Source organism: Desmodus rotundus, chromosome 12, assembly GCF_022682495.2.
Source record: "Desmodus rotundus isolate HL8 chromosome 12, HLdesRot8A.1, whole genome shotgun sequence".
Taxonomy (NCBI): domain Eukaryota; kingdom Metazoa; phylum Chordata; class Mammalia; order Chiroptera; family Phyllostomidae; genus Desmodus; species Desmodus rotundus.
Genome location: NC_071398.1, coordinates 42129897 through 42266941, shown reverse-complemented (window position 1 = coordinate 42266941; position 137045 = coordinate 42129897). Strand labels below are relative to the sequence as shown.

Here is a 137045-nt window from a genome sequence, read left to right as displayed (position 1 = left end):
TAAAAACTACTTTCTTACTAAATGTCAAAATTATAATACTTGCTTTCAGTCTCCATCTTTCCATCACAGCCCTTTGGTCTGACTGATTTCTAAGAATTACAGCCTTCATCCAATTCAAAGCTCTTTAGGAAGGGTTGTGATGAGTTTGAAGGACATTAATTTTGCCAGGTTTTCCATCCCCATACTTCACCCACTCACACAAAGAAAAGAAAAATATTGAATTTTTAAAGCATTTTTATAAGCATATTGATTTTGAGGATATATATGCTTGCCTTTTACTTGGTGGTCTCTATGTCTAAGAACAATATTTCGTTGGTGGAAGTGAAAACTATGAGCTTGTTAGAGAAGAGTCAGTCATACAATATATGTCAAAATGTCAAATATACACACCCATCTGGAAATCACAAAATAATTTGAAAAAATAGTGAGAAAGGATGTGTACAATGAGGTAATTTTTTTCAACTAAATATATAGGAATTTGGATAAATTCCTCTATGTTCCTATATTTTGAAACTCCAGAAAGTATGGCATAGCTCTAAAATGACAGAAAAGGATTATATATACTGTTTAGTGAAAATGTGAATTGAACCTTAATAATATCTCGTTAATTTAAGTCTATACACATGTATAGGTGTGGGCAAAAGTAGGTTATAGTTCTGAATTAACAAACAGTTTATTCTTTTTCTTTTCTTTTTTGGGGGGTGGGGTGGTTCAGGAGGTGGAGCTCCGGCAGGTGTAGGAGCTCAGGTGGAGAGGAGCAAGAGGCGGATCTGGGGGAAGGACAGGAGGCGGAGCTGGGGAGGGGGTGCAGTAGGAGGTGGGGCCGAATGCGGACCTCAGCGGAGTGGGGGTGGTCAGGAAGTGGGTGGGAGGAGCCAGAGCTCAGGCTGGGGTGTTCAGGAGGTGGAGCTCAGGTGGGGAGGGACAGGAGGTGGGTTTGGGGGAAGGGCAGGATGTTGAGCTCAGGTGGGACTGGGTCCGAAGGAGCTCAGACGGTGAGGAGGCCAGACAGTGCTCAGGGAGGCAGGAGGCGGAGCTCAAGGGCGGGGCGAGAGGGGAGACGGTGAGAGGGAGGGGGTATCAGGAAATGGGCAGGAGGCAGAGTTTGGGGGGGGCGGGGCAGGAGGAAAACAGTTTATTCTTGTATTATTTATTCCTTGTGTTATTTTCCATATGAAAAACTGGAAACCCACTTTTGCCCACCCCTGTATGTTCAAACATGCTTAATAGATAATGTATGTAGATTACTGACAATGTAGATTACTCACTACAGTGTGTACGGTGGTTTTCTCTGGCAAACGAAATGTTGGCTTAGTTTTTTGTTTTTTGTAGTTCATTTAAAAATTGGCGCCCTGGCTGGTGTAGCTCATTGGGTTGAGTGGGCTGCAAACCAAAGGGTCCCCGGTTCAATTCCCAGTCACGGCACATGCTTGGGTTGCAGGCCAGGTCCCCAGTGGGGGCCACGTGAGAAGCAACCACACATTGATGTTCTCTTCCTCTCTTACTCCCTCCCTTCCCTTCTTTCTAAAAATAAATAAATAAAATCTTTTAAAAAATTGGCGACATTAACCAATTTTAACAAAGTAATAAACACTGAGATAGTAACCCTTATAATTAAGAACTCATACTGTGATTTCTCTGTTTCATTGGGTAGCAATAATTGTCCAAATTAGGCCCAGATGTTACATTCCTCTTTTGAGAGGCTAGAATGAGGAAGCACAGCTTTATAATTATGCATTGGGAAACAATTTGGCCTCAGAGTAACAGATAAACATCAAGAATGTGTGCGATACATGTCAGCTAAGAAGAACTGGTCTGGGAACGCTTAGATATAATATGTGATTAATTATTCATGTGAGGATAAAGAAATTGCATGATGACTTTATTTTTCCAGCAAACCATATTGCATTGGTATGTAAATGTCAAGTTTATTTGCAATAGGCAATCTGAACAGACTAGTGATAACATAGAATTCATATTAACAGGTCCTGATTATCCAAAACACCAAAGAGTCACCTGGCAGGAAGCACTACCATGCAGCACACTCTGGAAATTAGTCTAGGCAATTGTTGGTTAGTCAAGAAGACAAGCGAGAGGCAACAAGCATTTATTTGAGATCAAAGAATTGCAATATGGAAGCACTATTCAGGCAGAAACCCAAATAGTGTTTCTAAATATTATGGGGTGAAGGCAGCCCTGGCTGGTGTGGCTCAGTAGATTGAGCACTGGCCTGCAAACCAAAGGGTTGCTGGTTTGATTCCCAGTCAGGACACATGCCTGGGTTGCAGGCCTAGTCCCCAGTGGGGGGTGCATGAGAAGCAACCACACATTGATGTTTCTCTCCCTCCCTTCTCCTCTTAAAATAAATAAATAAAATCTTTTTTAAACAATAAATAAATATTATGGGGTGAAGGCAGAGGAATTTTTGGGAGAAAGGGAAGGGAAATAATTACATGAACAGAAAAAAGAACATTCTATTGGAGGTAATAAGCTGTTATTCTATAGCTTCATATACTACCGACTGTAAAGAATGTCCATAATTATGTCATTGTGGTCAGGAGGTCTGCTTTCTTGTTGGCTTCACTGAAAGTTGTTTGAAAGAAAACGTTGGTTTGACCCAGTCCAAAGGTTATTTTTGCCCAAGTCAGACATTCCAAAGGTTCCAGGATGAAGACATGCAAGGCAGTTCCTCTGGAATGGTGGCTTCAACTCCATTTTGAAATGTCTCTATTTGTGTCATTTTTTCACAAGCTCCATGTAGTCAAAGAAACTTCTGCACCAGGCAAGTGTGTCAGTGGCGCTCAGCTCTGCTTTTTTGGAGACATTTCTGCTCCAGAATGACCTGCTATGGATTATTTTCCCCTTTGGGATTCTGGGAATTTTAATCCAAGTACTCGGTGCAGTAAATCTGTTACTGAACAAAAATGGGGGTTTGGCTGTCTCCCTCCACAAAAGGCAAACTCTAGTGGTAGAGGCTAGTGAGAAAGGAATGAGGTGTTTATTTGGATGCTGAATGGAGAATGGGGTACTCCCCATCTTAAACCTCATCTGTTCTACAAAACCCAGCTGCCCTCAGCAAAGCCAAAAAAAAAAAAAAAGAAAGAAAGAAAGAAAGAAAGAAAAAAGGCAGTGCCCAGAGTTCCTGATAGATTTTATTTTACATTTTATTTCATTATTTTATTTTATATTTTACTAAGATTTGTTTATTTTTAGAGCAAGGAGAAAGGAAGGAGAAAGAGAAGGAACAAAACACTGATTGATCAGTTTCTTCCCATAGACACCCTGACCAGGGACCAAACCCACACCGTGGCATGTGCCCTGGCCAGGAATCAAACTGCCAACCTTTACTTTGCGGGATGACACCCAATCAACTGAGCTACGCTGGTGAGGGCTCCTGCTCCTTTTAAAAGTACCATCCTTTGGAGCCCAAGATGGCTGCTGAGAAGTCGTCCAGGTAGCTTACCTTGTTCCCAACTACTATCGTCTTCAGGTTCCCTCCTGGAGGCTGCAGGTGGAGCGAGTGCAGCCATGGCCAGGTGGCTGCTAGGGTCACAAAGTGCCCTAGGGGCCCACTTGCAGAGGGCTACCAAACAAAAGGCCTGAGTAAAAGGACCCTGGGAAACTTGCAGAGTCTCTCAGGAAGTGCTGAGTATGGCCTCAGCAAGAGTGGCAGGGCATCTGCAGCCAGGAGCAGGACGTCTGCCCCACTGGGGGTGGAGCATCCGCAAGTCCTGTGCTTGGTTAGCTGGTCAACAGGCCTCATGGTCCCACGGAAGTACAACATGGCGCTGCCCTGCGAAACTCAATGTCCTTGCCACACCCCATGGCTGTTTACCATTGCCCTGTGCTCGAACCTGTGACCTTTGTCCTCAAGGATTGTGGATCAGCGCACAAGCAGTTCCCAGGTCCCTTTCCCGTGGTCTAGCTCTATCTCTTCTGTGGCTCCTTTTGTGCTTTGAACAAACCCCCAGTGCTCTGGGCAGGCTGTCTATAGGTACAAAATCCACAGTTCCACCCTGGCTGGTGTGGCACAATGGATTGCGCACCGGCCTGGGAACTGAGAGGTCGCCAGATCAATTCCCAGTCAGGGCACATGCCTGGGTGGCGGGCCAGGTCCCCATTTGGAGGCATGTGAGAGGAAACCAATCAGTGTGTCTCACACACTGATGTTTCTCTTCCTCTCTTTCTCCCTCCCTTCCTCTATAAAAGAAAATATAAAAAATCTACATTTCCAACTTCTGGCCAAGATGGAGGCATAAGTAGATACACTTGCCTCCTCGCACCACCAAAAGAAGGACAACAACAAATTTAAAATAACCAGAACTGCCAGAAAATCAAACTGTATGGAAGTCCAACAACCAAGGAGTTAAAGAAGAAACATTCATCCAGTTTGGTAGGAGGGGTGGAGGCGTGAAGCGGATCCTGACCGCAGTATCCGTTGTGGTAGCAGTATTCACATACACACGGACTACAGAAATCCTGTGGGGGAAAAGGGAGGGCGCAGCCACTCCCTCAAGAGGAGAGTGCCTGACCCTTGCCTCGACAGGTTTTATCATTTTTCTAGGCCCCTTACATCAAAGAAGGTCCTCCTTTACTATGCAAAGGTTTGTTTTGGGTGGTTATCTTTTGCAGACAAGGGAGAGGGTGTCGCTGAATACATCAAAGGAGGACATTTGCAATGTAAAGGGAGAAGTGGTCCAAATGGCTAGGTTCCATACCTGGAAGGTCTAGCCCAGATTTTGGGAAGATAAAGATACTCAGTAAACATTTGCTTGCCTCAGGGTGGGGGAATTTTAGCAAGAGCAAGTCTCATAGCAGTCTAAGTACAATGCAGGCCTGATTTCCCACTGGAGAACTTATCCATGGACGTGGGTCCTGCCCGCCAACCTCGCTCCCCACTGGCTTTTCTTAATGGGGGCTGAGCCACATTTCCCACGCTTGGAACAGTTCCCTATATCTCCCCCCTTGTTTTTAGTTAGGGCCTCTATAGATCCCAAAAAGCTTGATACTTGCTGGTCTCTCACACAACCCTGGGAAAATAACTTGCAAATGCAGCAAAGTACACAGAGCATTACTATAATCATTAAGCAACTGGAGGTTCCAAAGGCCTACATTCTGGTTAAGTTCATCAAACAAGTTTTTTGGGTTTAGCCAGCTGAGATTGTCACGGAGGGTTTGAAAAAAAACTTGCTTAATCAAGCATTGAATGTCCTGCAGCTGCTGATGCAATTCTAGCTGTAATTTATCAATTTGTCCTTTTAAATTGGTAGAAAAAGTCCCTCTAGGTGATGTTGAAAATCACTCCAGGAGTACTGGATGGAATTGCACTTCAGGGTGGGTGATGCGCAGCTTGGAGAATCCTGGATCAGAAGAGTCCAATGGGGTGGAAGTGGGTCGCTCCCAGGGAAGCCTTTTCTGATATGGCTTCACCCTCTTCGATGCAGCTCCAAAGATCTTTCTGGAGAGAAAAAACAAGCATACCCTCTTCCCCAAGCTAATAGAGCAACTGGGCCTTCCCATTTCCTTCCCCTAATGGGTCTTTGTATAAGACCAAGGGGTGTGGGACTGCAGGCCTGTTTTGCCCAAGGTGTTTGTCTATGGGTGACTTTAAATTATCATCACAACTCAAAACATTGTACATATTTATTGCCAGCATGGTTAAAATCCTGGGGGATAGTGAATAACTTCTGTTTACCAAATTATTTGAGGTCGCAAACCTCTAGGGTTAGCACAGAGAGCAGGGTGATGTGCATTCCCCAGAGTGAGGCGGTCCCTGGCCCAGGAATTAAGTGGGGCCGGGAGGAAGTGAGGCCGAATTCGTCCAACTTGCCCACTTGGACCAAAACACTTAAGAAACTACACACCTTTCCAGGGTTGAGAAATGTCCCCAATCTAGTTATGGAAATGTAAACGTTATAGAAATCCCTTTTTCAAAATTAAGCACGCTGGGGCCTCCCCTTGGAGACGTGCCGTCTGTGCCAGTTTTAAGTCTGCTGCTAGGCACCCGAGGAGGCTGGGTGCTGCGCAGAACCACAGCCCCCGGGCGCCCCAGCAGGTCTCGATCATGCCGGCGCTGGGCGCAGGGGAGGGGGGACGGAAGGAGGCTAAGGGGACCGATGTCTCCTTCACCCCCCACCCGTCCTTGGCAGAAAAAACCTGGCCACGAAGCGCTGGGAGCGTGCACGCGCTGGCGCCAAGGCCGATAATGCTTTTCTGGGGCTACGACTAGTCCCGCTGAGGAGACACTGTCCTCAAAGACAGAGGTAAACTTGCTTTAGCTCTTCTTGAGAGGCTGTAGCAATTAGGGTGTCATCCATGGAATGATAAATTACACTTTGAGGAAACTGAGTCCGTACTGGCTAAACAGCCTGGTGAACAAAATGTTGGTGGATGGCAGGGCTATTTAACATGCCCTGTGGCAGGACTTTCCACTGAAACCTCTCTAATGGTGGACAATTGTTAAGTACTGGGACTGAGAAGGCAAATCTCTTGCAGTTCCTTTCTGCTAGGGGAATGATAAAGAAACAGTCCTTTAACTTTTTCCTATTACTTTTCCTGTTTAGTCCCAGGGGCCTGATTCTCTGATTCTCACCCTCCTGGGAGGGCTCCAAGTGGCGGCTGAAAAATAGCCTCAGTTTTAAACGTGCCCCCCCCCCCGCCTTTTTTTTGGAAAGAGTAAAACATGGGGCTCAAACCCACAACCCTGGGATTAAGAGTCCCATGCTCTACCAACTGAACCAGCCAAGCCACCTGGTTGAAAGTCAGGAATCCTAACCACTAGACCATGTGGAAAAGATGGGGGTGGAGGTGCTTTGCTTAAAATATGTTTTAGAAAAGAGCGGTTATGCACCAAGGGCCTTTTGTGACTTGATTAACTAACCATTCCCTCCGGGAGAATAGCCAGTTCTTCCCCAAGGAAATGATCAGTGTTTATAGGTACTGAGTTAAAAAATGGTTCACATTCTTCCGCGGAGAAGGGCTAGTTCTCCCAGGAGACCGCACTCCTATATTTCATTTTTACAATAAAAGGTCATGGCTCTGGCATAAACAAGGAGGATTCTTAATATTTCTTTAATACGTCACATTCCCCATTCCACTTGTAACATGCTTTAGATTGACAAATTGATGAACACATTCATAACCTTCAGAAACAATGTTTTTATTTATTTAAAACAATTTAAATTCTTTCTGAGTAGAATCCTTATGATGTAACAACATTAGAGATCTCATTCTGTTTACCAGAGGTTTAGGAAAATATTTCAAGATTGAGCCATTCAAAAACAAAATTCAAGCAAAGCAGTATTTTCAAATTAAATCCTCTGAAGTTCGGAAACTGTGTATTTCCCTGGATTCCCTAATATTGATTGCTGTTCTGAAAGCTCCAATTGGGGTTGGGGGTGCTAGAGTGGGCGCCCCCTCAGAAGTTTCCCTGAATGGGTTGGCCGTTTTTGTTGAATTTAGAACGGTATTCCTTTGCCCAATGCCTGCCCTTGCCACAGTGGGAACAATCCCCAGGGGGGATTCTCCCTTAACTGCCGCAGCCAAGAGGGAAGCCTTATAATGCTTTGTGCAGATATCCTGGCAAGCCTTGATAAACTCACTGATGTCTTTGGTGGAAGTTCGCAGAGGCCCTATAATGGCCCTGCAGTCTTTGTTAGCATTCTCATAAGCTAGCTGCCACAAAAGAGCTTCGGCTGCTCTGTCATTATCTATTTGCCTTTCAATGGCTTCTTGGAGGTGATCAATAAAGTCAATATATGCCTCCGCAGCACCCTGATGGATATTGGTAAAGGAAGAAGTTTCCCTGGCCTGAGAATCAGGCACAGCCTTCATGGCTCTGAGAGCAATCCGAGCACTTTGATTAAAAGCATGAGGATCAAGCCTGGCCTGATCCGCGGCCGTGGCAAAGTCCCCAGACCCAAGCAGCATAGAGAGGGTGACAGGATTATTCATTTGTGCATTTTCGGCTGCTTGGTGGATGGTTCGCCAAGAGTACTCCGCATGCCAGACTGTGAACTGAGCTAGAGTTAGGACTGTCCTGGCCAGAGCAATCCAGTCACAAGGGGCCATTTTATAGCTGTCAGTGATGGCTTGGAATAGCCCGTTAGTATAAGGAGACTTAAGCCCATTTTCTCTAATGCTCCTTTTTAGATCCTTATACAGGGAAAAAGGAAGGGGCTCATGGACATTTCTTTGACCCTTGACTATAACGGGGAAGGCTGAAAGGGCATCTAAATCTCCAGTCTCCGCTGCCTGCCGAAGGCACTGTTGCGTGGCCCTAACAGGATACCTGTCTGGACTTTCTGGCTCTCTGGGTGGAGAGTCATTCTGCGAGGAGGAACGCTCCCAGAGTTGAAGTAAGGAGTGACGGCTATGAGGCAGGTCCTCCGGTGGGGCTGTAGGCAGAACTTTCATAGCTGGTTCTTCTACTACATCATACGTGACTCCCTTCTTTGAACTAGACTCCTTATCCTCCTCTGTGACTAGCTCCTGTTTCTTAGCCCACATGGGCATGAGAACAGTCTTGACTAGGCCCCAAGTTATTAAGTTTTGGGGTCCAGTAGAAACACCACTGTCCTGTAAAGATTTTAACTTATCGCCTGCTTCTTCCCAAACCTCGATATCTAAGGTTCCTTTGTCAGGAAAAGCAGGGTAATATTCCTTTATAGTTCGTAAAAGCTGAATGAGATGCTGTTCCTTTACCTTACAACCCGCTCCCCGAGAAGCTGCTGTAACACTCGCAGGTAAACTTCCTGCTCTTTAGATAAACCAGAGCCCATTCTTGCTATTAAAAAGGCTCCTTTTAACTTTTGATTGTTGTCCTTTCAGATTCCGCCACCTATGGTGAACCCTAACTAGTTAGCTGTTAAGGGATAGAGTGTGGTGGGTCGAAATTGCTGTTGGTGAAAGATCGTCAGGGAGAGGGGCACTGGACTTCCCGAGTACCCTAACCCTGCTTATGGGTCTTGGGTCCTCCCCAAGCGTTTAGAGCTGAGAGGATGGGGCTTGTCGCGCTAGGTGACCAGCCTTTATATGATGTTGGAGGCCCCTATAAGGCCCCTGCACGTCTCGGGAATTGATCCCAGACACCCTTGCAAGGTTCCAACTCACATGGGAACACCCAATTTCTCAGGCCGAGGGGAGGAAGTGCCTTTTGTCTTCGAAGGTTGGCGAATGCCAAAAGCTCTCATACAAAACCTGTGACTAACGCTAAATTCTTCCAGAAAGCAATCTTCGGAGTCCAGCCGAAACCAAAACACTCATTCCCTACCCACTTTTCCCTATGCAGGCGGACGGAGCAAAAAGGCAAAAATCAAAAGGACCGCAAGAGGTGGCTTGAGTGACAGAATTTACTGAGATGCCTTTAAAATATCCCTGTAACTGGTTGCTGTTTTTAAAGCTGATTAAAGGGAAAGGCTTTGCTCTTTCTCCCAAGCCTAGACCTAGTTGGGGGCTGTGCTGCGGGGGGATGGGCTTGTGAGTGTTTTTACAGTGTGCCTTTCGTTGCACGGACTTTTGCCTGCAGCTGGCAGGGAAACCTAGTGTTCTGTCCTGGTCCACGTCCAGCTTATCCTCTCAAGGGTATCTTCTAGTGGTGAGTGCCCTTGTGGCTTTTAACTACTCGATCCGTGCCCGTGAAATTGCGGCAGATGCTTGGGAGAGAGAGCAAGGCTCCTGCTTACTAAAGAAGGTACAATTGCAAAGTGGTCGCAAGAGAGGGAAACCTGGGGAGGAATCCCTTTTCCCCTGAATCCAATACACCCTACGGCATAACTGAAAAGCACTCGGTGCCATAGGCCCTTACCTGGGCTGATGTGTGCACTCTGACCAAGTTGGTGTGTTGACCACAACTGTGGCTCGTAGCCCTGGGTCCCTGTTCCTGGGCGACAGATGACGCAGATCTTGACCCGCAGGATCCATTGTGGTAGCAGTATTCACATACACACGGACTACAGAAATCCTGTGGGGGAAAAGGGATGCCTCGGCCACTCCCTCAAAAGGAGAGCACCCCGACCCTTGCCTTGACAGACTTTTATGTTTTTCTAGGCCCCTTACATCAAAGAAGGTCCTCCTTTACTATGCAAAGGTTTGTTTTGGGTGGTTATCTTTTGCAGACAAGGGAGAGGGTGTCGCTGAATACATCAAAGGAGGACATTTGCAATGTAAAGGGAGAAGTGGTCCAAATGGCTAGGTTCCATACCTGGAAGGTCTAGCCCAGATTTTGGGAAGATAAAGATACTCATTAAACATTTGCTTGCCTCAGGGTGAGGGAGTTTTAGCAAGAGCAAGTCTCATAGCAGTCTAGGTACAATGCAGGCCTGATTTCCCACTGGAGAACTTATGCATGGATGTGAGTCCTGCCCGCCAACCTTGCTCCCCACTGGCTTTTCTGAGTGGGGGCTGAGCCACATTTCCCATGCTTGGAACGGTTCCCCACACAGGCGGGCAGCCGGGGCAGGTAGGACACACGGCAAGGCAGTGGCTGGAGGACTGGGGCAGGCAAGGCAGTGGCTGGCAGGCCGGGAAATCCCATGTTTGTATTTGGATTAACTGGGAGGAACAACTGGAGATTGAGACAGAACATGCAACCCAGGGCTGCAGCCCAGGAAAAGAAAGCCTCAAATTCTCTGGTTGTAAAAACCTGTGGGAGTTACAGTGGTGGGAGAAACTCCCAGCTTCACAGGAGAGTTCATTGGAGAGACCCACAGCATCCTAGAATGTACACAAACACACCCACCTTGTAATCAGCACCAGAAGGGCCAAGTTGGCTTGTGGGTAGTGAGGGACGTTACTGAAAGCCTCCAAGAGCCCAGCAAGTGGCATTGTTCCCTCTCTGAACCCTCCCCCACATAACGCAGTGTCAGAACGCAGTGACGTTGGTTGCCCGGCCCTGGTGAATATACCTAAGCCTCTGCCCCTTAAAACATAATGGGTGAGCCAAGACAAAGAAATATGGCCCAAATGAAAGAACAGATCAAAGCTCCAAAAATAGAACTAAGTGATAAAGAGATAGCCAACTTATCAGAAGTAGAGTTCAAAACACTGGTAATGAAAATGCTCACAGAAATGGTTGAGTATAGCTGTAAAATAGAGGAAAAAGTGAAGGCTATGCAAAGTGAAATAAAGCAAAATAAACAGGGAGCCAACAGTGAAGGGAAGGAAACCAGAACTCAAATCAACGATTTGGAGCAGAAGGAAGAAATAAAAATTCGACCAGAACAAAATGAAGAAACAAGAATTCAAAAAAAATGAGGAAAGGCTTAGAAACCTCTGTGACAACTTTAAACGTTCCAATATCCAAATCATAGGGGTGCCAGAAGAAGAGGAAGAGCAAGAAATTGAAAACTTACTTGAAAACATAATGGAGAATTTCCCCAATCTGACAAAGGAAATAGACTTCCAGGAAGTCCAGGAAGCTCAGAGAGTCCCAAAGAAGTTGTACCCAAGGAAGCACACACCAAGGCAATCATAATTACATTACCCAAGATTAAAGATAAGGAGAGAGTCTTAAAGGCAGCAAGAGAAAAGGAGACAGTTACCTACAAAGGAGTTCCCATGAGACTATCAGCTGATTTCTCAATTAAACGTTACAGGCAAGAAGGGGCTTGAAAGAAGTATTTCAAGTCATGAAAGGCAAGGACCTACATCCAAGATGACTCTATCCAGCAAAGCTTTCATTTAGAATTAAAGGGCAGATAAAGTGCTTCCCAGATAAGGTCAAGTTAAAGGAGTTCATCATCACCAAGCCCTCATTAGATGAAATGTTAAAGGGACATATCTAAGAAAAAGATGATCAAAACTATGAACAGTAAAATGACAATAAACTCACAACTGAAATTAAGAAAAACAAAAACAAACTAAACCAACAACTAGAACAGGAACAGAATCACAGAAATGCAGATCACATGGAGGGTTATCGGCAGGGTGGGGAGAAGAGACAATGGGGGAAAAGGTGCAGGGAAAAAGAAGCGTAAATGGTAGGTACAAAATAGTATGGGAAATGGAGAAGCCGAAGGACTTATATGCACAACCCATGGACATGAACTATGGTGGGGGGGTGGGTGGAATGCTGGTGGGTGGGGGCCGGGGGGGAAGGGCAGAGGGAAATAAAGGGGAGAAAAAAATAAGACAATTGTAATAGTATAATTAATAAAATATATTTAAATGTATATATAAAAAATTAAAAAATAAGCTGCAGTTCTTTGGAGCTTGTTAGGTCTGCTGCAGGCCCACATGGCTGCTAGACCATCATGGTTGTGTGTGTTCCTGGGCAAGAGAGAGTGTCACCACAAGGCAAGAGTGTGGGGGGCAAGCTCGGTTCACTGAGCAAGAGAGAGCTTCTTTGTTAAGCTAGGTTATATTTCCTTTGGCTTCGGAAGATCCAGGTGTTTCTTCATAATAACCAGTCAACTTCCCAAGCTCTTGCGGGCTTCTGATGGGTCCACACTGTAGCAAATGATCCCTTTCTCAGGTTGGACTGACAGGCCTCTAAGGTCAAGCACCTCCACCAGCTTCCCTGCCCCTGCAACAATCCAGTACTGGAGTGGGGAAGGGAGGGGTGTTCATGCCCTTGGAGGAACAATGCTGATATTCCCTGGGTTGTGTGAAGTTGTAGCTTCCTGGCTAAGCAAGCAGGCTTATGCTTCCCAGTCCAGTAGTCTCAACAATGTCCAATTCCCTTTCCTGCCTCCTTTATTAATATCTAGCTAACTTCCAACAGTGACAACTCAAAATTTTGTTTTTCATTTAAAACCACTATTTTTCATTTATTTACTATTTTTTGTTTGTTTTTTCTATTCAAAGGCGCTTTGCCCAGGATTTGAAATGGTGTCCGTTGCTTGTTATACAGATATTTTCTGTACCACCTATGAAGTAGCATTTTTTTCTCATAATAATCAGGCCTTTGTGTTTAAATTTTACTTTACAGGAAACACATAGAATAAAAATTACTTAATGACAAAAAACAAACAGTGGGAGAAATCCAAATGTGGGATATTATCACAACTGACCTGATTCCTCAATAGGTCAAAGGTCAGAAAAAAAGGAATGAAGGCATAGTATTCAAAAATAAATGCACCTGAGTAGATAAATAAAATGAATAGACTCTGTACATTGATTTGAACAAACTAGTTATGAGAGATTTTTGTGTACTGATTTTAGAGCAAGGAAGTGGGAGAGACTGAGAGAGAGACTTGATGTTCCACTTATTTATCCATATCGGTTGCTTCGTGTATGTGCACTGACTGGTGATCGAACTCACAACCTTTGTGCATCGAGACAACACAGCAATTGAGCTACCTGACCAGGGCCAGTATCGGGAAATATTAAGGAATTATTGGTAATTATTTTATTTGGTGTGGTAAAGGTATTATGGTTTTGAAAGAAAAATATTTTTTTATCCTCAAGATTTTATTGTCACATAATAAAACAAAATATGAACCTTAGAACTGGATTTTTTTGTCCCTTTCTCTTATCTTCTTCCAGTTCATATGCGTGCATCTCTTATCCTGGCCAGTGTGGCTCACTTGGTTAGAGCGTCATCCTGTAGCCAAAGGGTTGAGGGTTTGATTCCTGGTCAGGGCACAAACCTAGGCTGCAGTGTGATTCCGGGTCTGGGTGCACACTCCCTGGTCCAGACCCGCAGAGGCTTCTCTCTATCTTTTTTCTTGCTTCCCTTCCTCTCTCTCTAAAAGCAATGAAAAAAATTTCCTCTGGTGAGATAAAAAAAATATGCTTGCGTCTCTTAATAGCCAGCATCCTCTTAGATCAACACATTCTAACCTCAGCATAATCTTCTTTGTAGTTTAAGCCTTTTTGCAGAAAATTGGCTTAGTCCGCCCACCATTGCTACTCTGAGAAGAAATTTTTTTTTAAATATTTTATTTATTATTTATTTTTAGAGAGAGGGGAAGGTGGGGAGAAAGAGAGGGAGAGAAACATCAATGTGTCATTGCCTCTCATGCACCCTCTACTGGGGACCTGGCCCACAACCCAGGCATGTGTCCTGACTAGGAATCGAACCGATGACCCTTTGGTTCACAAGCTGGTACTCAATGCATTGAGGCACACCAGCCAGGGCTATTTTCTTAAATGCCTGCAATGGAGCTGGTTTTGTTTGCCATAACAACTAAAAAGAAGAAAAACACCTAAGTTCAAGATATTTCTCTGTTATAGACTAATCAATGTTTGTATTGCCATTTTGGAAATTCTTAGCATATTGGAATGAAGAATTTCATTCCACAAAACAATGTGAAGAAATCTTAGGTGCCTTGTGAATTACGGGAGGCAAAGGAATTCTATTCATTCCCTTCTCCTTTGCTTCTCTCCTGACTTGCAGAGCTTGGACACCGAAGACTGAGAATTCCTACCTACCTACTTCCCTTTGCAGGACTTTTTTTGTCCATATCAACATAAGTATTCAGTTGTCATTAGCATGTTTTTACTATTCCCGGCGATTCCTGCCCAAACAAAGAGCTAGATTGTTTATTACAGGAACGTCCACAAAGACCCATCAACCCTTCCAAAGAAAGTATCAACAGTTTGCACCTAAATATTCCTTGCCTAGCCATGACTGGTGTGTCTCAGTGGGTTGGGTGTCCTCCCGCAAAGCAAAAGATCGCAGGTTCAATTCCTGGTCAGGGCATAGAGTTAGGCAACCAATCAATGTTTCTCTTAAAAAAAAAAAATTCCTTACCTAATTCCTTACCTAAAAAAATCCTTATTGTTCCCACTAATCCTGGACAAAGCACCATGCCCTTTACGCAATTCTAATCAAGTCCCTCGCACTGAAATACTCGCCTTAAGCCAAATTTACAATTCTCAATAAATTGCAACCTTGCCTTCCTGGCTCTTAACACTTTCCTGTCCAGGTGTCAAAGCTACGTGGGGGCGCTGTTCTCCCTTACCGCAATAAGCAATAATCTCTGTTTTTATTTTACCAACAGGTGTATTGGTGATTTTTGGGGAGCTGGCATTTGAAACAAGTTTGAGATCCAGTGTTCTTTTTGTTCTTTTGAGGCAGCTCAGATTAAGTCACTTATTTTACGTTTCCAATATTTACCCTACTCTTTGCTTTCCCTAAAACATTTGGTATTAATATTATTTTCATAGTTTAGACTTCGCTTTTCTCTCTTATACGTCCACAATTTCAAAAATCCGCAATTATTTTCACATAAGCTTTAAGAAATGAATAAAGCAAAAACGAATATGACAGTTAACAACGCCAGATAAACGACTCAATCCAAACCCGCTACCAAAACGCTAGCCAGCAGGTGGGTAGCCGGTCCTGCGAGCTGCATTCTGGGAAATGAAGTACCGGCGTGCGCGAAATAAGAGACGCTCCCCCTGGGAATTCTGGGAAGTGTAGTACAGGAACCGTGTGTAGCCTGAGGCACTTCCGCTCCGGGAAGGCGAGGTCGGAGTTGACACCGCGGGCAGTGAGGTGAGTTAACCCCGCGTCCTGGCGATCTCTGTGAACCGTGTTTGCCTCGGCGTGGAGTGAGCAGGGACTAGGTCCTCCCTCCTGAGCACCGAAGCCGCGGCCGGCGGGCAGCGGCAGAGGGCGGTCATGGAGACGACGGCGGTGAGCATCCGCTCGGCTGAGCCTTCCGAATCGGGGGCGGGCTTGCGTGGTACCTGGAGTTTGAGGGTCTCCGGCGCTCGCCGCTCCCCCGGCCTCCCTGCAGGAGCCCCCAGCCTGCTCTGCCTCTTTCTCGCTGTAAAATATCGGGCGAGTTCTTTGATCTCTCCTTGCCTCAGTTTCCTCATGGCAAAAAAGGGTTAGTCCTTTCCCATGGTGTTCTTGTGGGAATTAAGTGAGATTGTATGTAAGAAACTTAAAAAGAGCGCCTAGTGCATTGGCTGTTCACCATAAATTCCCTTGTAAGACTCACAGAGGCGCCCTGTTACTTGGAAGCTCGTGCCAGGCCGGGGTGGCGTGGGGTGGGGTGGGGTGGGGTGGGAACTCACTGATCACTGCCTAATGTGGGGCTGCTTCTGCACCTGGACTCTTTCGAGCTGCTTATTTGTGGAAGGAGAGTGAACTTCAGCCTGGGTTCTGGAGAAAGTCATCTGGATTTTCCCGGACCCAGAAACAGTGATCCCGGCTTTGCAGAGTACCTAACGCGTCGTGAGGCCTTAATAAGTGCGATATAAGCCACTATTGTTGATTTAACTGCAACGGGATTTCTTAGGCTTAGGTTTTTATTAGTCATTATTTACCTTCTTGTATATGGGAGAAGAAACTTTGTTGAGACTCTTTCTGCTTAATATCATTTGCAACGAATTATACTGTTAGGAGAGAAAAAAAAACCGTGGAAATTTAGCTATTGTTACCAACAGGGGGAATTTTATCTGTGAGATAACCAATCAGAATTAGGTTTTTCTAACGGTAACTCACGGGACAGAACAATCATCTCTGAATTCTGGGTTTCTTAAAAGAGTGATTTTTCTAGAAATTGCATTTGCAAGGGCAGTTTTAGGGATCCCAGACTACAGCTTGCCTTTATCTGCCAGAATGACTTGCTCAACGTTTACATTGCCGAGGAGTAGAAAGTAATAATTAGAGGTGGCAGAATTTGAACCCAGGCATTTTGGGCCCATTAAGGTTATACTGCCTGCCTGCTCGCTTGCGTCTCATTTCCTCTACTACCCAGGCTCAGGAATACTCTGGAAGCTACAAGAGCACTCAGGTTAGGGCTGTTCTAAGGAATGCTCATGAACAGTGGCAGCTGGCTGGGGGCGCAGAGGAAGCTGGAGTCCAGTCCCTGTTCTCACTAAGCTTTGTCACCACTGCTTCTGCCTAGAGAAAGGGGCACCTTTGTGCTCCCATGAAGCGCCAAGTGGACTAGCAGCATCCCTAGCATCTCTCTCACGATGGCTTTCCCTTCCCAGTTCTGCATCCAGAACTCTGCCTTTCCCCGAAACGAAGAGGAGAAAAATGACCAAGTTCCAGGTAAGTTGGCGGTGTGCCTTTGTTTCTTAAAATGACATCTCATTCCACAAAGTTTGGACACATATCTCTCCTGCTTGGGAAAGGTAAAAGGGAGCCAAAGGCACCTGAAATATTGTTATGCCAGGCTCTTGCCTTTTGCTAATTTCCTACTTTTTTTTCTAATTCGCTAATTTTTGCTAATTTTTTTTGCTAATAATAGTGTGAAAATTAATAGGTATTTTAAAAATTATTTTACTTATTTTTAGACAGAGGGGGAGGGAGGGAGAAAGATAGGGAGAGACGCATCAATGTGTGGTTGCCTCTCACGCGCCCCCTACTGGGGACCTGGCCCACAACCCAGGCATGTGCCCTGACTGGGAATTGAACCAGCGACTCTGGTTCGAAGGCCAGTGCTCAATCCAGTGAGCCACACCAGCCAGGGCAATGGGTATTTTTAAAAAATTAAAAAGAACTCCCACTTTATAAATATGTTTACAGATTTGCTTTTTATTTTCCCACATTCCTTTTCATTTGCATTTACACATACATATTTGTAATCACTGCTTAGCCACTTTGGGGTTTTAAAGTTTAATTTTATATCACCTATGACTTTGGCCACATCATTTTCCACAGTACACCTAGTATTTTCCCCCTTTTTATGTAGTTTATGAATTTTACCATTTTAAAGATGGTTGCAGTGACAGTTTTTCTACATATAACCTTTCTTCCCAAACAGGAGTTCTGAGAATTCTCCCATTTTTTTTTCTCTCTTCAAAGTTCTAGGGACTTAGTTTTCTGCTGCATGGGGCCTTACATTGTGTGGAGAGAATATGTAAAGTACGGCTGCTTGTAACGGGGTCCAGCTGATAACTAAACTCAAAGAAAAGAATTTTAGTTGTTTTCAAACAAGAAGAACAAGACTGTCTTTAATTCTAAGTTAAACCATGTATATATCATAGTTAAGTATCTGTTTCATTCATGGACCTATTAGTGTATTTTAAAGAAGTACAGCCCTGGTCTAGGAGCCCCAGGGACTTGCCTGACCTTCATTGCATGGAACCGCCGTGTGAGGGTATAGATGGTCTTGTTCGCATTTTAACATGAACAGATTTGTGCACTTCCAGAGACCTACTGCAGTCCGCTCAGTCCCCAGCTGACACTTGTTAACCTAAAGATAAAAGGCCAAAGTGAGAGGCAACAGGCTTTCATTTGATCCAAAAGAAGTAGCTATTGGGGAAGCAGAGATTCAGGGAGAAACCCAAATAGTATTCCTGTGAGGAGACAGACAGAAGGGGGATAATTACATGAGTAGAAAGGAGGCATTTCCATGGGTGTTAGTAAGCGAAGGCTGGAATTTCTGCAGGTGCAGATAAGCTAACGTGGTGATGCCCATCCTAAAGAATGTCATTAATTCTCCGTCATGGTGTCTGCTTCCCTGTCAGCTTTGCAAACCACAGCTGGGGCTCCCTGCTGTATCAGGCCCAGCCCAGAGGTTATCTTGCCCAGTTACGTTCCAGAGGTTTGAGGACTAAAACTTGCAAGGCAGTTCCTTTGGGATGGTAGCTCCGATTTTATTTGAAGTGGATCTGTTTATATTATTTTTTACACACTAATGGTTCAGTTACCTGAGCCAGGAGTTTCGGGCGTCCAATTAGGGTAAGTGGAGAGACGCAGAAGAAGTGCGACTACTGCGCTGAGGGGCCAAGGCCCCTATATTATAGTTCATCACTTTTATGAGACACCTATTCAGGCAGCCCTGAATAACGAGAGTGCTGGCTGGCAGTTATTGAGTATTTAACGTGGGTCAGATACTGTCCTAAGTCCTGTACATAGTCTCATTTAACACCTTCAAGTACCCCGTGGTGTACTGTTACACCGGTGGGGAAACTGAGGTGTTGAGCAGTTAGGTGACGTGTTCAACAAAGCTTGTCTCGGGCAGAGCCTTCGAGTGTGAACTGAGGCAGTGAGTCTCCAGAGCCTGTGCTCTGAACCTCCACACTGAAAGCTCCTGTGTTTGACAGATGCAGCGTGTTCCCGAGAATAGAGAATGACTTCCGTACCTGCTCCAGAGGGGTCCTGAAGGCAAACACTGTTAGACTGGCAAACATTGACAGAATAGTGCTACTACCCAGGGAAAGGAGGCGATAGCCACCATTCGGTACTGTTGAACCTAAACTCAGTTTCTTACAGTATCTGGTACTGTGAGCATCACGGTAAAATGTGTGTGCCATGATTTGACAGTGACTATTCTAGAAGCTTTATTTAACTACGTAAAGGGTGCCATGTTAAATGTATGAAGATTTTTTGTTTTCAAGCAGTTTTATAATTTTTTAAAAGATTTTATTTGTTTACTTTTAGAGAGAGGGGAAGGGAAGAAGAAAGAGAGGGAGAGAAACATCAGCGTGTGGCTGCCTCTCGCGCGCCCCCTACTGGGGGACCTGGCCCACAACCCAGGCATGTGCCCTGACTGGGAATTGAACCAGCGACCCTTCAGTTTGCAGGCTGGTGCTCAATCCACTGAGCCACACATTCCAGGGCTACAGATTTTTTAAATGTTCCTCTTGATTCTTTCCTTTCTGTCTGTTTTGGTGTGACTGTAGAAGGGGAAGAGGACAAACTACCAAAAGGAGCTGTTCAGGTCCATTAAAGTCTAGGTCAGCTTCCTGCCTATCTGCCCAGTGCTGTCCTCTGCCCAGTTGTAGGTTGAGGTTGCCTGTGTTTGGTGTTGTAGGAGGCCGTGACGTTCATGGATGTGGCTGTTGTCTTCACGGAGGAGGAGCTGGGGCTGCTGGACTCTGTCCAAAGGAAGCTGTACCGAGATGTGACCCTGGAGAACTTCCGGAACCTGGTTTTAGTGGGTGAGGACAGGTACCCTCCGTAACGTGGCTTCAGCCCCTTGCCCAGGGTTTCTCCATCTCGGCACTGTTGACATTTTGGGCTAGATAATTGTATGTTGTGGAGACTGTTCTGTGCGTTTTAGGGTGTTTGGTAGCATCCCTGACCTCTGCCCACTACTTCAAGGCTTCAGGACCCCTTAGAGACCAGAGTTTTCCAGTGTGTTTGCAAGTAGAGACAAGACGTTTCTAGTCTTTGTTCCAAGGTAAACATTTGACTTATAAATTAACTGTAAATGAACAGTTGGGCTTGGCTGTACCTGGCTCCTTATTTCATATATCTTTTTTTAAACTTGTGGGTAATGTTCCATTGGTGGGTCATGAAGTTGATTTATTAAGTTGCATCAAAATGTTTGGCAAGCACTGCTTTGGGGGAGGGGCAGAGCCTTACATCATGGGATTGGACCCCACATTTTATAGTATTTTTTACCTTTAATGTTCCACTTTAATCTTGTCTTTTCACAGGGCATCAGTCCTGTAAACCAGATGTGATATCCCAGCTGGAGAGAGAGGAAAAGCTTTGGATGGCGGAGATCCAAACTCAAAGAGGCGGACATTCCACAGAGAGCTGGGCAGCGGGAGTCCCTGAAGGTAACAGCCCATCATTCTTTCTCTGTTCTGGGGAACCTGCTCTCCACACAGCAACCCCAGAGACTCTTGGGAAACATCTGTCACATCATGCCACTCCTCTGCTTCATACCCTCTGCTGACGTTCTATTTCACTCAAAACAAAACCCAAAGTATTTCAGGGGCCTGGAAGGCCCTGGAGTGTTTGCTCGTTCCCCAGGCTTTACCATTCTGCATCTTTTTCTTGTCATTTCCCTCTTTTCGATGCTGCCAGACTTACCTATTTCTATTGTAGAACCATACCACCCTGAACACGCCCGATCTCGTCTGATCTAATGTAGGATGATTATGTTTCTGCATCAGAATCTTTTCACTGGCGAGAATCCTGCTTTCCCATAAACCTTCAAACATGCTTTCTTATTCACTCATATCTGTTCAGAAGTCATGTCATCCAAGTCCTTCTGTGAGCATTCTGTTTACAGTACTGTCTTCTCCTCTCTACATCCTTTAAAAAAATTTTTTTTTAAATTGTATTGATTTTAGAGAGAAAAAGAGGGGTGGGGAGAGAAACAGAGACATTGATTTGTTGTTCTACTCATTGATGCATTCATTGGTTGCTTCTTGTATGTGCCCTGACCTGAGATTGAATCTTCAACTTTGGGGACCTTTCGCTTTGTGGAACAATGCCCAACCAAGTGAGCCACACCGGTCATGACCAGCCAGGGCTATTTGTAATTTTTGAGGAACCCCCATACCATTTCCACAGTAGGAGGACCACTTAACATTCCCACCAGCAATGCATAGGGTTTCAATTTGCTGTGTCCTTGCCAGTACCTGGACTTTTTTCCTTTTTTTTTTTTAAATTTAATAATAGCCACCAGAGCCCTGGCCGAGTTGCTCAATTGATTAGAGCATTGTCTTGATACACCAAGATCACAGGCTTTGATCCCCAGTCAGGGCATATACAAGCATCAACAATGAATGCATAAATAAGTAGAACAACAAATCAGTGTTTTTCTCTCTCTCTTCTTCTCTAAAATCAATTAAAAAAATAGCCATCCTAGTGGGTGTGAAGTGGTATATTACTGTTTTGTTTTCCATTTCTCTAATGATTAGTGATGTTGAAATATTTTCATGTACCTGTTGGTCATTTGTATATATTTGGAGAAATGTCTCTAAGTCTTGTGCTCATTTTTTTAACTTTTCCTTTTCAATTAAAATTTACCTTCAGTATTATTTTGTATTAGTTTGACGTGTACAGCTTAGTGGTCAGGCATACATTTCACAAAGAATTCCACTGATATCTTTTGCTCATATTTGAATCAGGGAGTTTGGTTTTTGAATTTGCTTGTTGGTTGTGGTTTTTGTGTATGTGTGTGTCTGCATTATCTTTAAAGTTTTCTATAAGTAAGATCATGTCATCTATAAATGGATATAATTTTACTTTTCCTTTCCAACTTGGATGGATGTCTTTATTTTGTTTTCTTGCCTGATTTGTATGGCTAGCATTTCTAGTGCTGTGTTAAATAGAATTGACAATGGCAGGCATTCTTACTTTGATCTTGATGTTAGAGGGAAAGCTTTCACCACTGGTGATGATGTCAGCTGTATGCTTTTCACATAGAGATATTACGTTGCAGTTTGTCAAGTGTTCTATAATTCAAGGGTGTTACATTTTATCAAATACTTTTACTATATCAGTTGAGATGACCATGTTCTCTATTCTTTTGTGGTCTCTATTACATTGTTGTTGGCTTTTCATGTGATGAACTATCTTTGCATTACAGGAATAAATCACACCTGGCCATCATGTATAATTCTTTTTGCTGTTGAATTGTTTGCTAGTAATTTGTGTAGTCATCAGGGATATTGGTCTGTAGTTTTCCTATAGTGTCTTTGTCTGGCTTTGGAGTTAGAGTAATGCTAGTCTCTTAGAATTAACTTGTAAATGTTGCCTTTGTGATAATAATTCTTTAAATATTTGGTAGAATTTTCCAGTGAAGCCATCTGGTCCTGGGCTTTTCTTTGATGGCAGGTTTTTGATTACTGTTTCATCCTCTTTACTAGTTAGAGGGATGTTTAAATTTCTATTCATGATTCAATCTTGGTAGTTAGCATACATCTAGGAATTTATCCATTTCATCTAGGTTGTTTAATATTTAACACACAGTTTTTTCACACAGTATTCTCTTAATCCCTTTTATTTCTGTAGAATCAGTTATAATTCCCCTCTTTTCTGAATTTGGCAAAATTCATTAATGAAGCTGTGAGTGCTAATGGTCCCCTGGGCTTTTTTCATTGTTGAGAAGTTTTAAATTATTGATTCAGTCTCCTTAGTAGTTATAGATCTGCTCAGATATTTTTTTCACGATTCAGTCTTGGTAGGTATTGTGTTTCTAGGAATTAATACATTTCACCTAGCTTCTCCAATTTGTTGGTGTACAAGTAGTATTTTTTTACAGTCCTTTGTATTTTTGTAAGGTCATTAGTAATGTCCCACCTTCATTTCCAATTCTAATTATTTTGGTTCTCTCTGTTTGTGTAAGTAGCTAAAACCTTGTGTATATTCATGCCTGGGTTGTGGTCTAGCTTCAGGTTGGAGGCATGTAAGAGACAAACAAACCCTCTCCTCCTCCCTCCCTTCCTCTCTCTCTGAAAATAAATAGAAATCTAAAAAGTTAATGTAAATTACCTAGTGCAGTAATTGCTTTGGCTTAAAAAAACAATAAAGAAAACTGAGCATTTGAGAAAACAGCTGCCTCTACCAGTCTTTGCTGATTGGCTTTTCTGCAGAACCCTAATGTGCAGGGTGTGTTCTGAGCCCTGGGATCTGCCCAGAGTTAGGGCTTAAGGTCTTCCCAGGTCATTTTCTGAGCTATTGACTTTCCTGGTTCTGTGTATGCCTTTTCAATTCCCTCTCACACAGACGCTAAGTTTCTTTATCTTCCAAAAAGTGCCGCTTGAGCTTTTCTTGGACTTAGATGTTCTAGTGCGTTCCATCAAACATTTCTTTCTAGGCCTCTGCATGTCTATAATCCCCCCAGTAGCTTCCATGAATCGTGTGTACTGCTGCTTTCCATTGCTTTTTCCCATTTTGTCTGAGTCAGGGAAAAGTGGAGACTAGTTCCCTGGCACGGGTTAGCGAATTGCAGTCTGCTCTGCTCTATGCATTTTGAGGTAGGGAATTGGGAGGTGAACTTCTGAATCCTTTAGACCATTCCATACCGTAAGTAAAAATGGCAAGGCATTTAAAAGTAGTTGTGTATGGAGGGGAATGGGAAAAAGCACTCGCACAGCCCCAGGCAAGACACATACTTAGAAGAGACCTGACAAGACCTTGTCCCCTCAATCTGAGATGGTCCCCAAATGTCATACCTTTTTAAAATGTGGCCTTTACACATTTGCATGTTCTCTTGGTTGCTGTATGTCTTTTGACTGTTTTTCAGAACTCTCACACTTATTTTCGCTCATCTCTAGTGTTTGTCTTTTGTTTTTTTTTGTTTACTGTTTCATTGGTGGAACAAAGACTTGGGGATTCCTAGCCTACATTCTTGCTGATGTCACTCTCTGTCCCTGATTATTTCAGGAGGCAGGAATGAAAATGAGCTGGAGGTTCTTCATGAAGCAGAAGTAAGGTGCCTTTCATTGGGAGAGCTTTCATGCTGGCAAATCAAGAGACATGTTGTGAGTAAATTAACAAAAAGTCAAGACTCCGTGGTACATACTGAAGAAAAAATGTTCCCCAAACAACCTAATTCCCCCTGTCAGGTGGGGACGGGAATATCCGAGCAGACTGATGTGGAAGACAGCTGTGTGATGACACTTACAGAGAATCATTCCAGTATTAATGAAAATCAAGGATTTTCAACAAGGACAGCTCAGAATTCTTGGAATAAAACATATCTGAACGAGACACAGAATGACCAGGGACATTGTAAGCAGATGCCAATGGAAAACAAGTTCTGTGTATTTGTTCCACAGGCTAACATCTTCAGCTGTAATTCTCACCCCCCTGATGATGATCCAGCACACAAGAGCGCTCACGCTCACAGTAAGAAAGAGTGTGGTGAGGACATTGTAGAGGTGTCCCCTCTTGTCCAGTTCAATGCATTCCACACAGGACAGCAAGCCTACCAGTGTAATGAATGTGAAAAAGCATTCAGTGACGGCTCCAGTCTTGAGGTCCATCAGCAGGAACACTTGGGAAAGAAGCCCCTTCCACATACTACACATCAGGAGACCAGGTACAGCTCAGCCATTCCCGTTCAACAATACATTCACGCAGGGAAAAAACGCTATTGGTGTCATGAGTGTGGGAAGGGTTTTAGTCAGAGCTCAAACCTGCAAACTCATCAGAGAGTTCACACGGGGGAGAAACCGTATTCGTGCCTAGAGTGTGGTAAGAGCTTTAATCAGACCTCCCACCTTTATGCTCACTTGCCTATTCACACAGGAGAGAAGCCTTATAGATGTGAAAGTTGTGGGAAGGGCTTCAGTCGTAGCACTGATCTGAACATTCACTGCAGAGTTCACACTGGAGAGAAACCTTATAAATGCGAGATCTGTGGGAAGGGCTTCACTCAGAGATCACACCTTCAGGCCCACGAGAGAATCCACACTGGAGAGAAGCCCTATAAATGTGCAGATTGTGGTAAACGCTTCAGTTGTAGTTCAAATCTCCATACCCATCAGAGAGTGCACACTGAAGAGAAACCGTACAAATGTGAGGAGTGCGGGAAGTGCTTCAGTTTGAGCTTTAATCTCCATAGTCATCAACGAGTCCACACGGGAGAGAAACCATATAAATGTGAAGAGTGCGGTAAAGGCTTTAGCTCAGCCTCGAGTTTCCAGAGCCATCAGAGGGTTCACACAGGAGAAAAACCGTTTCGCTGCAATGTGTGTGGTAAAGGCTTTAGTCAGAGTTCATATTTTCAAGCCCATCAGAGAGTCCACACTGGAGAAAAACCCTACAAATGTGAGGTGTGCGGGAAGCGCTTCAATTGGAGCTTGAATCTTCACAATCATCAGAGAGTCCACACAGGAGAGAAGCCATATAAATGTGAGGAGTGTGGGAAGGGTTTCAGTCAGGCCTCAAATCTTCAAGCTCATCAGAGTGTCCACACTGGGGAGAAGCCATTCAAATGTGATGCGTGTCAGAAGCGATTCAGTCAGAGTTCACATCTTCAAGCCCATCAGAGAGTCCACACTGGAGAGAAACCATATAAATGTGATACCTGTGGTAAGGCCTTCAGCCAGAGGTCAAATCTTCAAGTCCATCAGATCATTCACACCGGGGAGAAACCATTTAAATGTGAGGAGTGTGGGAAAGAATTCAGTTGGAGCGCTGGGCTCAGTGCTCATCAGAGGGTCCACACAGGAGAGAAACCCTATATGTGTCAGCAGTGCGGGAAGGGCTTCAGTCAGGCATCACATTTTCACACGCATCAGAGGGTCCACACGGGAGAGAGACCTTACATATGTGATGTATGTTGCAAGGGCTTCAGCCAGAGATCACACCTTGTATATCATCAGAGAATCCACGCTGGGGGGAATCTATAGAAGAGTGTGAGATAGCCTTTGGTTAGACATCACGTCTCCGTCCATTAGAAAGAAGGTTGCTGCTGGTAGCTGTGGAAAGCGCCTTCAGAACTCAGAAGCTTTGAGGGATTGTGCCAGGAAAGCAGCTCTATGGAATGTGTTTTAAGAACTCAGTTGGGAGATGATTCTTTGTAAACATCAGATTTCACACATAAGAGAAAACTGGTTTTATAAATGTGGTGAGTGGTTAAAGCAGTTTTTAATTTCCTAGTTCTAAAGATGAACACAACAGAATCCTACATTTCATTGGAGTCAATGGAGAAGAGAGGACTTATAAATGAAGACTATACGCAGGATTCTAACAGAAGTATGATGGACAGATGAAATTGATGTCAACTGAAACATAACCTCCACGTGCGTGGGGTGTTTTTCACCAGTTTCTCTACCTTGTAGAACTGCTTCGCATGTACTGGGTGACCAGCAATTACTGAACAAAGTGAAGAAAATCACTATAGTCAGGACAAATATGTGAAAATCTAGTCAGTTCCCTACTGTAAATTCATCACAGCATACTCAAAAAGAATGATATAATGCTGCTGTCCACAATAATACAAGCTAATTTCAACAAGACTTCTGAATGGCTCCCATCCCCCATAAAGCCTCATTTCATTGTTCAGTGTATTATCTGCGTGAAAAATATACTATTTAATCATTTGTATTTTATAGACTGAAAAGTACTGATTTCCCCCCATCTAATTATGGTAAATTTCTATAACTGGAAATTTTGAACCCTAATTCATTAAGGTACAGTTTTACTGTAACACTTTGAAAATGGTAGAAGTAGTTACTAATGACAAAAAATTTTAGTAAACTTAAATTGTTAATAATTGGTTTCTTCTCATTATTTTCCTGCAAGCTGAAGTCAGAGTACATTTTCTCTGCAGTCCTTCCTCCATTCAGACCTCTGTAGCCAGGGGCTTTGCAGACTTCAAGGACATTAATTTTGTCACATTCCACCCTCGTTCTTCCCACTAAAATGGGGAGGGAGGAAGCAGGACGAGAGTGGACTGATTGAAATTCATTAGATGGAACAATTTAGATTGTCATTTTCACAGCATTCTTTGTCCACCACCTCTTCGGAGAAGTGAACAACATGAGCTGGTCCGTCTATCAAAACATGCTCTGACCTAGCAATCCTAGCTTAGGAGAGTGTAGAAAAAGTGAGACAGATCCTACACAAAGATGTTTATATTGAATTTTTAAGAAAAAGAAATAAATATCTGTGAAATACTTGAGTAAATGCATTCAAATATACAGCCATGAAAAACTGATTTAATGGAGAGTGAACGGTGGCCTGAGAAGACCTGCAGGTGTCCTCTTGTCATTACAACAAGGTGGAAAGCTGTGTGATCCAGCAAAGGATTCTCTGCTCAATATAAACGTGTCTGAGAGCCACACATTGAGGCAGAACATACTGAGCAAACAGTGAAGATGGTGGGAGTAGGGAGATGAAGGTTAGGGACAGAAGCTGTGCCTAGTCTAGCACTTGCTACAGACTGCAGTGGACGCCATGGCATTCAAGGATTGGAGAAGCCCCGCTGGTAAAACCACAGGGGCAGAGACCAACAATCGGACCCGGGTGTCTGGCACAGATTGCGGCTGGGCCTAGGGTTGGGTCAGGAAAGCAGTGCAGAGGACTGCAGCATTCTACAGCCCATGGGCACCAGACAAGGATTTCAGATTTGGAAACCTCCCCCACCCCCCCACTGCACCCTGCTGGGTACAGAGAGAATGCTGAAAACAACTTTCCATCCAAGTGGGCTGTACCCACTGTGGCCAAGTCCCCTATGATGACAGAGCTGTAGATTCGTGATCCCGCTTCCCAAGACAACCCCTCCCCCACCCATCAAAGACGCAGAGTGGTAGAGGCAGCCAGGAAAACTCAAGAGTGGCTTTGCCAGTGGCTTTTGCCTTCCAGGAAGGTGCTACTGGGAATACACAGGAGACCCACAGCCCACCACTTCAACCCACAGGAGTGGTGCCCTGAGACTGGGTGGCAAAGGGGACACCCACTTCCTCAGGGAATATGGGGTGTGTTTCCACAGAGATCCCGGAAGCCCCCAGCAGTGCAAGTAAAAGTACATAAAAGCTTGTGTTTCAGCACCACCTACCAGAAAACAAAGATTTCTGCATATCAATCTGCTATACAATGAAGAGTCAGATAAAGAAATTTTCATTCCCACAACTGTCTAGGCAGAGAAATAATTCAAGCACAATAAATAACCAAGGTAACAAAGGAAAATGTAACATCTCCAGAAAATAAATGTAAAGAAATGGAACTATGTGATTTAGATGGCAGAGAATGAAAGATTCCAGTTCTGAAAACACTCAACAGGGTATAAGAGAAAGGCCAATGAACTCAGAAATAAAAATCAATCAACAAAAGGCATACTCCACCAAAGAGATTGAAAGTATTAAAAAAAATTTCTAGCACCAAAGAACTCAATAAAAAGATGAAGAATGAACTAGCAAGCTTAGAAAATAGAACAGACCAGGCCCTGGCTGGGTAGCTCAGTTGGTTAGAGCATCACCTGGGTAAACCAAGTTCGAAGTATGAATCCCCAATAGGGCATGTACAAGGATCAACCAATAAGTGCAAAAATTAGTAAAAGAGCAAATCAGTGTTTCTCTCCCTCCCTTCCCCTCTCTCAAATAAAATCTCTTAAAAAAAAGGGGGGGGTTGGGGTGAAAAGAGAGCTACCAGAAAACCAAAGAAAAAATAGCTATAGGAGCCCTAACCAGTGTGGCTCAGTGGGTTGGGTGTCATTTTGCAAAGCAGGTCATCAGTTCGATTCCCAGTCTCGGAACATGCCTAGGTTGGTGGATTCAGTCCCCAGCTGGGTTGGGGTATATTCAAGAACCAACCAATTGATGTTTCTCTCTCACACTGATGTTTCTCTTCCTCTCTCCCCCTCTTCCCCTCTAAGAATAAGTAAAATGTTTTTAAAAGTGGCTATAGGAGACCTTCATATATTAATAATCACTCTAAATGTAAACGGACTGAACTCACCAGTTAAAAAGGCTCAGTGCAATGGGATGGATAAAAAACCAACTATACACTGCGTTCAGGAGTCACATCTCAGCTGCAATAACAAACAGATGCAGCAACAGAGTGGAAAATGATATTATGAACAAATAGAATCTAGACAAAAGCAAGTGTAGCCATATTTCTATCAGACAAAACAGATTTTAAGATTAAAAAGTCAACAAGAGGAGGACATTTTATAATGATAAATGGGACAATACACCCTGGCCAGTGTGTCTCAGTTGGTTGGAGCATCTTCCCATGAACTGAAGGGCCATGGGCTCAATTCCAGGTCAGGGCACATGCCTAGATTGTGGGTTCAGTCCCTGGTCAGAGCACGTACAAGAGGCGACAAATCGATGTTTTCCTCACATTGATGTTTCTCCCTCCCCCCCATCTCTAGAATCAATGACTAGAACCTTGGTTAAGGCTTAAAAATAAAAAATGGGACAATGCACTAAGAAGATGTAAGACTTATTAATACATGCACCCAATCTGGGAGCACCAAAATATATAAAGTAACTACTAACGGAACTAAGGGGAGAAGCTGAGCAAAATATAATAAGTGATGCCAGGAAAACTGGAAAATTACATGTAAAGAATGAAACTAGAGTGCTACCTGACACAAAAATTAACTCTAAATGGGTCAAAGACCTAAACAGAAGGCATGAAAAACGTACAGACCTTGGTCTTAGAGAAGATTTTATGAATTTGACCCCAAAGACAAGGGAAGTAAAAGCAAATACAAATGAATGGGACTATATCAAATTAAAAGGCACAGCACAGCAAAAGAAACCAACATAACAAAGGCAACCAACTGGATGGCAGATTATTTGCAAACAATCCCTCCAATAATGGGCTAATATCCAAAGTATATAAAGAACTCATACAACAGCAACAACAAATCCCATTAAAAATGGGCAGAGGACCTAAACAGACACTTCTCCCAAGGTCAACAGGTATGAACATGCTCAAATTCACTATCAAATCAATACCACAATGAGAGGCCACCTGACACCTATTAGGATGGCTATGATCAATAAGAGAAAAAGTAAGGGTTGGACAGATTGTGGATAAAAAGGAATCCTCATACACTGCTGGTGGGAATGAAACCAGGTACAGCCACTATGGAAAAACAGTATGGAGGTTCCTCAGAAAATTAAGAATGGAGTTAGCATTTGATCCAGCAACCCTTAAGTCGGGTATCTACCAGAAAAACTTGATAAGTTATTTGGAAAGATGTATTGCCACTCTGTCCCTTGCAGCATTATTAACAGTGCTCAGCACATGGAAATAACCTTGGTATCCTCTGATGGATGAATGGATAAAAATGTGGTGCATATATACAATGGACTACTAAGCCACAGGGATAAAGTATTGCCATTTGCAGTAACATGGATGGATCTGAGGGTATCTTCCCAAATGAAAGAAGTTAGATGAAAAAGAACAAGAACCATATGATCTCACTCACATGGGGTATAAAACAAAGCAACACATGAACAAACAAAAATACCTCACTGGCCACAGTATGGTAGAACAAGAGGGGAAGGGGAGTGGGGGGAGGTGGAAGAGGGTAAAGGGGGTCAAATACATGATGACAGAAGTAAACTTTGGAAGGAAAGCACACAATGCAGTGTACAGATGAAGTATAATACATCTGAAACATGTTAATAACCAATATCACACCGAATAAATTTATTAAAAATGATGCAAATCTAGAATGCCAGGTGTCATTCATGAGAAAACTAGGTTAGCACTTTCCTGTTATGACCCAAGTAATAGAGGTGTGTGTACCTAAGAATAGGATATATGCATAGAGGTGATATGTGGGAGGATACTGATTAATATGCTACCTGGTATACTCAGCTAGGGTTCCAATGACATTTAACTTCCTCAAAAGTCATTTATAGTGACCATTATTAATATTACCAAACAAATCAAATTACTGAATAAATGAAAATCCCTTACAGCTAAATCTTACTTTATCTCACATGGCATATATGCCCGTATGACAGATATACTGAGTTGGCGAAAAAGTCCGTAACATTTTTTTCCATACAATAAGACACACTTTTCATTTTCGCCTGCCTCTGGCAGGCCACCCTGGTGGCTGCTAATGAGACCACTGATAAGTGAAACAAAACATGTGACACCATGGATCCTATACATCCACTCCCCAGAAGGTAAGGTGCAGGAAAAAAAATTGTGGGAAACTGTCTGCTACCTCCAGTCAACACACACATATTTGAGTAAACCATCCAAGGAAGTAAACTTGAAAATGTAAGTATCTGAGAAGTACGAGGTGTTATCCAAAGTGTACTGGGTCTTAAAAGCTTCATTCAGCCCCAACTGGTGTGGGTCGGCCATCATCCTGCAAATGGAAAGGTCGCCAATTCTATTCCTGGTCAGGGCACATGCCTGGGTTGTGGCCTGGTCCCTGGTTGGAGGCGTGTGAGAAACAACCGATGCATGTTTCTCTCCTTCTCTTTCTCCCTCCCTCTCCTTCCCGGTAAATATAAAATCATTAAAAAATATATAAAAAACAAAGCAACTTAGTTCAACACCCAAAATCCTGTATATGTTCCCCCCTGTTCTCCCACACATCTTTCTCAGGAATATTTTTCATATTTTACTTATTTTTAGAGAGCAGGAGAAAGAGAGGAGAGAAACATCAATGTGTGGTTGCCTTCCATGTGCTCCATACTGGGAATCGAACCAGTGACCCTTTAGTTTGCAGGCTGTTACTCAACCACTGAGCCACACCAGCCAGGGCTATTTCTCAATGAAGTTTTAATGAATTAAAAGCAGTACAATTTTCCCTATTTTTCTTGTCTGTTCCTGTCACAAAGTGAGACAGTACAAGTTATTCTATTACACTAGTGATACACTGCACACAGAGTCTTGAGTGAGGAGATAAAAACTTGAGCCCGTAACTCTTTGAAAAGTGAAGCTGAGAAGAGGTCAAGAGGCAACTGCAAAAATCATATGCTGAAACTGCACAATGCATGATTTTATGTTTAAAATAAGTGACCACTTCCTTGAATTAACTTTTAAAAATTGATTTATTTTTCAAGAGAGATGAAGTCAAGGAGAAAGAGAGAGAAACATCAATGTGTGGTTGCCTCTCGTGCACCCACTACTGAAAACCTGGCCAACAACCCAGGCAGGTGTCCCGGACTGGGAACCGCACTGGCGACCCTTTGGTGCACAGTCCCGCACTCAATCCACTAAACCACACCAGCCAGGGCTCCTTGAATTAAGTTTTAAAGTTTCTTACAAAAATCCATTTGCTAGTACAATTTATTATTACTAATTGAGGTTGGGCTAATTAGAATTTTCATTTAGTTACACTATTTTTCATAGCTTTTCCTCTCCCTGAAGATAGACATTTCTAGGCACCTACTATTGCTTAGGCACTGGTTTGCAGTTACCGACATTCAGCAGTAAATAGATTTCGTGCTTCCATGGAGTTTATATTCTCATACACGTCAATTTTGTCAAATCCGTCACTATACCTTTCCTAAGGTCAGTGGTCTTACTTTTAAGACCCTCTCCTGCATAGACTTTAGAAAGCATTTAGATTCATACAAACTTACAGTACTGATCTCATAGGGTGTTTCTGTTGTGCATCCTCTGAAGCACTGTCACATTTTGAAGTCAGCCAGAACATGGGCCACATTCATGTAAAGAGATTTTTTACAATAGAATTCAGATGACTGTAGAAAACTAAGCTCATGGTGAATTCTTAACGCAAGATTCTATGGATAATGTCAGCTGTATAGGTTTTCTGATGAAAGTTAGAAGTCTGAGCTCTGAGGAACACTTTTATCACACACTGATCAGCTGTGATGAGCTTACCAATATTATCTACTCTCTGATGAACCAGCAGACAAATTCTTACTAAAGCCCTTACCACAACCAAACTTTTGTATGTGTGCTACCCAGTATGGAGTCTATGATCAGCTTGAAGACTTGAAATCTGGTTGAAGCTTCTATCAGATTTGCTACATTTATAGAGTTTTTCTATATGTGGATCTTATGAGCTTGAAGAGCTAAGATCCAATGAAGCTCTTCCCACACTCAGCCCATTTGTAGAGTTTTTATCCAGAGTGAATTCGCTGATGAGCATGTAAATTGGAGTTCTGACTGAAGCTCTTCCCACACACAGAACATTTGTAGGGTTTCTCTCCAGTGTGGACTCGCTGATGAGCTTGAAGATATGAACTGTAACTGAACCTCTTCCCACACACAGCACATTTGTAGGGTTTCTCTCCAGTGTGCACTCGCTGATGAACGTGAAGTCCAGAGGTCTGACTGAAGCTCTTCCCACACACAGCACATTTGTAGGGTTTCTCTCCAGTGTGGACGCGCTGATGAACTTGAAGTTTTGAACTCCGACTGAAGTTCTTCCCACACACAGCACATTTGTAGCGTTCTTCACCGGTGTGGACTCGCTGATGAGATTGAAGACTGGAGGTGTGACTGAAGCTCTTCCCACACACAGTACAATTGTAAGGTTCCTGTCCAGAGTGAACTCGCTGATGAGATTGAACATAGGAACTCTGACTGATGCTTTCCCCATATAGGGCATATATTAAGTGTTTCTCTCCAGTGTGGACTTGCTGATGAATTTGCTGATGGGAACTCTGACTGACATCCTCACCACTCTCATCACTCCCTTTGCTTTTCTCTTCTTTGTGAACACTTCGATGACTCCAGAGCTCAGAGCTATAACTCTCACCCAACCAAAACACACTACATGTATGAGGTTTTGCTTCCAGGTGCAATTCCTGATGAAGCTCAAGTCTGGGGCTAAGGCTGAAGCCGTTTCCAGTTTTGGCAGAGATGTGCTCTTCTGAGTGGATTTCATTATGCTGGAATGATTGCTTCAGGAAGCCTTTCAGACAATTCTTGTAGCTATAAGACGTCTTCCCTTCCCGCACGTCCAGATCATCACTGCAGAGACCAGAGGTTCTTCTCCTGACACAGTGATCACACTCGCACGGTTTACATCTGCTGTGACCCTGTTGACACCTACTCTGATCATTCTGTGTCTCTCTCAGATACACTTTCGTCTGGCAAGTCTGGATGGTCTTCATGGAAAACTCTTCATTTCTTCCACTCTTGAAACCCTGAACTTCCCGGGGAAGCTTTATTATATGTTTCTCACCTCTGGAAATCTCAGTAGATTCTCCTGCATACAACTGACAGGTAGAATCACCTTGTTGTGGCAAATGCGATTTCTTGCCTTGCAGGTTTATTATCGAGCCTTGATTTCTGGTTAACTTCCTCAGAAGTTGGTCCCATATTTGCCAGCACACAAGATCTTCATGTAACAGGTACCTTAATACAACTTCTGAAAGGGTTTCTATCTCATTTTGGTTCCAGTGTCCTGGAAAGATAAGGAGAACACAAACATGAAAACAAGGACGAGCAAATGTCTGCTCAGACATAAAAAATATTTCCCAGGTCAACCACACTGGGAGGCCTTATTCAAAGAGCTTGGCTTTCACCACAGGCTTTCTCATGCCTAAGGAAACAAAGAGTGATGTGTAGGCTCCTGTCCACTAAGTGTTAAGGTGACTCGTTTCGAACTATACCAAGACTTATTATGTATCAGGTACAAAGTAGAAATACACGACTACACACCAGGTGACACTCTACCAAAATGGTGAACATTCTAAGTGGAAAAAAACTAGAAAACTTGTAGACAAGACTGACACATCATACAGGAGTAAAATGTCCCATGACAATTGCTACTGCTTAGTTTGGCTGAAAGTTCTCATGAAGATCAATGACTACCACCATACTCCAGGTTTTGTACACTACACGTGCATTTCTACATATAAAACGATGCCGTGGTAACCAGCATACAGGATGGCCCCCAATGATCCTGCCTGCTGATGTCCATATGGTATCAAATTCCTTCCCGCAATGTATCCTGATTAGTCTGTGAAGTCACCAGAACATGGCAAAGGTGGCCTTGCTGGGTGGCTCAGTTGGTTGCAGCATCATCCCATACACCAAAAGGCTGAGGGTTCGATCCCCAGTCAGGGCACATAATGGAGGCAACACAACGATGTTTCTCTCTCTCCCCAAAATCAATAAACATATCCTCTTGGGAGGACTTTAAAAATCTGCACAAGTGAGAGTGCATCACTTCAAGGTTAGGTCAAAAAGACACTGTGGTTTCTGCCTTCCACTCTCTTGGGTGGAAGAAACCAGCTGCCATGCCATGCTTTGAGGACAGCCAGGAAGCCCACAGGACAGGCCCACTGGCCGAGGAACTGAGGCCTTCTGCCAACACCCATGTGAATGAGTGCGTCCTGGAAGCCAATACTTCAGTCCATTTATCCTTCAAAGACATGAAGCTCTAGGGGACTCCTGGACATCAACTTGCTGAGATCCTGATGTACAATCATCCAGCCAAGCTGCCTCCAGATTTCTCACTCACAGTGGTATACACACATGCTTGTTCTCATAAGCTGCTAAGTTTAGGAGCATTTTCTTATACAGGTAGAAATAGCTGCTGAAAGTACCATAAAAATTAGAATTAGGGTAGGCGTTCAATACATTGGTAACAATGTTCTCTAATAGTTCTTCAGTCACACTGGCTTTTTCCTCCAGTTGTGGGCTGTCTGCAGGAGGAGTGAAGACAGTGACACCCACCTGGCACCCTTCTCTGTGAGCATTTGCTTACAGGACTCCGGGACGGAGAGGAAACCCTGTACTGTGAGCATCTGTGCAGTGTACAAGGCTGCAAGGATACTCATCACGGGCAGAGCAGGGCAACTAGATGGACATACAAAACACAGAATATGGGGCTGTGCTGATGTTGCCAAAAGAACTTTTAATAAGGGAGATGTAGGTACAATATGTTGTAAGATTTGTTCAGTTTTCTGAGGGGTCTGAGTTACAGAGGTACGTCCATTAGTCACAACTCATCAAATGCCATGCTTGAGATGTGCGTCTGTAAACGTCACCTCTAAAAAGAAATGACCTATAAAGTCGTTTCACCTCCTGAAAATTCACGAAGGTTTACTGCACTTTTTTGTATATAGTTCAATAAAGTGGTGACCCAAAATTCTACACTGAAAGATTTATTCCAGAAGCAGAGCAGCCCTGGGGGGGAATTCAGTAAGGTACAGTGTTGCCCCAATGTGAAGGTTGAGGGTTCAATCCACAGTGAGGGCACATTCAAGAATCAACCAACGAATTCAGACATAAGTGGAACAACAAAAGGACAGACAAAACCTTCCCCCACTATTCCCAAAAGACAGAGTCTCAGCCAGATTTTCCTGGGGTTTTTGTCTGATTTAGTTCTTCATTCTTGGTACTTATATCCATAGTGGTGAGTATAATGACTCTGTTTTAGGCTGGGTTTACCCGAGGATTTACAAAGTAAAGCTAAATGTAGGAAGAAGGGAGGGGAGAAAGGTACAATGAGGGAAGTGAAGGGAGGAGAAAGCAGCATAGCAGGGAGGATGTTACCAGGCAAATGGATGGGGCAGAGCTCACAATAGCAACACAGAGACCACTGGTTCGGATAAGCTGTGAGGGAGCCTTCTCCCTACCACTCAAATGGGAACACCTACCCATCCAATCATCCATCCATCCATCCACCCATCCACCCATCCACCCAAGTATCCATCAATTAATTCACCTTTTCATGAAACAAGCAGTTATGAACGTATCATATGCATTAAGTCTTTCAGAGGCACCTGGTATACAGCAAAAAAGAAAACAATTACAACACTAGTTCTCTCAATGTTACACTGTAATGGGGAGAGAGGCCATAAACAAGTAAACAAAATATAATCCATTTCAGTATCAGCTGGAAATAAATGATTTAGAAAACAAGGCAGAGGAGGGGGCTGGAGTTTTTAAGCAGACTGGTCAGAGCAGGCCTCTGTGATGAGATAACATTAGACCAGACTCGGGTGAGGCAGGAACCAGGAGGATGCACGAGGCAGAATATGGACGAGCAAGCAAGAGGCCTTGAGGCAGAGGCACAGTCAGCAGGTCGAAAACACAGAAAGCAGCCTTGTGTTGCGAGATGAATGAGGACAGGAAACCCAACCAGAGAGGGCATGTGTGGCCACATCGGGCAGGACCCTGGGGGCCACATGAAGGACGCTGGACAGTATGAGTGGCATGGGACGTCCTGCAAGGGCAAACAGAGAAGTGACCCGACCTGCCTGCTGTTGGAGAACAGACCACGGAAAGGCACTCGCACAAGCAGGAGGCAGTGAGAAGCTGTTGTGACTAAGTGGAGTCATGAAAGCTGGAGGCTTCCGCCACAGTGGCCACCCTGGTGGCAGGGCGGAGGCAGCACTGGAGCTGTGCCCTGGGAGGACTTAGAGCTGCCTGCTTCTCAAATGAATACCTACCTCCTTGGGGCCTGTCTCTGCCATCTACAGCTTCTCCTCTCTCCCCAAGGATAATATCCTATCCAATTTCAAGTACTGATATCCTGTGAAAAATAATTGCCTGATATATTAAAGATAATTGAATTTCGGCCCTGGCTGGTGTAGCTCAGTGTATTGAGCATGGGCTGTGAACCAAAGGGTTGCCAGCTCGATTCCCAGTCAGGGCACATGCCGGGGTTGTGGCCAGGTCCCCAGTAGGCGGTGTGTGAGAGGCTACCACACACTGATACTTCTCTCCCTCTCTTTCTCCCTCCCTTTCCCTCTCTCTAAAAATAAATAAATAAAATCTTTAAAAAAAATTGAATTTCATTATGAGAACCCTCATTTGCTCTAAGGAGTCTTTCTCCAAATTCTGACTGCGACCTGCTGTTATAAATACAACAGGTGATCAAATGAGCTTCCTTTACTGATTTGCTCACCATTTTGGCTGCACAGAGTACAGTTCCTACAAGGAAATTTACTCTCTATTTTATTCCATACAATAATGATGACACTTACCTACCTATTTTAACACCAAGATACCGCAACTGCATTAGCAAAAACCAGAAAAGGTATAGACAATACATCCAATAGGAATTAGGAAATGTACACCTCCAGGATCGGGGACACATTTCAAAGTCCCAAATCTTAAAAACATTTGAAATCAAAATACTCCTGGGAACAACACTGAGGATGGTGGCGCAGGGAAACACAGCTCGCCTCCTCTTCCAACCACATCAAAGTTCCAACTAAATCGTAAAACCACCATTACTCAGAATCATCAGAAATCGAGTCGAATGGAAGTATGAAAACTACAAAAGAAAGAAACCACACCACACAGACTAGTAGAAGGGGCGGAGACGAGAAAAGAGCTGGTCCCATATTCACATGTGAAGGATAAATTTATTGGGAGTGCTATAATGGGAGTAAGGATTCCCACTCCCACACTAGGCGCCCCTGTCCAGGGTTCCAGTGCCAGGAAGATAACTCCCCATAACTTTTAGTTGGAAAAACCATCAGGGAGTGAGCTGGTGGAAAAAACTGCTGGAGCCCCAAGCAGACCTTCCTGAAGACCCACACATGACCTCACTCAGACGAACTCCCTCGGAGATCCAGCATGGGGGTAGCAGCCTGAAAGGCACCGGTGGAATACAGGGACAAAATGAAGTGGCTGGTATCACGGCAAGAGCTGGGGAACAGCTTTGATCCAGATAGGAAGTTGGGAAGAGCCACAAGAGAAGCAGCCAGATGCCATGTCTGAGACTGCACCAACCTAACATTGTTTCCCTGCCCTGGAGACCTCCAGGGACTCTGACCCACCCAATTACAGCTGTTAACAGTAGCTCTTCCATGTGAATGGCTGGTCTTGCCTCATGCTTCACAACTATCTACATTCTTTCAGACAAGCAACAACTAGCTTCAGTGAGCGCTTAACCCCAGCCGCTTTTGCCAAGAGCCTCAGGCACAGCACCAGCAGCAGTCCCCCTAAATTCATATCTTGTCTTTGCCTGGGAGTCTCCAAGCTCATCAGAAGCAGCCATCTCACTTTATATTTCAGCAGTGGCCCCAGGTGAAACACAAGTGGGGACTGACCTTGGACTACACACCTGGGAAACCCAAGGGCCAGCAGACCCAGTGCACAGCTACAGACCACCTGGGAGAACCAACAGCCTGCCTCTTCATAGCTGGGACTCCACAGAGTGCAGACATTGGTGGTCAGTGGTTACAGCAAATCCTTGCAGCTGACTGCCCTGGGTAAATCCCTGCCATTGACTCGCAACAGCAACCAAGGCTCAACTACAAGACCAGGGTGTACTCAGCCCACGTGAAGGGTCCATCCCACATGGGCTCCTTGGGTGATAAGGGGGGGCTGTGCCACTGGACCCTAAAGGACACCAACTACATTAGGCCATAATACTAGGATAAGGAGTCACACCTAATACATAGAAACAAACACAGGGAGGCTGCCGAAATGACCATAGAAACAAGTCCCAAATGAACAAACAGGTCAAAACTCCACAAAAAGAACTAAACAAAATGGAGAAAAGCAATCTACCAAATGCAGGGTTCAAAACACTGGTTACAAGGATGCTCAAAAACTTAGTGAGGACCTCAACTGCACAAAAAAGATCCAGGCAGAAACAAGGGATACATGAATTGAAACAAAGAACAGTTTACAGGGAAACAACAATAAAATGGATTAAGCTAAGAAACAAGCCAATGATTTGGAATATAAGGAAGCAAAACACAATCAAACAGAACATGATGAGAAAGGTACTCCAAAAACTGAAGATAGCATCAGGAGCCTCTAGGACAACTTCAAGCGTACCAACATTTGCATCATAGGGGTGCCAGCAGGAGAAGAGAAAGAGCAAGAAATTGGAAATCTATTTGGAAAAAAAATGAAAGAAAATTTCCCTAATTTGGTGAGGGAAATAGACACGCAAATCCATGAAACAGACAGACTGCTAAACAAGATGGAAGGGAAGAGGCCCAAACGAGACATATCTGATATTAAAACACCAAAGGTGAAAGATAAAGAGAATCTTAAAAGCAGCAAGAGAAAAAAAAAGCACTTAAGTGACCTACAAGGGAGTTCCCATAAGACTGTCAGCTGCTTTCTCAAAAGAAACTTTGCAGGCTACAAGGGACTAGCAAGAAATATTCAAAGTCATGAAAAGCAAGGAATTACAACAAAGATTGCTCTACCCAGCAAAGAAGTCATTTAGAATTGGGGGGCACATAAAGAGCTTGCCACAGAAGAAATTATGTGGCAAAAATTAAAGTTCATTATCACCAAGCCATTATTATATGAAATGTTAAGGGAATTTAAGAAAAAGAATATTAAAACTATGAACAATAAAAAGGCAAAAAGTACATATCGATTATTAATTGAATCTAAAAAACAAATTAAGTGGCTCTGGCTTGTATGGCTTGGTGGATTAAGTGCCAGCCTGCAAATCAGGGGGTCGCCAGTTCAATTCCTAGTCTGGGGCACAAGCCTGGGTTGCCGGCCGGGTCCATAGTGAGGGTGCAAATAGGTAGTTACAGAATAGCCATGGGGATGTAAAGAACAGTATAGCAGAGGAGTAGCCAAAAACCTTTACACCATGACCCACAGACGTGAACAAAGGTGTAGGATAGCCTGAGAGAGTGGTCATGATGGCTGGAGGGTGGAAAAGGGGAAAAATTGGGACAACTGTAATAAACCATAATTTAAAAAAATGTTTCATGCTGACATTCAGTTAGAGAGGGCGCCTGTCCTCACCCACAGAGACCAGGTTCCTGAGGTTCTCCAGGGTTACGTCTCGGTACAGCATCCTTTGGGAAGGGTCCAGCAAACCCAGCTCCTCCTCTGTGAAGATCACAGCCACATCCTTGAACGTCACCACCTCCTACAACACCAAACACAGTCAACCTCAATCTCGCAACCAGCCTCCCCTGGGATAAGGGCAGCACTGAGTGGGCAGGGAGCATGGACGGGAAGTTACTCTGGACTCTGAGGGCCTTGGGTCTCCCTCACATAGTGTCCTCCGCTTCTCAATACAGCGTGTCAATTTCATACAGTAATTTCCCAGAGTCCCATCAAAATATTTGCAATTAAAAAATAATTCCTGGTAACTTCACTTGGTGTCGTTTGTGGGTATTCCTACAGGAAGCACCCTGGAACTGTAACTCTTCATCACATGGGCTATACACTCTCCATGCTGATTAACAGTACCAAACTGTTCCACAATCGTTAGGGCAATCCACTCCCAACAGGGTCTGCTAGTTTGTATCCTTCCTTTCTCACTCATGCATTCACTCAGCCTGGGTACCGTGTGTGTGTTAAAATTTGACAAACCCATAGGTCACCCCTCCTGAGGAGCTATGACATTGGCCCTCTGCTCTTCAGGCACATGCCACCTATCTGCGACACTATTTATAACAGCATTCTAAGTGTCAAGGTGTACAGATTTCCATGCCTGAATCAGTTTAAATCCCAAAGCGCTGCAACCCACCCAAGCTGCATGATCTTAAACCAAAACTTCATTTATTTCCTCATCTGTGGGACGCTGCTCATAGCAGACAATTCTTATACAGAACAATGAATAAATAGATATGAAGTTCCTATAACTGTCCTGTCCAATTCAGAAGCCAGTACGCACATGTGGCTATGGAAATATAAGGTTAAGATTACATAAAATTAAAAATTCCCACCCACGGTTGCAGTAGAACACTTCAAATGGTGCAGAGCCACACGTGGCCTGTTGCTCCCACTTGGACAGCACAGGACAGAACCTGTCAGTCACTGCAGAAGTTCTGCTGCACAGCGATGTCCCAGAGTCTACACACCTGGCACATAGGAGGTGCTCGATGATGTCAGCTTTTCTGAATGTGCCTGGTACGGGAAGGGTAGGATTACGTTTGTATATGAACTTAGTCACCTCTTTCTTTTCAGGTTTGCATGATACGCCTTTTTCCCTCGTGGTATTTTTAACCTGCTTATATCATTATATTTAAAGTGAGTTTCTTATAACATATTGTTGGGTCATTTAATTTTTATCTTCACCTGAAGACACTTTATCCATTGCTTTGAGAGAGAGAGGAAGGGGTGGAGAGAAAGAGAAACATCAATGGGAGACATAAAACATTGATCAGTGGCCTCCTGTATGCACGCTGACTTGGGACTGTACTGACAGCCTGAGTACATGCCCTGACCACGAATCAAACCCACAACCTTTCGGTGCAGGACAATGCTCCAACCAAGCCGCACTGGCCAGGGCAAGTTGGCTCATATTTGTTTAATCACAACTGAAATCCCTGTATTTTAATGGCCATATTCAGGCCATTTACATTTAATGAATCACTTGTGTTAGGACTGGAGTCTGCCAATTTATGTTTTCTACATTTGTTTTCCTCTATTTTCCTGTGTTACTTGATCATTTTTGAAATTAGATTTATTTAGAATATTACAGGATATCTTAAAAGTTTTTGTGGTTATTATAAGTATTACATTACTTACACATAACCTGACAATCTATTTTTGTTATGGTACCAGTTCAAATGAAAAGTACAAACCTTACTTCTCTTTAAGTGCGTTTACCATACCCACTTATAACTGTCTTAAATGCAACAAATTAACGTCACTCACACATCCATTTCTCTTTCCTTTCTCTGTCCCTTCCCCTCCCTCTAAATAAAAATATCTAAAAAATACATGAGGAAATGCTATGTTATTTGCTTCATTACTTTAGCTATTTCTTAGCACAAGTCCGGTAGTACCAAATACACTTCATTTCCTTCATGTATAAACGTCCTGATTCCCCTTTAATCCCAAAGGATATTGCTACTGGACAGAGAATTCTGAGTTCAGAGTGCTTTTCTTTCAGCACTTGAAAAATAGTCTACACCATTCTGAGAAGAAATTCAATGTCATTTCAATTGTTTTTCTCTTACTGCTTTTAAGATTTTCTCTTTTTAGTTAGTTTTCAGAAGTAAAATGTCTTGGTGTGATCAGTTTGGGTTTCCTCCACCCAGAGTTCACTTAGTTTCATGAATCTGTAGGTTTCTTTCTCTTCCAAGTTAGGGAAATGTTCCACCATGTTTCTACAAGAACTTCTTCAGTCCCACCCTCTTCCTCCTCTCTTCCTGGGACCCACATACCTGGAATATTAGATCCTCTGTTATAGTTCCATGGATCCCTGAGGTCCTGATTACTTTTCCTCACTCTGTTTCTCTCTTTTATTCATATGAAATCATTTCTGTTAGTCTGTCCTCAAGGTCAGTCCTCTTTCCCTTCACTCTGCTGTTCAGTCATTGTGTCAGTTTTTGAAGTTTCATTTACTATATTTGCCAGTTCTAAAATTTCCATTTGGTTCTACTTTGTATTTTCTATTTCTTTCCTAAGATTTTCTGTCTTACCTTTCCTGTCTGTAAGTGCTTGCTGAAATACTACTATAATAGCTGCATTAAAATCCTTCTGAGCTGCCCTTGCTGCGTGGCTCAGCTGGTTGGACTGTTCTCCCATCCACCAAGAGGTTTTGGGTTCAATCCCCACTCAGGGTGCATACAGGAGGCAGCAGGAAACAGATCAGTGTTTCTTTCCCTCTCCCTCTCTGTCCTCCTCCCTTCGTCCCCTTCCTCCTCTAAAATCAATAAAAACAGAGACTCAGGGAGGATTAAAAACTTTTTTTAAATGTCCTGGCTGGTGTGGCTCAGTGGGTTGAGTGCTTGCCTGTGAACGTAAGCTGGCTGGTTCAATTTCTGGTGAGGACGCATGTCTGTGTTGCCAGCTGGGTCCCTGGTTGAGGGCATGCAAGGGGCAACCACACGCTGACGTTTCTCTTGCACATCGATGTTCCTCTCCCTCTCATTCCCTCTCCCCCCTCTCTAAAAAACATACAATGGTAAAATAATGAAATACAATAAAATACTAAGGAAAATAAATGCTTCTCAAATGGATGACCCTGAAGAAATTATGCTAAGTGAAATGAGCCAGTCACAAACGATTAGCCATGTAATTCCACGTATATGAGGTACCTAGAATAGTCAAGCACATTGGGAGAGAAAGTGAAAAGATGGTTGCCAAGCACGAGGGAGGGGGGAATAGAAGTTACAGTGTGATGGGTACAGACCTTCAGTTCCAGAAGCTGAAAAGAGTTCTGGACATGTGGTGATGACTCATACATTGGGAATGGACTGAATGACATTGAATGGTACATTTCAAAGCAATTTAAGTGCTACATTTCAAGTTCTGTATATGTCAACATTAAGACAATGCCTATCAGACAATGAGCATCTGTTACCTCATGGTTCCTGCACTGTCCCTCTCTGGGGCCTCCTACTCCTGATAGACTGCTTGGTGCTATTCTAACAATTCAATTTCTTTTTTTTAAGATTTTATTTATTTATTTTTAGACAGAGGAAAAGGCAGGGAGAAAGAGAAAGAGAGAAACATCAGTGTGTGGTTGCCTCTCACACGCCCCCTATGGGGCCCTCGCCTGCAACCCAGGCACGTGCCCTGACTGGGAACAGAACCAGCAACACTGGTCTGCAGGCTGGCACTCAATCCACTGAGCCACACCAGCCAGGGCTCGCAGCCCAGGTTTACAATGGGAAATGACTTCAACAAGCTTCACAGCATATAAAGATGGTGAAAGTACACATGAAAAAGTATTCAATGTCACTTCTTATGAGGGAAATACAAACTATAAACACAGTGAGATGTTATTTCCTTAGAGCTGATGAAAACAAAAAGGTCTACATCAAACAATGGCAAAGCTGTGGAGCAACTGAACCTCCCAGATGCTGTGCGGGCTCTGAAATGGCACCACCCCTTTGGACAACTGTTTGCATTTCTCTACCCCACAAGCTGAGTCATTTCACCCCCAGATGTTTACCCAAGCGACATGCAAACAGACGTCCACAATACCACCTGGACAAGAACACTCCTCACAGGACCTTTACGCACAACAGTCAAAGCTGTAAAAGGACCCAAATATCCTTCAAAAGGAGAATTTTGTCTATCCTTCCTCAACACAGCTGTCATGTATTCATAAAATGGAGTACAACTCAACAACGAAAAGGGACAACAGACTGATACACACGACGTAGATCCATCTTGAAACACTGGGCCGAGTGAGAGAAGACAGCTCCACGATCACATACTGTACAAATGTGTTACATTTATTTAATTTGAAAATAGTCAACTAATCATGTGATGACGGAACAGAACAGCAGATGTGTCCCAGGAGTAGGAAACTGACTTGAAAGACACATAAGAGAACTTCCAGGGGTAATAGAATGTTCTATTTCTGGTTTTGGGCGGTGGGCTAGTGTCATTATTGAAGTATTAAAACAGCATATACCACCAGCACTGACTTTACACCTATGATCTGTAATTTTAGTATGTAAATTATATTTCATCTTTAATGGTCATGCAAAAGTTTCACGAATCAAAACAAAATTTATTCACAGGCACAGTGGTGCATATGCTTCTTCGTAGCGGCTGAACATTGCACAAAAACTAGAAACCCTTTTGAGACAATATGTGGTTGTGGAAACATGGGCCCTACCCCAAGCTCCAACCCCACCTCCCACCCTGTGGAACACAGTGAAGGTCATGTGTAAATGAACTGTGAGACCTGGGAGGCTGGCCAACTCTTTGGCCAAGAAATTGGTTTTGGATGTGGGTGCAGAGTATAAACAACCTCAGAGGAAACAGCCAGCGCCCTGATCTCACACAGCTTGCATGCAAGCAACCTGCACACCCTGTCTGCCTTGTTTTCTGTCCTCTGTATAGCCCTGCGCTGGGAAAGCCTGGGCTGAGGGAATTTCACCAGCCTGCCAGATGTGCACTTCAAGTCCTAATAAACCCTTGTCTTTCACAGGCAGTCCTACAGGTTTGTTCTTTGCACTGGGCAAGCAATTCGCCTCACTAAGTACTTAAAAGTGTACAGAATCACAAAAAACTGAAGCGATAATACTAAGTGAAAAAAAACGACCAAAAAGCGTACATATACTGTGGTTGTAAGTATATAAAATATAACATGGGGAAAACAGCTGACTTTGCAGTGCAATAATGCAGCTTTTACAACTTTTTTGATTCCTAGGAATTTCTGCACTAGTACTTGTGAAATGAAGATGATAAAACAAAACCAAAACTAAAAACAAAACTTAAAGACAAAAACAAAAGTAGCACCCCTACAAAAACTAGTAAAAGGCACATAAGAAACACCTGTTTTTTATCCTTCTCATGGAAGAGAAAAAAGATGTGTCTAATCTTTGAGAGGATATTTTAACAGGTAAAAATCAGGAAAAGTAATTGGGACAACTGAAATAGAATAAACAACAAAAGATAGATCAAAATCAAAACTCAACTCACCTGGAACTTGGTCATTTTCTCCTGCTCCTTCTGAGTAAGTCCAAGAGTCCTGGGGACACAGGAGTGGTAAAAGACGGAGAGGACATGAGACACAGGCCGTGGCACACACAGCTGCTCTGTGTGAATTTTGAAAAGTCCCGCGCCCGGTCACTTTGGCTAGGTGGTTGGGCGTCGTCCAAACCAACAGGTTGCAGGTTTGATCCCCAGTCAGGGCATATACCTGGGCTGCAGGTGAGGGGGCCCCACAGGATCCATGTTTCTTTTCTCTCGCACATCAATGTTTCTCTCCCTCTCTCTCTTCCTCCCTTTCCCTCTCTGTGAAAATAAATAAAATCTTAAAAAAAAAAAACCCTACAAAAAAGAATCACACACTACCAACCACCTGGAGGCAGACTCTGGCTCACCTGTCTGGTGACATTACAACTCACTCCACTGTAGACAGGACACACAGAGAAATTAAATAACTCTATAAACACAGTATCACTGCCCGGCTGCTGCGGATCAGCGGATCGAGTGCTGCCCAGCAACACAAAGGGTGTCCGCTTCCCAGTCAGAGCGCGAGCCTGGGTTCCCGGCCAGGTCTCCGGTGAGGGGGCGCCGCAGAGGCAACCACAAGCAGAGGTTTCTGTGCCTCTCTTTCTCCCTCCCTTCCTCTCTCTAAAAATACATGAATGAGTTCTTAAAAAAAAAAACGAAAAGAGTGTACCACTAGAAGCCGGCAGGCGTGGGAACCCAAGGGAACTCTAGGACCGACAGACCCTCGAACCTGGAACCGCGACCCCCGCCCGCCCCCAACTCCACGAGCCGACCGAACGCAAAGATGTGTCCGCCTTTCTCCTCCCCGGGAGCGGACCGCACCTGCGGCCCCACGCCCAGGTACGCTAGGAGGAGACCGGGGTCCACACTCACCCACTTCCTAGAAGATAGTGAACACTACGCGCCTCGCCTTCCTGCAGGAAGACGCTGAAACTCCACACCGCTCCGGGACCCCGCGCTTACGATCCCGACCGGAACAACGGCTCCGGCTCCCCCGCCCACAGCGGAAGTGGCTCTGCCTGCAGCGCTTGTGGACTACACTTCCCAGAAGCCTCCATAGGGGAGCGCTTACTTGGGTTGCCACTTTTAAAAATATTCCAAATGCTTCTGTTCACTCCTCAGACAATATTAGCACGTAACCTCCCCTCCCATCTCTTTTGTTCCTTCTTTCCAGCCCCACCTTTTTTTTTTTAATTTTTGAGTATCACGGAGCATGATTGAAAAGTAAATGTAGCTGTTTGGGACAAAAAGACCAACAGAGGACCTCAAAGTCGCTTTGATGGGGTTACTTTCTTTTGGCTACTTGGGACTGCATGGATCTACATGTGTGTAGTTTATTTGTGTGAGTTATTCATGCCGAAATGGGGGAGTCACACAAAAAGGAAAAGTAACTGTTCGTCAACCCACGAAACAAATACCAAAAGTTTTGAGTTTCCGTTTCAGCGCTAAATGCGTATTTTTGAAATTAGCTTTCTGGCAAATGAAGAAAATACCGTAACTTAGAAAAGCCTAGACCATATGTGGAAAATATTTATTTCCTTAGTGCACCTGGGAACATATCATCATTTACATCCTACCTGCTCTTGACACCATAAATATGGTGTCAATTTTGTACAAGGTTGTGAAATGAGCTATGATTATTCAAAACATAGGTGTGGAAGTAGGGGATCCTGCTCAAAGAACCGTAAAAAAGTGAACAGTGTAGAAAAATATTTTATTTATTGTTATAGAGAGGAACCGAGGGAGAAAGGGAGAAACAGCGGTGTGCTGGCCTGGCCAGCCCCCAGCCCCGTGCTCCAGCCCGAGGTTGAACAAGTTTGGTCTGCAGGCACCGCCCAAGCCACTGAGCTACAGCAGTCGGGGCTCAACAACTTTTTTCAGCTTTACTGAGGTATAATAGACAAAACTGTAATACATTTAGAGTGTATGTGATGATTGAAATATGTATAGTAAATACATTCTGAAAGGATCCCCACCATGTAATAATTTAACACATATATCGCCTCACATTGCTAACTTTTTTTTATGGTGAGAAACAAGGATCTACTCCCTCAGCAAATTTCAACTGTAGTCACCATGCTATACAGCAGACCCTCAAATTTAATCATAACTGCAGGGTTGTATCATTGAACTAATCTCTCCCCATTTACCTCTTCCCTCCACTCCCTGGGCAACGACCACCATTCTGGTCTATTTCTGTGAGTTTCACTTTTTTTCTGACATTCCACATATAATGCTACCATGCGGTATTGTGAGGGAACAGATCTGTGTTGAGGGTCCCAAAAATACTATTACCGGAAGGACCCCACTCTCTCCCCTGGTGTGTCCCTGTACTAAGTTCGCCTTACTCGCCACAAGGGAATTATAGTTCTCAATGTCAGAGATTGGTGAAAAAGAAAGGAATTATTTACTCAAAAGTTATACAAACTTAAGAGTAATGATTTAATGTCTTTATTGAGATCCCGAAGTCACTTATAATACCCACAAACACACACAGTCCTTCCTTTCCCCTCTGCCCAGCCTGGGGTACGGCATCTCAGGAAAATAAATGGAAGACCGAGGCTCAGATAACCCCTCAGCTCTTTCCAGTAACCTGAGCACAGCTGGCTGGTCTTCATTGGTTCTCAGCACCATCAGCTGTGCCACCGAGATCTCCAGTTAATCCATTACTATGTGGCATCGTGTCATGGCCCACCAGAGTCTTTCCACCTCTCTTCTTCCCAGCAAGGTCTCTCCTGCTTCCTAAGCCACATGGCAAAAGGGAGCACCCAAAAGATGCATGGTCCCTATTCCGCATGGCTAATGAGCCCTGGATTAAATCCCAGCAGCAACCTTGGTCTGCAGCCCCATTTCTGACTTTTCCCTGCTTTTCCAGACTGCCCCAGTAAGTCCAGGTGGGTGTGGCCCCTGGCATGGAGCCAATCCTCTAGAAGCTACCACCCAAGCGATGTAACAAGAGGGAGTGTCTTCCCAGTTACATCTTGGGTAGAAGTCACTCCCATCCCCCTGGTTCAAGGGAAGGCCACAGCTATTTAACATGTCCATGAAACCAGTTAAATGTTATAGAAATGTTAAATGTCCATGCCTGAGTTTAGTTGCAGAAGTGTTGCTACGCAAAACAGCTCACTGGCCCTGCTCCATGTGTCCCATCATCAAGTTCAGACTTGTAGGGGTGAGGACATCCTATATGTATGTATATATAAATATTGCCTGCATACCCTGTGTTTTGGACCCCATTACAAATGTCTATTTGGGGGCCCACTGGCTGCACCTGGTATCAGTATTGGTCTTTCTCTGTCTGGCTCATTTCATTTAACTAAATGCCCTCTGTTTCATTCATGATGTCACAAATGTTTCTCCATATGTTCTGTAAACCAACTAGAGGCTCAGTTTTATTCATTTCCTTAGAAATACTATATGGGCGGTTCTGTTGGTATCTCCTGGAAGCTTCCAAGGCACCCTAAAAGAAGACAGGACAAGCAGCAGCCTCTACAAAATACCAAGACTCACTGCAAAGTCATGGTAACTGAAGCCCAGTGGTAGTGCTGAAAGTACTGAAAAATAGACCAGAGTGGATTGAGAGACAAGACATACCTCTGATTATCTATGGACAACTGACTTTCTTTTAAAATGGTACTGCAAAGTACTGGGGAATGAAGAAAAATTTCACTAACTGGTATGGGAACAACGAGATAAATTTCAAAAACAGAACAAGGAAAGGAAGGAGGGATAAAGTGAGAGGGAGCAACAGAGAGACAATGAGAGACAGATCAGTCAGTTAGAAAAAGGACATTCTTGCCCCAGCTGGTTTCGTGACCAGGGTACAAGCCTAGTTTGCAGGTTTGACCCGGTTGGGACCCGTAGGATAGGGAACCAGTCACTGTTCCCTCTCACACCGGTGTTTCCCTCCTGCTCTCCCTCCCTTCCCCTCTCCATCAATAAGCAGATTCTCAGGTGAGGATTTTTTTTTAATGGAGAGAATATAAAGTATATTTTATCTACCCGTTCACAAGTTTGAATGGAAAAGTGGAGTGACAATGGAGGTGTTTTTCCCTGGACGTGCATGCTTATGTGATAATAATCACATTACAATTATATCTCGGTCAGAGCAGGACACTGGGCTCCAGCCAGAATGTAGGACGACAGGAAGCAGAGTCAGCCCCAGGACAGATAGGACCAAGCACTGGCAGTTATTTGGAGGATAGGGGTATAGGGGTGTAGGGGTGTAGGGGTGTAGGATCCGCCAGAAGAACCATTGTTGACAGGAGAGACCTGGTTCTTCTTGCTGATGCATGTGAAGAACTACAGATCAGCACATCTATTAGTGTGGGTAGGGAAGGGGGCGGGGAAAGGGATAGAAAGGCAGAGAGACAGAGAACGTGCTCCCTTTGTTCTGAGGACTTACATAATTAGTGGGATAGGAGAAGAAAAGTTACATATTGATGAATGGGCAAGCATGGTGCCAGCTTTCCTGGGAGAATGTGACTACCCAAGCTTAGTTATGTGTGAGGGTCTGTTAACCGAAATCCTTATCTTTCTCCAAAGTCCATTTGTTCATTTTGTTGTAAAACAGATATGTGACAGGACACAGTTAATTAAAATTGAGGAACTCTCAAAAGTTATTTATGGGCTCTTTCTGTAAGCATCAGGGACTCCCTCATAAAACAGATAGTGACCAGAGGCAGACTATTAACCAAAGTTGTATTATGTTCTTCTCATTGGGCACCAGGGACCCTCTCCCACATTCCAGGACCTGGGATGAAAGCAGTTTCAAGGTTTTCTCCCTCAGATAGTGGAAATGCTACATAGAATTTAAAGGACTTCCCTTCTTTCTTGCTAGCAGTTTCTTGTGATGTTGGAACACCTGCCAATATTCTCAGACCAGGCTCAGGACTGCTGAGTTAGTGTGAGACCTGTCTCCTTCCTCCTCCTGCTTCTGTTTATTATTTATTCTACCTAAGTGGTAAAAGGCGTTTCCTGGCAACCAGGATGCTAGAGGATGGCCGGTAACAGCAGTGTAGGTCTGAGTTCTTCCTATGCTGTCTCCTGCCTCACCATGGCAACATCTGCCCCACCTCCCAGGCTCCGTAAATTGTAGGAAAGATGAATGAACCATCTGTCAGAAAAACATAGCGCCAAGAGCTTTCCTTACCACAGTGGACCTATCTTTTCATCTCAAAGTCTTTTATAATTTCCCTGTAACTTTTTTCTTGCTCCACTGACTTTTAAGTGTTTTAATTCCATGTATTTGTGAATTACCGATTCACATAAAACATACGGGTGTTGGGCACAGGCATGTCTCCTGTCTCCACAGATTGGGAAAACATTTCTGAAAAGACATTTGTCTTTATGTCCTCTTAGAGAAGAGAACTGACTAAAGTAGCCAGTGGTCCTCGTATGGAACTTGGCAACGAAAGGCCGTCACAGGAAGATTGTAAATGGCGGACAGTGTGGTAGAACTTCAGTCATGCTAATCGGTACAGCTATTTGGTTACTTCCTAACTGGGAGGCAAGTTGAACACTAGCGTACAATCTTTGATGTTTATATTTCTCATATCTTACTGATTACAGTTTCATTCCATTGAGTTCAGAGAATACTTTATTGGTTTGTATAATTCCTTCATATACTTTGTATATTTTGTTTTTTTCATATATTTTGTGAGATTTCTTTTTAAATTTATTAAGACGTGACGTGTGGCCTAATAAGTGCTCTACACTATACATTATTCCAGATCCACTTGAGAGAAAAATATGCATTTGGCTGATTTTTAAAAGCCCTGAAGGTTTAAAGTGCTAAAAGTTTAAGTTCTAAGGTTTTAGAAGTACGAAATTGAGGCAATACTTCCCTGTATCATCACGTAATGTTTCTCTCAGAAGTAAGGGCATTTAAGATACTGAAGTTGTCTTAGACCAGTCCACATACAGTCTCTATGGCATATTACTTGCCTTTTTCTTATAATTCTTTAAAACTGTGAAAGCTTAGTTCTCAGGCCATAGAAAAATAAGGATACAATCCACATTTGGCCAGCAGGTGATAGACTCCTGAACTCTAGGTTAGCATTTGGATTTATTTACATTTTTACTGATTTATTTTTAGAGAGGGGAAGTCAGGGAGAAAGGGAGGGAGAGAAACATCAATGTATGGTTGCCTCTCCTGCACCTCATGATGGGGACCTGGCCTGCAACCCAGGCATGTGCCCTGACTGGGAATCTAACATGCAACCCTTTCGTGAACAGGCCGGCACCCAATCCACTGAGACACACCAGGCTGGCCTGGTTTATAACTTTATCATATATAGTAATAATGACAGCTATGTTGGAAGTAATAGCTATCTCTGTACGACTCTTACCATATGCCAAGCATATACTTCAACCCTCACAACACAGCTAAGAGACTGTTATCACCACACTGAACACACGGGGAGATTCAGGAATACAGGTTAAGCATCATGTCTGCAGTTACTCAACTAGAAAATGGCTGAACTGAACAGAGAGTCTAATCGCAAAGTCTGCTTTTTAATCAGTACACACTGCAATGCTTTGTAACCAATCTCCTACTTTGGTCTCAAACATTGGTTTCTCCCAAAATGCCTTAGGTCTCTCAAGAAGCAATGGAGGGATGATGCTGTGATGGTCTGAGAGGTATGTCTAACTTCCTCTAAAAGTACAAAAGGAGAATGAGAGATTCACAGTTGATGACGTGATGGGGGCTGAGTGATGGCATTAGCTGGATCCACAGGCCGGGACTCCACCCCCAATCTACACTTCACAGGGAACCACGTCTTCCCATCAGCAGTGCTGGTGTCTGCAAGGAATTGTTAACTCCAAAGTTCTTATCTGGATATGCCCATGTTAGGGTTTCTCTATCAGATACTTTTCTTTTTGGTCGCAGTAGGATATTAAATTTGGTTTAAAGGGTCAATGCCCTAAAAGTGGGGAAAGTTATGTTGGGGAAACTACACCATTCAAAAAAATCACCTCCAGCATAGTTGTCCAATTCTGTCCTTCCTTGTACAAGAGGACCCCCAAGTTCTAGCTGGGTTCATGGCCACATTCGCCAGTAAATGTGTGGATTACATTGGGAGTCCAATTCCTAATTTCTGGAGGATAAAGATGCACTATGGAATTGGGGAAGGCTAGGAAGAACAGAAGAAAGAACTGGTGGTGCCCTGGCTGGTGTGGCTCAGTAGATTGAGTGCCAGCCTGTGAACCAAAAGGTTGCTGGTTCAATTCCCAGTCAGGGCACATACCTGGGTTGCGGACCTGATCCCCAGTAGGGGATGTGTGACAGGTAACCACACACTGATCTTACCCTTCCTCTCTTTCTCCCTCCCTCTCAAAAAACAAATAAAATCATTAAAAAAAAGGAACTAGATGAAATGGCGGGAAGAAATTTACCAGACAGTGTTTAACATAATGACTGTGAGGATAATCACTGTGAGGATAATCAACAGCATGAAAAGAGACGTAGAAACCATAAAACAGGTCCAGTCAGAAATAAAGAATACAATATCTGAAATAAATAATACACTCAAAGAAGAAGTAGGTGAGATGAAGCAGAGGATCAGATCAGTAATTTGGAAAAAAGGGTAGGAAAACTCACCCAGGCAGAACAGGAAAAAAGAAAAAAGAATTAAAAAAACGAGAGCTTAAGGAACATTTTGGATAACATGAAGTGTCACAACATCTGCATCATGGGAATACCAGAAGGAGAAGTGAGCGAGCAAGGGTTCGAGAACCTATTTGAAGAAATAATGACCCAATATGTCCCTAATCTGGCGAAGGAAAAAGACACACAAGTCCAGGAAGCTCAGAGACCCAAACGAGTTGGATCAAAAGAGGCCTACACCAAGACATATCATAATTAAAATGACAAGGCTTAAAGAGAAGATGATAATTCTAAAACCCACAAGAGAAAAGCAGGTACTTACCTATGAGGGAGCACCAATTAGACTGTCATCTGATTACTCATGAGAAACATTTCAGACCAGGAGTGGCATGAAATATTCACGATGATGAAATCAAGGACCTACAATCAAGGCTACTTAACCCAGCAAGGCTATCATATAAAATCAAAGAAGAGCCCTGGTTGGTGTGGCGCAGTGGATTGAACATGGGCGTAGGATCCAAAAGGTTGATGGTTCGATTCTCCATCAAGGCACATGCCTGGGTTTCGGCAGGCTTGATACGGACACCGGCCCGCAGTGTCCGCAGAGTTGTGGCTGAGACAAGACAAATGCACATGGACTACCAAGTCATGTGGAGGAAAAGGGATGGCATGGCCACTATCTCAAGGGGAGAGTGCCTCGGCTACTCTATCAAGAGAAGAATGCCCAGACCCGTGCCTTGACAGGCTTTTATAGCTTTTCTGAGCACATTACATTGAGGATGGTCCTCATTTACTATGCATAGGATCGCTTTAGGTGGTTACCTTTTATAGAAAACAAAGGAGAGGATGTTGCTAAATACATCAAAAAAGAAGGATATTTGCAAGTGTAAAGGGAAAAGTGGTTGAAATGGTTACACTGGTCCTTGCAAGATTTAGCATAGATTTTAGGAAGTTACTTTATGATAGGCAGTAAATGTTTGCTGCCTCAATTCAGGGTGAGGGAGTTTTAGCAAAAAGCAAGTCTCAGAGCTACCTAGGTACAATGCAGGCCCTAGGTACAATGCAGGCCTAATTCTCGGCAGGAGAACATATCCGTGGGCGTGGGTCCTGTGTGCCGGACCTCGCCTTCCACTGGCCTTTCTGATTGGGAGCTAGGCTCACGCCATGCAGAGCAGTCTCCTATACTGACTCCCCAAGTGGGGGCCTGGGAAAGACCATCAATCAATATATTGCTCACACATAGATGTTTCTGTCCTTCTTTCTCATCTCTCTAAAAATAAAATACATAACGCTACAGTCTCTCTAATAATAAAATAAAATAAAGTCAAAGGAGAAATAAGGAGCTTCCCAGACAAGAAAAAGCTAAAGGAGTTGATTAATACCAAACCAGTATTGCGACAAATATAAAAGAGCTTGCTTTAAGAAAAAGGAAAAAAGGGAAGAAAAAAAAAACCACAGAGGAAAACACTCTGACAATAAAATGGCCCTATTTACAATCTATCAATAAACACCTTAAATATAAACAGCTTAAATGCTCCATCCACCAGACCTAGGGTAGCTGACTCAGTAAGAAAACAAGAGCCTCATATATGCTGCTCCAAAGAGGCCCATCTCAGATCGAAAGGTGCACACAGACTAAAAGTAATGGGATGGAATAAGACATTTCGTGAAAATGGAAAAGAAAAAAACCTGGCGTAGCAGTACTTCTATCTCACAAAATAGACTTTAAAACCAAGGCTATACTGAGAGACAAAGAAGGACACTACAAAACGATAAAGGAAACACTCCAACAAGACAATATAATCCTAGGAAACATTTACATTTACGCCTCCAACACAGGAGCACCGAAATTTGTAAGGCAAACCTTGATGCACATAAAGGGAGAGATCGACAGAAATACAGTCATAACTGGGGACACTAACACCACACTGACTTCAATGGACACATCCTCCAGGCAGAAAACCAACAAAGAGACAGTGGTGTTAAATGACACACTAGATCAGATGGATTTAATTGCTTTCTTTAGAGCATTTCACCACAAAGCAGCAGAATATACATACTTCTCAAGTGCACATGCCATCTTTTCCACCATAAGACCACGTTAGGACACAAGTCTCGATAAATGTAATAGATTGAAATTGTATCAAACATCTTCTCTGATCACAATGCTAGGAAACTGGAAATCAATCACAAGACCAACACTGAAAAACACACAAAGACATGGAAGCTCAGTCACATGTTATTACACAATGAATGGGTCAACAATGACATCAAGAACTCAAAACATGCTTTGAAACAAATGAAGAGGAGGACACAACAATCCAAAGTCTGTGGGGCACCGGGACAGCAATCCTACCAGGGACACTCATAGCATTACAGGCCTATCAAAAAACAAAAAACAAAACAAAATGAAACAAAACCCCCCAAAAACAAAAAAACAGAAAATGGAAAAAGCTGAAATAAACAATCTAACTTTACTTTAGAAGAAACTGAATAACAATGAGGCCAAAAGTGAGTACATGGAAGGTAGTAATAAAGATCAGAGCAGAAATAAAGGAAATAGAATGTTAAAAAATAAAGTCCCTCCCCCCCCCCAAAAAAAATCTCTGAATCCAAGAACTGGTTGTTTAGTAACACACTACCAAACCTTTAAGCAGACTCATGAAGAAATAAGACAAAAGACCCAAGTAAATGAAATCAGAAACGAAAGGAGAGAAAAAACTGGCACTAGAGAAATACCAAGGACTATAAGGAAACATTACGAACAACTACACGCCAACACACTGACAACCTAAACAAGCGGATCCTCAGGTGGCTTCTGCGCAGTGACACCTGGGACTTGCACAGGATCTGCCACTCCTAGCCATTTACTGGGACAAAATGCACCAACTACATAAGGGTCGGCTGGATGCACGTGGCTCAGTTTTGTCCATGACGATCAGCGAGATCCTTCTCCTACATCTAACTTCACACATTTGACCTTTCTGAGTTCTCAAGACCTCTCACCCTTTCGTTCAGGACACTGTCACACCGAGAAGGCCCAATTTACCTTTTTTAAAAAAATTTAAACTTTAAAAGTTTTTTTCCCCCCACAGAGGTGGGGAGGGAGAAAGGGAAAGAAACATCGGATAGTTGCCTCTCACATACTCCTCGCCAGGTACCAGGCCACATCCCAGGCATGTGCCCTGACTAGGCATAGATAGTAACCTTTGGGTTCACATGCCAGTCCTCAACCCACTGAGGCACACAAGCCAGGGACACCCCTTTATTTCCCTAGAGAACTTTCACCTGCCCTCCACAACCCTCCTCAGGTGTTGCCTCCAAGAAGCCATCAATCATTCCCAAGGACATTTTATTAATTAAACTTCTGTGTTGCCTGAGAGGTGATGAATTCTTACTCGCCTTCCTGTGGCCAGTCCCTCTAACCTATAAAGAGCAGAATGCACAACAAATGGAAAAATGAACGAACCCATGACTGGACAAGGAAGGTGTGGTCTAGGTGACAACTGAGGTTCCCAGGTCACGGGACTTGGACAGCAGCAGTTTCATTTTCTCAGCATTTCCTTTGGGCCTCTGACCTTACCTACTGTTCTCAGGCATCTGGAGGATATTCCCGGCCTAACATAACAGACAGCACACATTCCCTGCTGAAGCCCTGCTTGGCTGCCTCCTCCCCCTCCCCCGCCTTCCTTCCCACACATTCCCTGCTAGCCCTTCTTACCCTGCCTTATGAAACAAAAGAACTCTTTCTATCGGAGACACTTGCAGATTTTGAAATGGGAGCATTCTCCCTAAAAACTTTTTGAATGAAGTCTGCCGTTATATAGGTCCAAGTGTGTTTTCATTGGGCAGACAGCGATCCCAAGTGAGAAATGCAACCTGTCTCTGTGTTTACAGTGTCCACCAGCTCAGGTTCAGATGCTGCCATCAGACATTAAGCCCTTTTCTGGGGTGCTTTGAAGGGACCCACAGAATGCAGCTGCATCCATGATGGGTCATTTTTACACTATTTTTGGAGCTCCATTTCACACAGGACTATTTGTTGAAGGGGCACAGCATATTGATTTGATACATTTCTTACAAGATGATTGGCACTATAGACTCAGCTAGCATTGCTGTCTCATCTCACAGTTGCTTGTAGTGTTGCAATAATTAAGGTCCAGCCTGTGAGCAAACTGAATGTGTTTAAGTTTGGTCTGTAATCCCTACACCATGCAGCAGGTCTCCAGGACTGACTGACCTAGCAGTCACAAGGTTGTGCCCTCAAATGTCTCTCCCATCTCCCCACTTCCTGGTAACCACCATTACTCTGCTGTTATGCCTTTTTAAAAATTCCACATGAAGAGATGTAAGGTATTCCTCTCTGTTATCTCACGTAACGCACGGCCCTTAGCGTGTTGTTGCAAATGGCAGAATTTCTTTATTTCTCCTGGCTGAAGAGTATCCCATTTTATACAGGAACCACGTCTTGACCCATGACAGACCCTGAGGTCGTTCTCTTTCTTGCCTCCAGTGAACAATGCTGCAGCGAACATGAGGGTGTAGATGTCTCTTTGGGAACATGTTTCCACTTCCTTCAAGTACGCACCCAGAAGTGGGAGCATCATGACATTTTGGAACACTTCAGTGTCCCCCAGGCGGATGCCCTAGATCTGCAGCACTCACAGTCTCACCCGGTTTCTTCAGGGAGCAATCCCACCCCATTGCAATTCATCTCAGCATGAGGGGGGCTGCAACAGCTCAGGCAGAATCTGGGGTCAGCTTAAAGACAGGTTCAGGCACAGCAGGACCTGTGGTGCCGGAATCTCAAAAACAGCAGGAACTTGTCCGACAGCTGAGTTCCCAGTCCAAACTCAGAAAACAGTCACCGGGAGGTGGAATGCAGCACAGGGAAAGTGGTCAATGATATTGCAGTAACCATGTATGGTGCCGGGTGGGCACGGGTCGTACGAGGGGATCACTTTGTAGGCTACATACGTGCCTAATCACTATGCTGTACACATGAAACTAATATCATATTGCATGTCAACTGAAACTGAAAAATGAAAAGAATTTGAGGAAAACCATGCTACACACACACACACAAATGGCTCAGGGTCAGGCACCTGTTTTTACAGGAGTTCACTAGCAACTACAAAACTGCTTTTGAAAACTCCAAAAGCGGCCCTGGCTGGCATGGTTCAGTGGATTGAGTGTTGACCTGCAAACCAAAAGGCCGCCTGTTCAATTCCCATACAGGGCACAGGTGTGGGTTGTGGGCCAGGTCCCCAACAGGGGTGCATGAGAGGCAACAACATATTGATGTCTCTTTCTCTCACTCTCTCTCCCTCCCTGCCCCTGTCCAAAAATAAAATAAAATCTTGAAAATAAAATCGCCAATAGTGCATCTCCATATGCAGATGGCTTTTGTATTCACGTTGCCTCCCTTTTCCCATAGAGAATTCGCAAAAATCATGACTTGTAGAAACTTGTCTGTTCCTAAAACTCAGAGTTTAAGTTGTGTGTGCACAGGGAGCAGGAAGCCAGGGAGCTGTGGCCCTGACACTCTGCACTGCAGCTTTCACTGTTGGGGATCCCTCCTGCGTCTGTCAAGTTGTAAGCACATAAACACTTACATCAGTTGCTCATCATGCATCAAGGTGCAAAAGCAACAAAACACAAAGCCACATTTATAAAAGTCCCTTTTCCTCTGCCTGACAGATGTCACTCAGTTGTTTGGGTGACATCCACAGATGGAAAGATAGACAGTTATGTGTTTGGTCCCCAGTTGTGGCAGGTGAGGGAGGAAACCAATCAATGTTTCTCTCCCTCTCTTTGCCTCTCTAAAAATGAAAAAAAAAATATTTTTCTTGAAGATTTATTGATTTTATAGAGCGGAAGGGAGGGAGAATGAGAGGGAGACAAATATCAACATGTCGTTGTCTGTCACATGTCCCCTACTGCATACCTCGCCCATGACCGAGGCACGTGTCCTAGACTGGGGCTCGAACTGGAGACAGTTTGGTGCACAGGCTGTGGCTGAATCCACTGAGACACACCAGGCAGGGTTCCTTGAATGAATTTTTAAAGTTTCTAACAAAATTCCTTTTGCTACTACAATTTACTAATGCTAATTGAGGTTGGGCTCATTAGAATTTTCATATAGTTACCCTATGTTTCATACTTTTTCCTCTCCCTCAAGTGAGACATCTCCAGGCACCTACTATTTCTTATGCACTGCTTTGCAGTTATCATTCAGCCGTGAATAAACTTCCTGTTTCCATGCAGCGGACATTCTCATGGTGTAAATTTTCTCAAATCTGTCACTATAACTTTCCTAAGTCTGGTGGACTTTACTTTTAGGACCCTCTCCTGCATAGACTTAGAGAGCCTGAAGGTTCATATGAACTTACAGTACTGCTCTCATAGGGTTTCTCTGTTGTGCATCCTCTGAAGCACTGTCACATTTTGAAGTCAGCCAGAACATGGGCCACATTCATATACCAAGGAGGTTTTTCCAGTGGAATTCAGATGACTGGAGAAAACTAAGCTCATGGTGAATTCTTAACACACAAGATTTTATAGACACTGTAGGCTGCATAGATTTACTGCTGAAAGATGTCTAAGCTCTGACAAACACTTTTATCACATACCCATCAGGTGTGATCAGCTTACCAATATTATATACTCTCTGATGAACCTACAGACATAAAACTCTTACGAAAGCTCTTACCACAACCAAAATATTTCTGGGGTTGCTACACAGTATGGACTGTAAGATCAGCTTGAAGAACTGAAATCTGCCTGAAGCTTCTACCAGATTTGTACCATTCATAGAGTTTTACTCTATGTGAATCTGCTGATGAGCTTGAAGAGCAAAGATGCGATTGAAGATCTTCCCACACACAGCACATTTGTACGATTTCTCTCAAGTGTGGACTCGCTGATGAGCTCGAAGATTGGAGGCCTGAGTGAAGCTCTTCCCACACACAGAACATTTGTAATGTTCCTGTTGTATGTGGACGCACTGATGATCTTGAAGATGTGAACTCCGACTAAAGCTCTTCCCACACACAGCACATTTGTAGGGTTTCTTTCCAGTGTGAACTTGTTGATGAACTTTAAGCTCTGAACTCCGACTGAAGTTCTTCCCACACACATCACATTTGTAGGGTTTCTCTCCAGTGTGAACTTGCTGATGAACTTGAAGATGTCCAGTCTGCCTGAAACTCTTTGCACACAGAGCACATTTGTAGGGTTTCTCTCCAGTGTGAACTCGCTGATGACCTTGAAGACAGGAACTCTGACTGAAACTCTTCCCACACACAGCACATTTATAAGGTTTTTCTCCCGTGTGAACCCGCTGATGAACTTGAAGACAGGAACTCTGACTGAAGCTATTCCCACACACAGCACATTTGTAGGGTTTCTCACCAGTGTGGACGCCCTGATGAGCTTGAAGACTGCACTTACGAATGAAGCTCATCCCACACAAATCACATTTATACGGTTTCTCTCCAGTGTGGATTCGCTGATGAACTTGAAGTCCTGAGTTGTGACTGAAGCACTTCCCACACACAGCACATTTGTAGGGTTTCTCTGCAGTGTGGACTCTCTGATGAACGTGAACATATGAACTCCGACTGAAGCTCTTCCCACATACAGCACATTTGTAGGGTTTCTCTCCAGTGTGGACTCGCTGATGAGTTTGAAAACTACACATCAAACTGAAGCTCTTCCCACACATGGCACATTTGTAGGGTTTCTCTCCAGTGTGGACTCTGTGATGAACTCTAAGCTCTGAATTCCAACTGTAGCTCTTCCCACACACAGCACATTTGTAAGGTTTCTCTCCAGTGTGGACTCGCTGGTGAACTTGAAGGTATGAACTCTGTCTGAAGCTCTTCCCACACACAGCACATTTGAAGGGTTTCTCTCCAGTGTGGACTCGCTGATGAGCTTGAAGACTGGATGTCTTACTGAAGCTCTTCCCACACACACCACACTTGTTGATTTTCTCTCCAGTATGGAATTGCTGATGTGTCTGAAGACTGCTCATCAAGCAGAAGCTCTTCCCACACACGCCACATTTGTAAGGCTCCTGTCCATTGTGAACTCGCTGATGATCTTGAAGATACGAACTCCGACTGAAGTTTTTCCCACACACAGCGCATTTGTAGCGTGCTTCTCCCGTGTGGACTCGCTGATGTGTGTGAAGATTGGAGGTATAATTGAAGCTCTTCCCACACACAGAACATTTGTAGGGTTTCTCTCCAGTGTGCACTCGCTGATGACTGAGAAGATTGGATTTCTGTCTGAAGCTCTTCCCACACTCAGCACATGTGTAGGGTTTCTCTCCCGTGTGCACTCGATGATGAGCTTGCAGACTGGAGTTCTGACTGAAGCTCTTCCCACAAACAGCACATTTATAGGGTTTCTCTCCAGTGTGGACACGCTGATGAACTTGAAGTCCGGAGCTCTGACTGAAGCTCTTCCCACACACAGCACATTTGTAGGGTTCCTGCCGAGTGTGAACTCGCTTATGAGATTGAACATGGGAACTCTGACTGATGCTTTTCCTATAGAGGGCATATTTGTGGTGTTTCTCTCCAGTGTGGACTCGATGATGAATTTGCTGATGGCAACTCTGATTGACATCCTCAGCACTCTCATCACTCCCTTTGCTTTTCTCTTCTGTGTGAACACTTTGTTGAGTTTGGAGCTCCAAGCTATAACACTTGCCCTTCATATACTCACTATATGTTTCCGGTTTTGCTTCTAGGTGCAACTGCTGATGAAGCTCAAGTATGGGGCTAAGGCTGAAGCCTTTTCCAGTATTGGCAGAGGTGTACTCTTCTGAGTGGATTTCATTTTGCTGGAATGGTTGCTTCACAAAGTCTTTTAGACAATGCTTGCGGCTATAAGACGTCTCACCTTCCCTCACATCCTGATCATCACTGTGCAGACCAGAGGTCCTTCTCCTGACACAGTGATGACAGTTCCACGGGTTACACCTGCTGTCACCCTGCTGACACCTACTCTGATCATTCTGTGACTCTCTCAGATACACTTTCTTCTGGCAAGTCTGGATGGTCTTCATGGGAAAAAACTCTTCATCTTTTCTACTGTTGAAACTCTGAACTTCCCCAGGAAGCTTTATTACATATGTCTCACCTTTGGAAACTTGAGTAGATTCCCCTGCACACAACTGACAGGAGGTATCACCTTGTTTTGGCAAATCTGACTTCTTGCCTCGCAGGTTTATTATCGAGCCTTGATTTCTGGTTAACTTCCTCAGAAGTTGGTCCCATATGTGCCAGCACACAAGGTCTTCATGTAAAAGGTACCGTGATGCAACTTCTTGAAGACTCTCTATTTCATTTTGGTCCCAGTGTCCTGGAAAGATAAGAACACAAACATGAAAACAAGGACGAGCAAATGTCTGCTCAGATATAAAAAATATTTCCCAGGTCAACCACACTGGGAGGCCTTATTCAAAGAGCTTGGCTTTCACCACAGGCTTTCTCATGCCTAAGGAAACAAAGAGTGATGAGTAGGCTCCTGTCCACTAAGTGTTAAGGTGACTGGTTTGGAACTATACCAAGACTTATTATGTATCAGGTACAAAGTAGAAATACATGACTACAAACCAGATGACGCTCTAGCAAAATGGAAAAAACCATTCTAGTACGTGGAAAAATCCAGAAAACTCGTAGCGAAGACGGACACATCATATGGGAGTAAAATGTCCCATGACAATTGCTACCATTTAGTTTGGCTGAATGTTCTCATGAAGATCAATGACTACCACCATACTCCAGGTTTTGTACGCTACACGTGCATTTCTACATATAAAACGATGCCATGGTAACCAGCATACAGGATGGCCTCCAATGATCCTGCCTGCTGATGTCCATATGGTATCAAATGCCTTCCCGCAATATATCCTGATTAGTCTGTGAAGTCACCAGAACATGGCAAAATCGCCCTTGCTGGGTGGCTCAGTAGGTTGCAGGATCATACCATAAACCAAAAGACTCCATGTTTGATCCCCGGTCAGGGAACATACTGGAGGCAAGAAAACGATGTTTCTTTCTCTCTCCCCAAAATCAGTAAATGTATCCCCTCAGGAGAATTTTAAAAATCTACACAAGTGAGAGTGAATCACTTCCAAGGTTAGGTCAAAAAGACACTGTGGTTTCTGCCTTCCACTCTCTCGGGTGGAAGAAACCAGCTGCCATGCCATGCTTTGAGGACAGCCAGGAAGCCCATAGGACAGGCCCACTGGCCAAGGAACTGAGGCCTTCTGCCAACACCCATGTGAATGAGTGCGTCCTGGAAGCCAATACTTCAGTCCATTTATCCTTCAAAGACATGAAGCTCTGGGGGATGTCTGGACATCAACTTGATGAGATCCTGATGCACAATAACCTAGCCGGGCTCCTTCCAGATTTCTGACTCACAGAGGTACACACACATGCTTGTACTTATAAGCTGCAAAGTTTAAGAGCATTTTCTTATACAGGTAGAAATAGCTGATGAAAGTACCATAAAAATTAGAATTAGGGCAGGTGTTCGTCAAAAGGGTGATGATGTTTTCAAATAACTCTTCAGTCACACTGGCTTTTTCCTCCAGTTGTGGGCTGTCTGCAGGAGGAGTGAAGACAGTGACACCCACCTGGCACCCTTCCTTGTGAGCATTTGCTTACAGGACTCCGGGACGGAGAAGAAACCCTGTACCGTGAGCATCTGTGCAGTGTACAAGGCTGCAAGGATACTCATCACGGGAGAAGCAGGGCAACTACATGGACATACACACCACAGAATATGGGGCTGTGCTGATGTTGCCAAAAAAACTTTTAATAAGGGAGATGTAGGTACAATATGCTGTAAGATTTGTTCAGTTTTCTGAGGGGTCTGAGTTATAGAGGTACGTCCATTAGTCACAACTCATCAAATGCCATGCTTGACATGTGCATCTGTAAACGTCACCGCAATAAAAAGAACGGACCTATAAAGTCGTTTCACCTCCTGAAAATTCGAGAAGTTTTACTACAGTTTTTTGTACATTCCAGAAGACAGAGCAGCCCCGGTGGGGTAATTCAGTACACTACAGTGTTGCCCCAATATGAAGGTTGAGGGTTCAAGCCACAGTGAGGGCACATTCAACAATCAAGCAATGAATGCAGACGTAAGTGGAACAACTGATCAATGTCTAAACCTCTCTCTCCTTCTCAAATCAACCAGTAAATAAATAAGAAAACAACAAAAAAATTAGGTCCCTTTAAACAAAAACGAGAAAAGAACATGCCCACGCTGGGTGGCTCAGTTGGTTGGAGTGACGTCCCCTAACTCACAGGTTGCGGGACTGATTCCCAGCCAGAACACATACCAGGTTTGAGGGTTCAATGCTCGGTTCCTGGCCCGGGTATGGATGGGAGGCCACCCATTGATGATTCTTTCTCTCATCAATGTTTCCTTCTCTAAGAGCAGTGAAAAACTGTCTTCGAGTGAGGACCAAAAAGAAAAAAAAAGAAACAAGGCAAAGCACTTGTAAAGCTAACTGGTAAGAAAAAACAGACACCAGTTCTAACGGGGTTCATAATTCCCAAGGCAGGCGCGTCCGTGTAAAAGAAAGGGGAGGGAAGCAAACGATGCTGGCATTTAGCCTTCCTGAGCGCACAGGACCTTCATGCAGCATGAAGATACAGGAACAGAAATGACAGAAGGACAGACAAAACTTTCCCCCACTATTCACAACAGGCAGAGCCTCAGCTAGATTTTCCTGGGGTTTTTGTCTGATTTAGTTCTTCATTCTTGGTACTTATATCCATAGTGGTGACTATAATGACTCTGTTTTAGGCTGGGTTTACCTGAGGATATACAAAGTAAAGATAAAGGTAGAAAGAAGGGAGTGAATGAAGGCAGACTGAGGGAAGTGAAGGGAGGAGAAAGCAACGGAGCAGGGTGGATGTTACCAGGTAAATGTATGTGGCAGAGCTCACAATAGCAACAAGAGACCATGGGTTAGGACAAGCTGTGAGGGAGCCTTCTCCCTACCATTCAAATGGGAACACCTACCCGTCCAATCATCCATCTATCCACCCACCCCTCCACCCATGCATGCATGAATTATGTCACTCTTTCATCAAACAAGTGGTGAATGAACATACCCTCTGCATGAAGTCTCTCGGAGGCACCTGGTATACAGCAGTAAAGAAAACAGATCAAACCCATGCTCACCCAGTGTTACACTGAAATGGGGAGAGAGGCCATAAAGAAGTAAACAAAATATAACCCATTACTGTATCAGCTGGAAATGAAGGATGAGGTAGAAAACTAGGTGAAGGAGGGGGATGGAGGGTTTTGTTTTTTTTTTTTGATAGGCTCTGGGACTTTTTTTTTTTTTATTGATTATGCTATTACAGTTGTCCCATTTCCGCCCCTTCACTCAACTCCATCCTGCCCACTCCTTCCCTCACACATTTCCCCCCTATAGTTCATGTCCATGGGTCATACATAAGTTCTTTAGCTTCTACATTTCCTACACTATTCTTACACTCCCCCTGTCTATTTTCCACCTATTGTTTATGCTATTTATTCTCTGTACCTTTCCCCCCTCTCTCCCCCTCCCAATCCCCTATTGATAACCCTCCATGTGATCTCCATCTCTATGGTCCTATTCCTGTTCTAGTTGTTTGCTTAATTTTCTTTTGTTTTGGTTTTAGGTGTGGTTGTTAATAACTGTCAGTTTGCTGTCATTTTTACTGTTCATATTTTTTATCTTCTTTTCCTAGATAAGTCCCTTTAACATTTCATATAATAAGGGCTTGGTGATGATGAACTCCTTTAAGTTGACCTTATCTGAGAAGCACTTTATCTTCCCTTCCATTCTAAATGATAGCTTTGCTGGATACAGTAATTTTGGATGTAGGTCCTTGCCTTTCATAACTTGGAATACTTCTTTCCAGCCCCTTCTTGCCTATAAGGTCTCTTTGGAGAAATCAGCAGACAGTCTTATGGGAAGTCCTTTGTAGGTAACTGTGTCCTTATCTCTTGCTGTTTCTAAGATTCTCTCCTTCTCTTTAATCTTGGGTAATGTAATTATGATGTGCCTTGGTGTGTTCCTCCTTGGGTCCAGCTTCTTTGGGACTCTCTGAGCTTCCTGGACTTCCTGGAAGTCTATTTCCTTTGCCAGACTGGGGAAGTTCTCCTTCATTATTTGTTCAACTAAGTTTTCAATTTTTTGTTCTTCCTCTTCTCCTTCTGGCACCCCTATAATTCGGATGTTGGAACGTTTCAAGATGTCCTGGAAGTTCCTAAGCCTCTCATTGTTCCGAATTCTTGTTTCTTCATTCTTTTCTGGTTGGATGTTTCTTTCTTCCTTCTGGGCCACACTGTTGATTTGAATCCCAGTTTCCTTCGCATCACTATTGGTTTCCTGTACGTTTTCCTTTGTTTCTCTTGGCATAGCCTTCATTTTTTCATCGACTTTTTGAACAAATTCAACCAATTCTGTGAGCGCCTTAATAACCAGTGTTTTGAACTGTGCATCCGATAGGTTGGCTATCTCTTCCTCGCTTAGTTGTATTTTTTCTGGAGTTGAAGTGTTCTGTCATTTGGGCCTTTTTTTTTTTTTTTTTTTTTTGTCTTGGCGCATCTGTTACTTAAAGGGGCGGAGCCTTAGGTGTTCCCTGGGGCGGGGTAGCACTGGTTGCTGCACTGTGATGCTGTATGTGGGGGAGGGGCTGAGAGGGAGCAATGGCGCCTGCTCCACTCTGCCGGATCTCAGTCACTCCCTCTGCTACCCACAATCAAATTGGGCCCCTCTGGCGCTGGTTCCCAAGTGGGTGGGCTTGTGCATACTCTAGGCCCTTGTGGGTCTCTCCAATGACCTCTCCTGTGAGGCTGGGAGTCTCTCCTGCTGCTGCCCCAACCCCCACAGGCGCTTTCAATCAGAGATTTGAGGCTTTATTTCCCCGCACTGGAGCCCTGGGTTACACGGTCTGCTTCGCATCCCGCCTTTCGTCCCAGTTTATCTGTGCGGGAGTGTGGGGCCGCGGGATGCTACCCACCACTCTGCCTGCCCCATTCTCCGCCACTCTGAGTCCCGCCCTCTTGGTTTATCTGAGGGCGAATGTGGGGCCACAGGGTCTGCTAGTGGTAGGACTGCCTGCCCCTTTTGGCCCACACTCCGAGAGTCTCGGACCCGCCACGACAGGACACGAGAGTCCTCTCCGCCCTGGTTCCCATCTCCACCCCTCCTACCGGTCTGGATGTATGTTTCTTTTTTATCTCCTTGGTGTCGGACTTCCCTGCCCTTCGATTTTCTGTCAGTTCTGGTTGTGCGAGGAGGCGAAGTGTGTCTACCTACGCCGCCATCTTGGTTCTATAGGGGCTGGAGTTTTTAAGCACACTGGTCAGAGCACACCTCTTTGATGAGATGACATCACACCAGTTGCGGGTGACGTGGGAGTCAGGAGGACAGACGAGGCAGAATATGGATGAACAAGCAAGAGGGCATTAGGCAGTGGCACAGTTCGCAGGTTACAAACACACAAAGCAGCAACACAGTGTTGCAGGAAGGCTGAGGACAGGAAACCACCCACAGAGGGCATGGGTGGCCAGATCGGCCATGACCCTGGGGGCCACACAAAGGATGTTGGACTGTATGAGTGGCATGGGACGTCCTGCAAGGGCAAACAGAGAAGTGACCCGACCTGCCTGCTGTTGGAGAACAGACTACAGGAAGGTACTCGTACAAGCAGGAGGCAGTGAGAAGCTGTTGTGACTAAGTGGAGTAATGAATGCTGGAGGCTTGGGTCACAGCGGCCACCAGAAGGACGGCACCTGGGCTGTGCCCTGGGAGGACTTAGAGCTGCCTGCTTCTCCACTGAACACCCACCTCCTTGGGGTCTGTCTCTGCCATCTACAGCTTCTCCTCTCTCCCCAAGTGTAATATGCTATCCAATTTGAAGGACTCATATCCTGTGAAAAACAATTGCCTGATACATTAAAAAATATTCAATTTTGTTACTAGAACCCTCATTGATTTGCTCTAAGGAGTCTTTCTCCAAATTCTGACTGCGACCTGCTGTTATAAATACAACAGGTGATCAATGAGGTTCCTTTACTGATTTCCTCACCACTTTGGCTGCACAGAATACAGTTCCTACAAGGAAATTTGCTCTATTTTATTCCATACAATAATGATGTCACTTACCTACCTATTTTAACACCAAGATATTGCAATTGCAATGAGCAAAAACCAGAAAAGGTATAAACAACACATCAAATAGGAATTAGGAAACGTACACCTCCAGGATTGGGGAAACATTTCAAGAGTCCCAAACTCTTAAACTTTTGAAATCAAAATACTCCTGGGAACAACACTGAGGATGGTGGCGCAGGGAAACACAGCTCGCCTCCTCTTAAAACCACATCAAAGTTTCAACTAAATCACAAAACCACCATTACGCAGAATCATCAGAAACTGAGTTGAATGGAAGTATGAAAACTACAAAAGAAAGAAACCACACCACGCAGACTAGTAGAAGGGGCGGAGACGAGAAAAGAGCTGGTCCCATATGCACATGTGAAGGATGAATTTATCAGGAGTGCTATAATGGGAGTAAGGATTCCCACTTCCACACTAGGCGCCCCTGTCCAGGGTTCCAGTGCCAGGAAGATAACTCCCCATAACTTTTAGCTGGAAAAACCATCAGGGAGTGAGCTGATGGAAAAAACTGCTGGAGCCCCAAGGAGCTCCTCTTGAAGAACCCACACATGACCTTACTCAGACTAATTCCCTCTGAGATCCAGCACCGGGTAGCAGCCTGAAAGGCACCAGTGCAATACAGGGACAAAAGGAAGTGTCTTGCATCACGGCAAACGCTGGAGGACAGCTTTTATCCAGACAGAAAGGTGGGCAGAGCCACGGAGCCTGCAGGCAGGTGCCATGTCTCAGACTCCACTGACCTGACTAACATTGTTTGCCCACCATGGCAATCACCAGAGCCTCCGTTCCACCCAACTTACAACTGCTAACAGTAGCTCTTCCACGTCAATAGCTGGTCTTGGCTCATGTGTCACAACTTCCTATATCCTTTCAGACAAGCAACTGCTAACCTCAGGGAGGCCCTAGCCCCAGTCCCTTTTGCTAAGAGCCTCAGGCACAGCACCAGCAGCAGCCAGCGTAAATTCATAGCTTGGCTTTGCCTGGCAGTCTCCAATCTCAGCACAAGTAGCAGCCATCTCATTTACTCTATAGCTCAGGAAAGGTGACCACAGGCAAAACCCAGGTGCGGACTCACCTAGGAGACTACAACTGAGAAACCCCAGGGCCAGCAGACCCAGTGCATGGCTACAGACCATCTGGGAGGACCAACACCCTGCCTCTACATAGCTGGTACTACACTGAGTGCAGACATTGGTGGTCAGTGGTTACAGCAAATCCTTGCAGCTGACTGCCCTGGGTAAATCCCTGCCATTGACTCGAAACAGCAACCAAGGTTCAACTACAAGACCAGGGTGTACTCAGCAAATGTGAAGAGTCCATCTCACGTAGCCACCTTCGGTGATCAGGGGGGTTGTTGCACTGAACTCTAAGGGACACAAACTACATTAGGCCATAATACTAGGATGAGGAGTCACAGCACCGCTACGTAATACATAGAAACAAACACAGGGAGGCTTCTGAAATGAGCAAAGAAACAAGACACATATGAAGAAATAGGTCAAAACTCCACAAAAAGAACTAAACAAAATGGAGATAAGCAATGTACCAGATGCAGGGTTCAAAACATTGGTTAGAAGGATGCTCAAGAAACTTAGTGAGGACCTCAACCAAATTAAAAAGATCATGGCAGAGAAAAGGTATATGTGAATTGAAACAAAGAACAATTGACAGGGAAACAACAATAGAGTGGATGAAGTTGGGAATCAAGTCAGTGATTTGCAACATAAGGAAGCAAAACTCAACCAATCAGAACAAGGTGAGAAAGGTACCCCCCAAAAAGAGGATAGCTTAAAGAATCTCTAGGACAACTTGAAGCCTTCCAACATTTGCATCATAGGGGTGCCAGAAGAAGCACAGAAAGAGCAAGAAATTGGAAATCTATTTAGAAAAAAAATGAAAGAAAATTTCCCTAATTTGGTGAAGGAAATGGACATGCAAGTCCAGGAAACAGAGAGACTGCTAAACAAGATGGGAGTGAAGAGGCACAACCGAGACACATCTGGGTTGGGCCTAAAACACCAAAGGTGAAAGATAAAGAGAGAATCTTTTTTTTTTAATAATATATTTTATTATGCTATTAGTTGTCCCATTTTCGCCCCTCTATTCCCCTCCGCCCTGCACACCCCGACCCACCCACATTCCCTCCCTTTACTTCATGTCCATGGGTCATACAGATAAGTTCTTTGGCTTCTACGTTTCCTATACTATTCTTAACCTCCCCCTGTCTATTTTCTACCTACCATTTATGCTACTTATTCTCCGTACCTTTCCCCCGTCTCTCCCCCTCCCACTTCCCTGCTGATAACCCTCCATGTGATCTCCATTTCTGTGATTTTTTCCAGTTCTAGTTGTTTGCTTAGTTTGCTTTTGTTTTTGTTTTAGGTGTGGTTGTTAATAACTGTCAGTTTGCTGTCATTTTTACTGTTCATATTTTTTATCTTCTTTTTCTTAGATAAATCCCTTCAACATTTCATATAATAAGGGCTTGGTGATGATGAACTCCTTGAACTTGACCTTATCTGGGAAGGACTTTATCTGCCCTTTAATTCTAAATGAAAGTTTTGCTGGATAGAGCAATCTTGGATGTAGGTCCTTGCCTTTCATGACTTGGAATACTTCTTTCCTGCCCCTTCTTGCCTGCAAAGTTTCTTTTACAAAAGCAGCTGACAGTCCTATGAGAACTCCTTGGTAGGTAACTGTCCCCTTGTCTCTTGCGGCTTTTAAGATTCTCTCCTTATCTTTAATGTTGTTAAAGATAATGTAATTATGTAATTATGATGTGTCTTGGTGTGTTCCTACTTGGGTCCGACTTCTTTGGTAGTCTCTGAGCTTACTGAACTTCCTGGAAGTCTATTTCCTTTGCCAGATTGGGGAAGTTCTCCTTCTTCATTTGTTCAAATAAGTTTTCAATTTGTTGCTCTTCCTCTTCTCCTTCTGGTACCCCGATGATGAGGATGTTGGAATGTTTAAAGATGTCCTGGAGGTTCCTAAGCCTCTTCTCATTTTTTTGAATTCTTGTTTCTTCATTCTTTTCTGGTTGGATGTTTCTTTCTTCCACCTCACTATTGGTTCCCTGTAAATTTTCCTTCATTTCACTCAGCATAGCCTTCATTTTTTCATCTAATTTGTGACCAAATTCAACCAATTCTGTGAGCATCCTGATTACAGTGTTTTGAACTGTGCATCTGATAGGTTGGCTGTCTCTTCATTGCTTAGTTGTATTTTTTCTGCAGCTTTGAGCTGTTATTTCATTTTGGCCATTTTTTTTTGTCTTGGGGTGCCTGAGCCATGATAGGTTAAGTGCCTAAGTCAGGTTCTGCTGAAAGGACCGATGCGCCCGACTGTCTCCGAACGTGCAGGTAAAAATGCTGGAAGAACTTGTCCCTGTGTAAAAAGTCTAACCGCATTCATACAACTGCAGCTCCTCAGAAAAAAGCATGTTCTCAGTGGAAGGGATCACTGCTCTTTTCTTTCCAAGTTTTCTGCCGCAAGAGACAAATCTTAAAAGCACCAAGAGAAAAGCAGTTAAGTGACTCACAGGAGAGTTGCCATAAGACAGTCAACTGCTTTCTCAAAAGAAACTTTGCAGGCTACAAGGGACTGTCCGGAAATATTGAAGGTCATGAAAAGCAAGGAAATACAGCCAAGATTGCTCTACCCAGCGAAGATGTCATTTAGAATTGAGGGGCAGAGAAAGAGCTTCCCTGAGAAGAAGAAATTAAAGGAGTTCATCATCACCAAGCCATTATTATATGAAAAGTCAAGTGGACTTAAGGAAAAGAAGATCAAAACGATGAACAGTGAATAGGGAAAAAATACATCTCTATCAGTAATTGAATCTAAAAAAGGAATTAAGTGGCCTGCCTGGTATGGCTACCTGGATTGAATGCCAGCATGCCAATCAGGGGGTCACCAGTTCAATTTCTGGTCTGGAGCACATGCTTGGATTGTTGGCTGGGTACCCAGTGTGGGGGTGCAAATAGGTAGTTACAGAATACCCATGGGGATGTAAAGTTCAGTATAGGAAAGGAGTAGCCAAAGAACATTTAAGAATGACCCATGGACATGGACGATGGTATGGGATAGTCTAAGAGAATGGGGGCTGCTGTGTGGAGAGGAGAAGGGGGGGGCAACTGGGACAACTGAAATAGCACAATCAATAAAATATAATTAAAAAGTAAATAATATAAATTCTCTTGTGAGCTGACATTCAGTTAGAGAGGGCGCCTGTCCTCACCCACAGAGACCAGGTTCCTGAGGTTCTCCAGGGTCACGTCTCGGTACAGCATCCTTTGGGAAGGCTCTAGCAGCCCCAGCTCCTCCTCTGTGAAGATCACAGCCACGTCCTTGAACGTCACCACCTCCTACAACACCAAACACAGTCAACCTCAATCTCGCAACCAGCCTCTGCTGGGATAAGGGCAGCACTGAGTGGGCAGGGAGCATGGACGGGAAGTTACTCTGGACTCTGAGGGCCTTGGGTCTCCCTCACGTAGTGTCCTGTTCTCAATCCAGCGTGTCAATTTCATACAGTAATTTCCCAGAGTCCCATCAAAATTTGTGCGATTTAAAAATAACTCCTGGTAACTTCACTTGGTGTCATTTGTGGGTATTCCTACAGGAAGCACCATGGAACTGTAACTCTTGAATTACGGGGGCTATACACTCTCCATGCTGATTAACAGTACCAAACTGTTCCACAATCGTTAGGGCAATCTACTCCCAACAGGGTCTGCTAGTTTGTATCCTTCCTTTCTCACTCATGCATTCACTCAGCCTGCGTACTGTCTCTTTGTTAAAATTTGACAAACCCATAGGTCATCCCTCCTGAGGAACTATGACATTGGCCCTCTGTGCTCTCCAGGCACATGCCACCTATCTGTGACACTATTTATGACAGCATTCTAAGTGTCAAGGTGTACAGATTTCCATGCCAGAATACTTCAGTTTAAATCCCAAAGTTGCACATCGCCTCCAACTTCCCTGATCTTACACCAACACACTTTCATCTATTTCCTCATCTGTGGGACGCTGCTCATAGCAGACAATTCTTATACATCCAACTGAATAAATAGACACGAAGATCGTATAACTGTCCTGTCCAATTCAGAAGCCAGTACGCACATGTGGCTATGGAAATACAAGGTTAAGATTACATAAAATTAAAAATCCCCACCCACGGTTGCAGTAGAACACTTCAAGTGGTGCAGAGCCACATGTGGCCTGTTGCTCCCACTTGGACAGCACAGGACAGAACCTGTCAGTCACTGCAGAAGTTCTGCTGCACAGCGCTGTCCTAGAGGCTACACACCTGGCACATAGGAGGTGCTCGATGATGTCAGCTTTTCTTAAAGTGATTGGTACGGAAAGGGTAGGATTACGTTTGTACATTAACTTAGTCACCTCTACTTTCTTTCATGTTTGCATGACACACCTTTTTTCCTCGTGGTATTTTTAACCTGCTTATATCATATTTAAAGGGAGTTTCTCACAACATATTGTTGGGACATTTTTGCAATGCTTTGAGAGAGAGACAGAAACGGAAAGAGAGACAGAGGGGGGGGAGAGAGAGAGAGGAAGGGGTGGGGGGAAAGAGAAACATCAATGGGAGACATAAAACATTGATCAGTGGCCTCCTGTATGCACGCTTACTTGGGACTGTACTGACAGCCTAAGTACATGCCCTGACCACGAATCAAACCCACAACCTTTAGGTGCAGGACAATGCTCCAACCAAGCCACACTGGCCAGGGCAAGTTGGCTCATATTTGTTTAATCACAATTCAAATCCCTGTATTTTAATGGGCATATTTAGGCCATTTACATTTAATGAATTACTTATGTTAGGACTGGAGTCTGCCAATTTATGTTTTCTACATTTGTTTTCCTCTATTTTCCTGTGTGTCACTTGACCATTTTTTAAATTCAAGTTTGATTTATCTATAATGTCTTAGAGGATCTTTGTATAATTTTAGTGGTTCCTTTAAGTATTACATTACTTACACGTAACTTAACAGTCTATTTTTGTTATAGTACAAGTTCAAATGAAAAGTAGAAACCTTACTTCTCTTTAAGTGCGTTTACCATACCCACTTATGTCATTTTTGATATATTTATTGATTATGCTATTAGAGTTGTCCCATTTCCCCCCCTTCGCTCAACTCCATCCTGCCCACCCCTTCCCTCACACATTCCGCCCCTATAGTTCATGTCCATGGGTCATACTTGTAAGTTCTTTGGCTTCTACATTTCCTACACTATTCTTACCCTCCCCCTGTCTATTTTCCACCTATCATTTATGCTATTTATTCTCTGTACCTTTCCCCCCTCTCTCCCCCTCCCAATCCCCTATTGATAACCCTCCATGTGATCTTCATTTCTGTGGTTCTGTTTCTGTTCTAGTTGTTTGCTTAGTTTAATTTTGTTTTGGTTTTAGGTGTGGTTGTTAATAACTGTCAGTTTGCTGTCATTTTTACTGTTCATATTTTTTATCTTCTTTTCCTAGATAAGTCCCTTTAACATTTCATATAATAAGGGCTTGGTGATGATGAACTCCTTTAAGTTGACCTTATCTGAGAAGCACTTTATCTTCCCTTCCATTCTAAATGATAGCTTTGCTGGATACAGTAATCTTGGATGTAGGCCGTTACCTTTCATGACTTGGAATACTTCTTGCCATTCCCTTCTTGCCTGTAAGGTCTCTTTGGAGAAATCAGCAGACAGTCTTATGGGAAGTCCTTTGTAGGTAACTGTGTCCTTATCTCTTGCTGTTTCTAAGATTCTCTCCTTCTCTTTAATCTTGGGTAATGTAATTATGATGTGCCTTGGTGTGTTCCTCCTTGGGTCCAGCTTCTTTGGGACTCTCTGAGCTTCCTGGACTTCCTGGAAGTCTATTTCCTTTGCCAGACTGGGGAAGTTCTCCTTCATTATTTGTTCAACTAAGTTTTCAATTTTTTGTTCTTCCTCTTCTCCTTCTGGCACCCCTATAATTCGGATGTTGGAACGTTTCAAGATGTCCTGGAAGTTCCTAAGCCTCTCATTGTTCCGAATTCTTGTTTCTTCATTCTTTTCTGGTTGGATGTTTCTTTCTTCCTTCTGGGCCACACTGTTGATTTGAATCCCAGTTTCCTTCGCATCACTATTGGTTTCCTGTACGTTTTCCTTTGTTTCTCTTGGCATAGCCTTCATTTTTTCATCGACTTTTTGAACAAATTCAACCAATTCTGTGAGCGCCTTAATAACCAGTTTTTGAACTGTGCATCCGATAGGTTGGCTATCTCTTCCTCGCTTAGTTGTATTTTTTCTGGAGTTGAAGTGTTCTGTCATTTGGGCCTTTTTTTTTGTCTTGGCGCATCTGTTACTTAAAGGGGCGGAGCCTTAGGTGTTCCCTGGGGCGGGGTAGCACTGGTTGCTGCACTGTGATGCTGTATGTGGGGGAGGGGCTGAGAGGGAGCAATGGCGCCTGCTCCACTCTGCCGGATCTCAGTCACTCCCTCTGCTACCCACAATCAAATTGGGCCCCTCGAGTGCTGGTTTCCAAGTGGGTGGGCTTGTGCCCACCCTTGTGGGTCTCTCCAATGACCTCTCCTGTGAGGCTGGGAGTCTCTCCTGCTGCTGCCCCAACCCCCACAGGCGCTTTCAATCAGAGATTTGAGGCTTTATTTCCCCGCACTGGAGCCCTGGGTTACAGGGTCTGCTTCGCTTCCCGCCCTTCCTCCCAGTTTATCTGTTCAGGAGTGTGGGTCACGGGGTGCTACCCGCCACTCTGCCTGCCCCATTCTCCGCCACTCTGAGTCCCGCCCTCTCGGTTTATCTGTGCAAATGTGGGGCCGCAGGGTTTGCTAGTGGTCAGACTGCCTGCCCCGTTTGTCCCACACTCCGCCAGTCTCGGTCCCACGCGAGTCCTCTCCGCCCTGGTGCCCGTCTCCGCCCCTCCTACCGGTCTGGATGTATGTTTCTTTTTTATCTACTTGGTGTCGGACTTCCTTGCCGTTTGATTTTCTGTCAGTTCTGGTTGTGCGAGGAGGCCCAGTGTGTCTACCTACTCCGCCATCTTGTTTCTCCCAGAGTCCTATAACTGTCTTAAATGCAACAAATTAACGTCACGCACACATCGATGTTTCCCTCTTCTTTCTCTGTCCCTTCCCCTCCATCCAAAAGAAATAGATATATCTAAGAAATACATCAGAAATCCTACATTATTTGCTTCATTACTTTAGGTATTTCTTAGGACAAGTTGGCTTATGACAAATACACTTCATTTCCTTCAGATATCAACGTCCTGACTCCCCTTTAATCCCAAAAGATATTCCTACTGGACAGAGAATTCTGAGTTGAAAGTGCTTTTCATTCAGCACTTGAAAAATAGTCTACACCATTCTGCTAAGAAATTCAATGTCATTTGAATTTTTTCCTTACTGCTTTCAAGATTTTCTCCTTCCTGTTAATTTTCAGAAGTTTAACTGTAAAATGTCTTGGTGTGATCGTTTTGGGTTTCCTCCACCAGGAGTTCACTTAGTTTCATCAATCTCTAAGTTTCTGTCTCTTCCATTTAGGGAATTATTCCACCATATTTTTTCAAGAACTTCTTCAGTCCCACCCTCTTCCTCCTCTCCTCCTGGGACCCACATACCTGGTATATTAGATCCTCTGTTATAGTCCCATGGATCCCTGAGGTCCTGATTATTTTTCCTCAGTTGGTTTTTCTCTTTGATTCATATAAAATCATTTCTATTCGTCTGTCCTCAAGGTCAGTCCTCTTTCCCTTCACTCTGCTGTTCATTGTGTTAGTTTTTGAAATTTCATTTACTATATTTGTCAGTTCTAAAATTTCCATTTGGTTCTACTTTGTATTTTCTATTTCTTTCCTAAGATTTTCTGTCTTACCTTTCCTGTCTGTAAGTGCTTGCTGAAATACTTGTATAATAGCTGCATTAAAATCCTTCTAAGCTGCCCTTGCTGCGTGGCTTAGCTGGTTGGACTGTCCTCCCATCTACCAAGAGGTTTTGGGTTCAACCCCCTGTCAGGGTGCATACAGGAGGCAACAGGAAACAGATCAGTGTTTCTTTCTCTCTCCCTCTCTGTTCTCTTCCCCTCATCCACTTCCTTCTCAAAAATCAATAAAAACATAGACTCAGGTGAGGATTAAAAAATTTTTTTAAATGTGTGGCTTATGTGGCTCAGTAGGTTGAGTGCCCGCCTGTGAACGTAAGCTGGCTGGTTCAATTTTTGGTGAGGATGCATGTCTGTGTTGCCAGCTGGGTCCCTGGTTGAGGGCATGCAAGGGGCAACCACACACTGACGTGTCTCTTGCACATCAATGTTTCTCTCCCTCTCATTCCCTCTCACTTCTCTGTCTCTAAGAAAAATACAATAGTAAAATAATGAAATACAATAAAATACTAAGGAAAATAAATGCTTCTCAAATGGATGACCCTCAAGAAAATATGCTAAGTGAAATGAGCCAGTCACAAAATGATTAGCCATGTAATTCCACGTATATGAGGTACGTAGAATAGTCAAGCACATAGGGAGAGAAAGTGAAAAGATGGTTGCCAAGCACGAGGGAGGGGGGAATAGAAGTTGCAGTGTGATGAGCACATACCTTCAGTTCCAGAAGCTGAAAAGAGTTCAGGACATGTGGTGATGACTCACACATTGGGAATGGACTCAATGACATTGAATGGTACACTTCAAAGCAATTAAAGTGCTACATTTCATGTTCTGTATATGTCACAACATTAAGAAAATGCCTATCAGATAATGAGCATCTGTGTTACCTCATGGTTCCTGCACTGTCCCTCTCTTGGGCCTCCTATGCCTGATAGACTGCTTGGTGCTATTCTAACAATTCAATTTCTTTTTTTAAGATTTTATTTATTTATTTTTAGACAGAGGGGAGGGAGGGAGAAAGAGAAAGAGAGAAACATCAATGTGTGGTTGCCTCTCACACGCCCCCTATGGGGCCCTCGCCTGCAACCCAGGCACGTGCCCTGACTGGGAACAGAACCAGCAACACTGGTCTGCAGGCCGGCACTCAATCCACTGAGCCACACCAGCCAGGGCTCGCAGCCCAGGTTTACAATGGGCAAATGACTTCAACAAGCTTCACAGCATATAAAGATGAAAGTACACATGAAAAAGTATTCAATGTCACTTCTTATGAGGGAAATACAAACTATCATCACAGTGAGATGTTATTTCCTTAGAGCTGATGAAAACAAAAAGGTCTACATCAAACAATGGCAAAGCTGTGGAGCAACTGAACCTCCCAGATGCTGTGCGGGCTCTGAAATGGTACCACCCCTTTGGACAACTGTTTGCATTTCTCTACCCCACAAGCTGAGTCATTTCACTCCCAGATGTTTACCCAAGCAACATAAAAATAAACGTCCACAACACCTGTACAAGAACGCTCCTCAACAACCTTTACGCACAACAGTCAAAGCTGTAAAAGGACCCAAACATCCTTCAAAAGGAGAATTTTGTCTATCCTTCCTCAACACAGCTGTCATGTATTCATAAAATGGAGTACAACTCAACAACGAAAAGGGACAACAGACTGATACACACGACTTAGATCCATCTTGAAACACTGGGCTGAGTGAGAGAAGACAACTCCACGATCACATACTGTACAAATACGTTACTTATATTTAATTTGAAAACAAGTCAAGTAGTCATGTGATGACAGATCAAAACAGCAGATGCCTACCAGGAGTAGGAAACTGATTTTACAGACACAGGAGAGAACATTCAGGGGTAATAGAATGTTTTATTTCTGGTTTTGGGTGGTGGGCTAATGTCATTAATCAACTTTTAAAACAGGGTATACCACCAGCACTGACATCACACATAAAACCTGTAATTTTAGTAAGTAAATTATATTTTATTTTTAAAGCCCATTCAGAACTTTCATGAATCAAAACAAAATTCAATCACAGGCATACCGGTGCATATGGATCTTCGTACCTGCTGAACGTTGCACAAAAATTAGAAACCCTTTGAGACAATATGTGGTTGTGGAAACATGGGCCCCGCCCCAAGCTCCACCCCCACCTCCCACCCTGTGGAACACAGTGAAGGTCATGTGTAAATGAACTGTGAGACCTGGGAGCCTGGCCAACTCTTTGGCCAAGAAACTGTTTTTGGATGTGGCGGAAGACCATAAACAACCTCAGAGGAAACAGCCAGCGCCCTGATCTCACACAGCTTGCATGCAAGCAACCTGCACACCCTGTCTGCCTTGTTTTCTGTCCTCTGTATAGCCCTGTGCTGGGAAAGCCTGGGCTGAGGGAATTTCACCAGCCTGCCAGATGTGCTCTTCAAGTCCTAATAAACCCTTGTCTTTCACAGGCAGTCCTACAGGTTTGTTCTTTGCACTGGGCAAGCAATTCGCCTAACTAAGTACTTAAAAGAATGCGGAATCACAAAAAACTGAAGTGATAATACTAAGTGCAAAAAAAGAGTTTGAGAAGTGTGAATATACTCTGGTTGTAAGTATATGAAATATAATACAGGGAAAACACCTAAGGGGTACAATAATGTGGATTTAAAAATTTTTTTGATACCTAGGGATTTCTGCTCTACTACTTGTGAAATGAAGGTGTTAAAATGAAATCACAACTAAAAACAAAAATTAAATACAAAAACAAAAGTAGAACCAATATGAAAGCTACTAACAGTCACATAGAAACACCTGATTTTTATCCTTCTCATGGAAGAGAAAAAAGATGTGTCTAATCTTTGAGAACAGATTTTAAGAGGTAAAAATCAGAAAAAGTTATTAGTACAACTGTAATAGAACAAACAACAACAAATAGATCAAAATCAAAACTCAACTCACCTGGAACTTGGTCATTTTCTCCTGCTCCTTCTGAGTAAGTCCAAGAGTCCTGGGGACACAGGAGTGGTAAAAGACGGAGAGGACATGAGACACAGGCCGAGGCGCACATAGCTGATCTGTGCGAATTTTGAAAAGTGACCCCTCACCCGCCCCCTCACTTTGGCGAGATGGTTGGGCGTGGTCCAAACCAACAGGTTGCATGTTTGATCCCCAGTCAGGGTGTATGCCTGGCCTGCAGGTGAGGGACCCCAGTGGATCCATGTTTCTTTTCTCTTGCACATCAATGTTTCTCTCCCTCTCTTTCTTCCTCCCTTCCCCTCTCGCTGAAAATAAATAAAAGCTTTTAAAAAAAAAAAACAACAAAAAGGAACCACACACTATCAATTAGGTGGAGGCAGACTCTGGCCCACGTGTCTCGTGACATTACAACTCCTCCACTGTAGACAGGACACACAGAGAAATTAAAATAACTCTACAAACACAGTATCACTGCCCGGAAGCTGCAGCTCGGGATCGAGTGCTGCCCAGCAACACAAAGGGTGTCCGCTTCCCAGTCAGAGCGGGAGCCTGGGTTGCGGGGCCAGGTCTCCCCTGAGGGGGCGCTGCAGAGGCAACCACACGCGGAGGTTTCCGTGCCTCTCTTGCTCCCTCCCTTCCCCTCTCTAAAAATAATTGATTCTTAAAAAAGGAAAAGAAAAGATTATATCACGACAAGCCGGCAGGCGTAGGAACCCAAGGGAACTCCAGCACCGACAGACCCTCGAACCTGGAACCACGACCCCCGCCCGCCCCCAACTCCACGAGCCGACCGAACGCAAAGATGCGTCCGCCTTTCTCCTCCCCGGGAGCGGACCGCACCTGCGAGCCCCACGCCCAGGCACGCTAGGAGGAGACCGGGGTCCACACCCACGAACTTCCTAGGAGATAGTGAACACTCACGCGCCTCGCCCTCCTGCAGGAAAAAGCTGGGACTCCACACCGCTCCGGGACCGCGCTTACAATTCCGATCCGAACCACGGCTCCCGCTCCCCCGCCCACAGCGGAAGTGGCTCTGCCTGAGGTGCTTGCGGACTACACTTCCCAGAAGCCTCCATAGGGGAGCGCTTACTTGGGTCGTCACTTTCAAAAATGTGTCCTCAGACAACTTTAGCACGTAACCTCCCCTCCCATTTCTTCTGTTCCTTCTTTCCAGCGCCACTTTTTTTTTTTTTTAATTTTTAAGAATCACGGAGCGCGATTTAAAAGTAAATGTGGCGGTATGGGCCAAAAAGACCAACACAGGACCTCAAAGTCGCTTTGATGGTGTTACCTGGGACTGCATACATCTACATCTGTGTAGTTTATCTTATGTGACTTATTCATGCCGAAATGGGGGAGTCATACAAAAAGGAAAAGTCACCGTTCAACACACGGAACAAATACGAAAAGTTTCCCATTTTCTTTTCAGTGCTAAATGCTTATTTTTGAAATTAGTTTCCTGGTAAATGAAGGACATACCGTAACTTAGAAAATCCTAGAACATATGTGGAAAATGTTTCTTTCCTTAGCGCACCTTCGATCATATCATCATTTACATTCATCCTCCCCTGGACATAATAAATAAGATATTTCTTTTTCTACAAGGTGGTTGAAAAGAACCATGAGTACTCAAAACATAGTAGTGGAAATAGGGGATCCTGCCCAAAGAACCATAAGAAATTCAACAATTAAAAGAAATATTTTATTTATTGTTAGAGAGAGGAACGGAGGGAGAAAGGGAGAAACAGCGGTCTGCTGGCCTGGCCAGCCCCCAGCGCCGTGCTCCAGCCCGAGGTTGAACAAGTTTGGTCTGCAGACACCGCCCAAGCCACTGAGCTACAGCAGTCCGGGCTCAACAACTTTTTTTCAGCTTTACTGAAGTATAATTGACAAATAAAATTGTAATATATTTAAAGTGTATGTGATGACTTGAAATTTGTATAGGAAGTACATTGTGAAGGGATCCCCACCATGTAATTATTTAACACCTCACATTGCTGTTTTTTATAGTGAGAAACAAGGATCTACTCCCTCAGCAAATTTCAACTATAGTCACCATGCTATACAGTAGACCCTCAGACCTTAATCATCCTATAACTGCAGGTTTGTATCATTCAACCAATCTCTCCCCATTTCCCCCATCCCTCCACCCCCCAGGCAACGATAACCATTCTGGAATATTTCTGTGAGTTTCACTTTTTTCTGAGCTTCCACATACAATTCCGCCATGCAGTATTGTTATAGATCGGATCTGTGAGGGGACGCCACAATACTATCACCAAATGGACCCTGCCCTTTCCCCCGGCACCCTCCTGTACTAAATTCGCCTTGCTCACCACAGGGGAATTATAGTTCTCAATGTCAGATATTGGTGAAAAGGAAAGGAATTATTTACTCAAAAGTCATACAAGCTTAAGAGTAATGACTTAATGTCTTTATTGAGATCCCAAAGTCCTTTAAAATTCCCACAGACACACACCGTGCTTCCTTCTCCCTCTGCCCAGTCTGGGGTACCGCACCTCAGGAAAGAAGTAGAAGATCGTGATTCAGGCTCCCGGCACCCTCCATGTGGCAAAAAGGGGGCACTTTCAAAGCCGCATGGTCCTAACACTCTTCCAAAGCCCCTTGGTCCCCTAAAACTAACATAGTCCCCAAAAGAGACGCCAAATGGCTGCCGTGCCTGGGTTTAAATCCCCGTGTCAATCTTCTTCTGCAGCCCCATTTCTGGTTCCTCCCACAACTGGCCATAGCCAGTAGCATTCCTGGCAGGTGTGGCCCTGTGTTGTGGAGCCAATCATCTCCAAGCACTTCTGGACGGCATTACAAATCCCTATTTGGATCCCACCTCTGGGCTGCACCCTCTTATACCACCGGAATCTCCTTAATGCAAGTCCACGTGGCACCTCTCCTGGCCCATCAGCAAGGGTCCTTTCACCCCTTTTCTTCCCAGCAAGGGCCCTCCTTCTTCCTATGCCATGTGGCAAAAGGGAGCATCCGAAAGCCTTGTGGTCCTTACTCACAATGGCTGCTGTGCCCAGGATTAAATCCCAGCTCCAACCTTTCTCTGCAGCCACATTTCCAACTACTCCCACAATCCACTATTGTCACCAGCATTCCCGAATTTTTCAAGCTTTTCTTGCTGGTCACAGTAAAGTCTGGGCAGGTTTGGCCCCCTGGTGTGTAGCCTATAATCTCCAAGGTTTCACACAGGCGCTGTAACCAGGGGGAGTTGCCTCCCAGGTAAGTCAGGGGTTGAAGTCACTCGCATCTCCCTGGATCCAGGCAAGCCCACAGCTGTTCAACAGATCCATGAAACCAGTTAAAAGTTATACACACGTTCAATGTCCATGCCTGAGTTTAGTTGCAAAATGGTGCGATACAAAACAGCTCACTGACCTTGCTCCATGTGTCCCATCATCCAGTTCAGACTTGGGGTGAGGACATCCTATATGTGTATTTTTTTAATGTTCCCTGGACACCTAGTGTATTGCACCCCAATACAAATGTCTATTTGGAGGCCAGCTGGCTGCACCCGGTATCAGTATTGGTCTCTGGCTCATTTAACTAAATGCCCTCTGTTTCATTCATGTTGTCACAAATGTTTCTCCATGTGTTCTGTAAACCAACTAGAGGCTCAGTTTTATTCATTTCCTTAGAAATACTATGTGGGTGGTTCTGTTTGTATCTCCTTGAAGGCACCCTAAAAGAAGACAGAACAAGCAGCAGCCTCTACAAAATACCAAGACTCACTGCAAAGTTATGGTAACTGAAGCCCAGTGGTAGTGCTGAAAGTACTGAAAAATAGGCAAGAGTGGATTGAGAGACAAGACATACCTCTGATTATCTATGGACAACTGACTTTAACATGGTACTGCAAAGTACTGGGGAATGAAGAAAAATTTCACTAACTGGTATAGGAATAATGACATACATTTCAAAACCAGAAAAAAGGAAGGAGGGAGAAAGTGGGAGGGAGCAGCAGAGAGAGAGAATGAGAGAGATGGATCAGTCAGTTAGAAAAAGGACATTCTCACCCCGGCCGGTTTCCTGACCAGGGTACAAGCCTAGGTTGCAGGTTTGACCCGGTTGGGACACGTAGCATAGGCAGCCACTCACTGTTCTCTCCCACGTTGGTGTTTCACTCCTGCTCTCCCTCCCTTGCCCTCTCCATCAATAAGCATGTCCTCAGGCAGACAGGCTGTGTGGCCACAGGCCCAGTGGCATGAAGCCAACAGCACAGTGAGAGATAGAGCCCGAGCCCATGTACACACATCCGTGCAAGGGCCCTTTGTTCTGAGGACTTATGTAGTTGGTGGGATAGGAGTTCCATATTGATTCATAGGTAAATGTGGCGCCAGCTTTCCTGGGAGAATGTGACTACCCAAACGTAGGTGTATGGGGGGATCTGTTAGCTTCAATCCTTATCTTGTTCCAGACTCTGTTTGTTCATCTTGTAAAACACATATATGACAAGAGGCAGTTAAGCAAAATTGGGGCACTTTCCACTTATTCACGGGCTCTTTCTGTAAGCATCAGGGAGTCCCTCATAAAACAGGTAGTGACCAGAGGTAGAGCAAAGACCAGATACTGAACAAAGTTGTTTTATGGGCTTCTTCTTGGGCACCTGTGACCCTCTCCCACATTCCAGGCCCTGGGATGAAAGCAGTTTCAAGGCTTTCTTTCCCAGATAGTGCAAATGCTACATAAAATTTCAAGGACTTCCCTTCTTTCTTGCTAGCAGTGTTTCTTGTGATGTTGGAACACTCGGCGATATTGTGCGACCAGGCTCAGGACTGCTGAGTTAGTGTGAGAACTGTCTCCTCCCTCCTCCTGCCTCCGTTTATTATTTATTCTACCTAAGTGGTAAAAGGCGTTTCCTGGCAACCAGGATGCTAGACGACAGCCAGTAACAGAAGTGCAGTGTCAGAGTTCTTCCTGTGCTGTCTCCTGCCTCACCATGACATCTGCCTTACCTCCCAGGCTCAGTAAATTTCAGGAAAGAAAGCTGAATCAACCATCTTTTATCAGAAAACCAAAGACCTGAGAGCTTTCCATACCACTGTGGACCTATGTTCACATCAGTCTTTTATAATTTCTTTGTGAATTTTTTCTTGTGCCACTCACCTTTATGGGTTTTAATTCCACGTATTTCTGAATTAATTGATTCACATAAAACACATGGGTGTTGGGCACAGGCATCTCTCCATAGATTGGGAAAACATTCCTGAACACAGAGCTGTCTTTATGTCCTCTTAGAGAACAGACCTATGTAAACCAGCAACTGATCCTCTGCAGTAAATTGGCAAGAAAAGGCAGTCACAGGAAGATTATAAATGGTAGACTGTGAGGGACAATTTCTTTTCATGCTAATCGGAACAGGTGTTTGCTTACTTCCTCAATTGGAGCCAGTCGAAATCTAGTGTACAATCTTTGATGTTTATATTTCCCATATTTTATTGATTAGTTTAATCCCACTGTGTCCAGAGAATATTTTCTATGCTTTGTATAATTTCTTCATATACTTTGTCATTTAAATTTATTGACATGACTTGTGATCCCCAAAATACTTTACACTGCACAATATTCCAGATCCACTTCAGATAGAAATATGCATTTGGCTGATTTCTAAAATCACTCAAGGTTTAAAGTGCTAAAAGTTAACCCCTAAGGCTTTAGAAGTGCTAAATTGAGGAAATACTTCCCTATATCATCATGCATCGTTGATCTCAGAAGCAAGGGCATTTGAGAAACTAAATTTGGCTTAGACAAGGAGAAGATGGCAAACTGGCTATAAAGGTCAAGACATCAAATGTTTTAGGCATTGCAGTCCACATACAGTCTCTATGGCGTATTACTTGCTTTTTTTCTTATAATTCTTTAAAACTGTGAAAGCGTATTTCTCAGGCCACACAAAAAAGAAAGTGATACAATTCAGAATGGTCAGGATACTATAGTTTGCTGACTTCTGGGTTAGCATTTTATTTGGATTTTTAGTTATTTATTTTTAGAGACAGGGAGCAAAACATGTATGTGTGGCTGCCTTTCCTGCAGCCCATGATGGAGCCCTGGCCGGCAACCCAGGCATGTGTCCTGACTAGGAACAGAACTGGTGACCTTTGGGTTCACATGCCAGTCCTCAACCCACTGAGGCACACCAGCCAGGGACACCCCTTTATTTCCCTAGAGAACTTTCACCTGCCCTCCACAACCCTCCTCAGGTGTTGCCTCCAAAGCAGTCAATAATTCCCCAAGGACATTTTATTCATTAAACTTCTGTGTTGCCTGAGAGGTGATGAATTCTTACTTGCCTTCCTATGGCCAGTCCCTCAAACATATGAAGGGCAGAATGCACAAAGAATGGAAGAATGAACGAACCCATGACAAGGGAGGTGTGGTCTAGGTGACAACGGAGGTTCCCAGGTCACGGGACTTGGACAGCAGCAGTTTCATTTTCTCAGTACTTCTGGGCCTCTGACCTTACCTACTGTTCTCAGGCATCTGGAGGATATTCCCGGCCTAACATAACAGACAGCACACATTCCCTGCTGAAGCCCTGCTTGGCTGCCTCCTCCCCCTCCCCCGCCTTCCTTCCCACACATTCCCTGCTAGCCCTTCTTACCCTGCCTTATGAAACAAAAACGCTGTTTCTATTGGAGACACTTGCAGATTCTGAAATGGGAGCACTCTTCCTAAAACACGACTTCTTGAATGAAGTCGGCCCTTATCGAGGTCCACATGTGTTTTCATTGGGCAGACAGCACTCCCAAGTGAGAAATGCAACCTGTCTCTGTGTTTACAGAGTGTCCACCAGCTCAGGTTCAGATGCTGCCATCAGACATTAAGCCCTTTCCTGGGGTGATTTGAAGGGACCCACAGAATCCAGCTGCATCCATGATGGGTCATTTTTACACTATTTTTGGAGCTCTATTTCACACAGGACTATTTGTTGAAGGGGCACAGCATATTGATTTGATACATTTCTTACAAGATGATTGGCACTATAGACTCAGCTAGCATTGCTGTCTCATCTCACAGTTGCTTGTAGTGTTGCAATAATTAAGGTCCAGCCTGTGAGCAAACTGAATGTGTTTAAGTTTGGTCTGTAATCCCTACACCATGCAGCAGGTCTCCAGGACTGACTGACCTAGCAGTCACAAGGTTGTGCCCTCAAATGCCTCTCCCATCTCCCCACTTCCTGGTAACCACCATTACTCTGCTGTTATGCCTTTTTAAAAATTCCACATGAAGAGATGTAAGGTATTCCTCTCTGTTATCTCACGTAACGCACGGCCCTTAGCGTGTTGTTGCAAATGGCAGAATTTCTTTACTTCTCCTGGCTGAAGAGTATCCCATTGTATATAGGAACCACGTCTTGATCCATGACAGACCCTGAGGTCGTTCTTTCTTGCCTCCAGTGAACAATGCTGCAGCAAACATGAGGGTGTAGATGTCTCTTTGGGAACATGTTTCCACTTCCTTCAAGTACGCACCCAGAAGTGGGAGCATCATGACATTTTGGAACACTTCAGTGTCCCCCAGGCGGATGCCCTAGATCTGCAGCACTCACAGTCTCACCCGGTTTCTTCAGGGAGCAATCCCACCCCATTGCAATTGATCTCAGCATGAGGGGGGCTGCAACAGCTCAGGCAGAATCTGGGGTCAGCTTAAAGACAGGTTCAGGCACAGCAGGACCTGTGGTGCCGGAATCTCAAGAACAGCAGGAACTTGTCCGACAGCTGAGTTCCCAGTCCAAACTCAGAAAACAGTCACCGGGAGGTGGAGTGCAGCACAGGGAAAGTGGTCAATGATATTGCAGTAACCATGTATGGTGCCGGGTGGGCACGGGTCGTACGAGGGGATCACTTTGTAGGCTACATACGTGCCTAATCACTATGCTGTACACATGAAACTAATATCATATTGCATGTCAACTGAAACTGAAAAATGAAAAGAATTTGAGGAAAACCATGCTACACACACACACACAAACGGCTCAGGGTCAGGCACCTGTTTTTACAGGAGTTCACTAGCAACTACAAAACTGCTTTTGAAAACTCCAAAAGCGGCCCTGGCTGGCATGGTTCAGTGGATTGAGTGTTGACCTGCAAACCAAAAGGCCGCCTGTTCAATTCCCATACAGGGCACAGGTGTGGGTTGTGGGCCAGGTCCCCAACAGGGGTGCATGAGAGGCAACATATTGATGTTTCTTTCTCTCACTCTCTCTCCCTCCCTGCCCCTGTCCAAAATAAAATCTTGAAAATAAAATCCCGAAAGTGCATCTCCATGTGTAGATGGCGTCTGTATTCACGTTGCCTCCCTTTTCCCATAGAGAATTAGCAAAAATCATGACTTGTAGAAACTTGTCTGTTCCTAAAACTCAGAGTTTAAGTTGTGTGTGCACAGGGAGCAGGAAGCCAGGGAGCTGTGGCCCTGACACTCTGCACTGCAGCTTTCACTTTGGGGATCCCTCCTGCGTCTGTCAAGTTGTAAGCACGTAAACACTTACATCAGTTGCTCATCATGCATCAAGGTGCAAAAGCAACAAAACACAAAGCCGCATTTATAAAAGTCCCTTTTCCTCTGCCTGACAGATGTCACTGTTGTTTGGGTGACAGCCACAGATGGAAAGATGGACAGTTACGTGTTTGGTCCCCAGTTGTGGCAGGTGAGGGAGGAAACCAATCAATGTTTCTCTGCCTCTCTTTCTCCCTGTCTTTCCCTTCTCTAGAAATAAAATAAAATCTTTATTCTTCTTAAAAAATTATCTGTTTTTTAGAGGGGCAGGGAGGGAAAATGAGAAGAAGACAATTATCAATGTATGGTTGTCTCTCACACGCCCCCTACTGCAGACCTTGCCCACAACCCAGGCATGTGTCCTAGACTGGGGATCCAGCTGGCAACCCTGTGGTGCACAGCCCGGCACTCAGTCCACTGCGCCACACCAGCCAGGGCTCCGTCAATTAAGTTTTAAAGTTTCCAACAAAAATCCGTTTGGTAGTATCAGTTTTTATTGCTAATTGAGGTTGGGCTCATTACAATTTTCATATAGTTACCCTATTTTTCATAGCTTTCCCTCTCCCTCGAGTGAGACATTGCTAGGCACCTACTATTGCTTAGGCACTGCTGTGAGGTCATTGTCACAAAGCATGAATAGATTTCGAGCTTCCATGGACCTTATCTTCTCGTACACGTCAATTCTGTGAAATCCGTAACTATACGTTTGCTAAGGTCCTGGTGGTCTTTACTTTTAAGCCTCTCTCATGCATAGAACTTAGAGAGTGTGAAAGTTCATACCAGCCTATAATACTGCTCTGATAGGGTTTCTAGTTGAGCATCTTCTGAAGAACTGTCACATTTTGAAGTCAGCCGGAAACAGGCCTCATTCATACAAGGAGGTTTTTTACAATGGAATTCAGAGGACTGTAGAAAACTAAATACACGCTGAATTCTTGACACAAATTATATGGATAATCTCGGCTGTGTAGGTTTTCTGATGAAAGTTACAAGTCTAAGCTCTGAGGAACACTTTTATCTCACAACCATCAGGTGTGATGAGCTTACCAATTTTATTTACTCTCTAATGAACCTGCAGACAAATTCTTACAAAAGCCCTTACAACAACCAAAATATGTGTACGGTTGCTACCCAGTATGGGTTTCTCTCTATGACCAGCTTGAACTCTTGAAATCTGGCAGAACCTTCTACCAGATTTGCTATATTTATAGGGTTTTTCTATATGTGGACCTTCTGATGAGCCTGAAGTACTAAGGTCTAATTGAAGCTCTTACCACACACAGCCCATTTGTAGGGTTTCTCTCCAGTGTGGCCTCACTGATGAAAGTGAAGATGTGAACTCTGACTGAACTTCTTCCCACACAGCACATATGTAGGCTTTCTATCCAGGGTGGACCTGCTGATGAACTTTCAGACCTGAACTCCAACTAAAGCTCTTCCCACACATAACACATTGGTAGGGTGTCTCACCGGAGTGAACTCGCTAATGACCTTGAAGATGGGAACTCTGACTGAAGGAAATCCCCCACACAGCACATTTGTAAGGTTTCTCTCCTGTGTGAACTCACTGAAGAACTTCAAGGTATGAACTCCGACTGAGGCTATTTCCACACACAGCACATTTGTAGGGTTTCTCTCCATGTTGGACACCTTCATGAACTTGGACACATGACATAGGAATGAAGCTCATCCGACACAAATGACATTTATAGGGTTCTCTCCAGTGTGGATTCGCTGATGAACTTGTAGTCCGGAGTTGTGACTGAACGTCTTCCCACACACAACACATTTGTAGAGTTTCTCTCCTGTGTGGACTTGCTGATGAGTTTGAAGATATGAACTCTGACTGAAGCTCTTCCTACACAACCACAATTCTTGATTTTCTCTCTAGTGTGGAATCACAGATGAGTTTGAAGGTATGAACTCTGACTGAAGCTCTTCCCACACACAGCCCATTTGTAGTGTTCTTCTCCCGTGTGAACTCTCTGATGACTGTGAAGACTGGAGGTATAATTGAAGCTCTTCCCACAATCAGCACATTTGTAGGGTTTCTCTCCAGTGTGGACTCGATGATGAACTTGAAGATTGGAGTTCTGACTGAAGCTCTTCCCACACACAGCACATTTATAAGGTTTTTCTCCCGTGTGAACCCGCTGATGAACTTGAAGACAGGAACTCTTACTGAAGCTATTCCCACACACAGCACATTTGTAGGGTTTCTCTCTAGTGTGCACACCATGATGAGCTTGAAGACTCCACTTACGAATGAAGCTCATCCCACACAAATCACATTTATACGGTTTCTCTCCAGTGTGGATTCGCTGATGAACCTGAAGTCCTGAGTTGTGACTGAAGCTCTTCCCACACACAGCACATTTGTAGGGTTTCTCTGCAGTGTGGACTCGCTGATGAACGTGAACGTATGAACTCCGACTGAAACTCTTCCCACACACAGTACATTTGTAGGGTTTCTCTCCAGTGTGGATTCGCTGATGATTCTGAAAACTACACATCAAACTGAAGCTCTTCCCACACATGGCACATTTGTAGGGTTTCTCTCCAGTGTGGACTCTGTGATGAACTCTAAGCTCTGAATTCCAATTGTAGCTCTTCCCACACACAATACATTTGTAAGGTTTCTCTCCAGTGTGGACTCGCTGGTGAACTTGAAGGTATGAACTCTGTCTGAAGCTCTTCCCACACACAGCACATTTGAAGGGTTTCTCTGCAGTGTGGACTCGCTGATGAGCTTGCAGATTGGATGTCTTACTGAATTTTTTACCACACACACCACATTTGTTGATTTTCTCTCCAGTATGGACTCGTTCATGAGTCTGAAGACTGCTCATCAAACTGAAGCTCCTCCCACACACGTCACATTTGTAAGGCTCCTGTCCAGTGTGAACTCGCTGATGATCTTGAAGATACGAACTCCGACTGAAGTTTTTCCCACACACAGCACATTTATAGGGTTTCTCTCCAGTGTGCACTCGCTGATGACTGAGAAGATTGGACTTCTGCCTGAAGCTCTTTCCACACACAGAACATTTGTAGGGTTTCTCTCCAGTGTGTACTCGCTGATGACTGAGAAGATTGGATTTCTGTCTGTAGCTCTTCCCACACTCAGAACATTTGTAGGGTTTCTCTCCCGTGTGCACTCGATGATGAGCTTCCAGATTGGAGTTCTGACTGAAGCTCTTCCCACACACAGCACATTTGTAGGGTTTCTCTCCAGTATGGACTCGATGATGAACTTCAAGTTTTGATGTCTGACTGAAGCTCTTCCCACACACAGCACATTTGTAGGGTTCCTGTCCAGTGTGAAGTCGATGAGATTGAACATAGGAACTCTGACTGATGCTTTCCCCATACAGGGCATATTTGTGGTGTTTCTCTCCAGTGTGGACTAGCTGATGAATTTGCTGATGGCAACTCTGACTGACATCCTCAGCACTCTCATCACTCCCTTTGGTTTTCTCTTCGGTGTGAACACTCTGTTGAGTCCACAGCTCCGAGGTATAACTCTTGCCCTTCCCATACTCACTATATATATCCAGTTTTGCTTCCAGGTGCAATTGCTGATGAAGCTGAAGTCTGGGGCTAAGGCTGAAGCCTTTTACAGTTTTGGCAGAGGTGTGGTGTTCTGAGTGGATTTCATTATGCTGGAATGGTTGCTTCACAAAGTCTTCCAGACAATGCTTGGGACGATAAGAAGTCTCACCTTCCCGCACATCCTGATCATCACTGCAGAGACCAGAGGTCCTTCTCCTGACACAGTGCTCACACTCGCACGGTTTACATCTGCTGTGACCCTGTTGACACCTACTCTGATCATTCTGTGTCTCTCTCAGATACACTTTCGTCTGGCAAGTCTGGATGGTCTTCATGTGAAACTCTTCATTTCTTATCCTATTGAAACTCTGAACTTCCCCGGGAAGCTTTATTACATGTTTCTCACCTTTGGAAACCAGAGTAGATTCTTCTGCAAAGAACTGACAGGTCGAATCACCTTGTTTTGGCAAATCCGACTTGATGCCTCGCAGGTGTATTATCGAGCCTTGATTTCTGGTTATCTTACTCAGAAGTTGGTCCCATATGTGACAGCACACAAGGTCTTCATGTAAAAGGTACCTTGATGCAATTTCTTGAAGACTCTCTATCTCCTTTTGGTTCCAGTGTCCTGGAACGATAAGGAGAACACAAACAGGAAAACAAGGATGAGCAAATGTCTGCTCAGACATAAAAAATATTTCCCAGGTCAACCACACTGGGAGGCCTTATTCAAAGAGCTTGGCTTTCACCACAGGCTTTCTCATGCCTAAGGAAACAAAGAGTGATGTGTAGGCTCCTGTCCACTAAGTGTTAAGGTGACTCGTTTCGAACTATACCAAGACTTATTATGTATCAGGTACAAAGTAGAAATACACGACTACAAACCAGGTGACACTCTACCAAAATGGTGAACATTCTAAGTGGAAAAAACTAGAAAACTTGTAGACAAGACTGACACATCATACGGGAGTAAAATGTCCCATGACAATTGCTACCGCTTAGTTTGGCTGAAAGTTCTCATGAAGATCAATGACTACCACCATACTCCAGGTATTGTACACTACACGTGCATTTCTACATATAAAACGATGCCGTGGTAACCAGCATACAGGATGGCCCCCAATGATCCTGCCTGCTGATGTCCATATGGTATCAAATGCCTTCCCGCAATGTATTCTGATTAGTCTGTGAAGTCACCAGAATATGGCAAAGGTGCCCTTGCTGGGTGGCTCAGTTGGTTGCAGCATCATCCCATACACCAAAAGGCTGAGGGTTCGATCCCCAGTCAGGGCACATAATGGAGGCAACACAACGTTTCTCTCTCTCCCCAAAATCAATAAACATATCCTCTTGGGAGGACTTTAAAAATCTGTACAAGTGAGAGTGCATCACTTCCAAGGTTAGGTCAAAAAGACACTGTGGTTTCTGCCTTCCACTCTCTTGGGTGGAAGAAACCAGCTGCCATGCCATGCTTTGAGGACAGCCAAGAAGCCCACAGGACAGGCCCACTGGCCGAGGAACTGAGGCCTTCTGCCAACACCCATGTGAATGGGTGCGTCCTGGAAGCCAATACTTCAGTCCATTTATCCTTCAAAGACATGAAGCTCTAGGGGACTCCTGGACATCAACTTGCTGAGATCCTGATGTACAATCATCCAGCCAAGCTGCCTCCAGATTTCTCACTCACAGTGGTATACACACATGCTTGTTCTCATAAGCTGCTAAGTTTAGGAGCATTTTTTATACAGGTAGAAATAGCTGCTGAAAGTACCATAAAAATTAGAATTGGGGCAGGCGTTCATCAAAAGGGTGATGATGTTCTCCAATAACTCTTCAGTCACACTGGCTTTTTCCTCCAGTTGTGGGCTGTCTGCAGGAGGAGTGAAGACAGTGACACCCACCTGGCACCCTTCTCTGTGAGCATTTGCTTACAGGACTCCGGGACGGAGAGGAAACCCTGTACTGTGAGCATCTGTGCAGTGTACAAGGCTGCAAGGATACTCATCACGGGAGAAGCAGGGCAACTACATGGACATACAATCCACAGAATCTGGGGCTGTGCTGATGTTGCCAAAAAAACTTTTAATAAGGGAGATGTAGGTACAATATGTTGTAAGATTTGTTCAGTTTTCTGAGGGGTCTGAGTTATAGAGGTACGTCCATTAGTCACAACTCATCAAATGCCATGCTTGAGATGTGTGTCTGTAAACGTCACCGCAATAAAAAGAACGGACCTATAAAGTCGTTTCAACTCCTGAAAATTCGAGAAGTTTTACTACAGTTTTTTGTACATAGTTCAATAAAATGGTGGCCCAACATTCTACATTGAAAGATTTATTCCAGAAGACAGAGCAGCCCCGGTGGCGTAATTCAGTACACTACAGTGTTGCCCCAATATGAAGGATGAGGGTTCAATCCACAGTGAGGGCACATTCAACAATCAAGCAATGAATGCAGACGTAAGTGGAACAACTGATCAATGTCTAAACCTCTCTCTCCTTCTCAAATCAACCAGTAAATAAATAAGAACAAAACAACAAAAAAATAGGTCCCTTTAAACAAAAACGAGAAAAGAACATGCCCAGGCTGGGTGGCTCAGTTGGTTGGAGTGACGTCCCCTAACTCACAGGTTGCGGGACTGATTCCCAGCCAGAACACATACCAGGTTTGAGGGTTCAATGCTCAGTTCCTGGCCCGGGTATGGATGGGAGGCCACCCATTGATGATTCTTTCTCTCATCAATGTTTCCTTCTCTAAGAGCAATGAAAAACTGTCTTTGGGTTAGGACCAAAAAGAAAAAAAAAAGAAACAAGGCAAAGCACTTGTAAAGCTAACTGGTAAGAAAAAACAGACACCAGTTCTAACGGGGTTCATAATTCCCAAGGCTGGCGCGTCCGTGTAAAAGAAAGGGGAGGGAAGCAAACGATGCTGGCATTTAGCCTTCCTGAGCGCACAGGACCTTCATGCAGCATGAAGATATAGGAACAGAAATGACAGAAGGACAGACAAAACTTTCCCCCACTATTCACAACAGGCAGAACCTCAGCTAGATTTTCCTGGGGTTTTTGTCTGATTTAGCTCTTCATTCTTGGTACTTATATCCATAGTGGTGACTATAATGACTCTGTTTTAGGCTGGGTTTACCTGAGGATATACAAAGTAAAGATAAAGGTAGGAAGAAGGGAGTGAATGAAGGCAGACTGAGGGAAGTGAAGGGAGGAGAAAGCAACAGAGCAGGGCGGATGTTACCAGGTAAATGGATGGGGCGGAGCTCACAATAGCAACAAGAGACCACGCCTTAGGACAAGCTGTGAGGGAGCCTTCTTCCTACCATTCAAATGGGAACACCTACCCGTCCAATGATCAATCCATCCACCCACCCCTCCACCCATGCACGCATGAATTATGTCACTCTTTCATCAAACAAGTGGTGAATGAACGTACCCTATGCATGAAGTCTCTCAGAGGCACCTGGTATACAGCAGTAAAGAAAACAGATCAAACCCATGCTCACCCAGTGTTACACTGAAATGGGGAGAGAGGCCATAAAGAAGTAAACAAAATGTAACTCATTACTATACGAGCTGGAAATGAAGGATGAGGTAGAAAACAAGGCAGAGGAGGTGTCTGGAGTTTTTAAGCAACTGGTCAGAGCAGGCCTCTATGATAAGATGACATCACACCAGATTCGGGTGACGTGGTAGTCAGGAGGACAAACGAAGCAGAATGTGGATGAGCAAGCAAGAGGCCGTGAGGCAGAGGCACAGTTGGAAGGTCAGAAACACACAAAGTAGCAACTCAGTGTCCCAGGAAGGCTAAGGACAAGAAACCCACCCAAGAGGTCATGGGTGGCCATATTAGGCAGGACCCTGGGGGCCACACAAAGGATGTTGGACTGTATGAGTGGCACGGGACGTCCTGCAAGGGCAAACAGAGAAGTGACCCGACCTGCCTGCTGTTGGAGAACAGACTACAGGAAGGCACTCGCACAAGCAGGAGGCAGTGAGAAGCTGTTGTGATTCCGTGAGGTCATCAAAGCTGGAGGTTTGGGCCACGGCGGACACCAGAAGGACAGCACCTGGGCTGTGCCCTGGGAGGACTTAGAGCTGCCTGCTTCTCCACTGAACACCCACCTCCCTGGGGTCTGTCTCTGCCATCTACAGCTTCTCCTCTCTCCCCAAGTGTAATATGCTATCCAATTTGAAGGACTCATATCCTGTGAAAAACAATTGCCTGATACATTAAAAAATATTCAATTTTGTTACTAGAACCCTCATTGATTTGCTCTAAGGAGTCTTTCTCCAAATTCTGACTGCGACCTGCTATTATAATTACAACAGGTGATCAATGAGCTTCCTTTACTGATTTCCTCACCACTTTGGCTGCACAGAATACAGTTCCTACAAGGAAATTTGCTCTATTTTATTCCATACAATAATGATGTCACTTACCTACCGATTTTAACACCAAGATATTGCAATTGCAATGAGCAAAAACCAGAAAAGGTATAAACAACACATCAAATAGGAATTAGGAAATGTACCCCTCCAGGATCGGGGAAACATTTCAAGAGTCCCAAACTCTTAAACTTTTGAAATCAAAATACTCCTGGGAACGACACTGAGGATGGTGGCACAGGGAACATAGCTCGCCTCCTCTTAAAACCACATCAAAGTTTCAACTAAATCAAAAAACCACCATTACGCAGAATCATCAGAAACTGAGTTGAATGGAAGTATGAAAACTACAAAAGAAAGAAACCATACCACACAGACTAGTAGAAGGGGCGGAGACGAGAAAAGAGCTGGTCCCATATGCACATGTGAAGGATGAATTTATTGGGAGTGGTATAATGGGTGTAAGGATTCCCACTCCCACACTAGGCGCCCCTGTCCAGGGTTCCAGTGCCAGGAAGATAACTCCCCATAACTTTTAGCTGGAAAAACCATCAGGGAGTGGCCTGGTGGAAAAAACTGCTGGAGCCCCAAGGAGCTCCTCTTGAAGAACCCACACATGACCTTATCAGATGAACTCCCTCTGAGATCCAGCACCGGGGTAGCAGCCTGAAAGGCACCAGTGCAATACAGGGACAAAAGGAAGTGTCTTGCATCACGGCAAATGCTGGAGGACAGCTTTTATCCAGACAGAAAGGTGGGCAGAGCCATGGAGCCTGCAGGCAGGTGCCATGTCTCAGACTCCATTGACCTAACATTGTTTGCCCACCATGGCAATCACCAGAGCCTCCATCCCACCCAACTTAAAACTGCTAACAGTAGCTCTTCCACATCAATGGCTGGTCTTGGCTCATGCTTCACAACTTCCTATATCCTTTCAGACAAGCAACTGCTAACCTCAGGGAGGCCCTAGCCCCAGTCCCTTTTGCTAAGAGCCTCAGGCACAACACCAGCAGGAGCCAGCCTAAATGCATAGCTTGGCTTTCCCTGGGAGTCTCCAAGCTCAGCACAAGTAGCAGCCATCTCACTTTACTCTATAGCTCAGGCAGGGTGATCCCAGGCAAAACCCAGGTGGGGACTCACCGAGGACTACACAACTGGGAAACCCCAGGGCCAACAGACCCAATGCACAGCTACAGACCATCTGGGAGAACCAACACCCTGCCTCCACATAGCTGGTACTACACTGAGTACAGACATAGGTGGTCAGTGGTTACAGCAAATCCTTGCAGCTGACTTCCCTGGGTAAATCCCTGCCATTGACTCGAAACAGCAACCAAGGCTCAACTACAAGACCAGGGTGTACTCAGCCCACGTGAAGAGTCCATCTCACGTAGCTGGTGTTTGTGATAAGGGGGGCTGTACTACTGGACCCTAAAGGGCAGCAAATACATTAGGGCATAATATGAGGATAAGGAGTCACACCTAATACATAGAAACAAACACAGGGAGGCTGCCGAAATGACCAAAGAAACAAGGCCCAAATGAACAAACAGGTCAAAACTCCACAAAAAGAACTAAACAAAATGGAGATAAGCAATCTTCCAGATGCAGGGTTCAAAACACTGGTAGAAGGATGCTCAAGAAACTTAGTGAGGACCTCAACCACATAAAACAGATCCGAGCAGAAACAAGGGATAAGTGAATTAAAACAAAGAACAATGACAGGGAAACAACAATAGAGTGGATGAAGCTGAGAATCAAGTCAGTGACTTGGAACATAAAGAAACAAAACTCAACCAATCAGAACAAGGTGAGAAAGGTACCCCTCAAAATGAGGATAGCTTAAAGAACCTGTAGGACAACTTGAATCTTTCCAACATTTGCATCACAGGGGTGCCAGAAGGAGAAGAGAAAGGGCAAGAAATTGGAAATCTATTTGGAAAAAAAAATGAAAGAAAATTTCCCTGAATTTGTGAAGGAAATACACATGGAAGTCCAGGAAACAGACAGACTGCTAAACAAGATGGGAGGGAAGAGGCCCAACCGAGACACATCTGATATTAAAACACCAAAGGTGAAAGATAAAGAGAGATTCTTAAAAGCAGCAAGAGAAAAGCAGTTAAGTGACCTACAGGGGAGTTCCCACAAGACTGTCAGCTGTTTTCTCAAAAGAAACTTTGCAGGCTACAAGGGACTGGCAAGAAATATTCAAAGTCATGAAAAGCAAGGAAATACAGCCAAGATTGCTCTACCCAGCAAAGATGTTATTTAGAAATGACGGGCAGAGAAAGAGCTTCCCAGAGAAGAAGAAATTAAAGGAGTTCATCATCACCAAGCCATTATTATATGAAAAGTTAAGCGGACTTAAGAAAAGGAAGACCAAAACTATGAACATTGAATAGGCCAAAAATACGTCCCTATCAGTAATTGAATCTAAAAACAAATTAAGTGGCCCGGGCTGGTATGGCTTCGTGGATTGAGTGCCAGCATGCTAATCAGGGGGTCACCAGTTCAATTCCTGGTCTGGAGCACATGCTTGGACTGCTGGCCAGGTTCCCAGTGTGGGGGTGCAAATAGGTAGTTACAGAATAGCCATGGGGATGTAAAGTTCAGTATAGGAAAGGAGTACCAAAGAACATTTACGGATGACCCATGGACATGGACAATGGTATGGGATAGTCTAAGAGAATGGGCGCTGCTGTGTGGAGAGGAGAAGGGGGGCCAACTGGGACAACTGAAATAGCACAATCAATAAAATATAATTAAAAAGTAAATAATATAAATACTATTGTGAGCTGACATTCAGTTAGAGAGGGCGCCTGTCCTCACCCACAGAGACCAGGTTCCTGAGGTTCTCCAGGGTCACGTCTCGGTACAGCATCCTTTGGGAAGGTTCCAGCAAACCCAGCTCCTCCTCTGTGAAGATCACAGCCACATCCTTGAACGTCACGACCTCCTACAACACCAAACACAGTCAACCTCAATCACAAACCAGCCTCCGCTGGGATAAGGGCAGTACTGAGTGGGCAGGGAGCATGAACGGGAAGTTACTCTGGACTCTGAGGGCCTTGGGGCTCCCTCATGTAGTGTCCTCCTGTTCTCAATACAGCGTGTCAATTTCATACAGTAATTTCCCAGAGTCCCATCAAAATATGTGCGATTAAAAAATAACTCCTGGTAACTTCACTTGGTGTCGTTTGTGGGTATTCCTACAGGAAGCACCCTGGAACTGTAACTCTTCATCACATGGGCTATTCACACTCTCCATGCTGATTAACAGTACCAAACTGTTCCACAATCGTTAGGGCAATCCACTCCCAACAGGGTCTGCTAGTTTGTATCCTTCCTTTCTCACTCATGCATTCACTCAGCCTGGGTACCGTGTGTGTGTTAAAATTTAACAAACCCATAGGTCACCCCTCCTGAGGAGCTATGACATTGGCCCTCTGTGCTCTCCAGGCACATGCCACCTATCTGTGACACTATTTATGACAGCATTCTAAGTGTCAAGGTGTACAGATTTACCTGCCTGAATACTTCAGTTTAAATCCCAAAGCTGCACATCCCCAACAACCTCCCTGATCTTAGACCAAACACACTTTCATGTATTTCCTCATCTGTGGGACGCTGCTCATAGCAGACAATTCTTATACATCCAACTGAATAAATAGACACAAAGATCCTATAACTGTGCTGTCCAATTCAGAAGCCAGTACACACATGTGGCTATGGAAATATAAGGTTAAGGTTACATAAAATTAAAAATCCCCACCCACGGTTGCAGTAGAACACTTCAAATCGTGCAGAGCCACATGTGGCCTGTTGCTCCCACTTGGACAGCACAGGACAGAACCTGTCAGTCACTGCAGAAGTTCTGCTGCACAGCGCTGTCCTAGAGGCTACACACCTGGCACATAGGAGGTGCTCGATGATGTCAGCTTTTCTTAAAGTGATTGGTACGGAAAGGGTAGGATTACGTTTGTACATTAACTTAGTCACCTCTACTTTCCTTTCATGTTTACATGATACACCATTTCCCTCGTGGTATTTTTAACCTGCTTATATCATATTTAAAGGGAGTTTCTCATAACATGTTGTTGGGTAATTTTTGCTATGCTTTGAGAGAGAGACAGAAACGGAAAGAGAGACAGAGGGGGGGGGAGAGAGAGAGAGGAAGGGGTGGGGGGAAAGAGAAACATCAATGGGACATAAAACATTGATCAGTTGCCTCCTGTATGCACGCTGACTTGGGACTGTACTGACAGCCTGAGTACATGCCCTGACCACGAATCAAACCCACAACCTTTCGGTGCAGGACAATGCTCCAACCAAGCCACACTGGCCAGGGCAAGTTGGCTCATATTTGTTTAATCACAATTCAAATCCCTGTATTTTAATGGGCATATTTAGGCCATTTACATTTAATAAATCACTTATGTTAGGACTGGATTCTGCCAATTTATGTTTTCTACATTTGTTTTCCTCTATTTTCCTGTGTGTCACTTGACCATTTTTAAAATTAAAGTTTGATTTAACAATAATGTCTTGGAGAATATCTTTGTATAGTTTTAGTGGTTGCTCCAAGTATTACATTACTTACACGTAACTTAACAGTCTATTTTTGTTATGGTACCAGTTCAAATGAAAAGTAGAAACCTCACTTCTCTTTAAGTGCGTTTACCCCACCCCACTTATAACTGTCTTAAATGCAACAAATTAACGTCACTCACACATCAATGTTTCTTTGTCTTTTCTTTCTCGGTGCCTTCCCCTCCAAAATAAATAAAAATATCTAAAAAATACATGAGGAAATGCTATGTTATTTGATTCATTACTTTAGCTATTTCTTAGCACAAGTCGGCTTATGCCAAATACACTTCATTTCCTTCATGTATAAACGTCCTGATTCCCCTTTAATCCCAAAGGATATTGCTACTGGACAGAGAATTCTGAGTTCAGAGTGCTTTTCTTTCAGCACTTGAAAAATAGTCTACACCATTCTGAGAAGAAATTCAATGTCATTTCAATTGTTTTTCTCTTACTGCTTTTAAGATTTTCTCTTTTTAGTTAGTTTTCAGAAGTAAAATGTCTTGGTGTGATCAGTTTGGGTTTCCTCCACACAGAGTTCACTTAGTTTCATGAATCTGTAGGTTTCTTTCTCTTCCAAGTTAGGGAAATGTTCCACCATGTTTCTACCTGAATTTCTTCAGTCCCACCCTCTTCCTCCTCTCCTCCTGGGACCCACATACCTGGAATATTAGATACTCTGTTATAGTTCCATGGATCTCTGAGGTCCTGATTACTTTTCCTCACTCTGTTTCTCTCTTTTATTCATTTGAAATCATTTCTGTTAGTCTGTCCTCAAGGTCAGTCCTCTTTCCCTTCACTCTGCTGTTCAGTCATTGTGTCAGTTTTTGAAATTTCATTCACTATATTTGTCAGTTCTAAAATTTCCATTTGGTTCTACTTTGTATTTTCTATTTCTTTCCTAAGATTTTCTGTCTTACCTTTCCTGTCTGTAAGTGCTTGCTGAAATACTACTATAATAGCTGCATTAAAATCCTTCTGAGCTGCCCTTGCTGCGTGGCTCAGCTGGTTGGACTGTTCTCCCATCCACCAAGAGGTTTTGGGTTCAATCCCCACTCAGGGTGCATACAGGAGGCAGCAGGAAACAGATCAGTGTTTCTTTCCCTCTCCCTCTCTGTCCTCCTCCCTTCGTCCCCTTCCTCCTCTAAAATCAATAAAAACAGAGACTCAGGTAAGGATTAAAAAACTTTTTTAAATGTCCAGGCCGGTGTAGCTCAGTGGGTGGAGTTCCTGCCTGTGAACGTAAGCTGGCTGGTTCGATTTCTGGTGAGGCCGCATATCTGTGTTGCCAGCTGGGTCCCTGGTTGAGGGCATGCAAGGGGCAACCACACGCTGACGTTTCTCTTGCACATCGATGTTTCTCTCCCTCTCATTCCCTCTCCCCCCTCTCTAAAAAACATACAATGGTAAAATAATGAAATACAATAAAATACTAAGGAAAATAAATGCTTCTCAAATGGATGACCCTGAAGAAATTATGCTAAGTGAAATGAGCCAGTCACAAACGATTAGCTATGTAATTCCACGTATATGAGGTACCTAGACTAGTCAAGGACATAGGGAGATAAAGTGAAAAGATGGTTGCCAAGCACGAGGGAAGAGGGAATAGAGGTTACAGTGTGATGGGTACAGACCTTCAGTTCCAGAAGCTGAAAAGAGTTCTGGACATGTGGTGATGACTCACACATTGGGAATGGACTGAATGATATTGAATGGTAGACTTCAAAGCAATTAAAGTGCTACATTTCATGTTCTGTGTATGTCACAACATTAAGAAAATGCCCTTATTAGATAATGAGCATCTGTGTCACCTCACAGTTCCTGCACTGTCCCTCTCTGTGGCCTCCTGTACCTGATAGGCTGTTTGGTGGTATTCTAACAAATCAATTTCTTTTTTTTCAAGATTATATTTATTTATTTTTTGAGAGAGGGGAAGGGAGGGAGAAAGAGAAAGAGAGAAACATCAATGTGTGGTTGCCTCTCACACGCCCCCTATGGGGCCCTGGCCTGCAACCCAGGCACGTGCCCTGACTGGGAACAGAACCAGCAACACTGGTCTGCAGGCCGGCACTCAATCCACTGAGCCACACCAGCCAGGGCTCGCAGCCCAGGTTTACAATGGGCAAATGACTTCAACAAGCTTCACGAAGCATATACAGATGGTGAAAGTACACACGAAAAAGTATTCAATGTCATTTCTAATGAGGGAAATACAAACTATAATCACACTGCGATGTCATTTCCTTAGAGGTGATGGAAAAAAAAAAGATCTCCATCAAACAATCCAAAGGTGTGGAACAACTGAAACTCTCAGATGCTGTGCAGGCTGTGAAATGGCACCACCCCTTTGGACAACTGTTTGCATTTCTCTACCCCACAAGCTGAGTCATTTCACCCCCAGATGTTTACCCAAGCGACATGCAAACAGACATCCACAAAAAGCCCCTGTACAAGAACGCTCCTCAAGGACCTTTACGTACAACAGTCAAAAGCTGTAAAACGACCCAAACATCCTTCAAAAGGAGAATTTTGTCTATCCTTCCTTAACATAGTTGTCATGTATTCATAAAATGGAATACAACTCAACAACGAAAAGGGACAACAGACTGATACACACGAGGTAGATGGATCTTGAAAACACTGGGCCGAGTGAGAGAAGACAGCTCCACGATCACACACTGCACAAATGCGTTACTTATATTTAATTTGAAAACAAGTCAAGTAGTCATGTGATGACAGATCAAAACAGCAGATGCCTACCAGGAGTAGGAAACTGACTTGACAGACACACAAGAGAACTTCCAGGGGTAATAGAATGTTCTATTTCTTGTGTTGGGTGGTGGGCTAATGTCATTATTCAACTTTTAAAACAGGGTATACCACCAGCACTGACTTTACACCTATGATCTGTAATTTTAGTATGTAAATTATATTTCATCTTTAATGGTCATGCAAAAGTTTCACGAATCAAAACAAAATTTATTCACAGGCACACCGGTGCATATGGGTCTTCGTACCTGCTGAACGTTTCACAAAAACTAGAAACCCTCTGAGACAATATGTGGTTGTGGAAACATGGGCCCCGCCCCCAGCTCCAACCCCACCTTCCACCCTGTGGAACACAGTGAAGGTCATGTGTAAATGAACTGTGACACCTGGGAGCCTGGCCAATCTTTGCCCAAGAAATTGGTTTTGGATGTGGGTGCAGAGTATAAACAACCTCAGAGGAAACAGCCAGCGCCCTGATCTCACACAGCTTGCATGCAAGCAACCTGCACACCCTGTCTGCCTTGTTTTCTGTCCTCTGTATAGCCCTGTGCTGGGAAAGCCTGGGCTGAGGGAATTTCACCAGCCTGCCCGATGTGCTCTTCAAGTCCTAATAAACCCTTGTCTTTCACAGGCAGTCCTACAGGTTTGTTCTTTGCACTGGGCAAGCAATTTGCCTAACTAAGTACTTAAAAGAATGCGGAATCACAAAAAACTGAAGTGATAATACTAAGTGCAAAAAAAGAGTTTGAGAAGTGTGAATATACTCTGGTTGTAAGTATATGAAATATAATACAGGGAAAACACCTGACTAAGGGGTACAATAATGTGGCTTTCTGAACTTTTCTGATACCTAGGAATTTCTGCACTAGTAGTTGTGAAATGAAGATGATAAAAAAAAATGAAAACTAATAACAAAACTTAAAGACAAAAACAAAAGTAGCACCCCTACAAAAGCTAGTAAAAGGCACGTAAGAAACACCTGTGTTTTATGCTTCTCATGGAAGAGAAAAAAGATGTGTCTAATCTTTGAGAACAGATTTTAACAGGTAAAAATCAGAAAAAGTTGTTAGTACAACTGTAATAGAACAAACAACAAATAGATCAAAAACAAAACTCAACTCACCTGGAACTTGGTCATTTTCTCCTGCTCCTTCTGAGTAAGTCCAAGAGTCCTGGGGACACAGGAGTGGTAAAAAAACAGAGAGGACAGGAGACACAGGCCGTGGAACACACAGATGCTCGGTGTAAATTTTGAAAAGTGACCGCTCTGCGCCCCGTAACTTTGACTAGGTGGTTGGGCGTCGTCCAAACCAACAGATTGCAGGTTTGATCCCCAGTCAGGGTGTATGCCTGGCCTGCAGGTGAGGGACCCCAGAGGATCCATGTTTCTCTTTCACATCAGTGTTTCTCTCCCTCTGTTTCTCCCTCCCTTCCCCTCTCTCTGAAAATAAAATCTTAAACAAACAAACAAAAAAACCCGACGAAAAAGAACCACACACTACCAACCAGCTGGACGCAGACTCTGGCCCACCTGTCTGGTGATATTACAACTCACTCCACTGTAGACAGGACACACAGAGAAATTAAATAACTCTACAAACACAATATCACTGCCCGGAAGCTGCGGCTCAGCAGATCGAGTGCTGCCCAGCAACACAAAGGGTGATCGCTTCCCAGTCAGAGCGCAGGCCTGGGTTGCCGGCCAGGTCTCCCGTGAGGAGGCGCTGCAGAGGCAACCACAAGCAGAGGTTTCTGTGCCTCTCTTTCTTCCTCCCTTCCTCTCTCTAAAGATACATGAATGAGTTCTTAAAAAAAAAAAGAGAAAAGAGTGTACCACTAGAAGCCAGCAGGAGTAGGAACCCTCTAGGACCGACAGACCCTCGAACCTGGAACCGCAAGCCCCGCCCGCCCCCAACTCCACGAGCCGACCGAATGCAAAGGTGGGTCCGCCTTTCCCCTCCCCGGGAGCGAGACCGCACCTGCGAGCCCCACGCCCAGGCACGCTAGGAGGAGACCGGGGTCCACACCCACGAACTTCCTAGAAGATAGTGAACACTCACACGCCTCGCCCTCCTGCAGGAATACGCAGGGACTCCACACAAACCTGGGACGCCAGTTACAATCGCAACCGGAACAACGACTCTAGCTCCCCCCCCACAGCGGAAGTGGCTCTCCCTGCGGGGCGCTTCCGGACTACACTTCCCAGAAGCCTCCACAATTAGCACTTGCTTGGGTTGTCACTTTCAAAAATATTCCCGATGCTTCAGTTCAGCCCTCAGACAATATTAGCACGTAACCTCCCCTTCCACCTCTTCTATTCCTTCTTTCCAGCCACACCTTTTTTTGTAATTTTTAAGAATCACGGAGCGTGATTGAAAAGCAAATGTGGCTGTTTGGGACAAAAAGACCAACACAGGACCTCAAAGTCGCTTTCATGGTGTTACTTTCTTTGGTGGCTCAACAACTTTTTTTCAGCTCTCCTGATGTATAATTGACAAATAAAATTGTAATATATTTAAAGTGTATGTGATGACTTGAAATTTGTATAGGAAGTACATTGTGAAGGGATCCCCACCATGTAATTATTTAACACCTCACATTGCTGTTTTTTATGGTGAGAAACAAGGATCTACTCCCTCAGCAAATTTCAACTGTAGTCACCATGATATAGAGCAGATCCCCAGACCTTAATCATCTTATAAGTGCAGGTTTGTATCGTTCAACCAATCTCTCCCCATTTCCCCCATCCCTCCACCCCCCAGGCAACGATAACCATTCTGGAATATTTCTGTGAGTTTCACTTTTTTCTGAGCTTCCACATACAATTCCGCCATGCAGTATTGTTATAGATCGGATCTGTGAGGGACGCCACAATACTATCACCAAATGGACCCTGCCCTTTCCCCCGGCACCCTCCTGTACTAAATTCGCCTTGCTCACCACAGGGGAATTATAGTTCTCAATGTCAGATATTGGTGAAAAGGAAAGGAATTATTTACTCAAAAGTCATACAAGCTTAAGAGTAATGACTTAATGTCTTTATTGAGATCCCAAAGTCCTTTAAAATTCCCACAGACGCACACCGTGCTTCCTTCTCCTTCTGCCCAGTCTGGGGTACCGCACCTCAGGAAAGAAGTAGAAGATCGTGATTCAGGCTCCCGGCACCCTCCATGTGGCAAAAAGGGGGCACTTTCAAAGCCGCATGGTCCTAACACTCTTCCAAAGCCCCTTGGTCCCCTAAAACTAACATAGTCCCCAAAAGAGACGCCAAATGGCTGCCGTGCCTGGGTTTAAATCCCAGTGTCAATCTTCTTCTGCAGCCCCATTTCTGGTTCCTCCCACAACTGGCCATAACCAGTAGCATTCTTGGCAGGTGTGGCCCTGTGTTGTGGAGCCAATCATCTCCAAGCACTTCTGGACGGCATTACAAATCCCTATTTGGATCCCGCCTCTGGGCTGCACCCTCTTATACCACCGGAATCTCCTTAATGCAAATCCACGTGGCACCTTCTCCTGGCCCACCAGGAAGGGTCCTTTCACCCCTTTTCTTCCCAGCAAGGGCCCTCCTTCTTCCTATGCCATGTGGCAAAAGGGAGCATCCGAAAGCCTTGTGGTCCTTACTCACAATGGCTGCTGTGCCCAGGATTAAATCCCAGCTCCAACCTTTCTCTGCAGCCACATTTCCAACTACTCCCACAATCCACTATTGTCACCAGCATTCCCGAATTTTTCAAGCTTTTCTTGCTGGTCACAGTAAAGTCTGGGCAGGTTTGGCCCCCTGGTGTGTAGCCTATAATCTCCAAGGTTTCACACAGGCGCTGTAATCAGGGGGAGTTGCCTCCCAGGTAAGTCAGGGGTTGAAGTCACTCGCATCTCCCTGGATCCAGGCAAGCCCACAGCTATTCAACAGATCCATGAAACCAGTTAAAAGTTATACACACGTTCAATGTCCATGCCTGAGTTTAGTTGCAAAATGGTGCGATACAAAACAGCTCACTGACCTTGCTCCATGTGTCCCATCATCCAGTTCAGACTTGGGGTGAGGACATCCTTTATGTGTATTTTTTTAATGTTCCCTGGACACCTAGTGTATTGCACCCCAATACAAATGTCTATTTGGAGGCCAGCTGGCTGCACCCGGTATCAGTATTGGTCTCTGGCTCATTTAACTAAATGCCCTCTAGTTTCATTCATGTTGTCACAAATGTTTCTCCATATGTTCTGTAAACCAACTAGAGGCTCAGTTTTATTCATTTCCTTAGAAATACTATATGGGTCGTTCTCGTTGTACCTCTTCAAAGCTTCCAAGGCACCCTAAAGAAAGACAGGACAAGCAGCAGCCTCTACAAAATACCAAGACTCACTGCAAAGTCATGGTAACTGAAGCCCTGGGGTAGTGGTGAAAGTACTGAAAAATAGGCAAGAGTGGATTGAGAGACAAGATATACCTCTGATTATCTATGGACAACTGACTTTAACATGGTACTGCAAAGTACTGGGGAATGAAGAAAAATTTCACTAACTGGTATAGGAATAATGACATACATTTCAAAACCAGAAAAAAGGAAGGAGGGAGAAAGTGGGAGGGAGCAGCAGAGAGAGAGAATGAGAGAGATGGATCAGTCGGTTAGAAAAAGGACATTCTCGCCCCGGCCGGTTTCCTGACCAGGGTATAAGCCTAGGTTGCAGGTTTGACCCGGTTGGGACACGTGGGATAGGAATCACTGTTCTATCCCATGTTGGTGTTTCCCTCCTGCTCTCCCTCCCTTCCCCTCTCCATCAATAAGAATGTCCTCAAGTGAGGATTTTTCTTTAAAAAAGGAAAGAAAACATAAATTATCTTTTAGCTACCTGTTCAAAAGTTTGAAGGAAAAATGGAGTGACAATGGAGGTGTTTTTTACCTGGACGTGCTTGCTTATGTGATAATAATCACATTACAATTATACCTGGATCAGTGCAGGACACTGGGCTCTAGCCAGAACGTAGGACGACAGGAAGCAGAGCCAGGCCCAGGACAGCCAGGACAAAGCAGTGGCGGTGACTTGGAGGATAGGGGTGTAGGGGTGTAGAATCCGCCGGAACCATCGTTGACAGGAAAGACCTGGTTGTTCTTGCTGAAGCATGTAGAGAATTACGGATCACCAAATCTATTAGCGTGTAATCAGTTTATTAGTGATCCACACTCATGGAAAAAACAGGACTGGGTAGAGTGGGGGTGAAAGGCCAAGTTTCAGGATAAAGCAGGACAGCAAAAGCACTGCTCAAGACGAGGTAGGCATGTCCTCAGGCAGACAGGCTGTGTGGCCAGCGGCCCAGTGGCCAGAAGCCAACAGTACACCCAGTGGGAGAATGAGTGTGCGAGAGCGCGTGTACATACCCGAGTGCAAGGGCCCTCTGTTCTGAGGACTTATGTAGTTGGTGGGATAGGAGAAAAAAAGTTACCTATGTAGACAGTGAGGGATTCTTTCTTTCATACTAATTGGTACAAGTGTTTGGATACTTCCTCAATTGGAGGCCAGTCGAAATCTAGTGTACAATCTTTGATGTTTATATTTCCCATATCTTATTGTTTCATCCCATTGTGTCCAGAAATACTTTCTATGCTTTGTATAATTTCTTCATATACTTTGTGTCATTTAAATTTCTTAAGATGTGACTTGTGGCCGGAAAAGTGGCCTATCGTGTACAATATTCCAGATCTGCTTCGGATAGAAATGTGCATTTGGCTGATTTCTAAAATCACTCAAGGCTTAAAATGCTCAAAGTTAACCCCTAAGGCTTTAGAAGTGCTAAATTGAGGAAATACTTCCCTATATCATCATGCATTGTTGATCTCAGAAGCAAGGGCATTTGAGAAACTGAATTTGGCTTAAACCAGGAGATGATGGCAAACTGGCTATAAAGGTCAAGATATCAAATGTTTTAGGCGTTGCAGTCCACATCCAGTCTCTATGGCACATTACTTGCTTTTTTCTTATAATTCTTTAAAACTGTGAAAGCTTCTTTCTCAGGCCACACAAAAAAGAAAGTGATACAATTCAGAATGGTCAGGATACTATAGTTTGCTGACTTCTGGGTTAGCATTTTATTTTATTTAGATTTTTATTTATTTATTTTTAGAGACAGGGAGCAAAACATGTATGTGTGGCTGCCTCTCCTGCAGCCCATGATGGAGCCCTGGCCGGCAACCCAGGCATGTGCCCTGACAGGGAATTGAACAGGACAGTTTTCGGTTCACAGGCTGGCACTCAATCCACTGAGCAACACTAGCCGAGCCTGGCTTAGCATTCTCCCCGAAAAATATAGTTATAATGACAGCTATGTGGGAAGTAATAGGTATCTCTATATGACTCTTACCATATGCCAGGCATATATTTCAACCCTCACAACACAGCTAAGAGACAGTGTTATCACCACACTGAACACATGGGCAGATTCAGGAACAGAGGTTAAGCATCTTCTCTGCTGTTACTCAACTAGACAATGGCTGAACTGAACAGAGTCTAATCCGAAAGTCTGCTTTTTAATCAGTACACTGCAATGCTTTGTAACCAATCTCTTAGTTTGGTCTCTTAAACATTAGTTTCTCCCAAAATGCCTTAGGTCTCTCAAGAAGCAATGGAGGGATGCTGTGATGGTCTGTCTGAGAGGTATGTCTAACTCCCTCTAAAAGTACAAAAGGAGAATGAGAGATTCACAGTTGATGACGTGATGGGGGCTGAGTGATGGAATTAGCTGGATCCACAGGCCGGGACTCCACCCCCAACCTACACTTCACAGGGAACCACATCTTCCCTTCAGCAGTACCGGTGTCTGCAAGGAATCGTTAAGTACAAAGTTCTTATCTGGATATGCCCATGTTAGGGTTTTTCTATCAGATACTTTTCTTTTAGGTCGCAGTAGGATATTTTATTTTGTTTAAAGAGGCAATGCCCTGAAAATGGGGATAGTTATGTTGGGGATAACATACTATGCCATTGAAAAATCACCTCTGGCAAAAACAGGAACCAAAAATCAGGAGAAGTCAGAATAAAGAAAGCAGTATCTGAAATAAATAAGGCACTTGAATAAAAAGTAGGTGAGATGAAACAGAGGATCAAGTCAGTAATTTGGAAAACAAGGTAGGAAAAAACACCCAGGCAGAGCAGCAAAAAGAAAACAATTAAAAAAACTAGAGCTTAAGAAACATTTTGGATAACATGAATTCTCATAGTATCTACATCATGGGAATACCAGGAGAAGAAAGTGAGCAAGGGATCGATAAACAATTTGTAGAATAATGACACATCCCTAATCTGGTGAAGGAAAAAGACACACAAGTCCAGGAAGCTCAGAGACTCAAACAAGATGGACCAATAAGGAATACACCAAGGCATATCATAATTAAAATGAGAAGGCTTAAAGACAAGAGAATCCTAAATCCACATGCCTGGGTTGCAGGTCAGTCGACTGGGAAAGGCCATCAATCAATATATTGCTCACACATCGATGTTTCTTTCCCTCTTTTTTCCTCCCTCTCATCTCTCTAAAAAGCAAAAAAAGAAAAAGAAAAACAAACAAACAAACACTACAGTCTCTCTAAAAATAAAATAAAATAAAATCGAAGGAGAAATAAGGAGCTTCCCAGACAAGAAAAAGCTAAAGGAGTTGGTTAACACCAAACCAGTATAGCAACAAATGTTAAAGAGCTTGCTTTAACAAGAAAAGAGAAAAGGAAAAAAAAAAAATCCCACAGAGGAAAACACTGAAAATAAAATGGCCCTACATACTATGTATCAATAATCACCTTAAATGTTAACAGCTTAAATGCTCCATCCACCAGTCGTAGGGTAGCTGACTCAGTAAGAAAACAAGAGCCTCATTTATGCTGCTCCAAAGAGGCCCATCTCAGATCGAAAGGTGCACACAGACTAAAAGTAATGGGATGGAATAAGACATTTCGTGAAACTGGAAAAGAAAAAAACCTGGCGTAGGAATACTTCTATCTCACAAAATAGACTTTAAAACCAAGGCTATACTGAGAGACAAAGAAGGACACTACAATACGATAAAGGAAACACTCCAACAAGACAATATAATCCTAGGAAACATTTACATTTACGCCTCCAACACAGGAGCACCGAAATTTGTAAGGCAAACCTTGATGCACATAAAGGGAGAGATCGACAGAAATACAGTCATAACTGGGGACACTAACACCACACTGACTTCAATGGACACATCCTCCAGGCAGAAAACCAACAAAGAGACAGTGGTGTTAAATGACACACTAGATCAGATGGATTTAATTGCTTTCTTTAGAGCATTTCACCACAAAGCAGCAGAATATACATACTTCTCAAGTGCACATGCCATCTTTTCCACCATAAGACCACGTTAGGACACAAGTCTCGATAAATGTAATAGATTGAAATTGTATCAAACATCTTCTCTGATCACAATGCTAGGAAACTGGAAATCAATCAAAGACCAACACTGAAAAACACACAAAGACATGGAAGCTCAGTCACATGTTATTACACAATGAATGGGTCAACAATGACATCAAGAACTCAAAACATGCTTTGAAACAAATGAAGAGGAGGACACAACAATCCAAAGTCTGTGGGGCACCGGGACAGCAATCCTACCAGGGACACTCATAGCATTACAGGCCTATCAAAAAAGAAAACAAAACAACCCCCCCCCCAAAACAAAAAAACAGAAAACGGAAAAAGCTGAAGTAAACAATCTAACTTTACTTTAGAAGAAATTGAAGAACAATGAGGCCAAAAGTGAGTACATGGAAGGTAATAACAAAGATCAGAGCAGAAATAAAGGAAATACAATCTTAAAAAATAAAATTCCAAAAAAAAAAAAAAAGTGAATCCAAGAGCTGGTTGTTTGGTAACACACTGCCAAACCTTTAAGCAGACTCATGAAGAAAAAAGACAAAGGACCCAAGTAAATAAACTCAGAAACGAAAGGATAGAAAGAACTGGCACTAGAGAAATACCAAGAATTTAAGGAAACATTACAAACGACTACACGCCAACACACTGACAACCTGAACAAGCGGATCCTCAAGAGGCTTCTGCACAGTGACGCCTGGGACTTGCACGGGATCTGCCACTCCCAGCCATTTAGTGGAACAAAATTCACCGACCACTTAAGGGTCAGCTGCACCTGGCTCAGTTTTGTCCATGACATCCAGTGAGATCCTTTTGCTACACCCAAGTGGACAGAGTTGTCTTTTCCAAGTTCTTAAAACCTCTTACCCATTTGTTCAGGACATTGTCACACCTGAATGGCCCAATTTGCTTTTTTTTTTTTCCCCCTTAAGATTTTATTTATTTATTGTCAGAGAGACGGGGAGGGAAAAAGAGATGGAGAGAGACATCCATATCTGAGAGAAACATCAGATAGTTGCCTCACACACTCCTCGCCAGGTACCCAGCCCACATCCCAGGCGGTGTCCAGACTAGGAATAGAACTGGTGACCTTTGGGTTCACATGCCAGTCCTCAACCCACTGAGGCACACCAACCAGGGACACCCCTTTATTTCCCTAGAGAACTTTCACCTGCCCTCCACAACCCTCCTCAGGTGTTGCCTCCAAAGCAGTCAATAATTCCCCAAGGACATTTTATTCATTAAACTTCTGTGTTGCCTGAGAGGTGATGAATTCTTACTCGCCTTCCTATGGCCAGTCCCTCAAACATATGAAGGACAGAATGCACAAAGAATGGAAGAATGAACGAACCCATGACAGGACAAGGAAGGTGTGGTCTAGGTGACAACTGAGGTTCCCAGGTCACGGGACTTGGACAGCAGCAGTTTCATTTTCTCAGCACTTCTGGGCCTCTGACCTTACCTACTGTTCTCAGGCATCTGGAGGATATTCCCGGCCTAACATTACAGACAGCACACATTCCCTGCTGAAGCCCTGCTTGGATGTCTCCTCCCCCTCCCCCGCCTTCCTTCCCACACATTTCTGCTAGCCCTTCTTACCCTGCCTTATGAAACAAAAACGCTGTTTCTATTGGAGACACTTGCAGATTTGAAATGGGAGCATTCTCCCTAAAACACAACTTCTTGAATGAAGTCTGCCCTTATCGAGGTCCACATGTGTTTTCATTGGGCAGACAGCGATCCCAAGTGAGAAATGCAACCTGTCTCTGTGTTTACAGAGTGTCCACCAGCTCAGGTTCAGATGCTGCCATCAGACATTAAGCCCTTTCCTGGGGTGATTTGAAGGGACCCACAGAATCCAGCTGCATCCATGATGGGTCATTTTTACACTATTTTTGGAGCTCTATTTCACACAGGACTATTTGTTGAAGGGGCACAGCATATTGATTTGATACATTTCTTACAAGATGATTGGCACTATAGACTCAGCTAGCATTGCTGTCTCATCTCACAGTTGCTTGTAGTGTTGCAATAATTAAGGTCCAGCCTGTGAGCAAACTGAATGTGTTTAAGTTTGGTCTGTAATCCCTACACCATGCAGCAGGTCTCCAGGACTGACTGACCTAGCAGTCACAAGGTTGTGCCCTCAAATGCCTCTCCCATCTCCCCACTTCCTGGTAACCACCATTACTCTGCTGTTATGCCTTTTTAAAAATTCCACATGAAGAGATGTAAGGTATTCCTCTCTGTTATCTCACGTAACGCACGGCCCTTAGAGTGTTGTTGCAAATGGCAGAATTTCTTTACTTCTCCTGGCTGAAGAGTATCCCATTGTATATAGGAACCACGTCTTGATCCATGACAGACCCTGAGGTCGTTCTCTTTCTTGCCTCCAGTGAACAATGCTGCAGCGAACATGAGGGTGTAGATGTCTCTTTGGGAACATGTTTCCACTTCCTTCAAGTACGCACCCAGAAGTGGGAGCATCATGACATTTTGGAACACTTCAGTGTCCCCCAGGCGGATGCCCTAGATCTGCAGCACTCACAGTCTCACCCGGTTTCTTCAGGGAGCAATCCCACCCCATTGCAATTCATCTCAGCATGAGGGGGGCTGCAACAGCTCAGGCAGAATGTGGGGTCAGCTTAAAGACAGGTTCAGGCACAGCAGGACCTGTGGTGCCGGAATCTCAAAAACAGCAGGAACTTGTCCGACAGCTGAGTTCCCAGTCCAAACTCAGAAAACAGTCACCGGGAGGTGGAGTGCAGCACAGGGAAAGTGGTCAATGATATTGCAGTAACCATGTATGGTGCCGGGTGGGCACGGGTCTTACGAGGGGATCACTTTGTAGGCTACATACGTGCCTAATCACTATGCTGTACACATGAAACTAATATCATATTGCATGTCAACTGAAACTGAAAAATGAAAAGAATTTGAGGAAAACCATGCTACACACACACACACAAACGGCTCAGGGTCAGGCACCTGTTTTTACAAGAGTTCACTAGCAACTACACAACTGCTTTTGAAAACTCCAAAAGCGGCCCTGGCTGGCATGGTTCAGTGGATTGAGTGTTGACCTGCAAACCAAAAGGCCGCCTGTTCAATTCCCATACAGGGCACAGGTGTGGGTTGTGGGCCAGGTCCCCAACAGGGGTGCATGAGAGGCAACAACATATTGATGTCTCTTTCTCTCACTCTCTCTCCCTCCCTGCCCCTGTCCAAAAATAAAATAAAATCTTGAAAATAAAATCCCAAAAGTGCATCTCCATGTGTAGATGGCGTCTGTATTCACGTTGCCTCCCTTTTCCCATAGAGAATTAGCAAAAATCATGACTTGTAGAAACTTGTCTGTTCCTAAAACTCAGAGTTTAAGTTGTGTGTGCACAGGGACCAGGAAGCCAGGGAGCTGTGGCCCTGACACTCTGCACTGCAGCTTTCACTTTGGGGATCCCTCCTGCGTCTGTCAAGTTGTAAGCACGTAAACACTTACATCAGTTGCTCATCATGCATCAAGGTGCAAAAGCAACAAAACACAAAGCCACATTTATAAAAGTCCCTTTTCCTCTGCCTGACAGATGTCACTCAGTTGTTTGGGTGACAGCCACAGATGGAAAGATGGACAGTTACGTGTTTGGTCCCCAGTTGTGGCAGGTGAGGGAGGAAACCAATCAATGTTTCTCTGCCTCTCTTTCTCCCTGTCTTTCCCTTCTCTAGAAATAAAATAAAATCTTTATTCTTCTTAAAAAATTATCTGTTTTTTAGAGGGGCAGGGAGGGAAAATGAGAAGAAGACAATTATCAATGTATGGTTGTCTCTCACACGCCCCCTACTGCAGACCTTGCCCACAACCCAGGCATGTGTCCTAGACTGGGGATCCAACTGGCAACCCTGTGGTGCACAGCCCGGCACTCAGTCCACTGCGCCACACCAGCCAGGGCTCCGTCAATTAAGTTTTAAAGTTTCCGACAAAAATCTGTTCGGTAGTATCAATTTTTATTGCTAATTGAGGTTGGGCTCATTACAATTTTCATATAGTTACCCTATTTTTCATAGCTTTCCGTCTCCCTCGAGTGAGACATTGCTAGGCACCTACTATTGCTTAGGCACTGCTGTGAGGTTATTGTCACAAAGCATGAATAGATTTCGAGCTTCCATGGACCTTATCTTCTCGTACACGTCAATTCTGTGAAATCCGTAACTATACGTTTGCTAAGGTCCTGGTGGTCTTTACTTTTAAGCCCCTCTCATGCATAGAACTTAGAGAGTGTGAAAGTTCATACCAGCCTATAATACTGCTCTGATAGGGTTTCTAGTTGAGCATCTTCTGAAGAACTGTCACATTTTGAAGTCAGCCGGAAACAGGCCACATTCATACAAGGCGGTTTTTTACAATGGAATTCAGAGGACTGTAGAAAACTAAATACACGCTAAATTCTTGACACAAGTTATATGGATAATCTCGGCTGTGTAGGTTTTCTGATGAAAGTTACAAGTCTAAGCTCTGAGGAACACTTTTATCTCACAACCATCAGGTGTGATGAGCTTACCAATTTTATTTACTCTCTAATGAACCTGCAGACAAATTCTTACAAAAGCCCTTACAACAACCAAAATATGTGTATGGTTGCTACCCAGTATGGGTTTCTCGCTATGACCAGCTTGAACTCTTGAAATCTGGCATAACCTTCTACCAGATTTGCTATATTTATAGGGTTTTTCTATATGTGGATCTTCTGATGAGCTTGAAGTACTAAGGTCTAATTGAAGCTCTTACCACACACAGCCCATTTGTAGGGTTTCTCTCCAGTGTGGCCTCACTGATGAAAGTGAAGATGTGAACTCTGACTGAACTTCTTCCCACACAGCTCATTTGTAGGATTTCTCTCCTGTGTGAACTTGCTGATGAACTTTCAGACCTGAACTCCTACTGAAGCTCTTCCCACACACAGCACATTTGTAGGGTTTCTCTCCAGTGTGAACTTGCTGATGAACTTGAAGATGTGAACTCCGACTGAAGCTCTTCCCACACATAACACATTTGTAGGGTGTCTCACCAGTGTGAACTCGCTGATGACCTTGAAGATACGAACTCTGACTGAAGCCCTTCCCACACACAGCACATTTGTAAGGTTTCTCTCCAGTGTGAACTCGCTGATGAACTTGAAGGTATGAACTCCGACTGAAGCTATTCCCACACACAGCACATTTGTAGGGTTTCTCTCCATGTTGGACGCCCTGATGAGCTTGCAGACTTGACATACGAATGAAGCTCATCCCACACAAGTTACATTTATAAGGTTTCTCTCCAGTGTGGATTCGCTGATGAACTTGAAGTCCGGAGTTGTGACTGAACCTCTTCCCACACACAGCACACTTGTAGGGTTTCTCTGCAGTGTGGACTCGCTGATGAACTTGAAGTCCGGAGCTCTGACTGAAGCCCTTCCCACACAGAGCACATTTGTAGGGTTTCTCTCCAGTGTGAACTCTCTGATGAACTTTAAGATCTGAACTCCGAGTGAAGCTCTTTCCACACACAGCGCATTTGTACGGTTTCTCTCCAGTATGGACACGATGATGATCTTGAAGATATGAATGCCTACTGAAGTTCTTCCCACACAGAACACATTTGTAGGGTTTCTCTCCAGTGTGGACTCGCTGATGAACTCGAAGATCTTTACTCCATCTGAAGCTCTTCCCACAGACAGCACATTTGTAGGGTTTCTCTCCAGTGTGGACTCGCTGATGAGCTTGAAGACTGGAAGTCTGACTGAAGTTCTTCCCACACACAGCACATTTGTAAGGTTCCTCCTGTGTATGAACTCGCTGATGATATTGAAGATGTGAACTACGATTGAAGCTCTTCCCACACTCAGCACATTTGTAGGGTTTCTCTCCAGTGTGAACTCGCATGTGAACTTGAAGAGTAGAGGTATAACTGAAGCTCTTCCCACACTCAGCACATTTGTTGATTTTCTGTCCACTGTGGACTCGCTGATGATGTTGAAGCCTGGAGGTCTGACTGAAGCTCTTCCCACATACATCACATTTGTAGGGTTTCTCTCCATGGTGGTTTTGCTGATGAACTTTAAGGTATGAACTCCGACTGAAGCTCTTTCCACACACAGCACATCTGCAGGGTTTCTCTCCAGTGTGGACTCGTTGATGAGCTTGAAGACTAGATGTCTGACAGAAGCTCTTCCCACACATGGCACATTTGTAAGGTTCTTGTCCAGTGTGAACTCGCTGATGATCTTGAAGATATGAACTCCGACTAAAGTTCTTCCCACACACAGCGCATTTGTAGCGTGCTTCTCCCGTGTGGACGCGCTGATGACTGCGAAGACCAGAGTTCTGACTGTAGCTCTTCCCACACAGAGCACATTTGTAGGGTTTCTCTCCAGTGTGGACTCGCTGATGAAGTTGAAGTTTTGAACTCCGACTGAAGCTCTTCCCACACACACCACAATTGTTGATTTTCTCTCCAGTGTGGAACCGCTGATGAGTTTGAAGACTGCACATCCAACTGAAGCTCTTCCCACACACAGTACATTTGTAAGGTTCCCGTCCAGTGTGAACTCGCTGATGATCTTGGAGATATGAACTCCGACTGAAGCTCTTCCCACACACAGCACATTTGTAGCGTTCTTCTCCCGTGTGAACTCGCTGATGACTGTGAAGACTGGAGGTATAATTGAAGCTCTTCCCACACTCAGCACATTTGTAGGGTTTCTCTCCAGTGTGCACTCGATGATGAGCTTGAAGACTGGAGTTCTGACTGAAGCTCTTCCCACACACAGCACATTTGTAGGGTTTCTCTCCAGTGTGGACTCGATGATGAACTTCAAGTTTTGAACTCCGATTGAAGTTCTTTCCACACACAGCACATTTGTAACGTCCTTCTCCTGTGTGGACTCGCTGATGAGATTGAAGACTGGAGGTCTGACTGAAGCTCTTCCCACACACAGTGCAATTGTAAGGTTCCTGTCTAGTGTGAAGTCGCTGGTGAGACTGAAGATACGAAATATGGCTGATGCTTTCCCCATACAGGGCATATATTAAGTGTTTTTCTCCAGTGTGGACTTGCTGATAAATTTGCTGATGGGAACTATGACTGAAATCCTCAACACTCCCATCACTCCTTTTGCTTTTTTCTTCTGTGTAAACACTTTGACGAGTGCAAAGCTCAGAGCTATAACTTTCACCTTCCCAAAACTCACTACATGTATGAGGTTTTGCTTCAAGGTGCAATTCCTGATGAAGCTCAAGTCTGGGGCTAAGGCTGAAGCCGTTTCCAGTTTTGGTAGAGATGTGCTCTTCTGAGTGGATTTCATTATGCTGGAATGATTGCTTCAGGAAGCCTTTCAGACAATTCTTGTGGCTATAAGACGTCTTCCCTTCCCGCATGTCCTGATCATCACTGCAGAGACCAGAGGTCCTTCTCCTGACACAGTGCTCACACTCACACGGTTTACATCTGCTGTGACCCTGTTGACACCTACTCTGATCATTCTGTGTCTCTCTCAGATACACTTTCGTCTGGCAAGTCTGGATGGTCTTCAAGGGGAACTCTCCCTTTCTTATACTATTGAAATTTTGAACTTCCCTGGGAAGCTTTATTACATATTTCTCACCTTTGAAAACCTCAGTAGATTCTTCTGCATACAACTGACAGATGGAATCACCTTGTTTTGGCAAATCCGACTTCATGCCTCGCAGGTTTATTATCAAGCCTTGATTTCTGGTTAACTTCCTCAGAAGTTGGTCCCATATGTGCCAGCACGCAAGGTCTTCATGTAAAAGGTACCATGATGCAACTTCTTGAAGACTCTCTATCTCATTTTGGTTCCAGTGTCCTGGAAAGATAAGGAGAACACAAACATGAAAACAAGGACGAGCAAATGTCTGCTCAGACATAAAAAATATTTCCCAGGTCAACCACACTGGGAGGCCTTATTCAAAGAGCTTGGCTTTCACCACAGGCTTTCTCATGCCTAAGGAAACAAAGAGTGATGTGTAGGCTCCTGTCCACTAAGTGTTAAGGTGACTCGTTTCGAACTATACCAAGACTTATTATGTATGAGGTCAAAACAAGAAGTAAATGGTTACAGAGCAGATGACGTTCTCTGCAAAATGGTGAACATTCTAAGTGGAAAAAACTAGAAAACTTGTAGACAAGACTGACACATCATATGGGAGTAAAATGTCCCATGACAATTGCTACTGCTTAGTTTGGCTGAAAGTTCTCATGAAGATCAATGACTACCACCATACTCCAGGTTTTGTACGCTACACGTGCATTTCTGCATATAAAGTGATGCTGTGGTAACCAGCATACAGGATGGCCCCCAATGATCCTGCCTGCTGATGTCCATATGGTATCAAATGCCTTCCCGCAATGTATCCTGATTAGTCTGTGAAGTCACCAGAACATGGCAAAGGTGCCCTTGCTGGGTGGCTCAGTTGGTTGCAGCATCATCCCATACACCAAAAGGCTGAGGGTTCGATCCCCAGTCAGGGCACATAATGGAGGCAACACAACGATGTTTCTCTCTCTCCCCAAAATCAATAAACATATCCTCTTGGGAGGACTTTAAAAATCTGCACAAGTGAGAGTGCATCACTTCAAGGTTAGGTCAAAAAGACACTGTGGTTTCTGCCTTCCACTCTCTTGGGTGGAAGAAACCAGCTGCCATGCCATGCTTTGAGGACAGCCAAGAAGCCCACAGGACAGGCCCACTGGCCGAGGAACTGAGGCCTTCTGCCAACACCCATGTGAATGGGTGCGTCCTGGAAGCCAATACTTCAGTCCATTTATCCTTCAAAGACATGAAGCTCTAGGGGACTCCTGGACATCAACTTGCTGAGATCCTGATGTACAATCATCCAGCCAAGCTGCCTCCAGATTTCTGACTCACAGAAGTATACACACATGCTTGTTCTCATAAGCTGCTAAGTTTAAGAGTAGTTTCTTATACAGGTAGAAATAGCTGCTGAAAGTACCATAAAAATTAGAATTAGGGTAGGCGTTCAATACATTGGTAACAATGTTCTGAAATAATTCTTCAGTCACACTGGCTTTTTCCTCCAGTTGTGGGCTGTCTACAGGAGGAGTGAAGACAGTGACACCCACCTAGCACCCTTCCTTGTGAGCATTTGCTTACAGGACTCCGGGACGGAGAGGAAACCCTGTACTGTGAGCATCTGTGCAGTGTACAAGGCTGCAAGGATACTCATCACGGGCGAAGCAGGGCAACTACATGGACATACAAACCACAGAATCTGGGGCTGTTCTGATGTTGCCAAAAAAACTTTTAATAAGGGAGATGTAGGTACAATATGCTGTAAGATTTGTTCAGTTTTCTGATGGGTCTGAGTTATAGAGGTACGTCCATTAGTCACAACTCATCAAATGCCATGCTTGACATGTGCGTCTGTAATCATCACCGCAATAAAAAGAACTGACCAATAAAGCCGTTTCAAACTCCTGGAAGGTTTGCTGCACTTTTTTGTATATATTTCTATAAAAAGGTGGTCCAGAAATCCAAAATAAAAGATTTATTTTCCAGAAGACAGAGCAGCCCTGGTGGGGGTAATTCAGTACGCTACAGTGTTGACCCAATATGAAGGTTGAGGGTTCAATCCACAGTGAGGGCACATTCAAGAATCAACCAACAAATGCAGACATAAGTGGAAAGACAAAAGGGCAGACAAAACTTTCCCCCACAATTCACAACAGGCAGAGCCTCAGCTAGATTTTCCTGGGCTTTCTGTCTGATTTAGCTCTTCATTCTTGGTACTTATATCCATAGTGGTGACTATAATGAGTGCATTTTAGGCTGCGTTCACCTGAGGATGTACAAAGTAAAGACAAATGTAGGAAGAAGAGAGAGGAGAAAGGTATAATGAGGGAAGCGAAGGGAAGAGAAAGCAAGCTAGCAGGGAGGATGTAACTGTGTAAATGGATGGGGAAGAGCTCACAACAGCAACACAGAGACCACTGGTTAGGACAAGCTGTGAAGGAGCCCTCTCCCCAACATTCAAATGGAACCACCTCCCCATCCATGCATCCACTAATTCACTCTTTCATCAAACAAGCGGTGAATGAACATACCCTCTGCATTAAGTCTCTCAGAGGCACCTGGTATACAGCAATAAAGAAAACAGATAAAGCCCTTGCTCGTCCAATGTCACACTGTAACGGGGAGAGAGGCCATAAACAAGTAAAGAAAATATAACCCATTAGCATATCAGCTGGAAATGAAGGATGAGGTAGAAAACAAGGCAGAGGAGGGCGCTGGAGTTTTTAAGCAACTGGTCAGAGCAGGCCTCTGTCACGAGATGACATCAGACCAGACATGGGTGTCACGGGAGCCAGGACACACAACGAAGAATATGGATGAGCAAGCAAGAGGCCATGAGGCAGAGGCACAGTTGGAAGGTCAGAAACACACAAAGTAGCTACATAGTGTCCCAGGAAGGCTGAGGACAGGAAATCCACCCAGAGAGGGCAAGGGTGGCCAGATTGGGCAGGACCCTGGGGGCCACATGAAGGATGCTGGACTGTATGAGTGGCACGGGACATCCTGCAAGGGCAAACAGAGAAGTGACCCGACCTGCGTGGTGTTGGAGAACAGACTACAGGAAGGTACTCGTACAAGCAGAAGGCAGTGAGAAGCTGTTGTGATTAAGTGGAGTCATGAACGCTGGAGGCTTGGGCCACGGCGGCCACCAGAAGGATGGCACCTGGGCTGTGCCCTGGGAGGACTTAGAGCTGCCTGCTTCTCCACTGAACACCCACCTCCTTGGGGTCTGTCTCTGCCATCTACAGCTTCTCCTCTCTCCCCAAGTATAATATCTTATCCAATTTGAAGGACTGATATCCTGTGAAAAATAAATGCTGGATACATTAAAAAATATTTGAATTGCATTACTACAACCCTCATTTGCTCTAAGGAGTCTTTCTCCAAATTCTGACTGCGACCTACTGTTATAAATACAACAGGTGATCAAATGAGCTTCCTTTACTTATTTCTTCACGACTTTGGTTGCACAGAATGTACTTCCGACAAGGAAATTTACCATATTTTATTCCATACAATAATGATGTCACTTACCTACCGATTTTAACATCAAGACATTGCAACTGCAATGAGGAAAAAACAGAAAAAGGTATAGACAACACATCCAATAGGAATTAGGAAATGTACCCCTCCAGGATCTGGGACACATTTCAAGAGTCCCAAACTCTTCCACATTTGAAATCAAAATACTCCTGGGAACGACACTGAGGATGGTGGCGCAGGGAAACACACATCGCCTCGTACAAGCACATCTAAGTTCCAACTAAATCATGAAACAACCATTATCAAAATCATCAGAAATTGGGTTGAACGGAAGACTGACTGACAACTACAAAATTAAAGAAACCACACCATGCAGACTAGTAGAAGCAGCGGAGACCTGAAAAGGGCTGATGCCACATGCACATGTGACGGATGAATTTATCAGGAGTGCTGTAATGGGAGTAAGGATTCCCACTCCCACACTAGGCGCCCCTGTCCTGGGTTCCAGTGCCAGAAGATAACTCTCCATAACTTTTAGTTGGAAAAACCATCAGGGAGTGAGCTGATAGAAAACTGCTGAAGCCCCAAGGAGCTCCTCCTGAAGACCCACACATTACCTTACCCAGACTAATTCCCTCTGAGATCCAGCACTGGGGTAGCAGCCTGAAAGGCACCCGTGGAATACAGGGACAAAATGAAGTGTCTGGCATCACGGCAAGAGCTGGGGAACAGCTTTTATCCAGACAGAAAGGTTGGCAGAGCCACAGAGCCTGCAGGCAGGTGGTGTATCTGGGACTCCACCGACCTGACTGACATTGTTCCCGGCACTAGAGATCCCCAGAGCCTCCCTCCCACCCAACTTATACCTGTTAAGAGTATCTCTTTCATGTGAATGGCTGGTCTTGGGTCATGCTTCACAGCTGCCTATATCCTTTCAGACAAGCAACTACTAGCTTCACTGAGTCCTCAGGCACAGCAGCAGCCAGCCTAAATTCACAGCTTGGCTTTGCCTGGGAGTCTCCAAGCCCAGCACAACTAGCAGCCATCTCACCATGCTCTCTAGCTCAGGCAGGATGGCCCTAGGCAAAACACAGGTGGGGACTGAACTTGGCCACCACTAGCTGGGAAACAGTGCACAGCTATAGACCATGTGGGAGTACCAACATCCTGCCCCAACATTGCTGGTACTCCAGGGAGTGCAGACATTGGTGGTCAGTGGTCATTGCAAATCCTTGCAGCTGACTGCCCTGGGTAAATCCCTGCCACTGACTCGCAATAGCAATCAAAGCTCAACTATAAGAGAAGGGTATACTCAGCCCACGTGAAGAGTCCATCTCACGTAGCTACTTTGGGTGATCGGGGGCCGTGCCACCCTAAAGGACTCTAAAGGACACCAACTACATTAGTCACTAATACTAGGATAAGGAGTCACAGCATCTCTACCTAATACATAGAAACAAACACAGGGAGGCTGCCAAAATGAGCAAAGAAACAAGGCCCAAATGAACAAACACGTCAAAACTCCACAAAAAGAACTAAACAAAATGGAGATAAGCAATCTCCCAGATGCAGGGTTCAAAACATTGGTTAGAAGGATGCTGAAGAAATGTAGTGAGGACCTCAAACGCATAAAAAAGACCCAGGCAGAAACAAGTGATACATGAATTGAAACAAAGAATTGACAGGGTAACAACAATAGAGTGGATGAAGCTGAGAATCAGGTCAGTGATTTGGAACATAAGGAAGCAAAACACAACCAATCAGAACAAGGTGAGAAAGGTACCCCCCAAAATGAGAATAGCTTAAGGAGCCTCTAGGCAAATTCAAGTGTTCCAACATTTGCATCACAGGGGTGCCAGAAGGAGAAGAGAAAGAGCAAGAAATTGGAAATCTATTTGGAAAAAAAAATGAAAGAAAATTTCCCTGATTTTGTGAAGGAAATAGACACGCAAGTCCAGGAAACAGACAGACTGCTAAACAAGATGAGAGTGAAGAGGCCCAACGGAGACACATCTGATATTAAAACACCAAAGGTGAAAGATAAAGAGAGATTCTTAAAAGCAGCAAGAGAAAAGCAGTTAAGTGACCTACAGGGGAGTTCCCACAAGACTGTCAGCTGTTTTCTCAAAAGAAACTTTGCAGGCTACAAGGGACTGGCAAGAAATATTCAAAGTCATGAAAAGCAAGGAAATATAGCCAAGATTGCTCTACCCAGCGAAGATGTCATTTAGAAATGACGGGCAGAGAAAGGGCTTCCCAGAGAAGAAGAAATTAAAGGAGTTCATTATCACCAAGCCATTATTATATGAAAAGTCAAGTGGACTTAAGGAAAAGAAGATCAAAACGATGAACAATGAATAGGCAAAAAATATGTCTCTATCCGTAATTGAATCTAAAAAACAAATTAAGTGGCCCTGGCTGGTATGGCTTCATGGATTGAGTGCCAGCATGCCAATCAGGGGGTCACCAGTTCAATTCCTGGTCTGGAGCACATGCTTGGATTACTGGCCGGGTACCCATTATGGGAGTGCAAATAGGTAGTTACAGAATAGCCGTGGGGATGTAAAGTTCAGTATAGGAAAGGAGTACCAAAGAACATTTATGGATGACCCATGGACAATGGTATGGGTTAGTCTAAGAGAATGGGGGCTGCTGTGTGGAGAGGAGAAGGGGGGGCCAACTGGGACAACTGAAATAGCACAATCAATAAAATATAATTAAAAAGTAAATAATATAAATTCTCTTGTGAGCTGACATTCAGTTAGAGAGGGCGCCTGTCCTCACCCACAGAGACCAGGTTCCTGAGGTTCTCCAGGGTCACGTCTCGGTACAGCATCCTTTGGGAAGGTTCCAGCAAACCCAGCTCCTCCTCTGTGAAGATCACAGCCACATCCTTGAACGTCACGACCTCCTACAACACCAAACACAGTCAACCTCAATCTCGCAACCAGCCTCCCCTGGGATAAGGGCAGCACTGAGTGGGCAGGGAGCATGGACGGGAAGTTACTCTGGACTCTGAGGGCCTTGGGTCTCCCTCATGTAGTGTCCTCCTGTTCTCAATACAGCGTGTCAATTTCGTACATTAATATCCCAGAGTCCCATCAAAATATGTGCAATTAAAAAATAATTCCTGGTAACTTCACTTGGTGTCATTTGTGGGTATTCCTACAGGAAGCACCATGGAACTGTAACTCTTGAATTACGGGGGCTATACACTCTCCATGCTGATTAATAGTACCAAACTGTTCCACAATCGTTAGGGCAATCCACTCCCAACAGGGTCCACTAGTTTGTATCCTTCCTTTCTCACTCATGCATTCACTCAGCCTGGGTACTGTCTCTGTTAAAATTTGACAAACCCGTAAGTCACCCCTCCTGAGGAGCTATGACATTGGCCCTCTGTGCTCTCCAGGCACATGCCACCTATCTGTGTCACTATTTATGACAGCATTCTAAGTGTCAAGGTGTACAGATTTCCATGCCAGAATACTTTAGTTTAAATCCCAAAGCTGCACATCCCCTCCAACTTCCCTGATCTTACACCAACACACTTTCATCTATTTCCTCATCTGTGGTACGCTGCTCATAGCAGACAATTCTTATACATCCAACTGAATAAATAGATATGAAGTTCCTATAACTGTGCTGTCCAATTCAGAAGCCAGTACGCACATGTGGCTATGGAAATATAAGGTTAAGATTACATACAATTAAAAATCCCCACCCACGGTTGTAGTAGAAAACTTCAAATGGTGCAGAGCCACACGTGGCCTGTGGCTCCCACTTGGACAGCACAGGACAGAACCTGTCAGTCACTGCAGAAGTTCTGCTGCACAGCGATGTCCCAGTGTCTGCACACCTGGCACATAGGAGGTGCTCGATGATGTCAGCTTTTCTTAATGTGCCTGGTACGGAAAGGGTAGGATTACATTTGTATATGAACTTAGTCACCTCTACTTTCCTTTCATGTTTGCATGATACGCCTTTTTCCCTCTTGGTATTTTCAACCTTCTTACATCATTATATTTAAAGTGAGTTTCTTATAACATATTGTTGGGTCATTTCATTTTTATCTTCACCTGAGGACACTTTATCCATTGCTTTGAGAGAGAGAGGGAGGGAGGGGGAGAAAGAGAAACATCAATGGGAGACTGAAACATTGACCAGTTGTACAGCCTCCTGACGCACACTGACTTGGGACTGTACTGACAACCTAAGTACATGCCCTGACCACGAATCAAACCCGCAACCTTGCGGTGCAGGACAATGCTCCAACCAAGCCACACTGGCCAGTGTAAGTTGGGTCATATTTGTTTAATCATAGTTCCAATCCCTGTATTTTAATGGGCATATTTAGGCCTTTACATTTAATGAATTACTTATGTTAGGACTGGAGTCTGCCAATTTATGTTTTCTACATTAGTTTTACTCTATTTTGCTGTATGTTACTTGGCCATTTTTAAAATTGCATTTTCATTTATTTATAGTGTGTTACAGGATACCTTTATAGTTTTCGTGGTTAGTATATGTATTACATTCCTTACACATAACTTAAGTCTATTGTTGTTACGTTACCAGTTCAAATGAAAAGTAGAAACCTTACTTCTCTTTAAGCGTCTTTACCCAACCCCACTTATAACTGTCTTTAATGCAACAGATTAACATCTCTCACATCGATGTTTCTCTCCTCTTTCTCTGTCCATTCCCCTCCAAAATAAATAAAAACACAGAAAAATTATATATCAGAAAATGGTATGATTTTTACTTCATTCCTTTAGCTATTCTTTTACCACAAGTCTGCTTGTGACAAATACACCTCATTTCCTTCATGTATAAACGTCCTGATTCCCCTTTAATCCCAAAGGATATTCTTACTGGACAGGGAATTCTGAGTTGAAAGTGCTTTTCTTTCAGCACTTGAAAAATAGTCTACACCATTCTGACAAGAAACTCAATGTCCTTTGAATTGTTTTTCCCTTACTGCTTTTAAGATTTTCTCCTTCCTGTTAGTTTTCAGAAGTTTAACTGTAAAATGTCTTGGTGTGATCACTTGGGTTTCCTCCACCCGGAGTTCACTTAGTTTCATGAATCTGTAGGTTTCTTTCTCTTCCACGTCAGGGAAATGTCCCACCCTTTACTCCTCTCCTTCTGGGACCCACATACCAGGAATATTAGATCCTCTGTTACAGTCCCATGGATCCCTGAGGTCCTGATTACTTTTTCTCAGTCTGTTTTTCTATTTGATTCATATGAAATCATTTCTATTAGTCTGTCCTCAAGGTCTGTCCTCTTTCCCTTCACTCTGCCGTTCAGTCATTGTTTCAGTATTTTAAATTTCATTTACTATATTTTTCAGTTCTAAAATTTCCATTAGGTTCTACTTTATATTTTCTATTTCTTTCCTAGGATTTTGTTTTTCATTTCCTGTAAGTGCTTCACGAAATACTTTTATAATAGGTGTTTTAAAATCCTTCTCAGATGCCCTTGCTGGGTGGCTGAGCTGATTGGTGTGTCCTCTCATAAACCAAAAGGTTGTAGGTTCGATCCCCCATCCGGGCACATACAGGAGGCAACAGGAAACAGATCAGTGTTTCTTTCTCCTTCTCTCTGTCCCCCCACCTTTGTCCCTTTCCTTCTCTAAAATCAATAAAACCAGGGCTCAGGTGAGGACTGAACATAATTTAGAAATGTCCTAGCTGGTGTGGCTCAGTGGGTGGAGTGCCTGCCTGTGAACGTAAGCTGGCTGGTTCCATTTCTGGTGAGGACGCATGTCTGTGTTGCCAGCTGGGTCCCTGGTTGAGGGCATGCAAGGGGCAACCACACGCTGACGTTTCTCTTGCACATCGATGTTCCTCTCCCTCTCATTCCCTCTCCCCCCTCTCTAAAAAACAACAACAACAACAATAATAAAATAATGAAAGACAATAAAATAGTAAGTAAAATAAATCCTTTTCAGAAGGATGAACCTGAAGACATTATGCTAAGTGAAATGAGCCAGTCACAAAACGATTAGCTATGTAATTCCATGTATATGAGGCACCTAGAATAGTCAAGCACATAGGGACAGAAAGTGAAAAGATGGTTGCCAGACACGAGAGAGAGGGGGGAATAGAAGTTACAGTGTGATGGGCACAGACTTTCAGTTCCAGAAGCTGAAAAGAGTTCAGGACATGTGGTGATGACTCATACATTGGGAATGGACTGAATGACATTGAATGGTACATTTCAAAGCAATTTAAGTGCTACATTTCAAGTTCTGTAGATGTCACAACATTAACAAAATGCCTATCAGATAACAAGCATCTATGTCACCTCACGGTTCCTGCCTTGTCCCTCTCTGTGGCCTCCTATTCTGGCAGACGGTTTGGGGCTATCCTAACAATTCAATTTCTTGTTTTAAAGATTTTATTTATTTATTTTAAGAGAGAGGGGAGCGAGGAAGAAATAGAAAGAGAGAAACATCAATGTGTGGTTGCCTCTCACAGGCCCCCTATGGGGCCCTGGCCTGCAACCCAGGCACGTGCCCTGACTGGGAACAGAACCAGCAACACTGGTCTGCAGGCCGGCACTCAGTCCACTGAGCCACACCAGCCAGCGCTCGCAGCCCAGGTTTACAATGGGCAAATGACTTCAACAAGCTTCACAGCATATACAGATGGTGAAAGTACACATGAAAAAGTATTCAATGTCATTTCTAATGAGGGAAATACAAACTATAAACACAGTGAGATGTCATTTCCTTAGAGCTGATGGAAAAAAAAAGATCTCCATCAAACAATCCAAAGGTGTGGAGCAAGTAAAACTCTCAGATGCTGTGCGGGCTGTGAAATGGCACCACCCCTTTGGACAGCTGTTTGCATTTCTCTACCCCACAAGCTGAGTCATTTCACCCCCAGATGTTTACCCAAGCGACATGCAAACAGACGTCCACAACACCTGTACAAGAACGCTCCTCACAGGACTTTTACGCACAACAGTCAAAAGCTGTAAGACGACCCAAACATCCCTCAAAAGGAGAATAACCTTCCTCAACACAGCTATCATGTATTCATAAAATGGAATACAACTCAACAACGAAAAGGGACAACAGACTGATACACACAAGGTAGATGGATCTTGAAAACACTGGGCCGAGTGAGAGAAGACAGCTCCACGATCACATACTATACAAATACGTTACTTATATTTAATTTGAAAACAAGTCAAGTAGTCATGTGATGACAGATCAAAACAGCAGATGCCTACCAGGAGTAGGAAACTGACTTGACAGACACACAAGAGAACTTCCAGGGGTAATAGAATGTTCTATTTCTTGTGTTGGGTGGTGGGCTAATGTCATTATTCAACTTTTAAAACAGGGTATACCACCAGCACTGACTTTACAACTATGATCTGTAATTTTAGTATGTAAATTATATTTCATCTTTAATGGTCATGCAAAAGTTTCACGAATCAAAACAAAATTTATTCACAGGCACACCGGTGCATATGGGTCTTCGTACCTGCTGAACGTTTCACAAAAACTAGAAACCCTCTGAGACAATATGTGGTTGTGGAAACATGGGCCCCACCCCAAGCTCCACCCCCACCTCCCACCCTGTGGAACACAGTGAAGGTCATGTGTAAATGAACTGTGAGACCTGGGAGCCTGGCCAACTCTTTGGCCAAGAAACTGTTTTTGGATGTGGCGGAAGACCATAAACAACCTCAGAGGAAACAGCCAGCGCCCTGATCTCACACAGCTTGCATGCAAGCAACCTGCACACCCTGTCTGCCTTGTTTTCTGTCCTCTGTATAGCCCTGTGCTGGGAAAGCCTGGGCTGAGGGAATTTCACCAGCCTGCCAGATGTGCTCTTCAAGTCCTAATAAACCCTTGTCTTTCACAGGCAGTCCTACAGGTTTGTTCTTTGCACTGGGCAAGCAATTCGCCTCACTAAGTACTTAAAAGAATGCGGAATCACAAAAAACTGAAGTGATAATACTAAGTGCAAAAAAAGAGTTTGAGAAGTGTGAATATACTCTGGTTGTAAGTATATGAAATATAATACAGGGAAAACACCTAAGGGGTACAATAATGTGGCTTGCAGAACTTTTCTGATACCTAGGAATTTCTGCACTAGTAATTGTGAAATGAAGATGATAAAAATAAAATGAAAACTAAAAACAAAACTTAAAGACAAAAACAAAAGCAGCACCCCTACAAAAGCTAGTAAAAGGCACGTAAGAAACACCTGTTTTTTATCCTTCTCATGGAAGAGAAAAAAGATGTGTCTAATCTTTGAGAACAGATTTTAAGAGGTAAAAATCAGAAAAAGTTATTAGTACAACTGTAATAGAACAAACAACAAAAAATATATAAAAATCAAAACTCAACTCACCTGCAACTTGTTCATTTTCTCTTGCTCCTTCTGAGTAAGTCCAAGAGTCCTGGGGACACAGGAGTGGTAAAAGACAGAGAGGACATGAGACATAGGCCGTGGCACACACAGCTGCTCTGTGTGAATTTTGAAAAGTCCCGCGCCCGGTCACTTTGGCTAGGTGGTTGGGCGTCGTCCAAACCAACAGGTTACAGGTTTGATCCCCAGTCAGGGCATATACCTGGGCTGCAGGTGAGGGGGCCCCACAGGATCCATGTTTCTTTTCTCTCGCACATCAATGTTTCTCTCCCTCTCTCTCTTCCTCCCTTCCCCTCTCTGTGAAAATAAATAAAATCTTAAAAAAAAAAAAAAAACCCGGACGAAAAAGAATCACACACTACCAACCAGCTGGAGGCAGACTCTGGCTCACCTGTCTGGTGACATTACAACTCACTCCACTGTAGACAGGACACACAGAGAAATTAAATAACTCTACAAACACAGTATCACTGCCCGGCTTCTGCGGCTCAGCGGATCCAGTGCTGCCCAGCAACACAAAGGGTGTCCGCTTCCCAGTCAGAGCGCGAGCCTGGGTTGCGTGCCAGGTATCCCTTGAGGGGGCGCTGCAGAGGCAACCATACGCGGAGGTTTCCGTGCCTTTGTCCCTCCCTTCCCCTCTCTAAATATAAATTAATTGATTCTTAAAAAAAGGAAAAGAAAAGATTATATCACTACATGCCGGAAGGCGTAGCAACCCAAGAGAACTCCAGCACCGACAGACCCTCGAACCTGGAACCGTGACCCTCGCCCGCCCCCAACTCCACGAGCCGACCGAACGCAAAGATGTGTCCGCCTTTCTCCTCCCCGGGGAGCGGACCGCACCTGCGGGCCCCGCCCCCAGGCACGGTAGGAGGAGACCGGGGTCCACACCCACTCACTTCCTAGGAGATAGTGAACACTCACGCGCCTCGCCCTCCTGCAGGAAAAAGCTGGGACTCCACACCGCTCAGGGACCCCGCGCTTACAATCGCGACCGGAACAAGGGCTCCAGCTCCCCTGCCCACAGCGGAAGTGGCTCTACCAGCGGGCCGAGTCTGGACTACACTTCCCAGAAGCCTCCACAGGGTAGCGATTACTTTGGTTTGCCACTTTCAAAAGAAATATGTAATGGTTCCGTTTGGTCCTCAGACACTATTAGCACGTGGCCTCCCCTATAGGGAAGTGTTCCATGCGTGGAAAATGTAGCCCAGCTCCCACTCGGAAAAGCCAGTGGGAGCGAGGTCCGGCTGGCAGGATCCACAATCACAGACAGGTTCTCTCCTTGGGAATCAGGTCTGCACTGTACCTAGGCTGCTATGAGACTTGCTTTTGCTAAAACTCCCTCACCCTGGATTGAGGCAGCTAGTGTTTACTGAGTATATGTAACTTCCTGAAGCCTGTGGTAAACCTCCCAAGAATGTAGTGAAACCAGTTCAACCACTTTCCCCCTTGAGCTGTAACATCCTTCTCTGAAGTAATTACCAGCATTCTGTCCTTGGTTGTCTGTAAAAGGTAATCACCTACAGTGAACCTGCGCATAGTAAATGAGGATCATCCTCCATGTAATGTGCCCAGAAAAGCAATAAAAGCCTGTGCAGGCAGAGGTCAGGCTGTCTTGGGCTCTCTCTGGCCCTCTCGCCCTCTCTCACTTAAAGAGTGGCCATGCTGTCCCTTTTTCTCCACAGGATTTCTGTATCTGTGTGTATTTGTCTATTGCTGCCACAACACAGGATCCCGCTGGCTGGGATCTGCATTATGTGGCACCCAGGAACAGGGACCCAGAGTACGAGCTCCAGTTGTGGTCAACACACCAACTTGGTTGGAGTGTGCACATCAGCCCAGGTAAGGGCAGATGATACCGAGTGCTTTTCGGGAAGATCGTAGGGTGGGTTGGATTTCAGAGAAAAGGGATTTCTTCCTAGGTCACCCTCTCTTGCGACTGCTTTACATCTGTAGCCTCTTTAGTAAGCAGGAGCCTTGCCCCCTCTCCCAAGCATCTGCCACAATCTGGAGGGCACAGGTCGAGTAGTTAAGAGCCACAAAGGCACTCGCTGCTAGAAGACACCCGTGAGAGGATTAGCTGGACGTGGACGAGGACAGAACACTAGGTTTCTCGCCAGCCGCAAGCAAAAGTCCGTGCAACAAGAGGCACACTGTAAAAACACTCACAAGCCCACCCCCGTGGCACAACCCCCAACTAGGTCTAGGCTTGGGAGAAAGAGCAAAGACTTTCCCTTTAATCAGCTTTAAAAACAGCAACTAGTTACAGGGATATTTTAAAAGCAACTCAGCAAATTCTTTCAAGCCTCCTCTTGCGGTCCTTTCGATTTTGCCTTTTCCCTCCGTCTGCCTGCATAAGGAAAAGTGGATAGTGAATGAGTGTTTCAGTTTCAACTGGACTCCGAACATCGCTTTCCATAAGAATTTAGTGTGAGTCACAGGTTTGGTTTTTTTAAACATTTTTAACAAATATATTTATTGATTATGCTATTACAGTTGTCCCATTTCCCCCCCCACTCCACTCCATCCTGCCCACCCCCCTCCCTCCCACATTCCCCCTCCATAGTTCATGTCCATGGGTCATACTTATAAGTTCTTTGGCTTCTACATTTCCTACACTATTCTTACCCTCCCCCTGTCTATTTTCCACCTATCACCTATGCTACTTATTCTCTGTACCTTTCCCCCCCTCTCCCCCTCCCACTCCCTTATTGACAACCCTCATGTGATCTCCATCTCTATGGTTCTGTTCCTGTTCTAGTTGTTTGCCTAATTTGCTCTCGTTTTTGTTTTAGGTGTGGTCGTTAATAACTGTGAGTTTGCTGTCATTTTTACTGTTCCTATTTTTGATCTTCTTTTTCTTAGGTAACTCCCTTTAACATTTCACATAATAAGGGCTTGGTGATGATGAGCTTCTTTAACTTGACCTTATCTGAGAAGCACTTTATCTTCCCTTCCATTCTAAATGATAGCTTTGCTGGATACAGTAATCTTGGATGTAGGTCCTTGCGTTTAATCTTGGGCAATGTAATTATGATGCGCCTTGGTGTGTTCCTCCTTGGGTCCAGCTTCTTTGGGACTCTCTGAGCTTCCTGGACTTCCTGGAAGTCTATTTCCTTTGCCAGACTGGGGAAGTTCTCCATTATTTTTTCAAATAAGTTTTCAATTTTTTGTTCGTCCTCTTCTCCTTCTGGCACCCCTATAATTCGGATGTTGGAATGTTTCAAGGTGTCTTGGAGGTTCCTAAGCCTCTCCTCATTTTTCCAAGTTCTTGTTTCTTCATTCTTTTCTGGTTGGATGTTTGTTTCTTCTTTCTGGTCCATACTATTGATTTGAGTCCCAGTTTCCTTCTCATCACTATTGGTTCCCTGTACATTTTCCTTTGTTTCTCTTAGCATAGGCTTCATTTTTTCATCTGTTTTTTGAACAGATTCAACCAAGTCTGTGAGCATATTGATAACCAGTGCTTTGAACTGTGCATGCGATAGGTTGGCTATCTCTTCGTCGCTTAGTTGTATTTTTTCAGGAGCTTTGAAGTGTTCTGTCATTTGGGCCATTTTTTTTTTGTTTGTTTGTCTTGGCGCGTCTTTTACTTTAAGGGGCGGAGCCATAGGTGTTCACCGAGGCGGGGTAATGCTGGTCCCTGCACTGTGAGGCTGTACGTGGGGGAGGGGCCGAGAGGGAGCAATGGCGCCCGCCTCACTCTCCTCCGGATTTCAATCTTTCACTTCGATACCCACAATCAAACTGGGCCACTCTGGTGCTGGTTCCCGAGTAAGTGGGCCTGTGCACACTCTAGGCCCCTGTGGGTCTCTCCAACAACCTCTCCTGTGAGGCTGGGAGTCTCTCCTGCTGCCACCCCAACCCCCAGGGGTGCTTTCAATCAGAGGTTTGAGGCTTTATTTCCCTGAGCTGGAGCCCTGGGTTGCGCGGTCTGCTTCGCTGCCCGCCGTTCGTCAGGTTTATCTGTGGGCGAATGTGGTGCCGCAGGGTGCTACCCGCCACTCTGCCTGCCCCACTCTCTGCCACTCTGAGTCCGGCCCTCTGGGTTTATCTGTGCAAATGTGGGGCTGCAGGGTCTGCTAGTGCTCAGACTGCCTGCGCCATTTGTCCCACACTCCGCCAGTCTCAGTCCTGCCACAGCCACGCGAGTCCTCTCCACCCCGGTGCCCGTCTCCGCCCCTCCTACCAGTCTGGATGAATGTTTATTTTCTATTTCCTTGGTGTCAGTCCCCCTTGCTGTTTGATTCTCTGTCAGTTCTGGTTGTGTGAGGAGGCGCAGTGTGTCTACCTACGCCGCCATCTTGGTTCCTCTCTTTTTAAACATTTTTAAAGATTTTATTTATTCATTTTT

The 137045-nt window shown here is 44.3% G+C and overlaps 5 protein-coding genes across 27 annotated transcripts; 1 reads left to right on the top strand and 4 right to left on the bottom strand.

Annotated features, from left to right (window-relative positions):
* The first annotated feature begins 15369 nt into the window (after positions 1-15369).
* On the top strand, positions 15370-30534 carry ZNF235 (zinc finger protein 235). Of its 7 annotated transcripts, none has more exons than XM_053914448.1 (5): positions 15370-15442; positions 16806-16954; positions 19665-19791; positions 20293-20418; positions 23981-30534. In XM_053914448.1, the coding sequence occupies exons 2-5, from the start codon at positions 16940-16942 to the stop codon at positions 25951-25953; spliced, it is 2241 nt and encodes a 746-aa protein (XP_053770423.1). In that variant the 5' UTR covers positions 15370-15442; positions 16806-16939; the 3' UTR covers positions 25954-30534. The 7 variants fall into 7 exon arrangements, with proteins under 7 accessions (XP_053770423.1, XP_024425140.2, XP_053770424.1 ...); XM_024569372.3 differs by having other exon boundaries at positions 15376-15442; positions 16894-16954; XM_053914449.1 differs by lacking the exon at positions 23981-30534 and adding an exon at positions 19914-20033 and having other exon boundaries at positions 15376-15442; positions 16894-16954; positions 20293-20415.
* A 1526-nt stretch (positions 30535-32060) lies between these two features.
* Positions 32061-47322, bottom strand: LOC139440238 (zinc finger protein 233-like). 4 transcript variants are annotated; one of them, XM_071219812.1, is made up of 7 exons: positions 47201-47322; positions 46512-46606; positions 46292-46340; positions 41761-41806; positions 40694-40820; positions 36681-36738; positions 32061-34409 (listed from the first exon to the last, which is right to left on the bottom strand). In XM_071219812.1, exons 2-6 carry the CDS (start codon positions 46544-46546, stop codon positions 36729-36731), a joined length of 267 nt encoding a protein of 88 aa, XP_071075913.1. In that variant the 5' UTR covers positions 46547-46606; positions 47201-47322; the 3' UTR covers positions 32061-34409; positions 36681-36728. The 4 variants fall into 4 exon arrangements, with proteins under 4 accessions (XP_071075913.1, XP_071075912.1, XP_053770421.1 ...); XM_071219811.1 differs by lacking the exon at positions 36681-36738; XM_053914446.2 differs by lacking the exon at positions 41761-41806.
* Positions 47323-48024: 702 nt separating this feature from the next.
* Positions 48025-82096, bottom strand: LOC139440254 (zinc finger protein 420-like). Its single transcript, XM_071219810.1, is given in 5 exon segments — positions 48025-63311; positions 73391-73517; positions 80999-81047; positions 81157-81321; positions 81938-82096. Coding segments are annotated over 3 exon segments (2697 nt in total). The 5' UTR covers positions 81014-81047; positions 81157-81321; positions 81938-82096; the 3' UTR covers positions 48025-60756.
* A 7910-nt stretch (positions 82097-90006) lies between these two features.
* LOC139440237 (zinc finger protein 233-like) lies at positions 90007-106986 on the bottom strand. 4 transcript variants are annotated; one of them, XM_053914441.1, is made up of 4 exons: positions 106896-106986; positions 105959-106007; positions 100309-100435; positions 90007-93710 (listed from the first exon to the last, which is right to left on the bottom strand). In XM_053914441.1, exons 2-4 carry the CDS (start codon positions 105971-105973, stop codon positions 91429-91431), a joined length of 2424 nt encoding a protein of 807 aa, XP_053770416.1. In that variant the 5' UTR covers positions 105974-106007; positions 106896-106986; the 3' UTR covers positions 90007-91428. The 4 variants fall into 4 exon arrangements, with proteins under 4 accessions (XP_053770416.1, XP_053770417.1, XP_053770418.1 ...); XM_053914442.1 differs by having other exon boundaries at positions 106815-106961; XM_053914443.1 differs by having other exon boundaries at positions 105959-106190; positions 106896-106944.
* An 8518-nt stretch (positions 106987-115504) lies between these two features.
* Positions 115505-133961, bottom strand: LOC112312824 (zinc finger protein 585A). Of its 11 annotated transcripts, XM_071219804.1 has the most exons (6): positions 133616-133676; positions 133083-133110; positions 132894-132988; positions 132674-132722; positions 127080-127206; positions 115505-121085 (listed from the first exon to the last, which is right to left on the bottom strand). In XM_071219804.1, the coding sequence occupies exons 3-6, from the start codon at positions 132926-132928 to the stop codon at positions 118099-118101; spliced, it is 3198 nt and encodes a 1065-aa protein (XP_071075905.1). In that variant the 5' UTR covers positions 132929-132988; positions 133083-133110; positions 133616-133676; the 3' UTR covers positions 115505-118098. The 11 variants fall into 11 exon arrangements, with proteins under 11 accessions (XP_071075905.1, XP_053770412.1, XP_071075901.1 ...); XM_053914437.1 differs by lacking the exon at positions 133083-133110 and having other exon boundaries at positions 133616-133961; XM_071219800.1 differs by lacking the exons at positions 133083-133110; positions 133616-133676 and adding an exon at positions 133678-133961.
* Positions 133962-137045: the final 3084 nt, after the last annotated feature.

Coding starts and splice junctions, on each gene's coding strand:
- LOC139440237 (XM_053914439.1), bottom strand. CDS start 106,219: ATGGATCCTCTGGGGTCCCTCACCTGCAGGCCAGGCATACACCCTGAC. Junction 100,436..105,958: donor AGAAAATGACCAAGTTCCAG/GTGAGTTGAGTT, acceptor TTGGTGTTGTAG/GAGGTCGTGACGTTCAAGGA. Junction 93,711..100,308: donor CAGGAACCTGGTCTCTGTGG/GTGAGGACAGGC, acceptor TTATCGTTCCAG/GACACTGGAACCAAAAGGAG.
- LOC112312824 (XM_053914437.1), bottom strand. CDS start 132,928: ATGGATCCTGTGGGGCCCCCTCACCTGCAGCCCAG. Junction 127,207..132,673: donor AGAAAATGAACAAGTTGCAG/GTGAGTTGAGTT, acceptor TTGGTGTTGTAG/GAGGTCGTGACGTTCAAGGA. Junction 121,086..127,079: donor CAGGAACCTGGTCTCTGTGG/GTGAGGACAGGC, acceptor TTATCTTTCCAG/GACACTGGAACCAAAATGAG.
- LOC139440238 (XM_053914444.2), bottom strand. CDS start 46,546: ATGGATCCTGTGGGGCCCCCTCACCTGCAGCCCAG. Junction 40,821..46,291: donor AGAAAATGACCAAGTTCCAG/GTGAGTTGAGTT, acceptor TTGGTGTTGTAG/GAGGTGGTGACGTTCAAGGA. Junction 34,410..40,693: donor CAGGAACCTGGTCTCTGTGG/GTGAGGACAGGC, acceptor TTATCTTTCCAG/GACACTGGAACCAAAATGAG.
- ZNF235 (XM_053914448.1), top strand. Junction 19,792..20,292: donor CCGGAACCTGGTTTTAGTGG/GTGAGGACAGGT, acceptor GTCTTTTCACAG/GGCATCAGTCCTGTAAACCA. Junction 20,419..23,980: donor GGCAGCGGGAGTCCCTGAAG/GTAACAGCCCAT, acceptor TGATTATTTCAG/GAGGCAGGAATGAAAATGAG.